The sequence below is a fragment of the Hyperoodon ampullatus genome (genome assembly GCF_949752795.1).
Source record: "Hyperoodon ampullatus genome assembly, chromosome: 14".
Classification (NCBI taxonomy): domain Eukaryota; kingdom Metazoa; phylum Chordata; class Mammalia; order Artiodactyla; family Ziphiidae; genus Hyperoodon; species Hyperoodon ampullatus.
Genome location: NC_136927.1, coordinates 60045143 through 60189321, shown reverse-complemented (window position 1 = coordinate 60189321; position 144179 = coordinate 60045143). Strand labels below are relative to the sequence as shown.

Here is a 144179-nt window from a genome sequence, read left to right as displayed (position 1 = left end):
TTGGAATTTTCTCATTCCATCTAAATTGTTAAATTCGTTAGCTAGTCTAGATTATAATCAAACCAATCAACTGTGTCCACTACACATGAATAAACATTGCTCTCTTCAGAACTGGGAGATGCTGGCATGGCTTTCACATGTTTGTACTGGAACTAATTCAGCTGCTTAGATGTTGACGAGGTACGGAGGGTTAAGGGGACACACCAGAAGCCTCTCTGTGGCCAGGCCAGCTCCTTAGGTGGGGATGAAAGGTCCCATGTCTGTCCATCCACAACTACAGAAGTAAAAATGTCTGATGTGTTGGGGACAGGGGAGGAGAGGGGCTTAGTGTTTCTTGAGTACAGAGGACAGCTTTGGGAATGCCTTACCTAACTTTCTGTGGAAACTGTTCACCCAAACCATAGGACACAGACTGTCATGTTTAAGCAATGTGACCCCAGCCCACCCCAGCCCCCATAGCTGATTGGACCAAGGGTAGACTCTTGATCCTGGCTGAGCCAGTCTCTTTCCTGAAAATATAGATTTGGGACCAAGAGTTTAGTTTGGGCTGATCTGTTGAATGGAGGAGCTCTAAAAACATTATGGTTCTTGGTGGCCATGGCAGAGAAGGACAAGTATAGCAGAGATGCAGTGAGTAACATGGGGAGAAAGTTTCTTGGGGGCCTGGGTCCCAAATCTGTGCCACGCCTTTGTCCTTGGAGCTCCAGGAGAAAGGTTTCTATCCCTGTAATTCTTTTCCCTTAAGCAAACTTGCAGGGGGAGCAGGGTTGCTGTTATTTACAACCAACAATCCTAACTATTGTAACTGGGTTAGAGAAGACTGAGGGTTGGAACTCAGAGACATATTGGCCCCCAAACCACCCTCATCATCTTCCTTAATTCAGCTAATTAGAACAAAGTGGTATGAGGATCATGGCAGAGAGAGGAGAAATATTTGTTGAAGTATATAGTGTGTGTGTATATAATATATATACAAATTAATGTGCTTATTTTTCATGCTCATTGCATATAAGCAAAAAGAAGATGAAAACCCTTTGTAATCTCACCCTGAGGAGGTATATGCATAAAGAACACCACGACAAAGAGGGGCATGGTAAACCTTTATGATTAGCTGAGCTTTGCCGTAAATATCAGCAAAGAGAACCTAGTGAGTGATGTGGACTAGGGTAAGCCGTTCCTTTCTCAAGGTGGTCAGAACAAAATAGTTTCAAACCTGTGTATTCTGGTCTAGTCTCACCCGATCCCCATCAACTGCTGAAATTCAGGAATTAATTGAGCCCTCTACCACCCATAACTAAAGTTGGGCATGTAGCAAGACAAAATTGTATTCATGTTTGGCATCAGAATTTCTTTTGTGGGAAGTAGGAGTGGGGAAAATACCTTGGGAAATAACTAAGGGTAGAAAGTGAGGGCTTAAGTGTTGGCAGGGTCAGGGCACCAATGAGGAAAAGTCAAACTGCCCTGCCCAAGATGTGTGCTTTTTCCCAGGAAGGGGGTTGGAAAGGAGAGAGAAGAAAGTGGAGGAGGGAAGAGGATTTGCTGCAGAGACAGTTGGGCCTGAGCTGTGGAGGGCAAAAGACCTGGAGGAAGCCCCTGTCGCTGGGAGACCAATTGGAGTTCAAGAACATGGTTGGGTACCGAAAGGCAACCTTGCTTACAAAATGGTGTAAAGTGCAACTCCTCTCCGTCACTCCCACAGTTTATTAAAGCCTGCTCTTTTAACAGGTGCTTTGTGTGGATTGGTTTTCTTTTCTTTGGCAGGGGATGGTGGTGATGGTATAGAGGATGGAGCAGTATGGGAACATTTGAAGGCACCCATGTTGAAGCAGAGATAACACTTGGGGAAGCAGGTTTTCGAAGCCGGAACTGACATTGAGGGCGTCAGTCATACTCCTACCCCACCCTGGAAATTCACAGATACCTTAAGGAAATCTTTAACAAGGCTAGGAGCCAAGGGTTCTAGCAAATCTTATTAAGAACTCAAGAGGTAGGGAGGCCCAGCTAATACAGCTTTTAGATAAAACATTAAAAATTGCAACTACAAGCACCATCCCCCAAACACAATAGCAGTAGCACCTGAAGGTTGAGGTAGCCATACCCAGGAAGACTGTGTACCCAGACCCATGGCTTGGATCACAACTGGTCTTAGCCAATCTCAACAGTCCTGTTCCCCACTTTCCCAGCTAAAGGTGGCTTCATGCCACAGTTCTGATGAATGAGACCTATGCAAAATTCTGCTGACTTGGGTGTAGGGTGGATTTGGGGGTTCTTAAAGATTTTGCTTTCTTCTTCTGCCTTGAACACAGACATGATGGTTGGTGTAGTGGCCGCCATTTTGTTACCATGAGGGAAAGGTCAAGAAAATCACAAAGACGTGAGTCCTGACACAGCTGAGCTGCTGAACCAAAACCAACAGCCACCTATCTCTGGTCTCATTATATTAGAAAAATAAACCTCTATTGGATTATAGCCTCCAGAGTCAAAATTTCTGTTTCTTGCACTCAACACATTTCTAAATGGGTACAGAGGTGGCTGAAGGAAACTGCTCCCCAAATGACTTGATTTTACTCATGTTTGAGAATTAAAGACAAATTCAGAGGACAATTTAATCAGATGCCTGGAACCAACAGGCTCAGCTCCAGCCCTGGTGAGAACAGAGAAGAACTGCCAAATCTCATTATCGAAGGCACAGAACAGCCCTCCAGTGAAGCATCAAAGTTAATAGTGTATCTCAAACTCACCCACAAGCAAAGCCAAGGCAGCAAAATGAAGCCAGTGATGGATGCTGCCGTATCAGCTGTTCGCTTGCTATGGTTTTAGTCTCTTCATCATCAACAAATTCAGGATCCCACTAGAGAAATGGATGATCAAACAGGAGAGCTGGGAAAGGGTATGCCACTTCTAGCTTGCAGGAATAAGAGCAGGCCTTCCTTGGCAAGAAAAATCAATCAAGAGTAGGCAGCTATAGTCACTATTTTATTTATGAGAAAGCAGACAGGATGAGAGTTTCAAGGGCTTTGGATATAAACTAATTGATTTATTCATCAAGTACTTATTAAGTACCTACGGTGTACCAGTTCTCATGCTGATTGTCAGCAAGATACCCTTGAGTGTAGCGGAGTCAATAAACCAAGGATACAGATAACTACAACATAAAACAAAGGGATCTTGGGAATCTTGTTAGAGGAGCAAAATGTGTTGGAGTCCTGGGACGTGAGGTAATTTTGTATCCAGTGGACAGGAGGAAGAGATTCAGTTCAGCTGCACAATTGCTATTGGGGGTACATATGACATGAGCATATAAAAATAAAAGGAAAAGGAGGAAAAGGAACAGACTTATCCATGATGCAGGGGCTCTGTTCCTGATTGGTCCCCAGCAAATAGAACATGTTAAATGAGCATATTTCTTATTCACCTACAGAGTTTGAGAGGCACTATGCTGGGCACTTTTGGTATCTGGATAAAGAGGTTACTGCCGTTTTTCAAAAGGGGACTGACATCCAGGAAAGAGAAGTATTGTCCATGGGTGCTATGTCAGGGTTTGAATCCAGATATACCTGAATCCAAATCCAGGCTCATTACACAACATTACACTGACTCCTTTTACTCATCAGGACACCTTCAGAGAATCCAACTGAATCTGTCTTAAACAGAAAAGGGGATTTACAGGACCATGTAACCAAAGAGTTTACTGTGGGTTCAGGTAAGAGTTGCTCCAGCAGTTCAAATGAACTCACCAAAGGCCTAATTTCTTTTGATCTCACAGTGCTGTGTTGTTTAGCTTTTTCCTCTGGCTCCACAATTGCCCCATCACAAAAATAGGTCCAGGTTCTCCTCTGTGCACCATGGTCCCATTGTTCTATACTTCATATCATCTACATTACTGACTAAAGGAAGAGAGAAGATATACCCTGGTAGCCCTTGTAGAAAGGAGAGAAAACCAACTTCACCTTTCCAGAAATTCTGGCAAACATTTTCTCACATGTCATTGGCTCTGGTGGGTCATGTGCCTACTCCCAAAAATATCAGTGTGAGTTCCCTGAGGATGACTTTTATAAACAGAAAAGACTGTTTTTGGTTACTTTAAATTTTGCATTTAATATTAAACATATTAAAGTTAGAAATTAAAAACCTGGTTCTTTAAACTGTTAAGTTCAACTTATAAATCTTTATTCTACCTCTAGATCTAGCAGACTTTAATCATCAATTTTAGGGGGGCTTTGCAATTAACTTAAACATATCAAACTGCACTATTAAATTTAATATAGTTGATTTTATTTCTGTGTACTTTCATTATCTAATAAATAAAACTTAAATATATAAGTAATACTTGCAATATGGTGACTTTTAAGGCTTCTTACATGTTTCAAATCAGTTTACAAACTTAATAAAATCACTTACACTGGTGGCGCAGTGGTTAAGAATCCACCTGCCAATGCAGGGGACACAGGTTTGAGCCCTGGTCCCAGAAGGTCCCACATGCCGCGGAGCAACTAAGCCTGGGAGCCACAACTACTGAGCCCACGTGCCACAACTACTGAAGTCGGCGCACCTAGAGCCCATTCTCCGCAACAAGAGAAGTCACCGCAATGAGAAGCCCACGCACCGCAACAAAGAGTAGCCCCTGCTTGCTGCAACTAGAGAAAGCCCATGCACAGTAACAAAGACCCACCACAGCCAAAAATAAATAAATAAATAAATTAATTAATTAAAACATATCACACTTTTTAATGTAAAATCATAAATCTAAATCAATTACTCAATTACATTTTTAATTGGAATCATAAATTGATCTCTTGTACACTCCAATATGCCAAATAATTTTAAACATTACTAGTACTTTAAAAATAACAAATATACATAAATATTCCTGAACCAAACACACAAAAAATATTCAATGTGAGTATGGTTTACTTCATTATTTCTATTAACAATGCTAAAACTTCTTGGGGTTAAAAGACTCTTCCCTGCTTAGGAAACATGGCCTTCTAAGCAAGGCAGATCCCTGTCTCAGAGCAAAGGGTATAGATGGACTTGCAAAGATTGAGCTGAGGTCTAAACACCCATCAGGCCACCCATCAGGCCTGGCTGCTGATGGAATGTGCTGAAACCTACTTAGAGTTACCATAATAGAGATTCCATAGTTTCTAGAGAGGTTGTGGTAGAGTAGTAATGATGGGGGAGAGGAGGAGGGCTTCAGTCATGTAGGATATTTTGGGCCATCATAAGGATTTTGGCTCTCTAAGGGGAAACCCTTAAAAAGTTCTGAGCAGATAAGTGGTAGTCTCCTTATTTTAATGGTGAACCTGAGACCCAGTTGTTGCCAATGAGTTGTGAGGGAAAGTCTGCCCGAGGGCTTCTGGGAAAGGTTTCCTTGACCTTAAAAGAAAGCACGAGAAAGAACACCCCCCCACACACATACACACACATTTTTATTTTCTTCTAGACATTGTCCCATGAAAATGTGATGCCTGGAACCATGGCAGTTATCTTGTGATGATTAAGAATCTACCTGAAAACAATCTGACTCTAAACATGGCAAAGGTGAAACTTCTTCTTTTTTTTTTTTTTTTTTTTTTGCGGTACGCGGGCCTCTCACTGCTGTGGCCTCTCCCATCGCAGAGCACAGGCTCCGGATGCGCAGGCTCAGCGGCCATGGCTCACAGGCCCAGTCGCTCCGCAGCATGTGGGATCTTCCCAGACCGAGGTGCGAACCCGTGTCCCCTGCATCAGCAGGCGGACTCTCAACCACTGCGCCACCAGGGAAAGCCCGAAACTTCTTTTTTTAACAGCTTTATTGAGATATAATTCACACACCACACAATTGGCTCTTTTAAATTCAGTGGTTTTAAATATATTCACAGAGTTGTGCAATCATCCCCTCAAATAATTTGGGACTTTTTACCACCACAAATGTAAACCCTTTACCCATTAGCACTCTTAATTTCTTCATACCACTTTTCATTTCCTCTCAACCTCCTCAATTCTAACCAACCACTAAATTACTTTCTGTCTCTATAGATTTGCCTTTTCTGGACATTTTGTATAAATGGAATCATATAGTATGTGGTCTTTTGTGACTGGCTTCTTTTACTTAGCATGTTTTCAAGGCTCATACATGTTGGAACCTGTGTCAATATTTCACTCCTTTTTATTGCTGAATTATATTCCATCATATAGCTATACCACATTTTAAAAAAATCCATTCATTAGTTGATGGACATTTGGGTTGTTTCCACTTTTTGCCTAACTATGAATAATGCTGCTATGAAAATTTGTGCACAATTTTTTGTGTGGACACATGTTTTAGTTTCTCTTGGGTATGTACCTGTAAGTGGAATTGCTGGGTCATATGGCAACTTTGTGTAAACACAAAATCTTTTGAGGACTTACCTGACTATTTTGCAAAGTGACTGCACATTTTACATCCCTACTGCCAAGGTACGAGAGTAACAATTTCACCACATCCTTGCTAGTTCTTGTTATTGTCTGTCTTTTTTACTACAGCCATCCTAATGGTGGGAAGTGATATCTCATGGTTTTGATTTGTAGTTTCCTAATGGTGGATGGTGTTGCATCTTTTCATGTGATAGTGGTCATTTGTTTATCTTCTTCAGAGAAATGTCTATTCATTCATGTTCTTAGCCCATTTTTAAATTGGGTTATTTGTCTTTTACTTTTGAGTGGAAGAGTTCTTTATATATTCCAGATACTAGTCCTTTTTTATATATGTGATTTGCAAATACTTTCTCTCATTCCTTGTATTGTCTTTTCCACTTTCTTGATGATGCCCTTTGTAAGCACAAAAGTTGTTACTTTTAATGAAGTGCAGTTTATCTTTTTTTTTTTTCATCTACCAAACGTTTCTGGTATTATGTATAAGAAGGCCTTGCCTAACTTTAGGTCATGAAAATTTACTCCTTTTTTTTTTCTGAGTTTTATACGCTTAACTCTTACATTTACATCTATTATCAATTCTGAGTTAATTTTGGTGGATGATGTGAGGTAGAGATCCAACTTCATTCCTTTGTGTGAGGCAAAGGAATCCAGATGTCTCAGCACCATTTGTTGAAAAGACTCCTCTTCCCCCATTGAGTTTTCTTGGGATCAATGTTGAAAATCAATAGATGATCAATGTAGGAGTTTATTTCTTACCTCTCGACTTTATTCCATTGATCTGTCTGTCTATCCTATGTCAGTACTACACTGTCTTGATCACTGTAACTTTGGGGTAAATTTTGAATTCAGGAAGTGCAAGTCCTCAACCTTGTTCTTCTTTTTCAAGATTGTTTTGGCTATTTGGGGTCCCATGAGATTCCATATGTGTTTTAGGATCACCTTGTCAATTTCTGGAAGACAGATAACTTGGATTTGTTAGGGATTGTATTGACTCTATAGATCAATTGAGGATTGTTGCCTTCTTAATATTAGTCTTAATACAAGTCTTCTAATTAATCACCATTGACTGTTGTTCCATTTATTTAGGAATTTAGAGCAAAAGTCTTGTATTTACTTTGTAAAATTTACTTCTAAGTATTTTTCCCTTTTGATACTATTATAAATGGAATTGTTTTATTAATTTTATTTCATATTGTTCATTGCTAGTGTAGAGAAATACAACTGATTTGTATACCTTGTATCCTGCAGACTTGCCAAACTCATTCGTTGTAATAGATTTTAGGTTTTCTTAGAATTTCCTTTATACAAAATTATGTCATGTACAAATATAGGTTTACTTGCTATAGAATTCTTCCCCTCCCCTCACAGCACTTTAAATATGACATCCCACTGCCCTCTGAACTTCATAGTTTCTGATGAGAAATCAGCTGCTAATATTATTGAAGATCGTGTATAAGTGATGACTTGCTGCTTTCTTGCTGCTTTCAACATTCTCTCCTTGTCTTCACCTTTCAACAGTTTGAATATAGTGTGTCTAACGTAGATCTTTTTGAGTTTATCCTGTTTGGATTTCACTGAGCTTCTTGCACATTTAATGTTCTTTAACAAATTTGGAAAGTTTTGGGCCACTGTTTCTTCAGATATTCTCTTTGCTTTTGTGTCCCTTTTTCTCTCTCCTATCTGTCTGGACTCCCATTATGTATACATTGGTAGACTTGGTGGTATCTCACATGCCTCTAAGCAACTCTTCATTTTTATTTCTTTTATTTTCCTGTTTCTTCTTCATTGTACAGTCTATATCAATCTATCTTCAAATTCACTAATTATTTTTTTCTGCCAGCACAAATATACTGCTGACTCCTGCTGGTGAGGTCTTTCAGTTCAGTTATTAGCTTATCAACTCCAGAATTTCCATCTGATTCTTTTTTTGGTAATTCCTATCTCTTTACTGATATGCTCTGTTCAATGAGACATTATCATTATAGCTTCTATTGTTTCTCTTTTTTAAAGTAAAACCAAAACATGTTTATTTAGAGCTGTTATTAAATCACTAATTTAAAAAGAACTTTTTAATAATTTATTTTTAATATCAAATATAGCTATGATCTTGTTTTATTGTTTATAAGGAGACCCTGCTCTTATGACTGTTGCATACAAAAAAAGGCAACAGTGAAAGAAAGTAGTCTTGTTTTCTTCTTTTTTATTTAATTTTATTTATTTTTTAATGTTCTTATTAGTTATCCATTTTATACATATTAGTGTATATATGTAAACCCCAATCTCCCAATTCATCACACCCCCCCAACCACTTTCCCCCCTTGGTGTCCATATGTTTGTTCTCTACATCTGTGTCTCTATTTCTGCCCTGCAAACCAGTTCATCTGTACCAGTTTTCTAGGTTCCACATATATGCATTAATATACGACATTTGTTTTTCTCTTTCTGACTTACTTCACTCTGTATGACAGTCTCTAGATCCATCCACGTCTCTACAAGTGACCCAATTGTGTTCCTTTTTATGACTGAGCAATATTCCATTGTATATATGTACCACATCTTCTTTATCCATTCATCTGTCGATGGGCATTTAGGTTGCTTCCATGACCTGACTATAGTAAATAGTGCTAGTAAATAGTGCTGCAATGAACACTGGAGTGCATGTGTCTTTTGGAATTATGGTTTTCTCTGGGTATATGCCCAGTAGTAGGATAGTTGGGTCATATGGTAATTCTATTTTTAGTTTTTTAAGGAAACTCCAAACTGTTCTCCATAGTGGCTGTATCAATTTACATTCTCACCAACAGTGCAAGACTGTTCCCTTTTCTCCACACCCTTTCCAGCATTTGTTGTTTGTAGATTTTCTCATGATGCCCATTCTAACTGGTGTGAGGTGATACCTCATTGTAGATTTGATTTGCATTTCTCTAATAATTAGTGATGTTGAACAGCTTTTCATGTGCCTCTTGGCCATCTGTATGTCTTCTTTGGAGAAATGTCTATTTAGGTCTTCTGCCCATTTTTTGATTGGGTTGTTTGCTTTTATAATACTGAGCTGAATGAGCTGTTTATGTATTTTGGGGAATAATCCTTTGTCCGTTGCTGTGTTTACAAATATTTTCTCCCATTCTGAGGGTTGTCTTTTCGTCTTGTTTGTAGTTTCCTTTGCTTTGCAAAAGCTTTTAAGTTCCATTAGGTCCCATTAGCTTATTTTTGTTTTTATGTCCATAAATCTAGGAGGTGGATCAAAAAGATCTTGTTACGATTTATGTCAAAGAATGTTCTTCCTATGTTTTCCTCTAAGAGTTTTATAGTGTTCAGTCTTACATTTAGGTCTCTGATCCATTTATTCTTGTGTATGGTGTTAGAGAGTGTTCTAATTTCATTCTTTTACATGTAGCTGTCCACTTTTCCCAGCACCACTTATTGAAGACACTGTCTTTTCTCCATTTTATATCCTTGCCTCCTTTGGCAAGAATATACAACTAATTATAGTTGGATAGCTGAGCATAGGTGTGTGGGTTTATCTCTGGGCTTTCTATCCTGTTCCATTGATCTATATGTCTGTTTTTGTGCCAGTACCATACTGTCTTGATAACTGTAGCTTTGTAGTATTGTCTGAGGTCAGGGAGTCTGATTCCTCCAGCTCCGTTTTTTTCCCTCAAGACTGCTTTGGCTATTTGGGGTCTTTTGTGTCTCCATACAACTTGTAAGAATTTTTGATCTAGGTCTGCAAAAAAATGCCATTAGTAATTAGATAGGGATTACATTGAATCTGTAGATTGCTTTGGGTAGTATAGTCATTTTCACAATATTGATTCTTCCAATCCAAGAACATGGTATATCTCTCCATCTGTTTTTATCATCTTTAATTTTTTCATCAGTGTCTTATAGTTTTCTGCATACAGGTCTTTTGTCTCCCTAGGTAGGTTTATTCCTAGGTATTTTATTCTTTTTGTTGCAATGGTGAATGGGATTGTTTCCTTAGTTTCTCTTTCTGATCTTTCCTTGTTAGTGTATAGGAATGCAAGAGATTTCTGTGCGTCAATTTTGTATCCTGCAACTTTACCAAATTCATTGATTAGCTCTAGTAGTTTTCTGGTAGCATATTTAGGATTATTTATGTATAGTATCATGTCATCTGCAAACAGTGACAGTTTTAATTCTTCTTTTCCAATTTGTATTCCTTTTATTCTTTTTCTTCTCTGATTGCTGTGGCTAGGACTCCTAAAACTAAGTTGGATAATAGTGGTGAGTGTGGACATCCTTGTCTTGTTCCTGATCTTAGAGGAAATGCTTTCAGTTTTTCACCATTGGGAATGATGTTTGCTGTGGGTTTGTTGTATATGGCCTTTATTATGTTAAGGTAGAGTCCCTCTATGATGACTTTCTGGAGAGTTTTTACCAGAAATGGGTGCTAAATTTTGTCAAAAGCTTTCTCTGCATCTATTGAGACGATCATATGGTTTTTATTCTTTAATTTGTTAATATGGTGTATCACATTGATTGATTTGCATATATTGAAGAATCCTTGCATCCCTGGGATAAGTCCCACTTGATCATGGTGTATGATCCTTTTAATGTGTTGCTGGATTCTGTTTGCTAGTATTTGGTTGAGGATTTTTGCGTCTATATTCATCAGTGATACTGGTCTTTAATTTTCTTTTTTTGTAGTATTTTTTGTAGTAGTTTTTGTCTGGTTTTGGTATCAGGGTGATGGTGGCCTCATAGAATGAGTTTGGGAGTGTTCCTTCCTCTGCAATTTTTTGGAAGAGTTTGAGAAGGATGGATGTTAGCTCTTCTCTAAATGTTTGACAGAATTTACCTGTGAAGCCATCTGGTCCTGGACTTTTGTTTGTTGAAAGATTTTTAATCACAGTTTCAATTTCATTACTTGTGATTGGTCTGTTAGTATTTTCTATTTCTTCTTGGTTCAGTCTTGGAAGGTTATACCTTTCTAAGAATTTGTCCATTTCTTCCATGTTATCCATTTTATTGGCATAGAATTGCTTGTACTAGTCTCTTAGGATGCTTTGCATTTCTGTGGTGTCTGTTGTAACTTCTCCTTTTTCATTTCTAATTTTATTGATTTGCTTCCTCTCCCTCTTTTTCTTGATGAGTCTGACTAATGGTTTATCAATTTTGTTTATCTTCTCAAAGAACCAGCTTTCAGTTTTATTGATCTTTGTTATTGCTTTCTTTGCTTCTATTTCATTTATTTCTGCTCTGATCTTTATGATTTCTTTCCTTCTACTAACTTTGGGTTTTGTTTATTCTTCTTTCTCTAGTTTCTTTAGGTGTAAGGTTAGATTGTTTATTTGAGGTTTTTCTTGTTTCTTGAGATAGGTTTGTATTGTTATAAACTTCCCTCTTAGAACTGCTTTTGCTGCATCCCATAGGTTTTGGATCATTGTGTTCACTGTAGTTTGTCTCTAGGTATTTTTTTATTTCCTCTTGATTTCTTCAGTGATCTCTTGGTTATTTAGTAACGTATTGTTTAGCCTCCATGTGTTTGTGTTTTTTACATTTTTTCCCCTGTAATTGATTTCTAATCTCATAGCGTTGTGTTCAGATAAGATGCTTGATATGATTTCAATTTTCTTAAATTAACTGAGGCTTGATTTGTGACCCATGATGTGATCTATCCTGGTGAATGTTCCATGTGCACTTGAAAAGAAAGTGTAACCTGCTGTTTTTGGATGGAATGTCCTGTAAATATCAATTAAACCTAACTGGTCTATTGTGTCATTTAAAGCTTGTGTTTCCTTATTAATTTCCTGTTTGGATGATCTGTCCATTGGTGTAAGTGAGGTGTTAAAGTCCCCCATTATTAGAGTGTTAGTGTCGATTTCCTCTTTTATAGCTGTTAGCAGTTGCCTTATGTACTGAGGTGCTCCTATGTTGGGTGCATATATATTTATAATTGTTATATCTTCTTCTTGATTTGATCCCTTGATCATTATGCAGTGTCCTTCCTTGTCTCTTGTAACATTCTTTATTTTAAAGTCTATTTTATCTGATATGAGTATTGCTACCTCAGCTTTCTTCTGATTTCCATTTTCATGGAATATCTTTTCCCATCCCCTCACTTTCAGTCTATATGTGTCCCAGGTCTGAAGTGGGTCTCTTGCAGACAGCATATATATGGGTCTTGTTTCTGTATCCATTCAGCAAGCCTGTGTCTTTTGGTTGGAGCATTTAATCCACTCACGTTTAAGGTAATTATCAATATGTATGTACTATTACCATTTTCCTAATTGTAATGGGTTTTTTTTTAATAGGTCCTTTTCTTCTCTTGTGTTTCCCACGTAGAGAAATTCCTTTAGCATTTGTTGTAGAGCTGGTTTGGTGGTGCTGAATTCTCTTAGCTTTTGCTTGTCTGTAAAGCTTTTGATTTCTCTGTCGAATCTGAATGAGATCCTTACCAGGTAGAGTAATATTGGTTGTCTGTACTTCCCTTTCATCACTTTAAATATATCATGCCACTCCCTTCTGGTTTGCAGAGTCTCTGCTGAGAAATCAGTTGTTAACCTTATGGGAGTTCCCTTGTATATTATTTGTCATCTTTTCCTTGTTGCTTCCAATAATTTTTCTTTGTCTTTAACTTTTGTCAATTTGATTACTATGTGTCTTAGCATGTTTCTCCTTGGGTTTATCCTGTCTGGAACTCTCTGCACTTCCTGGACTTGGGTGGCTGTTTCCTTTCCCATGTTAGGGAAGTTTTCGACTATAATCTCTTCAAATATTTTCTCGGGTCCTTTCTCTCTCTCTCTCCTCTTTCTGGTATCCCTATAATGCAAATGTTTTTGCATTTAATGTTGCCCAGAGGTCTCTTTGTCTGTCTTCATTTCTTTTCATTCTTTTATATTTATTCTGTTCTGTGCCAGTGAATTCCACCATTCTGCCTTCCAGGTCACTTATCTGTTCTTCTGCTTCAGTTACTCTGCTATTGAGTCCTTCTAGTTTATTTTTCATTTCAGTTATTGTATTGTTATTCTTTGTTTGTTTGTTCTTTAATTCTTCTAGGTAGTGTTCTTTCATTCTTCTAGGTCTTTTTTAAACATGTCTTGCATCTTCTAGATCTTTGCCTCCATTCTTTTTCCAAGGTCCTGGATCATCTTCACTATCATTATTCTGAATTATTTTTCTGAAAGGTTGCCCATCTCCACTTCATTTAGTTGTTTTTCTGGGGTTTTATCATGTTCTGTCATCTGGTATATAACCCTCTGCCTTTTCATCTTGTCTATCTTTCTGTGAATGTGGTTTTTGTTCCACAAGCTGCAAGACTGTAGTTCTTCTTGCTTCTGCTGTCTGCCCTCTGGTGGATGAGGCTATCTAGTATTCTTGTTTTTAAACAACACTTTTTTCCCCTTGGATTATTTTGCTCAAGATCCAACAGCCAAATGAGGAAATTCCCAGAGAGCTTGATTATCAAAATATTTAGCCACATAAAGTGCTTTCCACATTTAAGAATTGGGAGCAAAACTTTCACTTGAAGCAGCAGAATCCTCTTGGTGGATTTATCTATGTATTTTTAATGATGATTTTAATGATGATTTAATGATGATTGTATCCAATGTATTAAATAGTAAGATTAAGAGGAGTAGGCATGCACTTAGGGAAATTCCTTTGTAGTACACACCTTTAACTAGTACTGGCATGGAGAATGCAACCAGCATACCTCATTCAGCTGGAAGTACTCAGAACTGATCTCTATCACCTATGTGAACTTCCCAGATAGCTAAGTCTTACACATTACTTATGAAATCCATCTAAAATATATTATGTTTTCTTGTCTTCTGAGACAACACCAAGCATATTTAGACTTTTTAAAAAATCATAACTGTTGCAAAGAATACCCATTTATGAAAGGTGCTATATAATATGGAGAAGGCATATAGCTGTTGAGAGCTACTGGCCTATCCTCTCAGCAGCCCAACATTTTCATGCTCTTTTGTCCAGTTTTAAGAATTTCTCTTCCTTTGTTAGGCTCCCAGCCTTCACTCTAACTTCTGCCTGTGTGCCTTAACCTAGTCCTTTACTTCTTTAAGTATGGTCTCCTTTAGTTCTTTGAGCATATTTATTATAGCTGCTTTGAAGTCTTTGTCTGGACCCTTTCAAGGGCAATTTCTGTTTCCTGTTTCTCTTCTTGATTGGCCATACTTTTTGCTTCTTTGCATTTGTCATAATTTTTTTTTGAAAACTGGACATTTTAGATAATATATTGCAGCAACTTTAGATATATTTCCCTCCCCTCTCCCAGAGTTGTTTTCTTGTTTAATGACTTTGCTGGAATATTTCAATAAAATCCAGCCAGTCTTATTTATCTTGGCTGCTGGGATGTCTGATAATGTAGGGGTTAGACAGGGTTTGAATTATGTTTCTGTCATTGTGCCTAAGGACCTTGAATGTATGGTTTAACTTCTTTGTGCTGCAGTTTTTCATCTGTTCAATGGGGACAATAATAATAACTAATATTATAAATGCATATTGTGAGGTAGACACTGTTCTAAGCTGTTTATATATTTTAGCTAATTTAATCCTCACAACGACCCTGTGAAGTAAGTACTTAATATTATCCCCATCTTACATATAACAAAACTGAGGCAGAGAGACTGAGTAATTTTCCCAAGCATACACAGGTAATGACTGGTAATTCTGGGATTTGAACCTAAGCGTACAGCTCCACGGTTTTACCCACCACTTATTTTATATATATAACATTTTGAGTTCAATATAAGTATTCAAATGGATTGCCAAAAAGATATATTTTAAAATAAAAATCTGGTTGTGCCACCCATCTACCCACTCTGACCCAGTTTAAAACGCATCGGTGGTTCTACATCACTCTTAGGGTCAAGGCAAAATCCCTAATCATGACCTCTAAGCCCCCACCCACCTCCCAGGCACTCTCAGGTCACCCTCTTCATCATTCTCTCTGCTCCAGTCACCCTGGCCTCCTCCTGTTCCCTCACACTCACCAGGCTCCCTCTCCTGCCACAGGACCTTTGCCCATGCTGCTCCCACTGTCTAGAATGTTCTCCCCCATCATCTTCCTCCTCTCTACCTCCTAACTCCTGCTCATCCTACACTTCCTCAGGGAAGCTCTCCTCATCAACCCAGATTAGATCAGATCCTTCCATTAGAGGGACTTGGGGCACCAGGTACCTCTCCTTGGTGCACATTTATATTTCGTTTGTGTGATTATTTTGTAGTATTTGGACTGTAAGCTCTAGGGTGTCAAGGGCACTGCTTGCGTTTGGTAATCAGTATCACTTGCACCTACTTTAGAGCCTTCTACTTAGTAGGGGCTTACTTAATATACATTTTGGAATATTAACAAACGAATGAATGATCAATAGGTATCTCTGACCTAGACTGTAGCCCCAGGCCTCATCCTTGGCTCAAAGGCAAGAATCCCAAAGTTGTGTCTATGCTGCCTAATGCAGCTGCTCACCTTGGCCAAGGATGTAACAAAGACCTCATACGTTTTTCATTCAACAAAGATTTATTTAGTCCTTATGTACTTGGTATTGTTCTAGCAACTGGGGTTTTTAGTGGTAAACAAAAATGTCTTTTCTTCCATGGAACTAACACCCTGGATGAGGTGGGTATATATAATAAATAAATATGTCAAATACTGTCCAGTGGAAGAAAACCAAATAGGGTAAGTAGAATGGGGTGGGGATGGGTGACCACTTTTGCTTGAGTGGCCAAGGAGTCTCCTCTGATGAGGTGGCATTGGAACAGAGACTTGTAGAAAGTGATAGAGCCCGGAGAAAAACCTTCTAGGCAGAGGGAAGGGCAGGGACCACAATTCTGAGTAAGGAGCAGGTTCCCCTCATCTGCAAACAGGCAGGATGCCCACGTGGCTGGAGCAGTAAGTTGAGGGACGAGGCAAAGTATGGGGCAGAGTGCTGGGGGTTACACTCCAGCTCCTACGGGTGAGGAGGTTGACAGCTACAAACATTTGTCTCTGTACTTAACCTGTTTGAGGTATTGCCGGAAGCCCCCACTTGGAAACAGTGGAGCTGGAAATGAGTCTGCATAAGAGGCCACTTGTGCCCACTCTCCAGCACCCTTGGGTGGGTCAAGCAGGCCCCTGCTGCCATGCTCACTTAGGATGTCTCGCTGCAGAAGTGCTTCTGTCCTCGGAATCATTGTTTTCAAAACGGAAGCACTTTTTGAATCCAGCCTTCCTCCCCCTCCACTCCCCTGTGCCAACCTAGTAATTATGTGTGTGGAGTGAGCTGGAGAAGTCAACCAGGAGACTAAGAAAAATCCCCAGAAACTGCGAAGCCACGAGGAAGACCTGTCTCGAGATGCTCTAGCTCAGAGGACCTCACACTCCAGCAAGCATCGGCATCACCCGGAGCACATGTTGAAGTGCAGGGGGCCCAACCCCCAGACTTTGGGATCAGTAGGCTCCCCTCCAGCCCCACCTGTGACCACTCCCTTCTCCACAATCTCCCACACGTCTTCACATCCCATGGACGACACTCTCTGCCTGCCCAGGCCTCTGCCAGTTTTATTATCTCCGTCTGCAGTGCCCTCTCCTGACTTCTCCATGGGCGGACTTCTGCGCTTGGGAGTCCTAGCTCGTGTGCCTTCCCAGAGCTCTCCCTGACTGCCCTCTCCACAGCCAGCATCCCAGGAAACACTGGTCACTCTCTTCTGGGCTCCTTTAGCACATGTTTCAAGAGGATGTTTAGCATGGAAATTCAGAGGCCTGGTCCCTAACCCTGTCCATCAAAAGTTCTGTGGCACTGACCTCAATTTCCTCATCTATAATATGTCAGAGATGTCCTCCCCAACCTCAATTTCTATTGCTCCCTTTCCTCATTTACAATAAAATAAGTATTATTTATTTATATTTATTTGTTATATTATTATAATATAATGTAATATAAGGTGGAGATAGAGATAGCTCCCTCTTCATGGATTTGCTAGGGGCATTCGGTGAGTTAATCTGCCTTCAGAGCAGTGCCAGGTACCTAGTAAATATTGAGTTAATCTTAGCTCTAGTTATTCTGGGGCCATTCTGGTGAATGTTCCAACTGTTAAACCCTCCTTATTTGTACCCAAGGTGCACTGGACAGCTCTTAACAGAATCACCTGAATACTTGTTAAAGGAGGATTTCTTCTCTACCCCATAACTCTTGGATCATAATCTGAGGGGATGAGTGAGGCTCTGGATTCTGCATTTTTAACCAACATCTCTGGGTGACTTTTCTTGCCCCTGGGTAATTCTGATGCAGAGTATGGCTTGAGAACAAGAGCTTGAGTGGGCTAAGCCTGGGTTTGAATCCACTTGAGGCAACTGTTATGGAGTGGCCTCGAGCAAGGCACTTCCCTGGGACCATGGGAGCCTCGTGTATTAAAGTGGTACAAAAGGTGCAGCCCCCAGGCTGTCGTGACCACCACATGGAGCCCTCAGCCTGGGCCCGGCGTGGCAGGAGTGTTCCACGACTTGCTGGGGGGCCTCCTGGCTGCTCTAACTCCTCCAGAAGCCTGACCTCTGACCCAGCCGGCACCAGGCCAGGCCCCTTGTCAGCACAGTCAGAACTGGCCTCTAACTGGGCTTGCTCATCCCTGGGTTCCCATCTGTCAATGTGGCCCTGTTCTTCCTCTTCCTTCCTTCAGCCCAGGGTCCCCACCTTGGTCCTCACACACAGGATGGGCGGGGATTTCATAGAGGAAACAGGACTACACAGAAATTTTACACCATGTTACCTACTTATTCTTTTTAAGTTGTTTGAGATTGTAAACCATTAATGCCAAGTCCTGGGTGTAAGAGAAATGACATGAATGAATGAACGAATGAATGAAGCCATGGGTGACGACCTGATGGATGGATGGATGGATGGAAGTCCTCCACCCGAGAGAGAAGGCAGTCTCACCGAGAGTGGGTGGCAGCACTGCTCTGCACAGAAGCCGCACTTGGAATTGGGGTGGAGAAGCGCTCTTCCTCCCGCCTTCAGGGACCCTTCATCTACATAACCGTCTACCAGCTCACAGGACTTTAAAAGGTGATACCCAAAATCTGCCTTTGGTAAACTCTCTTTTTTCTATGCTTTTGGAGGGTGTATGTTTCTGTAGTTTCCTAGCTGATGTTCTGTCTGAAAAATTTCAACTTGGTCTCGGGCTGCTCTAAGAAAAGGAACCTTCCCCACATTTCAGTAAAGCAGTAATACTCACTTAATATTGATGTATTCTCCCATGTGCTTTAGAGAGTGCAAAACTGAGGCAGGAGAGAGACGGGCCCCTGGCTGAGCAGCTGGACTCTGTCCCCTGTGGACAGACACTCCAAGATGAAGACAATAGCAGGATGGAGGAGGAGCTGAGCTCTGCCCAGAGAAGAGATAAAGAGACCACATATTTCTCATTCTCAAGGTCAAGGAGACCTCCCCGACTACACATGCGCAGAAAGGCTCCTCAGGGGCCAAAAATAGAGGGGGCACCACCCCACAGTAGGTGATGTCCACCTCCCCATAGACCTCTTCACTAGAACCCATCTTGGCTAAGAGCTGCACGCGCACTGGGGAGGACCCTGAGATAAACCAAATACGGATCAGAGGCAGGCAAAGCAAGATGATTGGCCAGAGGAAACCCAGAAGAAATGCCACATATAAGTGACTCAAACTACCACAAGGGCACAACTCTCTCTCTGAGCCCACCTTTGTGAGTCTATTCATGCATAATCTTTTTCCTCCTAATAAAGACTTTACTTGTTTCGCTACTTTCCGTCTCTTTGTGGAAATTCATTTCTGCAAAGCCGACTGGCCTGGGCCTTGTCACTGGCCACTGGCCCTCATGGTCTAGTGGCTAGGATTCAGCACTCTCACTGCCGGGGCCTGGCTTCAATCTCTGTCAGGGGAACTGAGATCCTACTTCAAGCCACTACAGGCTGATGCCACCTGAGATCAAAACCTGCCTCTGCTAACCCTACCCCCACCCCCACCCCCCATGCCCAGGTGTAAGACTCTGTGCTCCCCCAGGGCCCGGCACCAGTACTGACTCACAACCTGAGCTCCAGCAGTGGAACTGAATGGTCCGATTTGAGCCTGTAATGATGAGTCATCCTAGTTTTATCATTGGAAACTGAGGCTCAGAGGAATGAAGTGGCCTGTCCATCCTGCCCAGCCAGACATTGGCACAGCCTAGACCAGAACTTAGGTGTAGAAGTCACATCTCTGATGATCCACCATGGTGAAGGGCCCGGGGGAGGGACCTGGCACTGGGAACACCAAGAGTGGAATTTGCAGAGAATAAGAGGTTTTCACTTCAAGGGACTTGCCCTGAGTCCAGGCTCTGGCTCCTGGCTAAGACTTGTGACCTCCAAGCCACAGTTTCCATCGGTAAAATGGGAGGAGGGGGGTTATAACTGCTTAGCAAGGTCGCTGGGATTAGATAGGACCCCGTGTATAAAGCACTCAGTCCGCAGCAGGGACTAGGAAATGTTAGTGTCCCCTTGTCCCCTACCCCGAAACCAAGGATGGCCTCCTTCCTCGCCCTCCTTCATCTCTGCCCTCCACAGCCTCACTTGGGCTTTGGCAGCAAGATGAACATTCTCCTGTATTGAAGACTGACATGAATCAAGGGGCCCAGAACAGCTTTTTTGTTCCCAAAATTTTTCAAGAAAGAAACGTCTTAAGTTCTCAATTACCGTCTCCCTGGCACACCCTGACTTGCTTCCTGAAGAATGAATGACAAAGCTGATTGCTACTTCACAGAGAGGAGGCAGAAAAGGAAAACAGGACGCACACTTTAAGGCTTTTCATGTCAGTGACTTAGCAGGGGGAGCTGCGAGCTAGAATTCTGCTTCCCGAGCTTCTGGGCCTTCATTTTGCTCGTTTACATTCTGCATTTCAGCCCACTCTGCCCCTATTGATTGGCTTCAGTCTGACTTTTCTAATCTGAGTAGCTCTAATTGGCCCAGAAGGACAACTGCATGGTAGATACTCTCCAGGGTTGGCACACTTTGGGGACTTTAACCAAGGATGGCACAGAAAGACCACAGCTTTGGAGACAGACAGGCAGGGGTCCTTCTCTGCATGACCTTGGGCGATACAGGGCCACTCTGAACTTTGGCTTCCCTGCCTATAAGATGCAGAGGATGTTTGTGACTTCCTAAGATCATTGCAGGGGTAAACAAGATCAGATGTCGGGCACAAGGATGCAGAGATTTTTGACAATAATCCACTCCATTCTCACAAAAATTTTATTACACGAAAGAAAATATATGAGCGCTGAAATACCAGGGAGCAACAATGGCTCTGTGAGCAACATGGCACAGGTGACATCTATTGTCAAATTTCAGACATTCACTACTCCCTTCAGGTTATTACAAATCCAGCAATTGTTCCTGTGGTCTGTAGTCTAAATTGAGAAAATAAAATATGAACCCGATGTCTGGAAAATGACTTTGAATTTCGGCACTTAGATTAGAAGTCAGGTTCAATTCTCTGGCTTTAAATGTTGGTGTTTCTATCAGTTATAAGAAATAAATATGTGGAGGCAAGACTGATCTACCGTTTCATTGCTTTTAAGAAACGACGAGGGCTTCCCTGGTGGCGCAGTGGTTGAGAGTCCGCCTGCCGATGCAGGGGACACGGGTTCGTGTCCCGGTCCGGGAAGATCTCACATGCCGCGGAGCGGCTGGGCCCGTGAGCCATGGCCGCTGAGCCTGCGCATCCGGAGCCTGTGCTCCACAACGGGAGAGGCCACAACAGTGAGAGGCCCGTGTACCGCAAAAAAAAAAAAAAAAAAAAGAAACGATGATATGAATAACTTCCCTAAATCAGTGTGTCACTGCATTTAATTTGATGATGTTTGTTTAGAAACTCTATGTATTGTTTTCCAGTCCAAAAAATATGAACGATTCATGAGAAGAAAACCAAAAGACAAATGACCAATTCCCAGTAAAGAGGGAAATTATGGTGGTGGTTGATTGTAAGCAAAGTCTCCGTTCCCAGGGGAAAGGCCGGGCCTCTTGCAGGATTAAAAAACAGTACAAAGAAAGGCTGGTCATGCACAGGGGCTGAGCCTGGAGTCGCCCTGCTGCCCAGGTTCCAAGGCCAGAGGCAGTTCACTCTCCTGCCTGCGGGGTCTACAGTCCCTCCTATTCCCCCTACTCTTGGGTGGCCTGTGGCTCCACCGAGGGATGCCTGCCAGAACTGGCACTTTATTCCTCAGATGTCATTTAATCTTCACAAACCCAGTGAGGCTTGTGACCTGCCCCAGTTCTCAGAGCTAAGAAGAGAGGCCGGGATTAGAATGCTAGTCTACTTGCTGTCACTATGAACTGTAAGAAAACACAACAAGCGCTATTGTAAATATCATGGCTGTCAGGAGGTTGCAGCCAATATAGAAAGACACTCATTCATTCATTAACAGATATTTATTGTATAGTATGAGCCAGGCACTGTTCCAGGCATCAATATTATGGTGGCTTGTGAGCACAGCCAGGGAGATGGACAATAAGCAAGTAAATAAATTAATTTTGGATGGTGCTAATTGCTATGAAGACAGTAGAACATGGATTTTCAGTGATGGGAGGTGAAGGGTAGCAAATTTAAGCTGAGGTCGGGGAAGACATCTCTGAGGAAGTGACTTCTGAGTAGAGATTATGGGGAGTGGGCCGTGGAGAGCTACTGGTAAGCCCAGGCATAGAGATCAGCAAGAGCAAAAGCCCAGGGAGGGACTGTCTTGGCCTGTTGGGGTTCAAGGGGAGGCAGAGTGGTTGGAACTCGGTAAGAAAGTGCTGGAAGACGAGAGCAGAGATGGGGCAGGTCCTGTTATGAGGCTTTGCAGAAAGGGGTGAGGAGACTAGATTTTCTTTTCTTTTTTTTTTTTAATTTTATTTTATTAGGATAAAGTTGCTTTACACTGCTGGGTCAGTTTCTGCTGTACAGCAAAGTGAATCAGCCATAAGTATACATATATGCCCTCTTTTTCAGATTTCCTTCCCATTTAGGTCACCCCAGAGCATCGAGTAGAGTTCCCTGTGCTATACAGCAGGTTCTCATTAGTTGTCTATTTTATACACAGTAGTGTGTATATGTCAATCCCAATCTCCCAATTCATCCCACCCTCCCTTCCCCCCTTGTTTTCCATACGTTTTCTCTCTGCGTCAACAGAGACTAGATTTTCTAAGTGAGCTAATTATTTAATTCATGTAAACTTTTTAATTGATCTATGGTTGAACAGGTAATATGGTCATTTGATTCAAAATGCAGAATTACCAAAAGATAATCTCCCCCCCACCTGCCCAGATCATCTCCCTGGAAGCCCTTTAGGAGCTGGTTTCCTGTGTTTGTTTAATATCTCTGTAAGCTATCACAGGCACGTACAACCAAACATGTGGGCGAGCACACACACACTGCCTACCCCCCCAAATGGCAGCTTAATAGTCACACTTTGCTCTTTTCTCTTCACGTCCTGGAGATCATTTGTATCTGATAGTACTGATAGAGTGTTCTCGTTATCATTTTTGGGCAGGTCTGCAAGTATTCCATTCCATAGGTGTACCAGCATTTATTTAACAGTTTTCCTAGTGATAGTCATTAGGATATTTCACTTGAGTGCTTTAAGGGGAAGGAACATTCAGATTTATATTTTAAAGTTACTTTAAAAAAATTTATTTATTTAACTTATTTATTTTTGGCTGCGTTGGGTTTTTGTTGCTGCACGTGGGCTTTCTCTAGTTGCGGTGAGCGGGGCTACTCTTCGTTGCGGTGCGCGGGCTTCTCACTGCGGTGGCTTCTCTTGTTGTGGAGCACGGGCTCTAGGCATGTGGGCCTCAGTAGTTGTGGCACGTGGGCTCAGTAGTTGTGGCACATGGGCTTAGTTGCTCCACAGCATGTGGGATCTTCCCGGACCAGGGTTCAAACCTGTGTCCCCTGCAATGGCAGGCAGATTTTTAACCACTGCACCACCAGGGAAGCTCCCAGATTTATATTTTAGACAGAGCCCTGCTGCATGGAGGATGGCTCATGGGAGAGAGATGGCGGAAGCTGCAGTCTAACTGCCCAGTTAGGGAGGGCTGCCGCTGTTCAGGAAAGAGAATAGGGTGGTGGCAGTTAGGGCATGAGAAATGGGTGGATATGGGATGTTTAGAAAACAGAGCCATCAGTGCTAATTCATGGCTTAAATATGAGGGGTAAATAAAATGGGATCAAAGACAACTTTGAGCTCTAGGAATTGGGGGGGATGGTGACTCCCTTATTCTCTCAACAGCATTTCATGTCTGACTTCTGCAAACGGGGCAGAAGGTAAAGGTGGGAGAACTGGCAGTAAAGGATGGATTCTCTGCCTTTTCTTTATGTGGCCAGAAACAAACAACAAAAAAGCACATATTATATACACTAAATGTTACATAACCCTTATTTGGAACTTTCCACCTTCCATGTCTGAATGGAATCCATCCCAAGGAGTTTCCTCTGGTCTCACCAGCTGCTCTTTCTCAGTCTCCTTTGCAGGTTTCCCTCTACCTGCTGCCTGAACATCCAACGGCGCTCCTCAGGGAGCAGCCCTGAGCCCCTCTCCTTCCCTGTCTACATTTCCCTGTCTCCCTGGAGGATCTCATTCTGACCTGTGGTTTTTCATGCATCTCTATGCTGAGTCACAGATTCCTATCTTCGGCTCTTAGATACCCAACTGCTCACTTGACATTGTCACCTGGATGTTTAACAGACGCCTCAGGCTTAACATGTTCTATACGGAACACTCCACTTACAAGCCTGTCTTCCCAGGTCGGCCACAGATCAGTAAATGGCCACTCCATCTACCAGATGCACTAATTACAATCCTAGGAATCCTATTTGACCTCCTATCTTCTCTTCAGCAAACCTCGTCGGTGCTAACTAGAAGCATCATCACTTCCCTTCATCCCACCATCCCCACCTCTCACCTCCATCATCTCTCACTGGATAATGCTACCCCATAGCCACTTATCTACTCTCTTTTTCTCCATCTTCATCTTCCTGGAGCCATTCTCCACACACCAGGTAAGTCAGCTCATGACAGTCCCCTGTTGAAAATTTCAATGTGTTTCCATCACAGCTGAAATAATGTTAAAATTCTTTCCCATGGCTCCCGACCACCTCCCAACTCCACTGACACCTCTCTCCCTTCTCCTTCCTGAACCTGGGACCAGGGTGTTTACACTCACTGTCCCTCTGCCTGGAAGACTCTTCTCTTGGTTCCCCCCCGGCTGGCTCCTTCACCTTCAGTAGTCCTAGCTTGAAAGTTCCCTTCCCAATTTGATCTAAAGCCCCCTAACCCCCACCTCATGCAACTGCATCAGTGGGACTGGGACCACTTAACAGCTTACCAACTCTGAAAGAATCCTGTGTGAAATTCGTAAGTAACTGACACCATGTTTCCCATCTGTCCCCTTGATGGTTTTTTTTTTTTTTAGATGAAATTTACATATTTATTATTATTTTTTTTAATTTTATTTATGTTTGGCTGCATTGGGTCTTCGTTGCTACAGGCGGGCTTTCTCTAGTTGTTGTGTGCAGGGACTACTCTTCGTTGCGGTGTGTGGGTTTCTCATTGCAGTGGCTTCTCTTGTGGAGCACGGGCTCTAGGCACACGGGCTTCAGTAGTTGTGGCACTCAGGCTCAGTAGTTGTGGCTCACAGGCTCTAGAGTGCAGGCTCGATAGTTGTGGTGCACAGGCTTAGTTGCTCTGTAGCATGTGGGATCTTCCCGGACCAGGGCTCGAACCCATGTCCCCTGCATTGGCAGGCGGATTCTTAACCACTGCGCTACCAGGGAAGTCCTCCCCTTGATGTTTTAGTGCTGCTTATGGATTAGTGCTTTGGGCAGCTGTGCAGATAACTCACCCTTTGATCTGGCTCAGCCTGCCACAGCACAATAAATGTCATGATAAATGTCAGCCAGCGTTACTGTGCTTCCTTCACCGACCCTAGCACAGAAGATTTCAATAAAGATTGTTCTATTGATTCATTAACTTTCCCTAGTTCACTGCCATTTTGATCATTTGTACACTTTTTGCTTAAAAGTTCTGTGAACTTTACTTTGATAAACTAAATAATTTCTCAAAAATCCACACAATTACTTTGGCAATGTGCAACCTTCATTTCTCCACTTGGTAACAGCACTTAGCATTTAGCTTAAGCTTCTTTCTGGAACCTCCACCTCCAGCAGTAGTAAAGTAGTTAAAAGTCAATATTTTGTTGTATTACGAGAGAATATTTACTAAATTCTTTTCTTAAATTCAAGTTTTATAAAACAGATCATCTTCAAGGAGGAAGAACTACACATAATCACACTAAATGACTTAAATACCTTTATTTCAAAGACTGCCACATCACTCAGTTGAATGGTCACCCTGGATACAATTTCCTTCAAGGAATTGTACCTCCTTCTGGTACAGTCACTTCAACTGCTTAATCAATGGCTTAGAGAAGGCCAGGAGTGTCAGAAAGCCTGAGAGATCATCAAAGTCCATCTTCTTTCTCAACAAAGAAAATAAATACCTGGCAGTGTTGCTGCCTGTTTTCTAAGATCATTTATGTTCACTGAATCATACACAGTGGATGTTTTATGCACAAAATTGTGTTCTAGGGCTTCCCTGGTGGCGCAGTGGTTGGGAGTCCGCCTGCCGATGCAGGGGATACGGGTTCGTGCCCTGGTCCGGGAGGATCCTGCGTGCTGCGGAGCGGCTGGGCCCGTGAGCCATGGCCGCTGAGGCTGTGCGTCCGGAGCCTGTGCTCCACAGCGGGAGAGGCCACAGCAGTGAGAGGCCCGCGTACCGCAAAAAAAAAAAAAAAAAAAAAAAAAATTGTGTTCTAACTGCATCGTCACGCTGTTCTAATGAATCACCATCCACTCCATTTGTAGAGTGCCCTATTTGTATAGTTAGAAAAACACTGGTCTTCTCTTAAGCAAGGTACATGGGCTGCACAGGGTGATCCACTGGGGAGGGAAAAGAGAATATTAGGATTTGTATTTGTGTTTATTTTAAAATGAGGTGGACATTAAGCTTCGTTAGTATTTACTATGCGGTTTGACCCCAGAGGCCACCCTCAGTCATGTGTCATGGACAGTAAGCATGGGAATTCCAGCGTGGGAGCCTGGGGCTCTCAGTCAGTTACTGGTTTCAGCATATTACCATGGACCACAGTTTCCCTGCTACAGGAAATCACTACCAGCTTTCATCTGGCAGAACTCAGATCTTTAAATGGTAGAATTTTTACAATACTTTATTTATTTATTTTTTTATTATTATTATTATTTGCGGTACGCAGGCCTCTCACTGTTGTGGCCTCTCCCGTTGCGGAGCACAGGCTCTGGACGCGCAGGCTCAGCGGCTATGGCTCATGGGCCTAGCTGCTCCGCGCATGTGGGATCTTCCCAGACCGAGGCACGAACCCGTGTCCCCTGCATCGGCAGGAGAACTCTCAACCACTGCGCCACCAGGGAAGCCCTACAATACTTTAAAAGTTGGCTGCAGGGAGATCAGCTCGGTGCTTTGTGACCGCCTGGAGGGGTGGGAGGGAGACGCAAGAGGGAGGGGATATGGGAACATATGTATATGTATAACTGATTCACTTTGTTAAAAAGCAGAAACTAGCACACCATTGTTAAGCAATTATACTCCAATAAAGATGTAAAAAAAAAAAAAAGTTGGCTGCATATGCTTCCAGATTTTTTCTCTAAGCATTCGCTAACAAACGGTTCTATTAAAAAACAAAAATAGGTTCATAATCTGCATACATTTTCCACATCTTTTCATGTCAGTATAACTTTAGCTGATCTTTTCCTACCTTATTCTTTTTTTAAAAAATAAATTTATTATTATTTTTTGGCTGCGTTGGGTCTTTGTTGCTGTGCGTGGGCTTTCTCTAGTTGTGGCAAGCAGGGGCTACTCTTCATTGCGGTGTGCGGGCTTCTCATTGCGGTGGCTTCTCTTGTTGCGGAGCACGGGCTCTAGGCACGCGGGCTTCAGTAGTTGTGGCGCACAGGCTTAGTTGCTCCGCGGCAACGTGGGATCTTCCCAGACCAGGGCTTGAACCCGTGTCCCCTGCATTGGCAGGCGGATTCTTAATTACTGCACCGCCAGGGAAGTCCCCCTACCTTATTCTTTTTAATATTTGCATAGAATAGTACTCCCTCTCATTACAAGACTAATTGCTCCAAAAAAATTCATAGGGTGAATTTTCATAAGTGGAAAAGATAATTGCTGTTTAAACCGATGGTATATAACAATTACTGCAAGAGTTCATAAACAACACATATGTTTGATTCTCAAAGCTATGAAACTTAAGAAAAAAATTCCATAATAATAGAGACAAAAGAGAGCAAGGGAAACAATGCTAGTGATGCCTGGGATTGTCACTGCAATAAAGCAGCAAACTTAACTGCAGCCTACACCGACCAGGACACTGTGGAGCTCCAGCCTGGTGGCTGCGGCGGAAGCTCTGTATTGATCCTTGTAAATGTGCTGAAATGCCTCCAAGTCAAAGAAAGGATGTTAAATGAAACTCCTCATGAGTCAGACTATTTTCCATGATAAGATGCACCATAATTTATTTCCCCGCTGCCCTATTATTTGGGCACTTGGGTTTGTATTAGTTCTTGACGGCTGCCATAACAAAATTATCACAGACTGGGTGGCTGACACAACAGAAATTAATTTTCTCACAAGTCTAGATGGCGAAGGTCCAAGACAGGTGCGTGGGTGGCTTTGGTTTCTCCTGAAGCCTCTCACTTTGGCTTGCAGACGGCTGCCTTCTCACCTGGACTTTTCTCTATCCCTGGGGTCTCTTCCTCTTCCAATAAGGACACTGGTCATATTGGATTAGGGTCCCCCACCAAGTAAACTTAATCACTCCCTCAAAGATCCTGTCTCCAAATACAGTGACATTCTAAGGGACTAGAGATTAGGACCTCAACATATGAATTTGAGGGGACACAAGTCAGTTCATAACAGAGTGGTCTGCATATTTTTTGCTAGACATCCCCTCACCTCACACACTCCTCAAGCCACGCCAATCTCATTCCATCCTCCAGGCTCCACAGAACCCTTCCCTACTCTGAGTACCACCCGGTCCAGTTACCATCATCACTCCCTCGGACAACTGCAAGTCTCCTTCTAATTGGTTTCATGGCATTTCTTATCCTCCCTCTCCAACCCCTTCTCCACACAGACATTGTAAAAATGTATTTCTAATCTAATCATATCACTCCTCTTGGTACTCTTCCCTGGCTTGTTGCTTATTTAAGTTGAAGTGCAAACTCCTTAGCATAGTGGACAAAGCCTTGTGGGACCAGACACCTGCCCAGCAACTTCATCCCCCAACCCTCCCCCAGTCCACTTTATTCTGGCCACACTCTCTGACTTCCATACCCTCAAAAGAACCAAGCTTTTTCTCACTTCAGGGCATGAGTTGTTTCCTTGGACAGGAGCACCCTTCCAATTCATCCTTTGCGTCTCAGATGAACAATCACTCTCTCAAAGAAGCCTTCCTCGAACCCCACTGGTTAGGATGCCATTGCCCCCACCTCCCACAGAACCCTGGGTTTTCTTTGCAGCAGTTATCAGTCAATAGTGTGATTTTTAAAATGCATCTCTGTCACTGGACTGAGAGCTCTAGGAGGGCAGGGACCCCATGGAACTGTTCATCTCTGCATCCCCAGTGCCCAGCCCAGGTTCTGGCATAGAGTAGGCACTCAATAAATATTTACTGAATAAATAAACACCTTGTATTTGGCTGTTCCCTCCACCTGGAAGGCCTTTTTTATTCTCATCCAACTGGCAAATTGAGGCCAGCCAGATCCTCTATCTCTCTGATTAGACTGTGAATTCCTTCACAGCAAGGTCCGTGTTCCCAGTGCCCAGTAAGGGCATGGGGGCACATAGTAAACCTGTCAACTGAAGCAAAACATATTTACTTCGCTGTGTGTCCAAGTCCCACATCATAGCCCTACTGATAGTTCTTGAGTCAAGAAGTAGATACCAGTTATCAATCTTCTGTCCAATTCACAATGACAATTACTGGTAGAAACAAATAATACAGAATAAAACTGACAATTATTAAGATGCACCTGCTGCAATCATTATTTTTAAAATACTCAAAGATGGATGGATAAAGAAGATGTGGTACATATATACAATGGAATATTACTCAGACATAAAAAGGAATGAAATTGGATCATTTGTAGAGGTGTGGATGGACCTAGAGTCTGTCATACAGAGTGAAGTAAGTCAGAAACAAATATTGTATGTTAATGCATATATGTGAAATCTAGAAAAATGGTACAGATGAACCTATGTGCAGGGCAGGAATAGAGATGCAGACATAGAGAACGGACATGTGGACATGGTGGGGGGTGAAGGGGAGGGTGGGATGAATTGGGAGATTAGGTTTGACATAAATACACTACCATGTGTAAAATAGATAGCTAGTAGGAACCAGCTGTATAGCACAGGGAGCTCAGCTCGGTGCTCTGTAATGACCTAGATGGGTGAGATGGGGGTGGGGAGGGAGGTCCAAGACAGAGGGGATATATGTATACATATAGCTGTTTCACTTCATTGTACAGCAGAAACTAACACAACATTGTAAAGCAATTATACTCCAAGTAAAAAAAAAAAACCTCAGAAGACTCATATCCTGAGGGTAACATTGAAAATTGCAAAAGCTCAGAAAAATCAGATCTGGCTGAAATAATCTATCTAACTAAAATAGTCGGTCCATGTGAAATTTGTTCCTTATTAAACATTTATGGAGGACTGCCACTGACAAATTTTAGACCTGAAAAATTCTACCATAGAAAATTGAACTTGCTAGTGGCAATGCCTTCTAGCCAAAGACGCCCAGGAATGCAGCTGTAATTGACCAAGTTGGGTTTATTACTTGTTGCAGCCAGTGAGAACACACACCACAGGGGAACTATGGAGTATCTCAGATAAAGGGTTAGAAAGAGACTATTATAGGATTTGAGCTCTGGTTGGTTGATTTGGGGAGGGTCTATGAAAGTGGGGTTTGCTTTAGATTGGATGCTTTAAGAAAGCAGGTGCAATTCTGTGACTGGGTAACAATAAATCTAATCTCTAGGGAAGGTGAACTACAAGGAGGATAAAACTCGAATTGTTTTTGTTTTTAATTTTTATTGGGGTATAGTTGATTTACAATGTTGTGTTAGTTTCAGGTGTACAGCAAAGTCAATCTGTTATACATATATCCACGCTTTTTAGATTCTTTCCCCATATAGGTCATTACAGAGTATTGAGTAGAGTTCCCTGTGCTATACAGTAGGTCCTTATTAGTTATCTATTTTATATATAGTTGTGTGTATATATCAATCCCAATCTTCCAATTTATCCCTCCCCCCCCTTAACCCCGGTAACCATAAGTTTATTTTCTACATCTGTAACTCTATTTCTGTTTTGTAGATAAGTTCATTTGTACCCTTGTTTTAGCTTCCACCCATAAGCGATATCATGATATTTGTCTTTCTCTGTCTGACTTACTTCACTCAGTAAAAACTATAACTGATAAAGAAGTCACAGTCACTCATTTTAGCCAAGAGAGGGGGATGTCTGGTATTTTGTGGGTGAGATAGTGACAATGTTTACGTCTGTGCTTAGATAAAATTGTGTGGTAGCCTAGCTCTGTCTCATTTAAGGATGCTACCAGAGTAAGCTTGTCTGAGATTGGTATTCTGTGATATTGTTTACGTTCAGTAGGAGAATAACATGGCCAAGCTATGTCAAGCCAGCTTCTGAATGTCAAAGGCTGGTTTTTCATTTTTGTTTTTGTTTTCAGTAAAATGATGCTGACATAAGAAACTTCACGAGAGAAACTAAAGTAAAACTCTATATACAAATTACTAAATAAGTAAAATGTTTATTGTGAAGTCTACATGTAGAAGAATCACTCAGAGAAGATAATTTCCATAAAATAAAATGGGAGTGGATACTGTTTAACTACATTGCGTTAAAAAAAAAAAACTGATCAAAGAATTAAGTTGGCTTAATGGCATTGGCTCTGGAAAAATTCTTTCGCAGCAGTTTATCACTATTGATATAATCCCAATTAAAAATGATTGGATTCCAGTTTTGTTGGGGGTGTTAATTTGCGTCTTTGGAGAGCAATTTGGCCGTATCCATGAAAATTGCATTTGGCTTTTGACACAGCAATTTTACTTTTGGAAATTTATTCTACAGAGAAAACTGCACATGTACACAGAGGTATATTCAAAGGTATTACTACAGCATTGTTTGCAGTAATAAAAGATTGGAATAAAAATGTCTTCCAGTAGGGGACCGGTTAATACTTTCATGGCACATTCATGCCACTGAAAACTAAGCGGTCTCTAAAAGGTCAGGCGGTCCCGCAGCGACAGGCATCATCAGTTCACCCTCTTGCACCCTCACCCCGCGATGAGAAGCCAAGAGGCCCCGAGAAGCGTGTCCCTTCCCCAAAGCAGCTCTCCACCTCACAGCCCTGAGAGTCTTGCTGCGGCTGTGGTCGCCGTCTACTACCCGTAGCAGGGAAGTGGGGGAAGCGGGGAGCGGACCTCGAGTCACTTGTGACCCGAAGCGCCTCCGCTGCCCGCATCACCATGGCAACCGGGGGCTACCCCGCACTGATGGAGGGAAAAGGAGGACCGGAGCTGAGAGGCTTCGTCCCAACCACCCCTGCAATCCGGAGAGCCAGGGAGTCTCTGCGTCCCTCAGCTCCCGCTCTTCTTGCAGAGCAGTGACTGCAGCCCGGCGGCGGGAGCCGCAAGGAGCTCCCCCAACTACCGGGAGACGAGAGTGCCTATACCGGGGTGGAGGAATCCGGACCTCCGCCTCCAGATCCGGGGTGCTCCCAGGCCCCCACCGGACCCAGCCCCTAGCGACTCGTCTCCCAGGCTCCGCATCACCATGGCAACCAGGGGGCGCTCGGCCAACTTTCGGGTCCTGGGCGCGCGCCTATGGCCCCGGGACCCCGCCTCTTCCGGTTCTTCTTGGCTGCGCCGCATCTCCGTTGCAACTCGGGGTAGAATGCTGCGGGCTTGCGCCGAGTCCAGGGTAGGCACCTGGGCAGTGGCCTGGCGTCCCAGGGAAAGGGACGGAGAGTGGCAGACAGGAGGTGTGGGAAGGGAAGTGAGGGCGAAGAGAAGAGTGCAGAAACTTCAGGGAAGTCGAGGTCCTTTTTCTCTGGGTATGGGGAGCGGCGGGGGGCGGGGATGGCAGTCCGGGTGTGGTGGTCCCGGCTGCGAGGGGGACGGGACCGGGGCCGGGCAGCGGTGCGCTCTCTGCTTCAGGCCGGGTTCTCCCGGGAGGACCTAGATGGGCGGGGCCTGGGCTCCGGGTCGGGCCGGCGGCAGGGGGAGATAGCGGCTCTCTGTGCGCCGAACATCCCGGCGCAGAAACCTCCGGGTTGAGGCGGGGAGATCTGGAGAGGCCGAGGGTCCTCCTCACACTCAGATCTGACCCCGGCGCGGACCAGGTTGAAGATTCCATCGTGACACTCCGTGTCCTGGAGCGAACAGGTCTCCGCCCAGCGCTCGGTCCGCCTCGCGCCCAGGCTGTTATCAGCTCTCCCGCTCTGCACGCTGCGGCTTACCTACGTGGTTAAAAGCACGCGCTCTGAGCTGAGACTGCTAGGACTGGTTACCCTCCCCAGCCCCACGATCTTCATCTGCAAGTGGTGATAATGATAGTAATTATCTTAGGGTTGCTTTGAGTGTTAAACGAGATAATGGGACTTGAACAGTTTCTGGCACACGGCAAGTGCTCGGTAAATGCTACTTATTCGGTGACCTTGGGTAAGTTACTCTCTGTGCTTAACCTTACCTCGTTGAAAAACTGCAGATAGTAATAGTACCCACCTAACACAGTTGTGAGGATTATAAGAGTGAATATTTGTCAAGTCCCTAGAATAGTGCCAGGTGCACAGTACTATATAAATACTATATAAATACTATAAATAAATATATATAAATATATATATATATATAAATGCTATATATATAAATACTCTCCATTATTACCATGATTATAGTATTGTTATCACTATAATCATCTGTTCACCCATGGTTGCTTATAAATAGGAATCTGTCCTGCTGCCACAATGATTTTTAGCTTCTGGCTAGATTACAGATATATTTGCCCACATTTCTCCTTTTTCCCTCTCAAAGTTTTTCAGCCTTTCACATGGTGAGAAGAGGCAGTGTGATGTCCTTAAAAGATCACTGGGCTGTGAACCAGTTGGATTTTGGTGTTTGTTATGCTACTGTTTCTTTGTGCGACCTTGGGCAGATCATTGACCGTTTCCTCATCTATCTTTGGGGCTCTTTCAACACGGGCACCTGGTATTATTTATACATGTTTAGCCTTTCCTAGTAATATATTCAGTAAAAATTAATTAGCACTGTATGTCAGCGAGTCTCTAGAACAGTAGAATAGAAAGTAGCAAGTGCTGTGAGGAAGTTACAGATGAGATACTGTGGGCATTGTGAGGAAGGGGAGTAAATTTCTCAATTTATACTTTGTATTTCTAATAGAAATGTCAAGAAGTTTGGGGTAAAATGAGGATGGTTCCATCCCTCCACCCAATAAAAAGTCTAGGACATGAGACCCCCATTCCCCCATCTCTGTTGGGAGCTGTGCAGCTAAATGCATTCCTGCCCACCACTCTAATCTGGCCACTGCTACGGATTCCCAGCCTTGGACTCCTGGGCTGACCTCCTCTGCCAGCTGCAGCAGGAGCATCTGGTAATAGTATTTTTCTTCCTTTGTTTTCAGATATCCTCCCTTTACTCACCTTAAATGTTAACCCACTAGGTCAAATGGTAGATAAGCCATGTTTCAGGGAGGTCACAGAGAATTGGCAAATCAGAGGGGATTTGAGCCCGTGTGACCTTGGATAAGTCTCTGAGCCTCAATTTCCTCATCTTTGAAACAAGGATAGTGATACCCATATGAGATACTGCACTTAAAGGGTCCAGCAGTACCTGGTACAGAGCAAATCCTCAAAAAATGTTAGCTGCTCTTTTCATCACCATCATCATTGTTAGTATGTTGTTAGCTTACAAAAGGCGGGACAATCTTTTATAGCCTTTGTCCTCTCCTTATTGCCTAACACGTAGAAGGGGCCTAGCAAATGTTTGTGGAATGAATGAGCGAATCCACGCAGGAAACTTTAGTAACAGTCGGTTTCACATTGCTCTGACTACTAGCAATTAACATTTGTTGAACATGTGTACCAGGAACTGTATTACGTCCCATTACCTCGTTTAATAGTCAAGTTCAATGACCTTGTCTAGCCTTCTAGTTTGATTCCTGAAGCGTTGGTGTCATTGATTCACAGTCCAGAAGCTGACAGTGACATCTGCTGCAGATTTCTGTATTATTTTCATAATGAGGTTGACAAGAACATTATTTCTGTGACGTAGGCTCTGCTAAGAGTCTGGTATCATGCTGACGTCAGGCCCTGTGTACTCATCTCCCCAAGGGTGAGTTGGCTTCCTTGATGCAATTTCCTCATCCCTTAGTGGATTGCTTGACATTACACTCCTGAGACAGCGGGACTCAGAGAGAGTTTATCGCTGCAGCCCTTCCGCTGCATGGGCCCCCGTTTACCAGGACAACATCACACGGCATCAGGTTCCCCCTTCTACCTCTATGGCCGCTTTCAGAGCAGCCCCAGGGAAGGTCTTTCTGCTCCTGATCCTCTCACAGTATTTGACTTTGGGGTTAGAGAATCCTTTAGGAATCACCTAATCTAGTGCTTTTAATACTGTTCTGTGGGGGGTTTGGGGTTCAAAGGGCCCCCTCCCCCCACCAGGAGCTGCTATTTTGGGGAGAAGAACTACCCAAACAGGCAGAGTTTGGGGCATCCTACCTCTGATTCAACCCGAGTGAACTCTGTGACATCTTTGCAATATTGAGGAACAAGTCTCTTTTCATTACGCAGGAGAACCTTTAGTAGCACGTCAGCCCAGTCATCAGACAGAGGCTTTGAGCAAGATATTTATGCATTTAGCTCTTCATTCACCTCATTCCCAGACTCTCTATGAGGGTGTTGGGGACCCAGCCGTGAACAGAAGAAGCTCCTGCCATCAAGTAGCTTATATTCTAGTGGGAGGAGACAGACAATAAAATATGTGCCATGGAGAGCCTCTCCGAGGAGAGGAATTGTGAGCAGAGACCTGAAGGAAGTGAAGACTGATAAATGGTGAAAGAATGTTCTGAGCCGAGGGGTGGCTGTGTGAAGTCGCTGAGGTGGGAGACCAGAGTGGCTGGTGAGGAGGGAATGATGGAGCCAGTGGAGGGAGCAGGGAGGGGTGGGGTCTGCTCCAGGACCTTAGAGAGTGTGGAAAGGACTTTAGATTTTCATTCTAAGGGAGACAGGAAGACATTGAAGGAGTGAGAGCAGTGGGGTGACATCGCCTGACGGATGGGACCATTCCGGTGACTGGGGAGTGAATAGATTTTCGGGAGGAGACCAGTTAGGAGGCTTTTCCAAGAGCCCAGGTGTGAGGTGACAATAGCTTGGACTGGGCCGGTGGAGAGAAAAGGTGAGAGGCACTGGATTTGGGATACATTTGGGAAGGTAGAGCTTAAAAGTTCTGCTAATAGTTCCGTGTCTGGTGGGAGAGAACGAGGAATCACGAATGACTCCAAGGCTTGGGCCCGAGCACCTGGGTGAAAGGTGCCATTTACTGAAGAGGAGGGGCGACAACAGACACTGGTCACAGTTTGCCTATTCAGCTCTCATGGTGGAAGAGGAGTGATGTTAGAAGGTCTGAGACCTGAAGTGGGTGTTAACTGAGGTTTTCTTCCCATAGTCGTGATTTTCCTGAGAGCACACAAGCTGGACCTAGAAGCTGGGTCAACTGATCCCCAGTGCTGAGGCCTCCTGGCGGCTGTTCGTATCGACACACTGTCACTTCTGTTGGCTCCACTTCAGGTCCAGCGGCTAGGACCAGAGGCAGCAGGCCACCTGCGGTGCCTTCTGATGCTCGGATGGCTGGTGCTGTGAAGAGCTCAGGTGTGCAGATTAGCAAGTGGGCTTTTCTTTTCTCCCAGTGGCATACTTGAAGGAGAATCAGGCAAACCACAGTACATTCAGGAGAGGATGTTCAGAACGGCCAGGCCACTGAACACCGCACCCTGACCGGGGACAGCCCAGAGAACTGGGATGTTTGCCTGGAGACGAGTCAGTGGGGCTTGAGGGCACACTCTGAGAGTGTGCTACTGTGTTTGCTGGTTCCAATTATATGTAGTTTATGGTTTTCATTGTTTAAAGTATTATTCATGAATTACAGTATAATCCTTCTGCTCTTGTTGGTTTGACCGCTTCCCCCTGGATGGGAGGCATGTGAGCCTGAAGTGAGGCCCGCATACCTGTCACCACAGCTGTGCCAACATCTAACTGATGTGTGTCCCCAGTCCGAGAGTTGGCACCGCCTTGGGGCTCTAAAATTTTAAACTGGGTTTTTTTGAGCTCTCGACCTAGAAGGAGATGAGCTCGTTCCCATATGGGCCTGAGATAAGGTGGGGGCCTCGCCGGAGCTGGAGGGAAGTCGAGAGAGAAGAGAGTGGGATGCAGCCGGAGGCTGACATGGCCACAGAGGCCACACTCGGGCCGGCCGCAGGCAGAGGGCCGTCCTGTGGAAGCTTTGCTATCAGCTGGGAACATGGACAAGTAACACCACCTCAGGTGTCTTTAACAATAAAAAGCAGGGTTTGAGGATGAAAGACGTGGGTCCTGATCTCAGGACTCGGGCCCACGGGGCCTCTCTCCCCCTTCCTCAGTGGGTTGGCATTTATTCTCGTGGCCACGAATCATCCGCTCTCGTTCCTGCCGTCCAACCTTCATTCGAAGCAGCAAGAAATGGAATAGGAGATAAAAGGACAGAGCCATCTGGGTCTGTCTCTTTTTACCAGGAAAGCAAAAACTTTCTCAGAACCCCGTCCTCCCCCAACCCCAGCAGCCCCCCCTTGGCCAAAACCATGTCCCACGACTCCCCCCACACAAAAGAGAGGCTGGAAGGTGAGTGTTTCGCTTTGCAGCCTTTCCTGTAAAGGCAGATGAGGGACACAGGGGTAGGGCAGCGCTGGCCAGTGGAACTCGAACTCGAGCCAGGTATGTAATTTTAAATGATCCAATAGCACACTTTTTAAAAGGTGTTAAAAAAACAACCCAGCTGAAATGAATGTTTAAAATATGTTTTATTTAATTCACTATATCCCCAAATCATTTTAGCATGTAATCAATATACAAATTATTAATGAGAGAATTTGGACTTTTTTTTTTTTTTTTGTATGAAGTCTTCCAAACCTGGTGTATTTAGCACATCTCATTTTGGACCAGCCACCCTTCAGGCTCAGTAGCGCACGTGACCAGGTACCACAGGTGTGCATAGCATGCTGAGTGAGCAGACCAACAGTGCTTGCCATAACTGTTTTGTTCCTACTAGTCTTTTCTGTAATTGTTTTCCTTTTAATTCTCTCAGTTGAATTTGGAAAATGCCACCTTGTCTTGGCCTGCTGAAGAGAAAAAAGAGGATTTTGGTTTGTGTTAGAACGAAAGAAATACACAAGGAGGGAGGTGCAAGTCAGACTTTGAGAACCATAGGGACGGGGTCGTTGATGGTGGGAGGAAAGGGACAACAAGAGGTGGGCTGACAGCCGTGATGATAAAGGTAAAGTTCTTGTCAAAATCAAAACTTAACTTGAGTATTTTGTGATTATAGAAGTAAACATTTTGTAAACTGTTAAAGAATTTCAATCTAAAATGGAGCCAGAGGATATAAATTGTAAAATCTCACACATGTGCCCTCAGGAAAACAAAACCTAAGGACCGAGAGACTGATTTCCTGTAAATGCCTGATTACAGAAAATTGATAATATTGGCATTTTCTTAAATGATAGGCACTTGGTCAGGGGTTGCCTCATATCAACCATGGGAAGTTTGGCTTATGGTTTCCAGAGGCATGAATCATGACTCGGGTCGGGGTTGGTCTCAAAAAACAAGCTGAGGGCTTCCCTGGTGGCGCAGTGGTTGAGAGTCCGCCTGCTGATGCAGGGGACACGGGTTCATGCCCCGGTCCGGGAGGATCCCACATGCCGCGGAGCAGCTGGGCCCGTGAGCCATGGCCGCTGAGCCTGCACGTCCGGAGCCTGTGCTCCGCAACGGGAGAGGCCACAACAGTGAGAGGCCCGCATACCGTGAAAAAAACAAGCTGAACTGAGCTTTGTATGGTTGTACTGGTTTTGTCTGCTCAGGGAATCTTCAAGCTGGTCTCTGTTTTGTAACTGACTCTAAGTGAGCTCTCCTTTCTTTGCTTTCCTGCCCTCAACACCTGTAGCTTGTTGTAGTCTGTGTCCTGAATTGCATTTCCTCTGCTATTCCTGAAAGAGCTCATCTTTTTGACAGCTTTGAGCTTGGCTCAGTTTAACTCTTTATTTAGGCCGACAAGACTATGAGGAAAACAAAAGTGCCAAAAATAAAAGGTACTATAATGCTAGAGATAATCCCTGTTAATGGTATATTTTATTTTATTAATTTTTTATGCTTATATATGCATGTATACTTACATTTATATTATCTTCTCAAGACTTGGTACTAATTGGGACTGCTGATGATTGAAAGAGAGTATTCATTTCATGAGTAAGAACTTTTGTGGTCTCAACTCTTTTTTCCTAATACTGAGCATGAATTATAACAGCTTCTAAAAAGAGTGAGTCCCTTTCTCTTGCCCCATAGTTGGACATCACTGAGCTAGATTATTTGGTGGAGGAAATACTGTGGAAAGAAGTACTGCCTGTGTCCAGAGCTGGTATAAATGACCTTTACGACTTCTTCCAACCTTAATGATCTATGTATGATGCTTATCTCCTTCTGACCAGTTGTCCATATGAAGTTTCTGTGCTGATTCTGAAATGTGGTCCATACTGCTTGTCTGTGCTCTCAGGAGGCAGGGATATGGTGACTTCCTCAAGGGCTTTTCTCAAAGTGTGAATCCTTTTGAGGTAGAAGCAGTTCTCCCAGAGGATAGAAATTGTATCCTAAAATCAGCATTGTGTTGGTCAGCTCTTAAATATATTTGCTGATTTTCTGTCTAGTAGTTCTGTTAGTTGCTGAGAAGGGGTGTTAAAGTCCTCAACTGTAACTGGATTTTTCTGTTTCTTCTTTCAGCTCTCTCAGTTTTTGCTTCTTGTATCTTGATGCCCTGTTGTTTGGTGCATAGACATTTAGGGTTGTTATGTCTTGGCGGATTGATTCTTTTATCAGTATGTAATGTCTCTCTTTTTCTCTAGTGATGTTCTTTGCTCAAAAGTCTATCTTATCAGATATTAATATAGCTACTCCTTTTTTTTTTTTTTTTTTTTTTTTTGCAGTACACTGGCCTCTCACTGTTGTGGCCTCTCCCGTTGCAGAGCACAGGCTCCGAACGTGCAGGCTCAGCGGCCATGGCTCACGGGCCTAGCTGCTCCACGGCATGTGGGATCTTCCCGGACTGGGGCACGAACCCGTGTCCCCTGCATCGGCAGGCGGACTCTCAACCACTGCGCCACCAGGGAAGCCTTGCTTTTTTTATTTTTAATGTTTGCATGGTGTATCTTTTTACATTCTACCTATGGTTAAACTACCTGTGTTTTGAATTTGAAGTGAGATTCTTATAAGCAGCATATATTTTTATCATTTAAAAAAAAATCTGTTCTGCTGATTTCTGTCTTTTGATTGATGTGTTTAGACCATTTATGTGTAAGATAATTACTGATATGTTAGAGCTTTGGTCTACCATTTTATTATTCATTTTCTCTTTGATTCCTCTGATTATCATTTCTCTGTTTCTCTTTTCTTGACTTCCTGTGAGTTTCTTGAACATTTTTTAGAATTTCATCTTGATTTATTTATAGTGTTTTTGAGTGTACCTCTTGGTATAGTTTTCTTAGTGCTTGCTGTCGGTGTTACATTATGCATATGTGACTTTACCACTTCAAGTAAAGTGTGGAAACCTTACTTTCATTTAGGTCCCTTTACTTTCCCTGTTTTTAAATACCATGTACATGGGTATCAGATAGTGTCTTATATTTGTTTCAATCATCAAATATCCTTATAAACGTCATGAAGAGAATATTCTATTGTATGTAACCATATATCTGTTTTATCCATTCTTCCTTCTTCTTTCCTGATGCTCCAAGATTCCTTCTTTTATCATTTCATTTCTACTTGAAGAGCATCCTATAGCAGTCTTTAAGGGTAGGTCTGCCAGTGTCAAATTCTTTTAGCTTTTCTTTGACTGAGGATGACTTTATTTCCCCTTTATTCATGAAGGATAATTTTGCTGGACATAGAATTCACTGTTGACAGCTTCTCTTTTAGCACTTGAAAAAATGTGGTGCAATTTTCAGCTGACGTCCGTGGATTCCGATGAGAAATTTGTCATTCAAATTGGTGTTCCCCTAGAGGTACTGTGTTGTTCCTCCCTGGCTGCATTCAAAATTTTATGTTTGTCTTTAGTTCTTAAAAGTTTAATTATCATGTGTCTTAGCATAGATTTCTTTAGATTTATCCTCTGGATTCACTCAGCTTCTTGAATCTGTAGGTTGTGTCTATAAAATTTGGAAAATTTTTGTTTTCAGCTATTATTTTTTTTGGATACTCTTTTAACTCCTCTCTTTCTGGGACTCCAGTGATTAATGTTGGCTTTTTTGTTATTATCCAACCAGAGCCTGAGGCTCTGTTCTTTTTTTTTTTTTTTTTTTTTTTTCTGTCTGTTTTTTCTCTGTCCAACTGCTTAAATTCTTTTGGTCTGTCCTCAAGTTCACTGATTCTATCCTGTCATTTCCTCTCTAATATTGAGACCAGCCAGCAAGATTTTTATTTTTGTTATTGCATTTTTCAGTTGGTTTTTGCATTTTGCATTTTCATTGGTTCTTTTTTATGATTTCTTTTTTTGCTGAGAATTTCTATTTTTTCATTTGTTTCAAGAGGATTTATAATTAGTTGTTGAAGCATTTTTATGACAACTGTTTTAAAATCCTTGTCAGGTAATTCCAACATTAATTTATCTTGATTGGTATCAGTTGATTTCTCATGCAAGTTGTGATTTTCTTGGTCCTTGGTGTAATGGATTTTTAAAAAAATTATTTCCTGGACATATTGTCTATTATGTTAGGATACTTGAGTAGCATACTTGATGTCCTATTTAAATTTTTTTATTTTAGCAGGCATTCACTGTGCTTAGGTTTAGCACACAGGTCCTGGTCTACTTTGGTGGCCTGTGGTTTCAATGGCAGTTTAATTTTCAGAGCCTTTGCAGTGTTATTTGGGTATGCTTTGTTTATCTGATGCTGTTCCCATAGGCCTCTGCTGGAGCTGCCTATGGGGGAGGAAGGGGTTTCCCCAGACTGGGGCCACTGGATGTCTCTCAGATGGGGAGAGGACAAGGCCCATGGGGACAAAGAGGCTTATTAGGCCAGGCACTTGCTATGGCAGAATCCCTCATGTCAATATCACCTGGCTACCCCCATTTTGGGTGGGGGAATGGAGTTTCAAGCCCATAGGGACAAAGATGCTTCCTGGGCCAGGCTGCCTGTGGTGTTAGAGTCCCTCCTGCCAGTACCACCCACCACCACAGTATCCCCTTGATGGGCTTGGAAGGAGTCTGAAGCCCAGTGGAGAAGTGGAGCACTTCCCCCAGCTTCACTTTTTGTTCAGCAGGGCTCCCAATCTGTTCCACTTGCTAGTACTGCTGGGCTCCCCTAGTGCTGATGGAGGGATTCTTGCTAGATCTGAGGAAGGAGTGAGCTTACCTGGGCTGCCTTCTGTGGCTCAGTTGGGGGCTAGAAATGCTGGGCCTAGGGCGCCTTCCATTTGGTGGGGGGTTGTAAAACAAGAACTCTTCAGTTACTTCTTGTACGAGCACCCTGGCCTCCTCCCCGCTTTCCTTCTTCCCTTGCTGTGTGTGCAGTAATTGCTTGTTGAGTGACCCTCACAGGTGACCTGGTATTGTGCCTGGCACTTTACCTGGCTCTGAAGTGCTCTGAAATTGTACCCTTGTATGATGACTTTGAGAGTAAAGCCCCACTAGCCTTTTCAGAACACATGGCTAATGGTTGTATCATGTTCAATTACAAGCCTGTGTTTGATGGCTGGACAGGTCCCTTTTAGCAGATGCCAAGAAGGGGGTGGGGGGGGAAGGAATGGAAAGTTCTTCCTCATTGTTCCATAGGTTCACAAAGGTTCTGGGCTGCCCTCTAAGTAGAATTTCTTTTTCCTCCCTAATGTGACTATTTCATAAGAGCCAGGAGGTTTAACATACTGAGTTCTTATGGACACAATTATATCAGACATCTTGCAAATTTCCTGCCATCATTTTTGGCATATTTTTTATCTCCAATAAAAGGTCTAGTTGTCCATTATTAACACAGAGCTTCCTTCCTTTAAAATATTTATTCGCAATATTTATTTAATTCGTATTTGGGGTTTGATTTTGTTAAAGGGCTGTGACAAAATAGGTGTCCTCCACCCAGTGTGGCCTTATCTGTTGGTGTGAATCCTACCTTCCTTCTCGCCCAGCTTGCTGATTACTCCACCTGTGAAGCCTTCCTCACCCTCCTGCCCAGTGTCCTTGCCTTCCTCACTGTGACATCTGAACCGGGAAGTTATATACTGTTTTGCTCTCTCTCCTGCAAGGGCATTTTACTCTCGCTTAGTGTTTTGTTTAAACCCATTTAGAATAAAATCCAAAATCTTTTCATGTTCTAAAGGGCCTACAGGATGCCGCTACCCTGTAATCCCCTCCCCCCAGCCCCCCACCCCCGCTCCTCCCTCCTCCCTCTTTCCCTCTGCCTCAGCCATACTTCCCTTCCTGATCCTTGCGATGTCAAACACACACACTGTTGAATCCCAGCTTCTAGAACCATGCCTGGTGCAAGAGGCACTCAGTGAGGATCTATTGAGTGCATTCATTTATGGATTTAAATAAAGTTTACTATCTTGCCATCAGAAATGTAGTGTGTTTATTTTAGAACTTTAGGAAATACAGAATAGTGGGAAAACCCTTACATAATTTCACATTTGAGAGGGAAAACATAATTTACACTCTTTTTAAAGAATATTTCTTCCCAGTCCTTTTACTGTTTATAGTATTTTGGTTGGTTTGTTTTATATGGTTATATTCATAATATATTTAGTGTAGAATTTGATCCTTTTATGTGTGTATGCCTTGCTTTTTCTGTTATATTTATTTATACTGCGTCTTATTTCAAAAATGATTTGAGGCCCTATGAGGTATGTAAGTACAGTATTTCGTTCTATTGCCCTCAGCATGCAAGCCTGTGCTTTACCCCTGCTATGTGCTTGTGGAAACTTGCTTTCCAGTGGAGAGCAGATGCACACTGTATCTGACTCCAGGAAGCAGCCAGGACCTCCCAGCTATGCCCTCCGCATAGTGCCGTTGAAAATGAGTTTGTCTCTGGTCCTTTGTATCCATCTGAATTCGTCTCTCCTTTCTGGAGAAGGAGTGGCCTCCCTCTAGACCAGATTAGACTCATTCCCTCCTGCAGATGTGTATCACCAAAGGTGCTGTTTGCATGTGAAGCATGCTAAGCCCCAGCCCAGCAACTGGAAGTATCTGGGCCTCCTTCCTTCCCAAGCCCTAGAGGCATACACTCCAGACCTGAACAAAACTGCCATCACCCTCCACCCTACCAAGCGCCAGCATTCTGTGGCTGGGAGGTTGCAAACAGGATGACGTGTAGGTTTCTCAGAAGCCAGGGCCCTAAAATAGCGCTTATAGTTACTGGTATGAGTGTTTACACCACACTCCCTCTGCCACAGGATCATTACACAGGTTGTTCTCTGCACATACACACACACACACACACACACACACACACACACACACATATCCCTACCTGCCCCAACCTACCCCCCATCAGATCTCAGCTCTGATGTGATTTCCCCAGGGAAGCCTTCCCTGCACCCTGGGTTCATCATGTGACCTATTAAATGGCCTCCTAGCAAAACACTGTATATCCGCCTTTCTTGCACTCATTATAGTTTATAGTTAGGCATGCTTTTGTATGTCTTTGCCCCCCCCCCACTAGACTGAAAGCTCAGTGAGGGTAGGGAACATGTTTACTCTTGTTCACTGTCTCCAGTGCTTAGACGGTAGTGCTCAATAAAGATTTTCCAATGAACGAATGAGTGAATGAGTCATGAACGTTTGCGTTGAGGCAGTGAAGAGTACTGCTTAAGAGAGTGAGCTTTGGAGCCAGATATCTAAGTCAAACCAGCTATATGACCACATTTCAGTGCCACCATTTCCCTGTCTGTAAAATGGAACTGATAATACCACTTCTCTGGTGGGGTGCAGTGCGGGTCAGATGAGGGCCTCTGTGTAAAGACTTCAAGCAAAGCCGAACTCACAGTGAGTCCTTAATATCTATTACCTATTATCATGACTACTATTTTCTACTCTTTTTGCCAATCAAGCATTGCTGTAATGAATATTCTTTTACATATGTCTTGATATACTTTTTTTTTTTTGCGTTACGCGGGCCTCTCACTGTTGCGGCCTCTCCCGTTGCGGAGCACAGGCTCCGGACGTGCAGGCTCAGTGGCCATGGCTCACAGGCCCAGCCACTCCGCGGCATGTGGGATCTTTCCGGACCGAGGCACGAACCCGTGTCCCCTGCATCGGCAGGCGGACTCTCAACCACTGCACCACCAGGGAAGCCCATCTTGATATACTTTTTATGAGCAATACAATAGTTGAGATTCCTAGAAGTTGAATTGTTGCATCAGAAGTTTAATTTATTTGGAATTAATGTTGGTGAACAGATTAAGGGAGAGATCAATTTTGCACTTTTCCAAATGGAGACTTGTGAGAGGCCAAGGCCCCCATTAGTTTCTGGGTCAGCGGAAATTAGACATTCAGACGTGGAGTCAGTGAGGGCAAGCGATTACTTAACTCGGGTGAAGGGTACCTTGATGGAAAGTTTTCACAGTTCCTCACGACCCACCTTCTCTCTCTGAGGCTCACATAGGGTGGCAGAGGTTAGGATTAGGGGAATCTTTTGTATCTCCTCTGCTCGAGTTTTTATTCCCAATATAGTGGGAAGTCATGTTATTAATACAATAGCTCCCAACCCTACCCTACACAGCAGTGTAACTACTCTGTACCTGCCAATCTAGACTCCAAGTCTAGATGTCCTGATGTCTGGGTTCTTGCTCTCACATTAGCTGTGTCACAGACCTAGGACTTTTCAGTTTGACACGAGGGCTTTCCCTGCAGTGGAGAAGCTTTCCGGCCTAGAGCCGCCCAAGCAGCAGGCCAGCCGTGGCCTCTCACACTGGCCAGCTGTCCCAACATCATTTACAAATTTCTTATAAATATAAGGGTCTATTTCTGAACTCTCTTCTGCTCCTCTAATTCTATAGATGTTGCTTTATTCCACCCTCATTGTTCCTATTTTTAAAAAACTCTTGGCTATAATCTCATCCAAGAAAACCTGAGAATCAAATTGTCCAAAATTGCCCCTACCCCCTGCAAAAAGTACTTGTTTACACACACTACACACATGCCCACTAACACATACACGTACACATTCTCACATACACTTGCTTCCACTAGAAATTTCACTGGAATTCTATTGAACCTATGGAATAATTTGAAGGGGATTGATTTCTTTTCAATACCAAGTCTTCCCATCCTGGTACATGGAATATTGTTCCTTTTATTCATATCTTTTTTTTCTTCAGTAGAATTTTATAGTTCCTCTCTATTGATATCACACATTTTGTGTTCCTCGTTGCCATTGTCAATAGGGCCTTATTTATTATATTTATATTATATTATAAAATGAATATATTTATTTTTATATCTTATATAATTACTATACTTTAGGTTATTATTGGATATAGGAACAACATCTTTTACTTTTGCTACTCATGGTAAGAGGTGAGCTGAGACTCAGGCAGATGGCAAAGCTGATTTGGTTGCCATGTAACAGGCAGAGAGCTAAATCAGACATGGCAAACAACTCCCAGGCAGGGCCTAGAATAACCTGGGAGTTGTTCGATGGCGTGGAGTACACAGTGGCCAATAACATCTTTACTTGGTTTAGTTGCCATGTAGAATTGCATATAGGTTTAGCTTTTACCTCATAATTACTATCCTGAGCAATCTGGATATAATTTTTTTTTTTTTTTTTTTTTTTGCGGTATGTGGGCCTCTCACTGTTGTGGCCTCTCCCGTTGCAGAGCACAGGCTCCGGACATGCAGGCTCAACGGCCATGGCTCATGGGCCAAGCCACTCTGCTAGATGTGGGATCTTCCCAGACCGGGGCACGAACCCATGTCCCCTGCATCGGCAGGCGGACTCTCAACCACTGCACCACCAGGGAAGCCCTGGATATAATTTAAATTAGCCAAGGGAAGGTGACATTAAAGTATCTTTTTAGGTGATCCACTTTTATCTGGTTTTGAAGGTTTGGTTTTCTCAGAATGCCTTCCTTACAGCACGTAGCACCCATTTTGCACTGATGATTAGGTCCGCCTAGGGGATTTTAGTTACTCAGACTATGTTTTGACCTTCAGTCTTTAGTCTTTGTTATCAAGATTCTGCCCTGCTTATTTATTTATCTATCTATTTATAGTATAACCATTTTATTGGGATGTAATTGACATACCATACAGTATACCCAGTTAAAGTGTACAGTTCAGTGTTTTTTCAACATTTCACCAAGTTGAGCAACCATCACCACAATTAGAACACTTTCATCACGCTACAGGGAAATCCTGTACTATGAGCAGTCACTCCCATTTCCCTCCAAACTTCCTCAGCCCTAGGCAACTACTAATCTACTTTCTGGCGCTATAGATTTGCCTATTCTGCACATTTCATATAAAAGGAATCATACAACATGTGATCTTTGATGACTGGCTTCTTTCACGTAGCGTATCGTTTTCAAGGTTCATCCATGTGTTAGCATCCACAGTATTTCATTCCTTTTTATTGCCAAATAACATCCCACTAATGGACATACCACATCTTATTTATCCATTCATGAGCTCATGGACATCTGGGTTATTTCTGATTTTTGGCTATTCTGAATAATGGTGCTATGACTATTCATACAATTTTTGTGTGGACATATGTTTTCATTTCTCTTGGGAATATAACTAGGAGTGAAATTGCTGGATCATATATATGATAAAGCTATGTTTAACCTTTTAAGAAACTGCCAAACTGTTTTCCACAGCAACTCCACCATGTTCCCACCAGCAGTGTTTGAGGGTTCCAAATTCTCCACCTTTGCCAACACTTGTTATTATCTGTCTTTTATTTTTTTGTCAGGATTTTTTATTTATTTATTTATTTATTTTTATCATCTTTATTGGAGTATAATTGCTTTACAATGATGTGTTACTTTCTGCTTTATAACAAAGTGAATCAGTTATACATATACATATGTTTCCATATCTCTTCCCTCTTGTGTCTCCCTCCCTCCCACACTCCCTATCCCACCCCTCTAGGTGGTCACAAAGGACCGAGCTGATCTCCCTGTGCTACGTGGCTGCTTCCCACTAGCTATCTATTTTACGTTTGGTAGTGTATATATGTCCATGCCACTCTCTCACTTTGTCACAGCTTACCTTTCCCACTCCCCATATCCTCAAGTCCGTTCTCTAGTAGGTCTGTGTCTTTATTCCTGTCTTACCCCTAGGTTCTTCATGAGCTTTTTTTCCCCCCCTTAAATTCCATATATATGTTAGCATACGGTATTTGTCTTTCTCTTTCTGACTTACTTCACTCTGTATGACAGACTCTAGGTCCATCCACCTCACTACAAATAACTCAATTTCGTTTATTTTTATGGCTGAGTAATATTCCACTGTATATATGTGCCACATCTTCTTTATCCATTCATCCAATGATGGACACTTAGGTTGCTTCCATCCCCTGACTATTGTAAACAGAGCTGCAAAGAACATTTTGGTACATGACTCTTTTTGAATTATGGTTTTCTCAGGGTATATGCCCAGTAGTGGGATTGCTGGGTCGTATGGTAGTTCTATTTGTAGTTTTTTAAGGAACCTCCATACTGTTCTCCATAGTGGCTGTATCAATTTACATTCCCACCATCAGTGCAAGAATGTTCCCTTTTCTCCACACCCTCTCCAGCATTTATTGTTTCTAGATTTTTTGATGATGGCCATTCTGTCTGGTGTGAGATGATATCTCATTGTAGTTTTGATTTGCATTTCTCTAATGATTAATGATGTTGAGCATTCTTTCATGTGTTTGTTGGCAGTCTGTATATCTTCTTTGGAGAAATGCCTATTTAAGTCTTCTGCCCATTTTTGGATTGGGTTGTTTGTTTTTTTGCTATTGAGCTGCATGAGCTGTTTATAGATTTTGGAGATTAATCCTTTGTCAGTTGCTTCATTTGCAAATATTTTCTCCCATTCTGAGGGTTGTCTTTTGGTCTTGTTTATGGTTTCCTTTGCTGTGCAAAAGCTTTGAAGTTTCATTAGGTCCCATTTGTTTATTTTTGTTTTTATTTCCATTTCTCTAGGAGGTGCGTCCAAAAGGATCTTGCTGTGATTTATGTCATAGAGTGTTCTGCCTATGTTTTCCTCTAAGAGTTTGAAAGTTTCTGGCCTTACATTTAGGTCTTTAATCCATTTTGAGCTTATTTTTGTGTACGGCGTTAAGGAGTGTTCTAATCTCATACTTTTACATGTAGCTGCCCAGTTTTCCCATCACCACTTATTGAAGAGGCTGTCTTTTGCTCCACTGTATATTCCTGCCTCCTTTATCAAAGATAAGGTGACCATACGTGAGTGGGTTTATCTCTGGGCTTTCTATCCTGTTCCATTGATCTATATTTCTGTTTTGTGCCAGTACCATACTGTCTTTTTTTTTTTTTTTTTTTTTTTTTGCGGTACGCGGGCCTCTCACTGTTGTGGCTTCTCCTGTTGCAGAGCACAGGCTCCGGATGCGCAGGCTCAGCGGCCATGGCTCATGGGCCTAGCCGCTCCGTGGCATGTGGGATCCTCCCGGACCAGGGCACGAACCCATATCCCCTGCATCAGCAGGCAGACTCTAAACTACTGCGCCACCGGGGAAGCCCTACCATATTGTCTTGATTACTGTAGCTTTGTAGTATAGTCTGAAGTCAGGGAGCCTGATTCCTCCAGCTCCGTTTTTCATTCTCAGATTGCTTCAGCTATTCGGGGTCTTTTGTGTTTCCATACAAATTGTGAAATTTTTTGTTCTAGTTCTGTGAAAAATGCCAGTGGTAGTTTGATAGGGATTGCATTGAATCTGTAGATTGCTTTGGGTAGTATAGTCTTTTTCACAATGTTGATTCTTCCAATCCAAGAACATGGTATATCTCTCCATCTATCTGTATCATCTTTAATTTCTTTCATCAGTGTCTTATAATTTTCTGCTTACAGGTCTTTTGTCTCCTTAGGTAGGTTTATTCCTAGATATTTTATCCTTTTTGTTGCAATGGTAAATGGGAGTGTTTTCTTAATTTCTTTTCTTTTTTTTTTTTTTTTAGACTCACTCCCTCCTCATTTTATACAGGGTAAACTGAGGCTCAAAGAGAGGGAAAGAGCCTGGTCCAAAGTCTCCGAAGGGTCTGAGTCACGCACGCTGGGCCCTCAGCCTCAGTTATTCCTGAGGGCACCTGGAGGCTTGTGGTTAGGATTCTCGGCCAAGGACGGGGTTCAGGAGGATCAATGTGGCTACAGGGATTGGCAGACATGAAAACAGGAAGGGCTGAGCCTGTTTAGTGCCTATCTGGGGCAACAAGGCCACATGGGCATCAGGGATTCAGGTACAGCTGTATCCAGCAGCTCAGGGCCAGGCTGGCTATGTCAGTGTGGGTAGAGGCCAGTCCTGTGAAGCAGAAACCTCAGGCTGAGACAAGTGGGTCAGGTTCCTTATTCCATCCACTCCAGAGTGCCTCAACCCAGAGGGTAAGACTCATTCAGTGCAAGGATGGTCCCCTGCCAAAGGGTTTCCGTGCCTGGGTTCTGGGCTTAGGACATATGGGATTAGGATATCTCCAGGAGCCTGCAAGCCACAGCATCCATGAGGTACCGGACAGCCACGAGGATACTCCTGGGCCAGGGGACGCTGGCCAGGGGACGCTGGCCAGGGGATGGCTCTTTCCGCCTCCTTTCAGGCTGGCTCTGGCATGTCCTCAGGGCCTCAGGGGACCTGGGGCCACCTTCCGCTACTCCTGAGGCTGAAACTCCTCATGGGCTTGATCCAGGTCTGCGAGCACCTCCAGCAGACGGGCAGCTGCCTCTCTCTGGTGAGCCAGGGCATCAGGACAGGCCCCTTCCATGGCACTGGAGCCCTTCTCTCTGTCTGCCTTGGGAGTCGTATCCAGGGTGGAATCCTCCAGGAATTTCATCCTGAGCCGGTCCCGCCCTAGAAGCAACTGCCGATACACCATTTGGGTCTCAGCATTGAGATCCAGTGGGTCACTCCAGTCCCCCAGGGTGACGGCTGAGTGTGTGTGGCTGCAACCGGCAGCTGAGTGCTCGGCCTGGAGGCAGCAGGTCCAGTGCGCGCTGCGGAATGCACTGGGGTGCCAGGCGGCCAGCTTGTCCGGATTGGGGGCGCTGGCCTTGCGCAGGGCCGATAGCCACTGGTTGAGCTCATTCACGTTCTTCCACTGGAGGAACGTGGTGTGCAGTGCTCCCACGCCATCCTGCATCACCACCTGCATCACGTGCGGCAGCTGGAAGGCGCCCTCGTCCACACGCTCCATGGCGCAGATGTGCAACACCGGCACAGAGGATCGTGTCTGACACTCAGGACTCCTGGAGTAGGAGAGCATCTCCCCACTGAGCCGGAAGTAGCACTTCTTGAATGCAAAGCATGTGGCCAGGCCGGCGGACTCTTCCTTGTGCTTGAGCAGGTAGCCTTCTCGAACGGTCACCGAGGGCGGGCCCAGGGCCCTGGCTGGGCCCCCAGGCTCCTCCTTCCCATCCACATCCACCAGCTGGTCCAGGAAGTCTCTCACACGCGAAATTCTCTGCAGCAGGAAGGGGTGTAGGGGGGGCATCCACAGCTCCTTGCCCTGGCCCAGCTGCTGGCCCAGGTTTCCAATGCTCTGCACAGCCTTGGCAAGCAGCAGCAGTGAGCAGCTGGTCTAGGGATCTGCGTGCTGGTCCCGAAGGTCAAACAGCTTCGGGGTGAGGATGGCAGGAGCAAAGAATCGCAGGAAGAGAAAGCCACTTATGGCCAGGTTCTTCACATCCTTGTGCTCTGCCTGGGGAAAGTGCTCCTCCACACACTGGCGCAGCTGCTTGAAGGCGAGACGGATGGTGGGCGGGCAGCACCCCACGGAGCCCACAATAGTATCCATGATGGGCCCCAGGTAGCCCTTCAGCAGTCCCAGGCTGGCCTCCTGCACGTGCTCCTCGGAGGGCGCACCCTTGAAGGAGATTCTCCTGGTGCGGCCCAGGTCCATCTTGCACGGGTCCAGCTCCATGTACTTCTCCTTGAAGACACAGTTAATCACCGGCCTCAGGACCTTGTGCAGGTAGGGCATGCCCACGAGCTTCAGAAACTGTTCCATTGACTTGGATGCCAGGGAGTTAGAATGGAAGAGCGTGTTGGGGTCAGTGGTCCGTGCCACCTCACGCCGGGTGAGATAGTCCAGAAAGGGCCCAGCCAGGCCCTGGCCAAGAAGGAGCTTCACGAGCTTGGTGGCAAGCTCCTGGTGGCAGTCCCCCGAGGTCAGCTCCTCCAGGACAGCCAGGGGGCTGGCAGCGTCTTCCTCTGCCAGCCCCAGCACAGACTCCATGAGCAACTCCCTGAGTGGCTGGTAGTACTGGGAGGGCAAGACGCAGTCCTCCATCAGGCGCACCTTCAGCCGCAGAGCACCCAGGCTCCCCCCAGAATCCTCCTACACTCTGGGAAAGGGCAGGAGGTGGAACCAGCCACTGGGCGGGTTCTGCTGTAGGACCTGCGGGGGGAACTCCACCATGCCCAAGAAGTCATTCTTGCCAACCATGTTCCAGTCCCAGAGCTCCACCACAGCAGGGATGGGGAACCTGGCATTTCCCGCAGCTCCAGCACCTCATCCCAGTGTGGGAAGCGAGTCTTCTTGATGGTCGAAGTCTCCAAGCTCTGGCTGCCCCAAAACACACGTGCAAATGGGTCAGATGTGCCGGAGATGTCTCGGGGGGCCAGGTCCCTGGCCTGGAGCATGTGACAGTGAAGACAACGGCCCCTCACATCCTCCAGCATCTGCACAGCCAGGCAGATCTCACCCTGCACCTCTGCATCAGGGTGCACATGGCTCAGGTTGATCCAGCTATCAGTTCCTCGGGGGTCAGCTGCAATGGCCTCCCTGCTCAGTGAGATCTTGCCTATGATGTCGTTGTGCCCCACGGTATCCTCGTCCAGCACATAGAAGGCCAGATGGTGGAAATCCAGGGGCAGGTGCACTGTGTACTCCTCCCCAGAAAAGGGGCTGAGGCTTCGCCAGATGGTTGCTGTCCTGGCCACCACTTCGTCGTCCACTTTCACTATGCAGTAGGGGTCACTGCTCCCAGACACGTCCTTGGCGGGCAGCGTCCGGCCCTCCACGATGCGGACATTCAGGGAGCTGCTCTTGGCTTTGGTGCCCAGCCCCAAACTTTCCGGCCAGGAGGGCGTCCAGGTTCTGAGGCTGTACCGTGGTGGCAAGGGCGTCTACGTGTCACAAACAGCGAGCCTGGCACCCTGTCCCAGGATCCCAGCGCCGCCTTCTCGGTGCGACCTCCTTGCCCCATCCCGGAGCCTGTTTTCTTAATTTCACTTTCAGATTTTTCATCATTAGTATATAGGAATGCCAGAGATTTCTGTGCATTAATTTCATATCCTGCTACTTTACCAAATTCATTGATTAGCTCTAGTAGTTTTCTGGTAGCATCTTTAGGATTCTCTCTGTATAGTATCATGTCATCTGCAAACAGTGACAGCTTTACTTCTTTTCTGATTTGGATTCCTTTTATTTCCTTTTCTTCTCTGGTTCCTGTGGCTAAAACTTCCAAAACTATGTTGAATAAGAGTGGTGAGGGCTTCCCTGGTGGCGCAGTGGTTGAGAGTTCGCCTGCCAATGCAGGGGACACGGGTCTGTGCCCCAGTCCGGGAAGATCCCACATGCCGCGGAGTGGCTGGGCCCGTGAGCCATGGCCGCTGAGCCTGTGCATCCAGAGCCTGTGCCCCACAATGGGAGAGGCCACAACAGTGAGAGACCTGCGTACCGAAAAAAAAAAAAAAAAAAAAAAAAAACAGTGGTGAGAGTGGGCAACCTTGCCTTGTTCCTGATCGTAGAGGAAATGGTTTCAGTTTTTCACCATTGAGGACGATGTTGGCTGTGGGTTTGTCATATATGGCCTTTATTATGTTGAGGAAAGTTCCCTCTATGCCTACTTTCTGCAGGGTTTTTATCATAAATGGGTGCTGAATTTTGTCGAAACCTTTCTCTGCATCTATTGAGATGATCATATGGTTTTTCTCCTTCAATTTGTTAATGTGGTGTATCACGTTGATTGATTTGCGTATATTGAAGAATCCTTGCATTTCTGGAATAAACCCCACTTGATCATGGTGTATGATCCTTTTAATGTGCTGTTGGATTCTGTTTGCTAGTATTTTGTTGAGGATTTTTGCATCTATGTTCATCAGTGATATTGGCCTGTAGTTTTCTTTCTTTGTGACATCCTTGTCTAGTTTTGGTATCAGGGTGATGGTGGCCTCGTAGAATGAGTTTGGGAGTGTTCCTCCCTCTGCTATATTTTGGAAGAGTTTGAGAAGGATAGGTGTTAGCTCTTCTCTAAATGTTTGATAGAATTCACCTGTGAAGCCACCTGGTCCTGGGCTTTTGTTTGTTGGAAGATTTTTAATCACAGTTTCAATTTCAGTGCTTGTGATTGGTCTGTTCATATTTTCTATTTCTTCCTGATTCAGTCATGGCAGGTTGTGCATTTCTAAGAATTTGTCCATTTCTTCCAGGTTGTCCATTTTATTGGCATAGAGTTGCTTGTAGTAATCTCTCATGATCTTCTGTATTTCTGCAGTGTCAGTTGTTACTTCTCCTTTTTCATTTCTAATTCTATTGATTTGAGTCCTCTCCCTTTTTTTTCTTGATGAGTCTGGCTAATGGTTTGTCAATTTTGTTTATCTTCTCAAAGAACCAGCTTTTAGTTTTATTGATCTTTGCTATCGTTTCCTTCTTTTTCATTTATTTCTGATCTGATTTTTATGATTTCTTTCCTTCTGCTAACTTTGGGGGGTTTTTGTTCTTCTTTCTCTAATTGCTTTAGATGCAAGGTTAGGTTGTTTATTCGAGATGTTTCCTGTTTCTTAAGGTAGGATTTTATTGCTATAAACTTCTCTCTTAGAGCTGCTTTTGCTGCATCCCATAGGTTTTTGGTCGTCATGTCTCCATTGTCATTTGTCTCTAGATATTTTTTTATTTCCTCTTTAATTTCTTCAGTGATCACTTCGTTATTAAGTAATGTATTGTTTACCCTCCATGTGTTTGTATTTTTTACAGATCTTTTCCTGTAATTGATAGCTAGTCTCATAGCGTTGTGGTCGGAAAAGATACTTGATACAATTTCAATTTTCTTAAATTTACCAAGGCTTGATTTGTGACCCAAGATATGATCTATCCTGGAGAATGTTCCATGAGCACTTGAGAAAAATGTGTATTTGTTGTTTTTGGATGGAATGTCCTATAAATATCAATTAAGTCCATCTTGTTTAATGTATCATTTAAAGCTTGTGTTTCCTTATTGATTTTCATTTTGGATGATCTGTCCATTGGTGAAAGTGGGGTGTTAAAGTCCCCTACTATGAATGTGTTACTGTCGATTTCCCCTTTTATGGCTGTTAGTATTTGCCTTATGTATTGAGGTGCTCCTATGTTGAGTGCATAAATATTTACAATTGTTATATCTTCTTGGATCGATCCCTTGGTCATTATTTAGTGTCCATCTTTGTCTCTTGTAATAGTCTTTATTTTAAAGTCTATTTTGTCTGATCTGAGAATTGCTTCTCCAGCTTTCTTTTGATTTCCATTTGCATGGAATATCTTTTTCCATCCCCTCACTTTCAGTCTGTATATGTCCCTAGGTCTGAAGTGGGTCTCTTGTAGACAGCATATATATGGGTCTTGTTTTTGTACCCATTCAGCCAGCCTGTGTCTTTGGTGGGAGCATTTAATCCATTTACATTTAAGGTAATTATTGATATGTATGTTCCTATTCCCATTTTCTTAATTGTTTTGGGTTTTTTATTGTAGGTCTTTTCCTTCTGTTGTGTTTCTTGCCTAGAGAAGTTCCTTTAGCATTTGTTGTAAAGCTGGTTTGGTGGTGCTGAACTCTCTCAGCTTTTGCTTGTCTGTAAAGGTTTTAATTTCTCTATCAAATCTGAATGAGATCCTTGCTTGGTAGAGTAATCTTGGTTGTAGGTTCTTCTCCTTCATCACTTTAAATATGTCCTGCCACTCCCTTCTGGCTTGCAGAGTTTCTGCTGAAAGATCAGCTGTTAACCTTATGGGGGTTCCCTTGTGTGTTATTTGTTGTTTTTCCCTTGCTGCTTTTAATATGTTTTCTTTGTATTTAATTTTTGATAGTATGATTAATATGTGTCTTGGCATGTTTCTCCTTGGATTTATCCTGTATGGGACTCTCTGTGCCTCCTGGACTTGATTAACTATTTCCTTTCCCATATTAGGGAAGTTTTTAACTATAATCTCTTCAAATATTTTCTCAGTCCCTTTCTTTTTCTCTTCTTCTTCTGGGACCCCTATAATTCGAATGTTGGTGTGTTTAATGTTGTTCCAGAGGTCTCTGAGACTGTCCTCATTTCTTTTCATTCTTTTTTCTTTATTCTGCTCTGCAGCAGTTACCTCCACTATTTATCTTCCAGGTCACTTATCTGTTCTTCTGCCTGTTATTCTGCTATTGATCCCTTCTAGAGTATTTTTAATTTCATTTACTGTGTTGTTCATCATTGCTTGTTTCCTCTTTAGTTCTTCTAGGTCCTTGTTAAATGTTTCTTGCATTTTCTCTATTCTATTTCCAAGATTTTGGATCATCTTAACTATCATTATTCTGAATTCTTTTTCAGGTAGACTGCCTCTTTCCTCTTCATTTGTTAGGTCTGGTGGGTTTTTACCTTGCTCATTCATCTGCTGTGTGTTTTTCTGTCTTCTTATTTAGCTTATCTTACTGTGTTTGGGGTCTCCTTTTTGCAGGCTGCAGGTTTGTAGTTCCCGTTGTTTTTGGTGTCTGTTCCCAGTGGCTAAGTTTGGTTCAATGGGTTGTGTAGGCTTCCTGGTGGAGGGGACTAGTGCCTGTGTTCTGGTGGATGAGGCTGGATCTTGTCTTTCTGGTGGGCAAGTCCACATCTGGTGGTGTGTTTTGGAGTGTCTGTGGCCTTATTTTGATTTTAGGCAGCCTCTCTGCTAATGGATAGGCCTGTGTTCCTGTCTTGCTAGTTGTTTGGCATAGGGTGTCCAGCACTGTAGCTTGCTGGTCGTTGACTGAAGCTGGGTCTTGGCGTTGAGATGGAGATCTCTGGGAGATTTTCGCCGTTTGATATTATGTGGAGCTGGGATGTCTCTTGTGGACCCGTGTCCTGAAGTTGGCTCTCCCACCTCAGAGGCACAGCACTGACTCCTGGCTGGAGCACCAAGAGCCTTTCATCCACACAGCTCAGAATAAAAGGGAGAAAAAGTAGAAGGAAAGAAAGAAATAGGATAGGATGGCGGAAGAGTAAGACGCGGAGATCACCTTCCTCCCCACAAGATACATCAGAAATTCATCTACACGTGGAACAACTCCTACAGAACACCTACTGAACGCTGACAGAAGACCTCAGACTCCCCAAAAGGCAAGAAACTCCCCACATACCTGGGTAGGACAAAAGAAAAAAGAATAAACAGAGACAAAAGGATAGGGACGGGACCTGCACCAGTGGGAGGGAGCCGTGAAGGAGGAAAGGTTTCCACACACTAGAAGCCCCTTCGCGGGCGGAGACTGCAGGTGGCGGAGGGGGAAAGCTTTGGAGTAGCAGAGGAGAGCACAGCAACAGGGGTGTGGAGGGCAAAGCGGAGAGATTCCCGCACAGAGGATCGGTGCCCTCAGGCACACACCAGCCCGAGAGGCTTGTCTGCTCAGCCACCGGGGCGGGCGGGGCTGGAAGCTGAGGCTCCGTTATCGGGTTTCAGTCGGAGCGCAGGGAGAGGACTGGGGCTGGCGGCAGGAAGAGAGCCTGAAGGGGTTAGTGCACCACGGCTAGCCCGGAGGGAGTCCGGGGAAAAAGTCTGGAGCTGCCGAAGAGGCAAGAGACTTTTTCTTCCCTTTTGTTTCCTGGTGCGCGAGGAGAGGGTATTAAGAGGGCTGCTTGGGGAAGCGCCGGAGACGGGCGCGAGCCGCGGGTAAGGCGCGGACCTCGGAGACGGGCGTGGGACGCTGGGGCTGCTGCTGCCGCCGCCGCTGGGCCTGGGTGCGAGCGCGGGTCACTGTCCGCCCCGCCTTCCGGGGGGCCTGTGCACCCCGCCACTGCTGGGGTCCCGGGACCTGGGGACGGCTTTCCCGGGAAAGCGCACGGAGCGCCTCGGGCTGCTGCAACGTCACGCCGGCCTCTGCCGCCGCAGGCCCGCCCCACACTGCGCGCCCCTCCCTCCCCTCTGCCTGAGTGAGCCAGAGCCCCCGAATCAGCGGCTCCTTTAAACCCGTCCTGTCCGAGCGAAGAACGGACGCCCTCCGGCGACCTACGCGCAGAGGCGGGGCCAGGTCCAAGGCTGAGACCCGGGAGCTGTGAGAGCAGAGAAGAGACAGGGAAATCTCTCTGTGCAGCCTCGGAGGCAGCGGATTAAAGCTCCACGGTCCACTTGATGTGCCCTGAGTCTGTGGAGTGCATGAATGGACAGCGAATCATCCCAAATTGAGGAAGTGGACTTTGAGGACAAGATTTAAGACTTTCCCCCCTTTTCCTCTTTTTACAACAAACTATCCCAAATTAAGGAGGTGGACTTAGAGAGCAAGATTTCAGACTTCTCGCCCTTTTCCTCTTTTTACAACGAATTATCCCAAATTGAGGAGGTGGACTTGGAGAGCAAGATTTTTGATTTTCCCCCCTGCTCTCTTTTTGTGAATGTGTATGTGTATGCTTCTGTGTAAGATTCTCTCTGTATAGCTTTGCTTCCACCATATGTCCCAGGGTTCTATCTGTCCGGTTTTTTTTCAATAATTACTTTTTAATTTTAATAACGCTACTATATTTCATACTTTATTCTATTTTACTTTACCTGCTCTTTCTTTTTTGCCTACCTTCCCTTGCTCCCTCCCTCCCTCCGCCCCTCCTTTTCTTCTTTCTCTCTTTCTTTCCTTCCTTCCTCCCTCCCTTCTTCCTTTCACTTTCTTTTTCTTTCCCTCCTCCCTCCCTCCCTCCCTCCCTCCTGTCTTTCTTTCCTTCCTCCCTCCCTCCCACCCTTCTTCCTTTCACTTTCTTTTTCTTTCCTTCCTCCCTCCCTCCCTCCTTTCTTTCTTTCTTTCCGTCCTTCCTCCCTCCCTCCCTCCTTTCTTTCTTTCTTTCTTCCTTCCTTCCTTTCTTTCCGTCTTCCTTTCTTTCTCTCTCTCTTTCTTTCTTCTACTAATTCTTTCTTTCTACTTTTTCTCCCTGTTATTCTGAGCCGGGTGGATGAAAGGCTCTTGGTGCTGCAGCCAGGAGTCAGTGCTGTGCCTCTGAAGTGGGAGAGCCAACTTCAGGACACAGGTCCACAAGAGACCTCCTAGCTCCACATAATATCAAGCAGCGAAAATCTCCCAGAGATCTCCATCTCAACACCAGCACCCAACTTCAGTCAACGACCAGCAAGCTACAGTGCTGGTCACCCTATGCCAAGCAACTAGCAAGGCAGGAACACAACCCCACCCATTAGCAGAGAGGCTGCCTAAAAACATAATAAGGCCACAGGCACCCCAAAACACACCACCAGACGTGGACCTGTCCACCGGAAAGACAAGATCGAGCCTCAACCACCAGAACACAGGCACTAGTCCCCCCCACCAGGAAGCCTACACAACCTACTGAAACAACCTTAGCCACTGGGGACAGACACCAAAAACAACGGGAACTACGAATCTGCAGCCTGCAAAAAGGAGACCCCAAACACAGTAACATAAGCAAAATGAGAAGGCAGAAAAACACACAGCAGGTGAAGGAGCAAGATAAAAATCGACCAGACCTAACAAATGAAGAGGTAATAGGCAGTCTACCTGAAAAAGAATTCAGAATAATGATAGTAAAGATGATCCAAGATTCTATTTCCAAGATCCAAAATCTTGGAAATAGAATACACAAAATGCAAGAAACAGTTAACAAGGACCTAGAAGAACTAAAGACGAATCAAGCATCGATTAAAAACACAATAAATGAAATGAAAAATACTCTAGATGGGATCAATAGCAGAATAACTGAGGCAGAAGAATGGATAAGTGAGGTGGAAGATAAAATAGTGGAAATAACTGATGCAGAGCAAAATAAAGAAAAAAGAATGAAAAGAACAGAGGACAGTCTCAGAGACCTCTGGGACAACATTAAACGCACCAACATTCGAATTATAGGCATTCCAGAAGAAGAAGACAAAAAGAAAGGGACTGAGAAAATATTTGAAGAGATTATAGTTGAAAATTTCCCTAATATGGGAAAGGAAATAGTTAATCAAGTCCAGGAGGCACAGAGAGTCCCATACAGAATAAATCCAAGGAGAAATACGCCAAGACACATATTAATCAAACTGTCAAAAATTAAACACAAAGAAATCATATTAAAAGCAGCAAGGGAAAAACAACCAATAACACACAAGGGAATCCCCATCAGGTTAACAGCTGATCTCTCAGCAGAAACTCTACAAGCCAGAAGGGAGTGGCAGGACATACTTAAAGTGATGAAGGAGAGAAACCTGCAACCAAGATTACTCTACCCAGCAAGGATCTCATTCAGATTTGATGGAGAAATTAAAACCTTTACAGACAAGCAAAAGCTGAGAGAGTTCAGCACCACCAAACCAGCTTTACAACAAATGCTAAAGGAACTTCTCTAGGCAAGAAACACAACAGAAGGACTATACCTACAATAACGAACCCAAAGCCATTAAGGAAATGGGAATAGGAACATACATATCAATAATTACCTTAAATGTAAATGGATTAAATGCTCCCACCAAAAGACATAGACTGGATGAATGGATACAAAAACAAGACCCATATATATGCTGCCTACAAGAGACCCACTTCAGACCTAGAGACACATACAGATTGAAAGTAAGGGGATGGAAAAAGATATTCCATGCAAATGGAAATCAAAAGAAAGCTGGAGTAGCAATTCTTATATCAGACAAAATAGACTTTAAAATAAAGACTATTAGAAGAGACAAAGAAGGACACTACATAATGATAAAAGGATCGATCCAAGAAGAAGATATAACAATTGTAAATATTTATGCTCCCAACATAGGAGCACCTCAATACATAAGGCAAATACTAACAGCCATAAAAGGGGAAATCGACAGTAACACCTTCATAGTAGGGGACTTTAACACCCCACTTTCACCAGCGGACAGATCATCCAAAATGAAAATCAATAAGGAAACACAAGCTTTAAATGATACATTAAACAAGATGGACTTAATTGATATTTATAGGACTTTCCATCCAAAAACAACAGAATACACATTTTTCTCAAGTGCTCATGGAACATTCTCCAGGATAGATCATATCTTGGGTCACAAATCAAGCCTTGGTAAATTTAAGAAAATTGAAATTGTATCAAGTATCTTTTCCGACCACAACGCTATGAGACTAGACATCAATTACAGGAAAAGATCTGTAAAAAATACAAACACATGGAGGCTAAACAATACACTACTCAATAACGAAGTGATCACTGAAGAAATCAAAGAGGAAATTAAAAAATACCTAAAAACAAATGACAATGGAGACACGACGACCCAAAACCTATGGGACGCAGCAAAAGCAGTTCTAAGGGGGAAGTTTATAGCAATACAATCCCACCTTAAGAAACAGGAAACATCTCGAGTAAACAACCTGACCCTGCACCTAAAGCAATTAGAGAAAGAAGAACAAAAAAACCCCAAAGTTAGCAGAAGGAAAGAAATCATAAAGATCAGATCAAAATAAATGAAAAAGAAATGAAGGAAATGATAGCAAAGATCAATAAAACTAAAAGCTGGTTCTTTTTTTTTTTTTTTTTTTTTTATGGGACTTCTTTTTTTTTTTTTTTTTTTTTTTATTAGTTTCTGCTTTATAACAAAGTGAATCAGTCATACATATACATCTCTTCCCACATCCCCTCCCTCATGCATCTCCCTCCCTCCCACCCTCCCCATCCCACCCCTCCAGGCGGTCACAAAGCACCGAGCTGATCTCCCTGTGCTCTACGGCTGCTTCCCACTATCTATCTACCTTACGTTTGGTAGTGTATATATGTCCATGCCTCTCTTTCCCTTTGTCACAGCTTACCCTTCCCCTTCCCCATATCCTCAAGTCCATTCTCAAGTAGGTCTGTGTCTTTATTCCCGTTTTACCCCTAGGTTCTTCATGACATTTTTTTTTTTTTAAATTCCATATATATGTGTTAGCATACGGTATTTGTCTTTCTCTTTCTGACTTACTTCACTCTGTATGACAGACTCTAGGTCTATCCACCTCATTACAAATAGCTCAGTTTCGTTTCTTTTTATGGCTGAGTAATATTCCATTGTATATATGTGCCACATCTTCTTTATCCATTCATCCGATGATGGACACTTAGGTTGTTTCCAGCTCCGGGCTATTGTGAATAGAGCTGCAATGAACATTTTGGTACATGTCTCTTTTTGAATTATGGTTTTCTCAGGGTATATGCCTAGTAGTGGGATTGCTGGGTCATATGGTAGTTCTATTTGTAGTTTTTTAAGGAACCTCCATACTGTTCTCCATAGTGGCTGTACCAATTCACATTCCCACCAGCAGTGCAAGAGTGTTCCCTTTTCTCCACACCCTCTCCAGCATTTATTGTTTCTAGATTTCTTGATGATGGCCATTCTGACTGGTGTGAGATGATATCTCATTGTAGTTTTGATTTGCATTTCTCTAATGATTAATGATGTTGAGCATTCTTTCATGTGTTTGTTGGCAGTCTGTATATCTTCTTTGGAGAAATGCCTATTTAAGTCTTCTGCCCATTTTTGGATTGGGTTGTTTGTTTTTTTGCTATTGAGCTGCATGAGCTGTTTATAGATTTTGGAGATTAATCCTTTGTCAGTTGCTTCATTTGCAAATATTTTCTCCCATTCTGAGGGTTGTCTTTTGGTCTTGTTTATGGTTTCCTTTGCTGTGCAAAAGCTTTGAAGTTTCATTAGGTCCCATTTGTTTATCTTTGTTTTTATTTCCATTTCTCTAGGAGGTGGGTCCAAAAGGATCTTGCTGTGATTTATGTCATAGAGTGTTCTACCTATGTTTTCCTCTAAGAGTTTGATAGTTTCTGGCCTTACATTTAGGTCTTTAATCCATTTTGAGCTTGTTTTTGTGTATGGTGTTAGGGAATGATCTAATCTCATACTTTTACATGTCCCTGTCCAGTTTTCCCAGCACCACTTATTGAAGAGGCTGTCCTTTCTCCACTGTACATTCCTGCCTCCTTTATCAAAGATAAGTTGGCCATATGTGCGTGGGTTTATCTCTGGGCTTTCTATCCTGATCCACTGATCTATCTTTCTGTTTTTATGCCAGTACCACACTGTCTTAATTACTGTAGCTTTGTAGTATAGTCTGAAGTCAGGCAGCCTGATTCCTCCAGCTCCGTTTTTCGTTCTCAAGATTGCTTTGGCTATTCGGGGTCTTTTGTTTTTCCAAACAAATTTTGAAATTTTTTGTTCTACTTCTGTGAAAAATGCCAGTGGTAGTTTGATAGGGATTGCATTGAATCTGTAGATTGCTTTGGGTAGTAGAGTCATTTTCACAATATTGATTCTTCCAATCCAGGAGCATGGTATATCTCTCCATCTATTTATATCATCTTTAATTTCTTTCATCAGTGTCTTATAATTTTCTGCATACAGGTCTTTTGTCTCCTTAGGTAGGTTTATTCCTAGATAGTTTATTCTTTTTGTTGCAATGGTAAATGGGAGTGTTTTCTTGATTTCATTTTCAGATTTTTCATCGTTAGTGTACAGGAATGCCAGAGATTTCTGTGCATTAATTTTGTATCCTGCTACTTTACCAAATTCATTGATTAGCTCTAGTAGTTTTTCGGTAGCATCTTTAGGATTCTCTATGTATAGTATCATGTCATCTGCAAACAGTGACACCTTTACTTCTTCTTTTCCAATTTGGATTCCTTTTATTTCCTTTTCTTCTCTGATTGCTGTGGCTAAAACTTCCAAAACTATGTTGAATAAGAGTGGTGAGAGTGGGCAGCCTTGTCTTGTTCCTGATCTTAGTGGAAATGGTTTCAGTTTTTCACCATTGAGGACAATGTTGGCTGTGGGTTTGTCATATATGGCCTTTATTATGTTGAGGAAAGTTCCCTCTATGCCTACTTTCTGCAGGGTTTTTATCATAAATGGGTGTTGAATTTTGTCGAAAGCTTTCTCTGCATCTATTGAGATGATCATATGGTTTTTCTCCTTCAACTTGTTAATGTGGTGTATCACGTTGATTGATTTGCGTATATTGAAGAATCCTTGCGTTCCTGGAATAAACCCCACTTGATCATGGTGTATGATCCTTTTAATGTGCTGTTGGATTCTGTTTGCTAGTATTTTGTTGAGGATTTTTGCATCTATGTTCATCAGTGATATTGGCCTGTAGTTTTCTTTCTTTGTGACATCCTTGCCTGGTTTTGGTATCAAGGTGATGGTGGCCTCGTAGAATGAGTTTGGGAGTGTTCCTTCCTCTGATATTGTTTGGAAGAGTTTGAGAAGGATGGGTGTTAGCTCTTCTCTAAATGTTTGATAGAATTCGCCTGTGAAGCCATCTGGTCCTGGGCTTTTGTTTGATGGAAGATTTTTAATCACAGTTTCAATTTCAGTGCTTGTGATTGGTCTATTCATATTTTCTATTTCTTCCTGAGTCAGTCTTGGTAGGTTGTGCATTTCTAAGAATTTGTCCATTTCTTCCAGGTTGTCCATTTTATTGGCATAGAGTTGCTTATAGTAATCTCTCATGATCTTTTGTATTTCTGCAGTGTCAGTTGTTACTTCTCCTTTTTCATTTCTAATTCTACTGATTTGAGTCTTCTCCCTTCTTTTCTTGATGAGTCTGGCTAATGGTTTGTCAATTTTGTTTATCTTCTCAAAGAACCAGCTTTTAGTTTGGTTGATCTTTGCTATCGTTTCCTTCATTTCTTTTTCATTTATTTCTGATCTGATCTTTATGATTTCTTTCCTTCTGCTAACTTTGGGGTTTTTTTGTTCTTCTTTCTCTAGTTGCTTTAGGTGCAGGGTCAGGTTGTTTACTCGAAATGTTTCCTGTTTCTTAAGGTGGGATTGTATTGCTATAAACTTCCCCCTTAGAACTGCTTTTGCTGCGTCCCATAGGTTTTGGGTCGTCGTGTCTCCATTGTCATTTGTTTCTAAGTATTTCTTAATTTCCTCTTTGATTTCTTCAGTGATCACTTCATTATTGAGTAGTGTATTGTTTAGCCTCCATGTGTTTGTATTTTTTACAGATCTTTTCCTGTAATTGATGTCTAGTCTCATAGCATTGTGGTCGGAAAAGATACTTGATACAATTTCAATTTTCTTAAATTTACCAAGGCTTGATTTGTGACCCAAGATATGATCTATCCTGGAGAATGTTCCATGAGCACTTGAGAAAAATGTGTATTCTGTTGTTTTTGGGTGGAATGTCCTATAAATATCAATTAAGTCCATCTTGTTTAATGTATCATTTAAAGCTTGTGTTTCCTTATTTATTTTCATTTTGGATGATCTGTCCGCTGGTGAAAGTGGGGTGTTAAAGTCCCCTACTATGATTGTGTTACTGTCGATTTCCCCTTTTATGGCTGTTAGTATTTGCCTTATGTATTGAGGTGCTCCTATGTTGGGTGCATAAATATTTACAATTGTTATATCTTCTTCTTGGATCGATCCCTTTATCGTTATGTAGTGTCCTTCTTTGTCTCTTCTAATAGTCTTTATTTTAAAGTCTATTTTGTCTGATATAAGAATTGCTACTCCAGCTTTCTTTTGATTTCCATTTGCATGGAATATCTTTTTCCATCCCCTTACTTTCAATCTGTATGTGTCTCTAGGTCTGAAGTGGGTCTCTTGTAGACAGCATATATATGGGTCTTGTTTTTGTATCCATTCAGCCACTCTGCGTCTTTTGGTGGGAGCATTTAGTCCATTTACATTTAAGGTAATTATTGATATGTATGTTCCTATCCCCATTTCCTTAATGGCTTTGGGTTCGTTATTGTAGGTATAGTCCTTCTGTTGTGTTTCTTGCCTAGAGAAGTTCCTTTAGCATTTGTTGTAAAGCTGGTTTGGTGGTGCTGAACTCTCTCAGCTTTTGCTTGTCTGTAAAGGTTTTAATTTCTCCATCAAATCTGAATGAGATCCTTGCTGGGTAGAGTAACCTTGGTTGCAGGTTTCTCTCCTTCATCACTTTAATTATGTCCTGCCACTCCCTTCTGGCTTGTAGAGTTTCTGCTGAGAGATCAGCTGTTATCCTGATGGGGATTCCCTTGTGTGTTATTTGTTGTTTTTCCCTTGCTGCTTTTAATATGATTTCTTTGTGTTTAATTTTTGACAGTTTGATTAATATGTGTCTTGGCGTATTTCTCCTTGGATTTATTCTGTATGGGACTCTCTGTGCCTCCTGGACTTGATTAACTATTTCCTTTCCCATATTAGGGAAGTTTTCAACTATAATCTCTTCAAATATTTTCTCAGTCCCTTTCTTTTTCTCTTCTTCTTCTGGAACCCCTATAATTCGAATGTTGGTGCGTTTAATGTTGTCCCAGAGGTCTCTGAGACTGTCCTCTGTTCTTTTCATTCTTTTTTCTTTATCTTTCTCTGCATCAGTTATTTCCACTATTTTATCTTCCACCTCACTTATCCGTTCTTCTGCCTCAGTTATTCTGCTATTGATCCCATCTAGAGTATTTTTCATTTCATTTATTGTGTTTTTAATCGATGCTTGATTCATCTTTAGTTCTTCTAGGTCCTTGTTAACTGTTTCTTGCATATTGTCTATTCTATTTCCAAGATTTTGGATCTGGGAAATAGAATCTTGGATCAGCTTTACTATCATTATTCTGAATTCTTTTTCAGGTAGACTGCCTATTACCTCTTCATTTGTTAGGTCTGGTAGGTTTTTATCTTGCTCCTTCACCTGCTGTGTGTTTTTCTGCTTTCTCATTTTGCTTATGTTACTGTGTTTGGGGTCTCCTTTTTGCAGGCTGCAGATTCGTAGTTCCCGTTGTTTTTGGTGTCTGTCCCCCGTGGCTAAGGTTGTTTCAGTAGGTTGTGTAGGCTTCCTGGTGGGGGGGACTAATGCCTGTGTTCTGGTGGTTGAAGCTCGATCTTGTCTTTCCGGTGGACAGGTCCACGTCTGGTGGTGTGTTTTGGGGTGCCTGTGGCCTTATTATGTTTTTAGGTATCCTCTCTGCTAATGGGTGGGGTTGTGTTCCTGCCTTGCTAGTTGCTTGGCATAGGGTGACCAGCACTGTAGCTTGCTGGTCGTTGACTGAAGCTGGGTGCTGGTGTTGAGTTGGAGATCCCTGGGAGATTTTCGCTGCTTGATATTATGTGGAGCTGGGAGGTCTCTTGTGCACCCGTGTCCTGAAGTTGGCTCTCCCACTTCAGAGGCACAGCACTAACTCCTGGCTGCAGCACCAAGAGCCTTTCATCCACCCGGCTCAGAATAACAGTGAGAAAAAGTAGAAAGAAATAATTAGTAGAAGAAAGAAAGAGAGATTGAAAGAAAGGAAGAAGGGAAGTAAGGAAGGAAGGAAGGAAGAAAGAAAGAAAGGAGGGAGGGAGGAAGGATGGAAAGAAAGGAAAGAAAGGAGGGAGGGAGGGAGGAAGGAAAGCAAAAAAAGTGGAAAGAAGAAGGGTGGGAGGGAGGGAGGGATGGAGGAAAGAAAAAGAAAGAAGGAAAGGAGGAGCGGAGGGAGGGAGGGAGGGAGGGAAGGGAGGAAAAAAGAAAGAGCAGGTAAAGTAAAATAGAATAAAGTATGAAATATAGTAGCGTTATTAAAATTAAAAAGTAATTATTGAAAAAAAAACACGGACCGAAAGAACCCTGGGACATATGGTGGAAGCAAAGCTATACAGAGAGAATCTTACACAGAAGATTACACATACACATTCACAAAAAGAGAGCAGGGGGAAAAATCAAAAATCTTGCTCTCCAAGTCCACCTCCTCGATTTGGGATAATTCGTTGTAAAAAGAGGAAAAGGGCGAAAAGTCTGAAATCTTGCTAAGTCCACCTCCTTAATTTGAGATAATTCGTTGTAAAAAGAGGAAAAAAAAAGGGGGGAAAGTCTTAAATCTTGTCCTCAAGGTCCACTTCCTCAATTTGGGATGATTCGCTGTCCATTCATGCACTCCACAGACGCAGGGCACATCTAATGGACCGTGGAGCTTTAATCCGCTGCCTCGGAGGCTGCACAGAGAGATTTCCCTGTCTCTGCTCTCACAGCTCCCGGGTCTCAGCCTTGGACCTGGCCCCGCCTCTGCGCGTAGGTCGCCGGAGGGCGTCCGTTCTTCGCTCAGACAGGACGGGTTTAAAGGAGCCGCTGATTCGGGGGCTCTGGCTCACTCAGGCAGAGGGGAGGGAGGGGAATGCCCTCTCCTCGCGCACCAGGCAACAAAAGGGAAAAAAGTCTCTTGCCTCTCCGGTAGCTCCAGACCCTTTCCCCGGACTCCCTCCGGGCTAGCACTAACCCCTTCAGGGTCTCTTCCTGCCGCCAGCCCCAGACCTCTCCCTGCGCTCCAACTGAAAGCCGATACCCGAGCCTCAGCTCCCAGCCCCGCCCGCCCCGGCGGCCGAGCAGACAAGTCTCTCGGGCTGGTGTGTGCCTGAGGGCACCGATCCTCTGTGCCAAAATCTCTCTGCTTTGCCCTCCACACCCCTGTTGCTGTGCTCTCCTCCGCTACTCCGAAGCTTTCCCCCTCCGCCACCTGCAGTCTCCGCCCTCGAAGGGGCTTGTAGTGTGTAGAAACCTTCCCTCCTTCACGGCTCCCTCCCACTGGTGCAGGTCCCGTCCATATCCTATTGTCTCTGTTTATTCTTTTTTTCTTTTGACCTACCCAGGTATGTGGGGAGTTTCTTGCCTTTTGGGGGGTCTGAGGTCTTCTGTCAGCGTTCAGTAGGTGTTCTGTTGGAGTTGTTCCACGTGTAGATGAATTTCTGATGTATCTGTGGGGAGGAAGGTGATCTCCACGTCTTACTCTTCCGCCATCTTCCTCCGGCTCCTCCAAGGGAAATTTTAAAATATTTTGAGCTAAATGAAAATATAGCTTAAAATGTATAGGATGCACCAAACCAGTGCTTAGGTGGAAGTTTATAGCACTGAATGAATATATTAGAAAAGAAGATCTAAAATCAATAATCAGTTTCCACTTTTGGAAACTAGCAAAAGAAAAGCAAATTAAATCCAAAGTAAGCAAAATAAGGAAAATAAAACTTAAAAATAAAGCAGAATCAATGAAAAACAAGAAATCAAAAGAGAAAATCAACAAAACCAAAAACTGATTCTTTGAAAAGATCAATAAAATCAATAAGCCTCTAGGCAGGCTAAATAAGAAAATATAGAGAGACACAAATTATTAATATCAAAAATGAAAGAGGGGACATCTCTGCAGATCCATGAGCATTAAAAGGATAATAGAGAAATGGTATGAATAATTCTATGCCCACAAATTTTATAACCTAGATGAAATGGACAAATTCCTTGAAGACACAATCTGCCAAAACTCACAGAAGAATCTGAAAAGGCCTATATGTATTTAATTTCTATCAAAGAAATTGAATCAGTACAAAATAAGAAGAACAAGCCCAGATGGGTTCAATGGTGAATTTTCCCAAAAGTTTAAGGAAGAAATTACACCAATTCTCCACAATCTCTTTTGGAGAGTGGAAGCAGAGAGAATACTTCCTAACCCATTCAATAAGGCCAAATACCAAAACCAGACAAAGACATTATAGGAAAAGATATGACAGACCACTATCTCTCATGAACATAGATGCAAAAATCCTCAACAAAATACTGTGTAAAACATTGTGTAAAAAGACTTATGTACCAGAACCAAGTGGGATTTATCCCAGATTTGCAAAGCTGGTTCTGCGTTCAAAAATCAATTACCGGGGCCTCCCTGGTGGCGCAGTGGTTGAGAGTCCGCCTGCTGATGCAGGGGATACGGGTTCGTGCCCCGGTCTGGGAGGATCCCATATGCCGCGGAGCGGCTGGGCCCGTGAGCCATGGCCGCTGAGCCTGCGCATCCAGAGCCTGTGCTCCGCAACGGGAGAGGCCACAACAGTGAGAGGCCCGCGTACCGCAAAAAAAAAAAAAAAAAAAAAAAAAATCAATTACCGGAGGAGACCTTCAAGATGATTGAGGAGTAAGACGGGAGATCACCTTCCTCCCCACAAATACATCAGAAATAAATCTACATGTGGAGCAACTCCTACAGAACACCAACTGAACACTGGCAGAAGACCTCAGACTCCCCCAAAAGGCAAGAAACTCCCCATGTACCTGGGTAGGGCAAAAGAAAACAGAATAAACAGAGACAAAAGAATAGGGATGGGACCTGCACCAGTGGGAGGGAGCTGTGAAGGAAGAAAGGTTTCCACACACTAGGAAGCCCCTTCACCGGTGGAGATAGGGGCTGGTCGGGAGGGAAGCTTCAGAGCCATGGAGAAGAGTGCAGCAAAAGGGGTGCAGAGGGCAAAGCAGAGAGATTCCCACGCAGAGGATCGGTGCCAACCAGCACTCACCAGCCTGAGAGGCTTGTCTGCTCACCTGCCGGGGCGGGTGCGGGCTGGGAGTTGAGGCTCAGGCTTCAGAGGTCGGATCCCAGGGAATGGACTGGGGTTGGCTGCATGAACACAGCCCGAAGGGGGCTAGTATGCCACAGCTAGCCGGGAGGGAGTCTGGGAAAAAGTCTGGAACTGCCTAAGAGGCAAGAAACCATTGTTTCGGGGTGCACGAGGAGAGGGGATTCAGAGCACCGCCTAAACGAGCTCCAGAGACCCGTGCGAGCCACAGCTATCAGTGCAGACTCCAGAGACAGGCATGAAACACTAAGGCTGCTGCTGCAGCCACCAAGAAGCCTGTGTGCAAGCACAGGTCACTACCACACCTCCCCTCCCGGGAGCCTGTGCAGCCCGCCACTGCCAGGGTCCCATGATCCAGGGACAACTTCCCCGGGACAACGCACAGCGCACCTCAGGCTGTTGCAATGTCACGTTGGCCTCTGCCACCGCAGGCTCACCCTGCATCCGTATCCCTCCCTCCCCCCGGACTGAGTGAGCCAGAGCCCCCAAATCAGCTGCTCCTTTAACCCCATCCTGTCTGAGCTAAGAACAGACGCCCTCCGGTGACCTACACGCAGAGGCGGAGCCAAATCCAAAACTGAACCCCAGGAGCTGTGTGAACAAAGAAGAGAAAGAGAAATTTCTCCCAGCAGCCTCAGGAGCAGTGGATTAAATCTCCACAATCAACTTGATGTACCCTGCATCTGTGGAATACCTGAATAGACAACGAATCATCCTAAAATTGAGGCGGTGGACTTTGGAAGCAACTACAGACTTGGGGTTTGCTTTCTGCATCTAATTTGTTCCTGGCTTTATGTTTAGCTTAGTTTAGTATTTAGTTTATTATCATTGGTAGATTTGTTTATTGATTTGGTTGCTCTCTTCCTTTTTAAAAAAAAAATATATATTTTTCCTTTTTCTCCTTTTGTGAGTGTGTATGTGTATGCTTCTTTGTGTGATTTTGTCTATATAGCTTTGCTTTTACCATTTGTTCTAGGGTTTTGTCTGTCCATTTTTTTGGTATAGTTTTTAGCACTTGTTATCATTGGTGGATTTGTTTTTTGGTTTGGTTGCTCTCTTCTTTTTGGTTTTTACTTTTCTTTAAAATTACTTTTTAATTTTTTTTATTTTTAATAATTATTTTTTACTTTAATAACTTTCTCTTTCTTTCTTTCTTTCTTTTTTTTTTTTTTTTTTTGCAGTACATGGGCCTCTCACTGCTGTGGCCTCACCCGCTGAGGAGCACAGGCTCCGGACACGCAGGCTCAGCGGCCATGGCTCACGGGCCTGGCTGCTCCACAGCATGTGGGATCTTCCTGGACCGGGGCACGAACCTATGTGCCCTGCATCGGCAGGCGGACTCTCAAGCACTGTGTCACCAGGGAAGCCCCCTTTCTTTCTTTCTTTCTTCCTTTCTTTCTTTCTTCCTTCCTTTCTTTCTTTCTTTCTTTCTTTCTCTTTCTTTCTTTCTTTCTCTTTCTTTCTTTCTTTCTTCCTTCCTTCCTTCCTTCCTTCCTTCCTTTCTTTCTTCTTCCTTCCTTCCTTCCTTTCTTTCTTTTTTCTTTCTTTCTTTCTTTCTTTCTTTCTTTCTTTCTTTCTTTCTTTCTTTCTTTTCTCCCTTTTCTTCTGAGCTGTGTGGCTGACAGGGTCTTGGTGCTCCAGCCAACTGCCAGGCCTGTGCCTCTGAGGTGGGAGAGCTGAGCTCAGGACATTGGTCCACCAGAGACCTCCAAGCTACATGTAATATCAAATGGTGAAAGCTCTCCCAGATATCTCCATATCAATGCTAAGACGCAGCTCCACTCAACGACCAGCAAGCTACACTGCTGTACTCCCTATGCCAAACAACTAGCAAGACAGGAACACAACCCCACCCATTAGCAGAGAGGCTGCCTAAAATCATAATAAGGTCACAGACACCTCAAAACACCCCACCGGACATGGTCTTGCCCAACAGAAAGACAAGATCCAGCCTCATTCACCGGAACACAGGTACTAGTCCCCTCCACCAGGAAGCCTACATAACCACCGAACCAACCTTAGCCACTGGGGGCAGACACCAAAAACAACGGGAACAATGAACCTGCATCCTGTGAAAAGGAGACCCCAAACACTGTAAGTGAAGCAAAATGAGAAGACAAAGAAACACACAGCAGATGAAGGAGCAAGGTAAAAACCCACCAGACCAAAAAAATGAAGAGGAAATAGGCAGTCTACTGGAAAAAGAATTCAGAATAATGATAGGAAAAATGATCCAGAATCTTGGAAACATAATGGAGAAAATACAAGAAACGTTTAATAAGGACCTAGAAGAACTAAACAACAAACAAACAATGATGAGCAACACAATAAATGAAATTAAAAATTCTCTAGAAGGAGTCAATAGCAGAATAACTGAGGCAGAAGAACGAATAAGTGACCTGGAAGATGAAATAGTGGAAATAACTACCACAGAGTAGAATAAAGACAAAAGAATGAAAGAAGGGAATACAGTCTCAGAGACCTCTGGGACAACATTAAATGCACCAACATTCAAATTACAGGGGTCCTGGAAGAAGAAGACAAAAAGAAAGTGACTGAGAAAATATTTGAAGAGATTATAGTTGAAAACTTCCCTAATATGGGAAAGGAAATAGTCAGTCAAATCCAGGAAGCGCAGAGAGTCCCATACAGGATAAATCCAAGGAGAATCATGCCAAGACACATATCAATCAAACTATCAAAAATTAAACACAAAAAATATTAAAAGCAGCAGGGAAAAAAACCAAATAACATACAAGGGAATCCCCATAAGGTTAACAGCTGATCTTTCAGCAGAAACTCTGCAAGCCAGAAGAGAGTGACAGGACATATTTAAAGTGATGAAAGGGAAAAACCTACAACCAAGATTACTCTACCCAGCAAGGATCTCATTCAGAGATCCTTGACGGAGAAATTAAAACCTTTACAATCAAAAGCTAAGAGGATTCAGCACCACCAAACCAGCTTTACAACAAATGCTAAAGGAACTTCGCTAGGCAGGAAAAACAAGAGAAGGAAAAGACCTAAAATAACAAACCCAAAACTATTAAGAAAATGGCAATAGGAACATACGTATTGATAATTACCTTAAATGTAACTAGATTAAATGCTCCAACCAAAAGACATAGACTGGCTGAATGGATACAAAAACAAAATGCGTATATATGCTGTCTACAAGCGACCCACTTCAGACCTAGGGACACATACAGATGGAAAGTAAGGGGATGGGAAAAGATATTCCATGCAAAGGAAAATCAAAAGAAAGCTGTAGTAGCAATTCTCATATCAGACAAAATAGACTTTAAAATAAAGAGTATTACAAGAGACAAAGAAGGACACTACATAATGATCAAGGGATCATTCCAAGGAGAAGAAAAAACAATTATAAATATATATGCACCCAACATAGGAGCACCTCAATACACAAGGCAAATGCTACAGCCATAAAAGGGGAAATCGACACTAACACAATCATAGTAGGGGACTTTAACACCCCACATTCACCAATGGACAGATCATCCAAAATGAAAATCAATAAGGAAACACAAGCTTTAAATGATACATTAAACAAGATGGACTTAATTGACATTTATAAACTTTCCATCCAAAAACAACAAAATACACTTTCTTCTCAAGTGCTCATGGAACATTCTCCAGGATAGATCATATCTTGGGTCACAAAGCAAGCCTTGGTAAATTTAAGAAAATTGAAATTGTGTCAAGTATCTTTTCCAACCACAAGCTATGAGACTAGGTATCAATTACAGGAAAAGATCTGTAAAAACCACAAACACATGGAGGGTAAACAATTCACTACTTAATAACCAAGAGATCACTGAAAAAAATCAAAGAGGAAATCAAAAAATACCTAGAAACAAATGACAATGAAAACAAGATGACCCAAAACCTATGGGATGCAGCAAAAACAGTTCTAAGAGGGAAGTTTATAGCAATACAATCCTGCCTCAAGAAAGAAGAAACATCTCAAGTAAACAACCTAATCTTACACCTAAAGCAATTACAGAAAGAAGAACAACAACAAAAAAAGAAACCCCAAAGTAAGCAGAAGGAAAGAAATCATAAAGATCAGATCAGAAATAAATGAAAAAGAAATAAGGAAACAGTAGCAAAGATAAATAAAACTAAAAGCTGGTTCTTTGAGAAGATAAACAAAATTGATAAACCATTAGCCAGACTCATCAAGAAAAAAAGGGAGAAGACTCAAATCAATAGAACTAGAAATGAAAAAGGAGAAGTAACAACTGACACTGCAGAAATACAAAGGAACATGAGAGATTGCTGCAAGCAATTATATGCCAATAAAATGGACAACCTGAAAGAAATGGACAAATTCTTAGAAAAGCACAACATTCTGGGATTGAACCAGGAAGAAATAGAAAATATAAACAGACCAATCACAAGTAATGAAATTGAAACTGTGATTAAAAATCTTCCAACAAACAAAAGTCCAGGACCAGATGGCTTCACAGGTGAATTCTATCAAACATTTAGAGAAGAGCTAACACCTATCCTTCTCAAACTCTTCCAAAATATAGCAAAGGGCGGAACACTCTGAAACTCATTCTATGAGGCCACCATCACCCTGATACCAAAACCAGGCAAGGATGTCACAAAGAAAGAAAACTACAGGCCAATATCACTGATGAACATAGATGCAAAAATCCTCAACAAAATACTAGCAAACAGAATCCAACAGCACACTGAAAGGATCATACACCATGATCAAGTGGGGTTTATCCCAAGAATGCAAGGATTCTTCAACATATGAAAATCAATCAATGTGATAAACCATATTAACAGATTGAAGAAGAAAAAACATATGATCATCTCAATAGAGGCAGAAAAAGCTTTTGACAAAATTCAACACCCATTTATGATAAAAACCCTCCGGAAAGTAGGCATAGAGGGAACTTACCTCAACATGATAAAGGCCATATATGACAAACCCACAGCCAACATCATACTCAAAGGTGAAAAACTGAAACCATTTCCGCTAAGATCAGGAGCAAGACAAGGTTGTCCACTCTCACGACAGTTATTCAACGTTGTTTTGGAAGTTTTAGTTGCAGCAATCAGAGATGAAAAAGAAAGGAATGCAAATCGGAAAAGAAGAAGTAAAACTGTCACTGTTTGCAGATGACATGATACTATACATAGAGAATCCTAAAGATGCCACCAGAAAACTACTAGAGCTAATCAATGAATTTGGTAAAGTAGCAGGATACAAAATTAATGCACAGAAATCCCTTGCATTCCTATACACTAATGATGAAAAATCTGAAAGAGAAATTAAGGAAACACTCCCATTTACCAATGCAACAAAAAGAATAAAATACCTAGGAATAAACCTACCTAGGGAGACAAAAAACCTGTATGCAGTAAACTATAAGACACTGATGAAAGAAATTAAAGATGATACCAACAGGTGGAGAGATATACAATGTTCTTGGATTGGAAGAATCAACATTGTGAAAATGACTCTAGTACCCAAAGCAATCTACAGATTCAATGCAATCCTTATCAAACTACCAATGGCATTTATCACAGAATAGAAGAAAAAATTTCACAATTTGTATGGAAGCACAAAAGACCCCGAATAGCCAAAGCAATCTTGAGAAAGAAAAAAGGAGCTGGAGGAATCAGGCTCCCAGACCTCAGACTATACTACAAAGCTATAATAATCAAGACAGTATGGTACTGGCACAAAAACTGAATTATAGATAGATGGAACAGGATAGAAAGGCCAGAGTTAAACCCACGCACATATGGTCACCTTATTTTTGATAAAGGAGGCAAGAATATACAGTGGAGAAAAGACAGCCTCTTCAATAAGTGGTGCTGGGAAAACTAGACAACTACATGTAAAAGAATGAAATTAGAACACTCCCTAACACCATACACAGAAATAAACTCAAAATGGATTAAAAACCTAAAGGTAAGGCCAGACACTATAAAACTCTTAGAGGAGAACAGGCAGGACACTCTATGACATAAATCACAGCAAGATCCTTTTTGACCCACCTCCTAGAGAAATGGAAATAAAATAAATAAACAAAAGGGACCTAATGAAACTTAAAAGCTTTTGCACAGCAAAGGAAACCATAATCAAGACAAAAGACAACCCTCACAGTGGGAGAAAATATTTACAAATGAAGTAACTGACAAAGGATTAACCTCCAAAATTTACAAGAAGTTCATGCAATTCAGTATCAAAAAAACAAACAACCCAATCCAGAAATGGGCAGAAGACCTAAATAGACATTTCTCCAAAGAAGATATACAGATTGCCAACAAACACATGAAAGAATGCTCAACATCACTAATCATTAGAGAAATGCAAATCAAAACTACAATGAGATATCACCTCACACCAGTAAGAATGGCCATCATCAAAAAATCTACAAAACAATAAATGCTGGAGAGGGTGTGGAGAAAAGGGAAGCCTCTTGCACTGTTGGTGGAAATGTAAATTGACAGAGCCACTATGGAGAACAGTATGGAGGTTCCTTAAAAAACTAAAAATAGAACTACTATACGACCCAGCAATCCCACTACTGGGCATATACCCTGAGAAAACCATAATTCAAAAATAGTCATGTACCACAATGTTCATTGCAGCTCTATTTACAATAGCTGGGACATGGAAGCAAGTTAAGTGTCCACTGACAGATGAATTGATAAAGAAGATGTGACACATATATACAATGGAATATTACTCAGCCATAAAAAGAAATGAAATTTAGTTATTTGTAGTGAGGTGGGTGGACCTAGAGTCTGTCCTACAGAGTGAAGTAAGTCAGAAAGAGAAAAACAAATACCGTATGCTAACACATATATATGGAATCTAAAAAAAAAAAAAAAAAAGTTCTGAAGAACCTAGGGGCAGGACAGGAATAAAGACGCAGATGTAGAGAATGTCCTCAAGGACACAGGGAGGGGGAAGGGTAAGCTGGGACGAAGTGAGAGAGTGGCATGGGCTTATAAATACTACTATATGTAAAATAGATAGCTAGTGGGAAGCAGCCGCATAGCACAGGGAGATCAGCTCGTTGCTTTGTGAACACCTAGAGGGATGGGATGCGGGGCGGGAGGAAAGCAGAGTGGGGAGATGTGGGTATTTATGTGTGTGTATGGTTGAATCACTTTTTTGTAGAGCAGAAACTGTCACACCATTGTGGAGCAATTGTACTCCAAAAAAGATGTTAAAAAAAAAATCTGTGCAACTCAAAAAAAAAGAAATCAATTACTGTAGCCCATTACATCAATAAGCTAAAGAAGAAAAATCACATGTCACATCAATAGATGCAGAAAAGACATTTGCCAAAATGCAACACTCATTTCAAACCTTTAGTAAACCAGGAATGGGGGGAACTTTTCAATTTGATAAAGAACATCTACAAAATAGCTAGCATCATACTAGAAGTTTTCTTACTAAGAGCAGGAACAAGGCAAGGATGTCTCCTCTCACCACTTTTTTTTCAATATTGGATGTTCTGGCTAATGCAATAAGAAAAGGAAATGAAAGGTGTACAGATTGTGAAGGAAGAAATAAAGCTATCTTTGTTCATAAATGACATTACTATTTATGCAGAAAATCTGAAAGAATCAGCCACAACAACAGCAAACTCCTGGGACTAAGAAGTTATTATAGCAAGGTTGTAGGATTTAAAGCTAATATTTAAAAAATCAATCATTTTCCTATATACCAACAATGAAAAGTGGAATTTGAAATTTAAAAAACCATAATATTATTTAATTTAACACCCTCCAAAATAAAATAGATAAAATGCTAAGAAAATACATATAAGATCTATACAAGGAAAACTACAAAACTCTAATGAAGAAATCAAAGTACTAAATATAGGACAGATAATCCATGTTTATGGATAAGAAGACTTAATATTGACAAGATGTCAGTTCTTCCTAACTTGATCTGTAGATTCAAAGCAATCCCCATTAAAATCTCATTGAGTTATTTTGTGGATATCAACAAAATGATTCTAAAGTTTATATGGAGAGGCAAAAGACCCAGAATAGCCAGCACAGCATTGAAGGAGAACAACGTCAAAGGAATGACACTACTCAACTTCAAGACTTGCTATAAAGCTACAGTTATCAACACAATGCGGTATTGGTGAAAGAATAGACAAGTAGATCAGTGGAATGGAATAGAGAGCCCAGAAATAGAACCACATAAATATAGTCAACTGATCTTTGACAAAGGAGCAAAGACAATTCAATGGAGAAAAGATAATCCTTTCAACAAAGGATTCTGAAACAACTGGACGTCTACATGCAAAAAAAAATGAATCTAGACACAGACTTTATACCATTCACAAAAATTAACTCAAAATGAATCACAGACCTAAATGTAAGATGCAAAACTCTAAAACTCCTAGAAGATAACATAAGGGAAAATCTAGATGACCCTGGGTTTGGCAAAGACTTTATTTATTTTTACTTAAAAAAATTGTTTTTGGCTACACTGAGCAAGATGCAGGATCTTAGTTTCCCCACCAGGGATTGAACCCAGGACCCCTGCAGTGCTGCAGGGGAAGCACGGAGTCCTAACCACTGGACCGCCAGGGAAGTCCCTGGCAATGACTTTTTAAATACAACACCAAAGGCATGATCTATGAAAGAATTAATAAGCTGGACTTGATCAAAATGAATAATTTCTCACCTACAAAAGACACTGTCAAGAGAATGAGAAGACAGCCACAGACTAGTAGAAAATATTTGCAAATGACATATCTAATAAAGAACGGTTATCCAAAATATACAAAGAACTCTTGAAGCTCAACAATAAGAAAACAAATAACCTGATTAAAATAAAGGCTAAATACATTTAGCAGACACCTCACTAGAGAAGATATATAGATGACAAATATGCATATGAAAAGATACTCGACTTCATATGTCATCAGGGAAATGCAAATTAAAACAATGAGATACCATTACATATCTATCAGAATGGCCAAAATCCAGAACACTACTAATACCAAATGCTGATGTGGGTGTGGAGCAATAGGAACTCTCATTCATTGCTGGTGGAAATGCATAATGCTACTTTGGAAGAGAATTTGGCCGTCTCTTATAAAACTAAGTATACTGTCATTACATGATCCAGCAATTTGGCTCCTTGATATTTGCTCAAAGGAGTTGAAAACTTATGTCCACACAAAACTCTGCCCATGTATGTTTATAGAAACTCTACTGATATTTGCCATAATTTGGAAGCATCCAAGATGTCCTTCAGTGGGTGAATGGATAAACAAACTGTGGCACATCTAGACAAAAGAATATTATTCAGAAATAATCTATCAAGTCATGAAAAGACTTAGAGGAAACGTAAATGCATATTACTAAGTGAAAGAAGCCTGGCTGACAAAACTACTTACTGTATGATTTCAACTATGTGGTATTCTGGAAAAGGCAAAACTATGGAGACAGGAAGAGGATCAGTGGTTGCCAGGTGTTAGAGGAGAAGGAGGGTACTATAATGGTGGATACATGTTATTATAAAGTTATCCAAACCCATAGAATGTACAACACCAAGAGTGAACCCTAATGTAAAACTATGAAATTGGGTGATAATGATGTGTCAATATAGGCTCATCAATTGTAACAAGTATACTATTCTAGTAGGGATATTGATAATGGGGGAGGCTATGCGTATGTGGGGGCAGGGGGTATATGAGAAATATCTGTGCCTTCTGTTCAATTTTGCTGTGAATCTAAAACTACTCTAAAAAATAAGGTCCATTTAAAAAGAAAGTTGAAAAGACAAAAATAAGAATAACAATGATTGCCACTCAAGAATGCTATATAGGATTCAGTAAGATAATGGACATGAAACATTAAGCACAATATCTGGCACATAGTAGGCAATCAATAAATTTTTAAAAATCCTAGAACAGTGACTTACAGATTTTACACTCTCAATGAATGTTAGATATTATAATTTTTTAGTACTTCCAATTAGTCACTTTATTCATTCATTTGTTTGTTCAACTACAATCTCATTCACCTCTTTGGTCTTTAATGAATATCTATGGGTACTTAATCTACACCAGACACTGCTAAGTGTGGAGGGCTAAAGGAAACCTGGTTCTTGCCCATGACAAGTACATAGTCTAAGATGGGGAGAGGGATGTACAAAGGCCCAGATGACTTTAAGCCAAAGTGGTCTAAAAAGACATGTGCACAGTGAAGGGAATTGTAGATGAAGGAGGGGCCAGCTGTGTATGGGTGCAGCAAGGTGGGGAGGGATACGGAGAAGGTTTCTCAGAAGAGGGGACATTTCACTGGAAAGGGCAAGGATGTATGCATGGAAATGGAGGAAAATGGTCCCTTTGCTGTATAACAAACCACAGGAAAACATAGTGACAAAACAACCACCTGCTCTGTGGCTTGTTAGGCTCCTGGACAGTTTCTGTTGGTCTTCACTCCAAATTCAATTTCTTTAACAGATATGGGGAATATCTACTTTTCTTGAATGAATTTTGGTAGTCTGTGTCTTTCAAGGAATTCATTTTATCTAAGTTGTCTGATTTATTGGCATAACATTGTTCATAATATTCCTTTACTTCCTTTAAATAGCTGCAGGTGCTTTCATTCCTGATATTTGTAATTTGTGTATTTTTTATTTTTTCCCAATCAGTTTGGCTAGAGATACATCAATGTTATTCACTTCAAACAACCCACTTTTAGATTCATTGGCCAGTGGGATGTTTGCAGAAGTGAAATGCATAATTTCAACTTTTGACTTTCAGATTGGGAAGGAGGGAGCCCATCTATTCCCCTTTTCTTCCTTCCTGCTGGATGGCCTGCGGGCTTTTGCCTTGAGCTGGAAGAACCACCTAGAATCGATAGGTGGAAGCTATGTGTGGAGGATGACAGCATTGTAAGACAAGGAAGCCTGTGTCCCTGAGCTGCTTCCCTTGGCTCTTATATGACAGAAATTAATGCCCATTCTGTTTAGGACCCTGGCAGTTTGGGTTTCCCTGCTATGGCTGCTGAGCATATATCCTAACAAATAAAGCAAGGTCACCTAATTCTGGGGTTCAGCTAGCAGGCCGACTGCACCTCACACGTTGCTACAACCTCTAACTTCTGTTCTACCAGAAATAAACATGGCACTGTGGCCTCTGCCTGCTATTCCTTTGTTTTATTGCTAAAATCCTTCAGAACCCAAATTGGGGGGGAGGGGTGTTTAGACATAGCTCTAAGACACATGTGTTTGGTGTTGGTTACAAACTCCCCATGGATTTTTAATGACATACCTTAGGAGGCTCCCTTGAGGATGGAAACCCAAAGGCAGGGATTCTGCTCTTGTTGGTTTTTTTTTTTTTTTTTTTTGCGGTACGCGGGCCTCTCACTGCCGTGGCCTCTCCCGTTGTGGAGCACAGGCTCCGGACGCGCAGGCTCAGCGGCCATGGCTCACAGGCCCAGCCGCTCCACGGCATGTGGGATCTTCCCAGACCGGGGCACGAACCCGCATCCGTGGCATCGGCAGGCGGACTGTCAACCACTGCGCCACCAGGGAAGCCCTCTTGTTGGTTTTTAATCTCTCTGGACAGAGCCTGGCAGAAAGCAGGAACTCAGGAGACGCTTGCTGACAGGGCTGATGTTTGAGGGATTTAAAGTTTGGGGCAGGCCTCATGTGGATGGGAGGAAATGGAAACCTCTGGATTTCCTTTTTTCTAATAGAAACCAGAGCAGAAGTCTGCCTATTTCACCTTGCCCCTCCTCACTGGGGACTGGTGCCTATCTCCAGGCCAAATCAAGGGGTATTTGAGAGAGTGGCAAGGCTCCAAGTGGAGAGACGAGCTTCCCCCTCCACAGCTGGGGGCCTGGTGTCCTGCAGAGACTGGGAGGCCCAGCCGCATTCAGACACCAGAACTGGGCCCTGGTGAGAGCTCCTTGACACCAGGAGCAAGTATGGACACAGGTTCTGGTGCTGACTGCCCACCTGGGGCACTTGGAGGTCAGAAGCTGAGGCTGGACCAGCTTGAGATGCAGAAGGGGGAGAGGAGGCGGCTGCGGCAGGGCAGTGGAGCCCATGAAATGGAACTGGGCTCAAACCATCACAATAGGACCACTACTTCCAGAGCAGTTAGCGGTAGGGGAGAACCTCCAGAGGCCGAGTCTGAGGGGCATGTTGACCACATTGGAGACACGCAACACAGAAAGCCTGCACTTACACGCCAGCCACGCGGTGGGCTTCTGTGGCCAGGCTGCATCAACACCAGTGAAATCGAACTTTGTCATTTTTCTCGTAATTTCCTCTCTCCCTTCTCCAACTCTGATGGATCAGGCAACAAGAGGGGAAGGAGGAAGGAAGAGGGGGCATGAACAGTGCCTCCTTCTGCAAGCCCAGGTCAGACCTGAGCTGAGCAAGGGGTAGAAGCTTTGAGCTGGATGTGAGACTGAAGCTTCTGTGTAGATTGGACTGGTCCCTTATATCCAAACAGGGAGGCATGATTGCCAAAATGGGGTTAGTCAGCACCAGTGACGGAAAGCTCTGGGATCTGCTTGGGGTTATTTCAAGGGGCAAAGACTGAGGAACCCTAAGAGCATGTGTGAAGGCAGAGAAGGTTCTGGTGGAGTTAGCAGGGTTCTGGCTGCAAGAGGAGGAGTGTGCCACAAGTTGGGGCGAGTCCAGTGTGAGCAGAGGTTGGGCCACCACCCACACCTGCTCTGTGAAAGGGTTCCAGTGAAGATTTTGAAGTCCGTTCTCACTCTGACGCCTGTAGAGACCCTGGAAGAGTTTGCCTGGCTACACAGAGAGTGCCCGAAGTCTGCCTGGACAAGACGCTCCCTCCAAGGCTCTCCCTGCCTGCTCCAAGGCAGCCAATCTGTTTTTGGACATCATCTTAGAGAGGTTTCCTAAACTGATTTGAAACGTCTCCCTGGTTTTGCACTTGGAGCCACACAGAACAAGCTCACTCCTCTTGGACACTGGAACGTAGAGAGCACGGCCTCCCCAAGGCCATCTATCCTCCAAAAGGACATGGCCCCAGCCCCCCTCTCTCCGTCTCCACCACCTTAGTTGAAGCAGCAGTCCTGTAAAGTCAGTGCTGTGTGATCACGCTCTTTTTAACATTTATTTTGAGGGTGCGGTTGTGAGTGTTACAACAGATGGCTAACCATCATCCCCCCACCTCCATAGTGGCCTAAGAGAGGAGTAGGAATGTGCCAACTGCAGGCTGGGGATCAGCAAACAGTCCAGACCATCTTCTCCCCCCGTATCCATTTGGAGAGCCGCTGGGTCAGGTGCCACTCCATGCCCACAGCATTGAGGGTATAAGGGCTGAGCAGGGTCATGGAGCTCACAGAGTGGGCAGTGTTGAGGAGAAGCTTGGGGAATGTGCAAAAGTGATCAAGCCGCGGGCCAGGGTGAAACCAGCCCAGCCTGGGAGCAAGGGAGGGGTGTGTGCTAGAGCCTGGAGGTCGGCGTCCAGGCTGCCTTGGGGGACGGAGTGAGTTTCCCAGGCTGGACAGTGTGTGTGGGCAGGGGGCTCACTCCACAGTTGAGCCCTGCCTGCTCCGTGTTCCCAAGTTTGTATGGGGCCACCTGGGCCCTTCACTCGTTCACTTTGATGGACACCATGCTCTTGATTGCGGAGAACTTGTTGCAGGAGAAGTCGGCGAAGAGATACTTGGTGCCACTCCGGGTGGGCAGGATCTCAAAAGTCACTTGGGACTGCTTCCTGGGGTGCAGGGTTGGCATGCTGATGGGGAAAGGCAGGAGTCAGCGTGAGGCCTCAAGTCCTGCTCTGGTCAAGGTCACTGCTCCTTCAACTCCCTCTAGCTGCCACCCTGGGTCATCAAACCCCTTCAGCTCTGGGACCCCTCAGCAGGGGAAGGGGCAGTGGGTGGATCCCATGATCTCCCAAAAATATGAGGACCAGCTCCAAGCTCTGGTGACCTGGACTTCCCTTGAGTTCAAGTTTGGTGAACCTCCAAACCAAATGCAAACGTGTATCCCTATGTGCAGATTCCCAAGTTCAGAGGCTAGAGGAGCTCTGTCTGCCCTGCCCCGGGCTCTGGGGAGGGCCCCTCTGCCCCCCCTCCCACCATCCCACACTGGACCCTCAGCCTGGGACTCACTCGATCTCGAGGGGGTCCGGCAGCAGGCCGCTCCCCTCCACTATCAGCTTGCAGTCCTTCACCACCTCATCCAGCGGGTTGGCGAAGAGCACCTGCACGGTCACAGGCTTTTGCACCTGCGCCTGGTCCAGCACCTGTGGGTAGAGGGGTTGACAGAGTCAGGGCTGGGCTGTTCATTTCATCTGCCCTTGATGAGAGCCAATGGGGCTGCGCCAGAGGCTTGGGGATTGGGAGGATGTTGCTGAGGACAAAGGAAGGGAGGCTAACCATCCTTAGGGGGTTTATTCCTCCTAAGTTCCAGTGACATCATGCAGGGGGTTCCTAGGAAATTGCTGTCATTCCCAGGATACAGACAGGACACCCAGGCGTGGAGGAGAAGCAGCACATCGCAGCGGCTGAGAGGGCTTAAATTCCCAGCCGGGTTCACGGGCCCTTTCTCAGTTCACCTCGGGAAGGGTAGCCCCCACTGCCGAGGATGTGGCACATGTGGTCTGCACAGGGTCCTTGATCAGGGGCTGGAGAAACCTAGGTTTCTGGTCAGAGAAGCACCCTGGACTATTTGTTTGCTCCCAAAGATGAAAGCTTGTGCTCCTGCTGAAAAGCTGCCAAGCTTGGGCAGGTACGTCATCTCCCTGGGCCTTGACTCTCTCCCTGATAAAGAGGGCCGATCCCTCCCCTCTTCCCTCCCTGGGCTACAAGGGACCAAAAGAGATCATGGATGCAGAAGAAAGCGCTTTGGAAACAGAAACCGAAACTGGGTGACTGGTGGATTTCTTTTCTCTGTTGAGGATCCTTAGAGGCCGCTGCTTTTTGTTCATTTGGTTTTTGTTTTTTTTTTTCTTGCCACCAATTCTCACTACAACCATTTTACAGTAATAAATCTGCAGTTCAGGTTGATTCAATAGCCAAGGCCTTTCTGGTTCCAGAGCCATTTGCTCTTCTTGCTAGACCCTGCAATGCCTGCCAATAATTTGTGCATAACTGAAACATTTTAGAGACCACGATCTATACCATAATTTCTCCCATGGAATGCATTTAAGTGTATGACAAGATTTGAAGAATGAAGCATAATTTTATGCCATTGGGACACAAGGGTACATAAAAGGTGCCATATTTTTCACACTGATATTCAATTTGAGATTTTCGTGTATTTGTTTTCCTTTCTTTATTGCTGATTACCACCCTGTCCTATTGACCTAAATCTGTGCATGCACCCAAAGAAGAGGATAAGAGTCACCAGAAGACTGTGTCTGACTGTCAGTAGGTCATGGGCCAACGTGAAGGACATCACCCTTTGGAACAAAGTTCAGATTGTATGGTCTGGTTCTAAAGTCCTCAATGTCTACTCCCAATCAGCATCAAGTAAGATAATAGGATTTTACCCAAATTATTATCTTTTCATACAGATCACCCACGTGCCCTGCTCTGAGTGAGCTATGCATTGATTCATTCAATCAAGATGAGATTGTCTTGATTCTCTGAAGGCTGAAGTAAGGAGAGGTTGCATTAAGAGCAAATTCACACAAAGATGCCCAAAAGAAGAAAGAGCAGATGCCCTTTAAAAAGATTAAATAAGAAAGTTTTTGATGGAATATTTCCAGGCTGTGTGTATTCTGATTTTCTTTTAAAAGATGTTACACTCTCTTGAAAGACAAAGCTGATTTGATATGGAAGTCTAAAAGATGTAGAGTAAAAGTATTGAATAAAAGAGAAAGCTATAAGCAGGTTTGAGGATATTGGATAAGGGAATATAATGGGAGAAAAACTAACTTCATTTAAACACTGATAATTTTTATGCAGAATGTTTCATTTCGCAGCCCGATGAGTGGGAAATGACACTTGCTGCCTGTCATTCTACAGGGATGGGGTGCATTTCTTGGAAACGTCCTGGAAACGTCCTGGAGAAGCTTGTACACTCAAGGGACAATCATGGATTGAGGATGAAAACTCGGTGGGCAGGAAAGAAGGCGAGCCTGGAGCTCAGAAGCTCTGTTCTAGTCCTGCCCAATGGTGGGGGGTGGGTTGTTTCTGTTTCACAACCACTGTGATGGGCCCACAACAGGGGTGGCACTCCCTCCCTAGCCCTGGAGGTGACGGACCACCCCCCTCCCCTTATTCTGAAGCACAGTCTAGACTAACCAGGACAATGATAGAGCTCTATTGCAGGCTAGCTGCATGGAGTGGGTGCCCTGCCTCCCCCTGCCCTCTGTCTGACATTAGGAACCTCTGAAGCTGGGATGTAGCTTAGGGAGGGTGGGACTAGGGCAGCCACAAGTACTCTAGAAATCTGGGGCTAGGGAGGCTAGTGGCACTGCGATGGGGAAAAAAAGGCAATCTCTGTCTAGACTGCTGGCGCAGATGGTACAGCAGACTCGGGAGGAGCCTCGGGAGGACCCATGAAGCTCTCTATGGGATCCCATGGGAAGACCCCATCTTCCTGACCCATTTGTCTTCCTGTCCTTCCTTGCCAGGCTCTCACTCCTCAGATTTGTGTTGTCTGGCTCTGGCAGCCTCCACACTGGGCTGGGATTGGCGTGGGTAGGGACAGCCTTGGAGTCAGCCAAATACTTCCAGCCCCAGTGCTGAGGAAGGAACAGAATGGCACCAAGTGCCTCACGCCGACCTGCAAGCCCCCACATGCCTGGGCTCCTGAGAGGCAGCCTGGGAGCAGAGCCTGCAGCCAAAAAATGAGGCATCCTCATTCTCAACCACTGGGAAGATGCTGTTGCTGGCTGTGGACGTGCTGGATGCCCTGGAAAGGGCCTGAGGTCTAGCCCTGGCTCTGGCAGTAACTGGAAATTCCCTTCTCCTCTCTGGGCCTCAGTTTACTGATATGTGAAATGGCAGGACATGGGAGCTCGAGACTAGGTCTCCAAGAGTCCACAATTCTGTAACTCTGGGGTCTAGAGTCGGGAGATGCATGTTAGTTATGCCCATTTCTGATTTGCTCTACAAATGTGTCCGGGGTCTGGGCTGTGGGTTTCCTTCAGTGAGGACCCACCCCTTGTGGCCCCCTGTGATTCCCAAGCCTGGCACAGCCCAGGACACAGCAGATGTCCAGAGCAAGTGAGGTGAAGAGCCCCTCTGGCCATCCTCAGCTGGCATCCCCAGCGGGTCTAGAGCTGCAACCAAAGAAGCCACAGGGCAACGTGCCTGTGGATATTGCCAGACAGGGAGCAAGGATGCTACTTTTTTTTTTTTTTTTTTTGCCTCGTCACACAGCTTGCAGGATCTTAGTTCCCTGACCAGGGATTGAACCCACGCCCCCTGCAGTAAAAGCTCTGAGTCCTAGCCACTGGACCACTAAGGAAGTCCCAAGGACGCTACTCTGAGTGGAACTCTTGGCTGATCCATTTGTCAGAGGCTGGAGCCGAGCTGGGCCCGGTCCTCGGCCCGTCAGCAGGGGAGGGCCTTCTCTGTAGTCTGGAAGGGCTGGGCTGGCTGGAGAGGCACCCCTTCAGCACCCATTTAGCACCCCTTTACCTCCAGGGTCAGGGTGGGGTTGTCCAGGATGATGTCCCTCTCCACCACCGCCTCGGTCTCGTCGCTGACCTCACACACGGCTGTGACCCGGATCATGTTGTCTGCCTTCAGGTACCTCTCATACAGAGCATATGCGATCTTTACAGGATGCTGTATTTCTGGAAGGAGAAGCCAGGGAGCAGAGTGAGAGGGAGTGGGGTCGAAACCTTAAAAGCTGATGCCAAGCCAAGTCGATGTGAGCTGGCTGGGAACATCTGCAGCCCAGGCTTGCTTGAGCCCTCCCTGCCAGGCCCTGCAGAGCAGGGGCCAGGGGTAGCCCAGGACTCTGGCTGGATGGGTTCATAGGGGCTGAAGCCTCCTCCCTGTCCTGGAAAATATCGGAGGACAAGTTTCCTTCTAAGGAGCAGGGGAAGAATACGAGTACTACCTCATTGCCCAGTGATGAAAACAGTAATGATGACAACACAGTAATAACTAGCAAGGGAAGCCAGGGCTAAATAAGCGCCTGGGTCCTCCCCGGTCATCCAGTAGCCTGGGATTCTATGGCAACAGCATCTGGACCACCTCCCCACTTCCGGTCTCCCCTGCTTCCAAGACACTCACACACAACAGAAGATAGGCTTTAGAAGCACTTTCCCCCCCAAATCATGTCACTCTTCTTCCATGTCACTTCAAAAATCTTCCATGGCCCCTCGCTGCCTCAGGAATAAAGTGCAGAGCCCTCAGTACGGCCCTTCGTGACTGTCCCTCAAAAGAACGTTCCCTCCCATGCTTCTCATTGTCTTTTTGACAAAATAGGTACCTTATCACCCCCAAGCTTTGACTCACAAGGTCCCCTCAGATGGAAAGGCCTTCCCCAGCTTTCCTCCCTTTAACTGGCTCCTCCCCAAGCTTCAAGGCCCCTCTCTGACTCGCAGGGCAGGCAGCGAGGGTCCTCCCCTTCCAGTGGGTGCAGGGCACTCCCCCCTCCCTTGTGCAGTCATGTTGGGTGGTCTGGGGGGGCCCCCGCATCCACAGGGTCATACACCCCTTGAGGAAAGTCTGTGAGGAAGGAGCTGTCTCTGCTTTTAGCACTGGAGGGGTTTACTTAGCCTGCCCCAAATGTGGAGACGCAGGCCCTTGCATCAGCTGGTCCAGCCCTCTTGGACAGTGAACGCTGAGGCTCAGAAAAAGAGGGGGACTTAACAGTGTTGCCCAGAAAGTAGGTGATGATGTCAGGCCTCCAGGACCACTTCACTTGCCTCCTTCCTCTCCTCCCCATTTCACTCTGCTGCCTCTGGCAGAAGTATGGCTTTTTAAAAACCATTTATCTCACGTAAATTATTTTTGCTCTACAGAAACATCTCTTCCCTTGAGCTTTGAAGGTAAATAACAGCCAGGCAGTTGCTCTTGGTAAGGGGAAGATTTCTGCTAAATTCTGCCAGAAGAGAGGTTGCTAGGGATGCTGCCTTCTGACAGGTGTAATACAGAGGTATTGCAGTTTCTCTGCAGACAGAATTCTTTCAAGATGGGCTGTGTAATTAATCAGTTTTTATTAGTTCCTTATGTGAAGCAAATAGCCACCCCCACCCTTGTTAATCTGCTTTGTATAAATCCAGACTTTTCATAACAGCTTGAAGGGTTTTGCCAATGTGGGCACACATGCATTCTAATCCTTCCACAGCCCCAGACTCTCTCTCCTGTACTTTGGTCCCCTCCCGTCTATGCTACCCAGGAGTACAGAGTCACGGTTCCTCCCAGAGGCTCAGATCTCCAAGAAAACCTATCACTGTCGCTGGGAATCAAGAAATTCCACCCACCCATTGGCAGCTGTGGGGGAACGTTGGGGAGGGTTCAAGACCTTGTGGTATATTGCAACCCTTCTAGGGTCAAACCCAGAAAGTGATTCATTGTGGGGTGGGGAGGGGTGGGGTAGGGTGGCAGCTGGTATGGGGGAGGGGTGGCAGTAATAAAACCTAGAAAATGGGTGGTGGCACTGGATTTAGCATTAGGAAATCTAGGACCAAGACTTGGCATTACCACCTGCTAGCTATGACACAATCTCTTAAGCGAGTCACAATCTCTCCAAGCCTCAGTTTCCACCTCTGTAAAACGGAATACTGAAATCTGTCCTTTTAGAAGGTCAAATGTGATAGTACATTGAATATATAAGGAAGTACTCTGCCCTCTGGGCAATGTGGTATGTACCTGTAAGGGGCATTTGCAGTGTGTCTATTAACTGCCAAAGCCTCCCTCCTTCTTCCCCCAGGGCATAAAAGGATTCTGGTTGGGAACACACTGGCTTGCACTGTTCACCATAATAGCAGCCTCCAAAACTTCAAAACCCCAGGCTTGACCACAGAGGCCATGTGCTGTTCCTTCTTTAATCAGTTGACTCAGTTCCAACAGGAACTCTCCAATCCCAAGAGAATACCAGCTACCTTGGGTGCATGGTACCCCAGCAACCTACAGGATGAGTTACCTTCACTGGGACCCAGGGATAGGGTGACGGACTCCTTCCACACCTCGTGTACAAGTGTGCCATTGTAGACGATGGTCCAGGCTGTCATGTTCACCGTCACTGTCTTTGAATCACTCGTTAGGTTTTTGAGCATCAGGGCCAGGTTGACTTCTTTGCCCACTGTCAGTATGCCAGTGATCTTGAACTTCCCGGAGATGCTGGGCTTCCGTTCCTCTTCTCTCAAGCTTCTTTCAGATGTTGGGACAAATGTCATGTAGGGTTTAAGTTTCCCCAAAGCCTTTTTAAACACTTGCCTTTCCTGGCTGGAACCTGTGTGGTGGGAAAAGAGAGAAGCACCTCAGGGACACGGTGGCAACCTGGACAAAGGACAGCATCCTGCCTGGAAGGGTGACCTGGAACTGACACTGGTTCTGCAGCTTGCACAACGATTCTGATTCAAGCAAGTGTCTGACCTCTGCAGGTCTCCATTTCATTCTCCTTAATACAAGGCTCACATACCAGCTGTTCCAATCAGCTCTAAATTTCCATGGAGATGTATGGAAAGGTGCATAAAACTACTATATGGCTTGATATTTTGCTTAGGCTAATTAGGCTAGATCTCTCCCTTCCTTCCTTCCTCTCTTCCTCTCTTCCTTCCTTCTTTCTTTCTTTGGTAAGTGGTCCTTTGTGAGACAAAGAAAAAACAGATAATTTAAAAATAACAAAAACTGAGCTAAAAAAGATTACAATAAGTTCTTAAGTGAAAAAACGGTTAAGATTTAGAATTAACTTCATTGAAAAAAAATTCAAACCAGTTTACCATGTTATTCTGCTTTGTTTCTAAAGATGCTTTGAGAACTGAAGAGTGGAACTTTTGTCCATGTCAGTTGATGAGAACTTCCCACAGTTGTTGTGGTTCCAGGTTATGACTAGTTTAAATTGTCAAGAGAGTTCAGGTTTCATAAACACAAAGGCTGAACCACAGGTTGGGTTTCTGATTCTGACTTGGGTCATGGGTGCTGCTGAATGTGTTGCTATAAACAGTCCCTGGAGAATGGCCAAGATCATGGCCTAAAAGTCACGGCTCTTGGGGTGCTAAGAGCTGATAACCAACTCCAAGCCTCTGAGCCAGGGTAGACCACACAGTGCACATAAGGCTCCCTGCCTGACCTGAAGATAGACCCACTATCAAGGAGAAGGTATTGACCTTCCAGGAACACAGACAGAGATAAACAAAGAATGACCATACTTTTGCCCCCGCCCCCTAACTTCCCCAACCAACCTGTGAAATTTTAAGGCATCAGATGACTTATTAGAAGCGCTTTACAACCAACCTGTGAAATTTTAAGGCATCAGATGACTTATTAGAAGCACTTTACAATTTAGTGAGGTCTTTCCCATAAGTTACGTGTAACAACTGGCAGAGACCCCAGAGGCCAACCGTTAGAGTTAAGGCCCTAAGAGGAGGAGCGACTGGCCCAAGGGACTGGTAATCTGGGAATTAGGGGCAGAAGGAGGGCCAGTCCCCAGAAGTCTAGACCTGAGTCTAGTAGTTCCTCCCACACACCTTACTGAAAAGAAGACAGGCAGCCAAATTACCCAGGCTGATGGCTCCTGGTGGGCTGGGTTCCCTTTGGTGCATTCCCATTCTCTAGCCGAGCTGTAAGTCCACACCCAGGTCTGATGGCTGTGCAGGGAGCTGAGCCTCTGTGCCCAGAACCTCGAAGCAGGTGTGTTATGCACAATGAGGCTCAGAGCCTACATAGCTACACAGGTCACCTGCCAGGCTTACTCAAGACCAAGATTCCTGCTACTGTTTTCTCCCTTGGTGTTGCTGTTGCGCCAATGCTTAGCAGCCCATTTTATGAGTTTTTCCTCCCTGGGGCCATCAGACACAAGCTGGAATCATTAGGTAAGGAGGACTTGTCAACAACAGGCGTGTGATCAGCTCAGCTGTCACACAGGGGCTAGGTCATCGCCGGGGGTTCTGCAGGGATCCCCCAACCTGACTGTGGCCCCTTCCCATTGCTCAGGAGGTGTGGCTGGGACAACCAGAGCCCCCAAGAAGCAGAATCAGGGTGTGACAGTCAGGTAAGGAACCCCACAGAATCACACAACCGTGTAAGCAGTGAACTTCAGACGTCCCTCTGGGAGGTCATTCCAATGAGGTTACAGATGTTCAAGTTGATAAAAAACCATCACTATTTATTAAGTCCTCACTATGTGCCAGGCACTGCCCTTGGCACTTTCTGTACACTAGCTCATTTAAATCCCACTGAAGACAGGCCTTGCTCTTCTTATTTTACAGGTGAGAAAACGAGGGATCAGAGAGGCTAAGAATCCTGCTTGAGGTTGCACGGTTATAAGGAGTAGGATGAAGTTCACCTCCTGCCCGGGGTTATCTTTTCCTTGGCCCCTACTCTTGTTCCTATATCATGACACTGTTGAGCATTCTTGTCACACACCGGCCTGTCCCCCTGGCCTGTGAGCTCTGCAGGGGCAGGGGCTCATCTGCAGGATGCTTCCTGGCCTCCCAGAGCCAAGCGTGGGTGTGCACTTGGGGAGGTCTCAGTACATGTTTACTGACTGAGAGAAAGGCCATCTGACCTCAGCTGGGGGGAATGGCCTGCATAGGTGGACTGGGGTCCAACTGAGGGCACCAATCTCATCACCCTAGAGTCGTGCCTCAAAATGGCCACAAATACCACACCCAGAGGTTCATCCACCTGGACTTGGAGCCCACCTCCCCTGCTCAGCTTTCCTCTTTTGTAAATGGCAGCCAACAGCAGCAGTCAGCAGGGTACGGAGCTGTGGGGTTCACTTTGGGGGCACGTGGGCACCTTCATGAGAGCACTTTTCTTGACACCTCAGAACCAACAGTGAGGATCAGCTGAAGGAACTATTTCAAAGTATTTTAGAAAGAGTGACATGTTGACTCCATTAAGGAGTGATTGGCCTGCTAGAGCAAGCGTTAATTCACTTTTGCCTGTTTCTAAAAATGAACATCACCTTCAAATGTAGAACTTTGGTCACTATTGAGACTCCTCAAAGAGATAAGTCTCTGACTCTGAAAGCAACTTCCTAAATAGAGCAACAAATGTAATTTGTGTTAAAGGTGGCCTCGTAGCAACTAGGCTTCTAGGTGACTTTAGGGAGACCAGCACTCATGTGGATGCTTAAGATTTCAGGGACTCGAGCATTGTCCTCATGGTGTAAGCCCACCTCATCTGGCTTTTGGGGAGGCCTCTGAAGCAGACAAAGCAGTCCCCACATCTTGGGGGACTGTCCATTTCTTTTTTCAGAGAATGTTTCCTGCCTGTGTTTCTTAGAGGCTAGGGGAGTGGGCTGACTTAGAGGCCCTCGGGTGGTCTCTCGTGGGGGCCATGTTTCTCCCTGTGATGTTCAATCATGGTGCTGTCATCCCAGTTGTGTAATTGGCAAAGGGACACAGCTGGAGATGAGCTGGACTGGCAGCTGCGTGAGTCCTATGGCAAATTCGCACTGGTACAGAGTCTTTTCATGACGGTTCTGTTCCCTTGGGAAACAGTCTGGGGAGCTGGGCATTAGATGCCAGGGAGCAGTCCTACCATTCATGCAGAATTGGCTGACAATGCGGAAGGAGTATGAGCAATTTTTCCTTCTCCACCTCAGAGCTGTCTTCCCACCGTTAAGCCCTGGGTGGCACAGCCTATCCACACCCCCTCCTACCTTCTGGGTACTTGTAATTGTTGGTGACATCCATGCGAGAGTTGCTGCCCACCGCCTTGGTACTGATATATTTGCCAACGGTGTAAGGGTCTGAGGAATTCTTCTTCGGCCTGCCGGTCCAGGAATCGTAGATCCATGTGATGCGGTCGGCATTAACCTCAGCAAAGACGAAGGGCATGTCGAAGTCCCAGTCCACATTACCCTCTCGGAGAGCGGCGACCGAAGCAGGGCCGCACTGGAACACCCCTGGGGGCCAGGGTGCAGAGGTTGGATACATGCCAAACCCAGGCCCATCTGCAACAGTACATCCCATGGCCTGCTCCTCTGGGGGCCACCCATGACCACCCAACTCCCCTGCCTCTACCCTGCCAAACTCCTTCAACCCCAACAGTCTGCCCCCTTCTTTGGGCACTCAGCAAGACATTCTGGGGCTATTGTTATCTTCTGCAATAGTGCTCTGGTGAGACTCCACCTCCACAGAAGACAGCCCAATCCTGTGTTCTGTGGGTGCATAATTTGTGCTGACCCACTGCCCTCAGTCTGTTTACTAAAGGGGAAAATCTTGCTGTCTTGTGCTCAGGGCTGCCTCTTTTCTACTCTGCAAATCATTCTTCCCAAATCACCCCCCTATTCCTGGAAGACTTTTCTGCATACCCAGCCCACAGGGAAGTCATGCTTCTTTGGGGTCCCAAGCCCTGACCATCATCCCTTCTCGAGCACTCAGCATAGGTAGCTCAGACAGATAGGTAGGTAGGTAGATGGATACATAGAGAGATGGACAGATAGATATATTCATAGATGAATGGATGGATGGATGGATGGATGGATATAGATGTAGATGTAGGTATAGATATACAGATATAGTTTCATTCATGAAGTGCCTAGCTGAAAAAAAGCAAGGTGCAGCAGAATAGAAACAAGAGTATTATTCCATTTGTGTTTACAATGTGTGTTTACACACACACACACACACACACATGCTTTTATGAGCCTGAAACAGTGACTTTCAACCTTTTTTTTTTTTTAACCATGACCTTTAGAAATAAGTAGATTTTATATCATGGCACATATATGACCCTGAATCAAAAATTCCACAGGACAATTCTTTTTCTTAATGACCAATGCACCCTGATACTTTCTTTTCCTTTCCTTTTCCCCACCCCTTTTCATGATATTCTATTTCATTTTTTAAAATGATGGTCACAACCCATTAACTTGATTTTATAGCTGCTAATGGGTTGCAGTGAAAAGGTTGAATAGTGGCCTAGAATATATCTGGAAGGTTACCCTCCTCACACCCAAGTTCCCCAAATCTAACGTTCATTGCTTCTGGTAGAGACGCTGCAGTTGGGGAAGAGAGTAAGACTTCATTTTCATTGTAAGTCCTTTTAGAATGATTTGAATTTTTTTTGAACCATGTGCCTATATGACCTTTATGATTTTTTTTTTAAGTTTGAAAGAAACAACTGAAAATGAGGGTAACGGACAAGAATGCTCTGGAGGTCAGGGCAGGGAAGGAGAAAGGTTCCTGGAGAGCCTGAGACCCAAGCTCTGATGGGAGTGTGGCCAGAGGTGGGAGCACAGGAATGGGGCCGGGCCAGCCTGCGTGAAGGAGAGCTCGGCCTGGCAGGGGACACATGTGAAGGTGAGAGAGGTGATGGGGGCCGTGATCACGGAGGTCTGGAACTGAGCCAGGGAATTTGGGTTAAGTCCCAAAGCGATGGGGAACTGGAAGGTTTCTGTGCTGGGAGGGATGGGCTACCAGAGGTGGTGCAGGAGAATCATGGTTGGCAGGGGACGGCTCCTTTCCCTTGCCGCAGGGCATGTGCCAGGGCCTCTGCAGCAGCCATGTGAGTGCAGGTATGGCAGTCATTTTAATAGCAGCCTGAACCAAGAAAATTAAGAGGGAAATCTACTTTCAAAATATTTTTGTTTTAATCCCTCCTTTCCCTCTGGAGGTAGAGAGGATTTGGGTGACCTTGCTGTGCCGCTGTCCACCACTATAAAGAATCAAGAGGTCATGACTTAGAGCCAAACCCAGAGAAGGGGGCTGTCAGAGGGTTGCTTACCTTGGCTCTTTTCCTGGGGGGTGGCGTCCAGAACCTGCCATCCACTGTATGATGGGCTTAGGTCAGTCCGTGTAAACCAGGCTTCATTCCAGACATGGAAATTCCTGCAGACAGAATCACAGACTACAGAGTTTGGCCAAGGCCACACGGCAGAGGAGTGGCAAAACACCACATCTCTGATCTGACAGTGCAGCACCCTGATACTCATCAAGTGAGTTTACTCTGTTCCAGATATTGTGCTAGACCTTGGCAAGCATTGTCGCACTTAAATTCTCACAGCACTGTTAAATGGGTACTATTTTTATGCACATCTCTTAAAAGGGGAAACTGAGGCTCAGAGAAGTCAAGCAGCTAACAATGGCAGAGTCAAAGTTTGGACCCAGGTATGCCTAACTCCAAAATCTAGGTCCTTGACCACTATGTTCTACTGCCTTTCTGAGGAGCAGAACAGATCTAGGTTAGAGCCAGAATCCAGCAAGCAAACCCACACAGCTTTCTCCTATGCATCCTGTTGGGGTACACTACTGTATTTCATGTGGGATGAAAATGAATGGGTCTGCAGCAAGAGTGCCAGGTCTGGCTAAGAGCCACAAAGCCCTCGGGCTGAGGTCCGGATTGACGAATGACATATACCAGTCTTAAAATGTTCTTCATCAGTGGCAGCCCCTTGTCTCCCAATCTATATGTCTCAGTCATTTGTCCCCTCCCTCAGCAGGTATAACCAGTTAGCCGAAGCTATATACATTCTTGATTCTGCCCTCTAGTCTCCCCCTCTCCAATCCCACAGCAACTACATAAACATTGGCTTGGCAGTTTTGGGTCCAACTTAGAAGAAAATGTAAGTAAGTCTGACATAAATTCAAGTTCTATCCAACTTGAAAAAAATTTTGTTATACTCATGAGTTGGAGAAGATAGTTTTAAGCAGAGAACCAACTTCTGAATGATAAATGTGACTAGGTAAAAATATTAAACTCGCATATATCAAATAAACAAAGAAACAAACTATAGTTCTGTTTCCAGCATGGTAATAAGCTCATAAGAGACAGTCCTTTCTGCAGAAAACAATAAACTGGGGAAAAAAATACAAAAGACAGCTGAGAGTAAACAAAGCAGGAGGATTTGGGGAGGGTGTCAAAACTTTTAGGAAGGGGCCAGCATGCGGCAAGTTGTACTTTGGTGCCCTTGCCCCTAAGGACAACTTGCCCCTAAGGACAACTGCTACCTGCAGTTGAGGTAAAGTTCAGGGCAGTAAAAACTCCAACAGACAGCCTACATCTTTCTGACCTGGGGAGATAAGAAACTGAGCCTGGGTTAACCAGGGTTGCTAGAGATTGAAGGGGAAGTCTTAGAAAGGAAAGAATCAGAAAGGGGGACCCAGATTTGTATATAAACTCTGCCTAAGCTTCTGGGTGACCTCTGAGCTAGGCATATATGAAGCAAACTACAAGTAGTCCAGCTAAAAATTTTAAAAATGAACTGAAACTTGGGCTGCTGCCCACCATAGGTGAGATAGAATTTGCAGTTTGAGTCTACCTCAGGTAGACTGCTAAGACAAAATGTAGAATCAAGAAGAAGTCAATGTCCAGGATGCAATCCAAAATTACTCAACATACAAAGAACCAGAAAAATGTAGCTTGTCCTCAAGGTAAAAGACAATCAACAGGGACTAACCCTTAGATAATCCAGGTGTTGGAATTATTGCATAAAGACTTTAAAGCTGTTATGATAACTATTCTCAGTGTAATAAAGGAAAATATGATCATAACAAATGAAAAGAGGGGGCCTCTTAGCAGCAAAATAGAAAGTATTAAAAAAAAGAACCAAATGGAAAATTTTAACTGGGAAAAAGACCAATATCTGAAATTAAATAATTCAATGGATGGCTTACTAGCAGAATAGAGAAAACAGAGGGAAGAGTCAGCAAACTTGAAGACAGATCAGTAGAAATTATCCAATTTGAAGAAGAGAGAAAAAAGGGTTAAAAAAATCAATTAAGCAGGGAAAATATATGCAACATGTATACTAGATGGAGATTTACTATAATGAATATTATAAAGTACTTACAAATCAATAAGACACAAAAGACCACCTAGAGGGGTGGGATAGGGAGGGTGGGAGGGAGACGCAAGAGGGAGGAGATATGAGGATATATGTACATGTATAGTTGATTCACTTTGTTATAAAGCAGAAACTAAGACACCATTGTAAAGCAGTTATACTCCAATAAAGATGTTTAAAAAAAGACAAAAAAAGGAAGTCAAACATGCCAATAATCGACAATGAGCAGGCAATTTTCATAAGCAACACAAATGATCACTGAACATATGAAAATAGTTTTAACTTCACCACCATTAAAAGAAAATTAAAATGACAAAGAAATACCATTACAATTATTAGACTGACAAAGATGAAAGCATAGGATGATACACATTGTTGTGTGATACTCATCATTGTGTGGGAAAACAAGCATTGTTATACACTGCTGGTGGGAGTTTAAATTGGTATGACATTTGTGAAGGGCAATTTGGCAATGAGTTTAAAATACCTTTAAAAATCTATATACTCACTGAGTCAGTAGTTCGACTTCTAGGAATTTCTCCTATAAAAACCCTCACATTAGTGCACATAGATGTACATGGAAAGATGTTCACTGAAGCATTGTTTGTAATAGCAAAAATAATGGAGGAAAAATTTATCAGTAAGGAATTGGTCAGACAAATTGTGGCACAGCCATGCAGGAGAATATTGTGCAGTTGTCCAAAAGAATGAGGAAAATCAATCTAACACTGACATAGAAGATGTCTAACTTATATGACCAAGTAAGAAAAACAAATTACAAAATAGTGTGTACATGTATAAGCTTATAAAAATGTATACTAATATGATAAAACTATTTCGATTTAGAAAATTATACATTAAAAAAAGCAGTGAAAGTTAGTCCCCCATAATTCTATTATCTAAGATAACCACAGTTTAAATAATAGTTTAGTGTATATGTTGTGCACATGGACAGATTTTGGTGCATATGAACTAAGTTGCACGTTATTTATTTCTGTAATGTTTTCATATTCTATAATGAAAATTACTTATTACTTCTGTAATTCTATAATTACAAAATAAATAGATATTTAAAAATATGTATATTATATAAATACTAATAGCTAATACAGTTGTGTCAACACAGAATATTATTAAGTTTTCTAACTGTCTTATATATTAACTCATTTAATCTTCACAATGCTCATATAAGATAGGAATAATTATTATCTCCTTTGACAGTTCTAGAAACTGAGGCACAGAGAAGAAGTTAAGTGACTTGTTCAAAGTCTCAAAGTGAGTAAATAGGCAGAGTGGGATTTTTAACCCAGGCAGAGGGCTGCAGGGTCCATGCTTTTAACTACTAAACTATACTGTCCCTCTAAATTTTAATTTATTGACAAGAAAGATATTAAAAATTATAAAATAGACTATTTAACTTGGTTCCAGTTGGGTAATTAACACTCAATGCACATAAACAGAATGAAATGTCTGGAAGGATCTATCTCAAAATGTTGTTAGTGTTTTTCTTTGGGTAGCTATATTACTATTACTCTCACTAATTTATTTTTTTATTGTTTTATAATCAGGAAAAGATTGTTTATGTTTTGCATGTTGTAAAATGAAATCTGCAAGGCTTCCTATGGGGACCAGATTGGGAGTTCTACACTATACAGTTGTCAGAAGGAGTTAGAAGTGCACCCTAAGTACTGATGAGGTGCACTGTGACCCTGCTACATCCTTCAGAGAACAAGGGGAGAGCTACAAAGTCAGCTCCAAAACAAGACAGAAGGAATAAGGCCATAAGAGGTAAACAAACAGACAATGATAAATAATACCAACCAATGATATGAGTAGGAAGAACACATACTCTCACTACTGTAAAGAAACATAGGTCAGACTCCCTCTTGCCAGAACACCAGAATCACAACTAGCTGCTGGACAATCATTGACAGGAAGACACTGGAACTCACCAAAAAATACACCCCACATCCAAAGACAAAGGAGAAGCCACAATGAGATGGTAGGAGGGGCGCAATCACAGTAATATCAAATCCCATAAATGGTGGGTGGGTGACTCACAGACTGGTGAACACTTATACCACAGAAGTCCACCCACTGGAGTGAAGGTTCTGAGCCCCATGTCAGGCTTCCCAACCTGGGGGTCCAGCAACATGAGGAGGAATTCCTAGAGAATCAGACTTTGAAGCCAAGTAGGAATTGATTGCAGGACTTCAACAGGACTGGGGGAAACAGAGACTCCACTCTTGGAGGGCACACACAAAGTAGTGTGCATATTGGGACCCAGGGGAAGGAGCAGTGACCCCAGGGGAGACGAAACCAGACCTACCTGCTAGTGTTGGAGGGTCCCCAGCAGAGGTGGGGGGTGGCTCTGTTTCACCATGGGGACAAGGACACTGGCAAGAGAAGTTCTGGGAAGAACTCCTTGGCGTGAGCCCTCCCAGAGTCTGTCATTAGCCCCAACAAAGAGCCCAGGTAGGCTCCAGTGTTGGGTGGCCTCAGGCCAAACAACCAACAGGGAGGGAACCCAGCCCCACCCATCAACACTCAGGTGGATTAAAGTTTTACTGAGCTCTGCCCACCAGAGCAACAGTCAGCTCTACCCACCACCAGTCCCTCCCATCAAGCCTCTTAGATAGCCTCATCCACCAGAGGGCAGACAGCAGAAGCAAGAACTACAGTCCTGCAGCCTGTGGAACAAAAACCACATTCACAGAAAGATAAACAAGATGAAAAGGCAGAGGGCTATATACCAGATGAAGGAACAAGATAAAACCCCAGAAAAACAACTAAATGAAGTGGAGATAGGCAACCTTCAAGAAAAAGAAATCAGAATAATGATAGTGAAAATGATCCAGGACCTTGGAAAAAGAATGGAGGCAAAGATCGAGAAGATGCAAGAAATGCTTAACAAAGACCTAGAAGAATTAAAGAACAAAGAAACAGAGATGAACAATGAAATAACTGAAACGAAAACTACACTAGAAGGAATCAATAGCAGAATAACTGAGGCAGAAGAACGGATAAGTGACCTGCAACACAGAATGGTGGAATTCACTGCTGTGGAAGAGACTAAAGAAAAAAGAATGAAAAGAAACGAAGACAGTCTAAGAGACCTCTGGGACAACATTAAGCACAACAACATTCGCATTGTAGGGGTCCCAGAAGGAGAAGAGAGAGAGAAAGGACCAGAGAAAATATTTGAAGAGATTATATTCGAAAACGTCCCTAACATGGGAAAGGAAATAGCCACTCAAGTCCAGGAAGCTCAGCGAGTCCCATACAGGATAAACCCAAGGAGAAACACACCGAGAAACATAGTAATCAAATTGGCAAAAATTAAAGACAAAGAAAAATTATTGAAAGCAAAAAGGGAAAAATGACAGAAAACATACAAGGGAACTCCCATAAGGTTAGCAACTGATTTCTCAGCAGAAACTCTACAAGCCAGAAGGGAGTGGCATGATATACTTAAAGTGATGAAAGGGAAGAACCTACAACCAAGATTACTCTACCCAGCAAGGATCTCATTCAGATTCGATGGAGAAATCAAAAGCTTTACAGACAAGCAAAAGCTAAGAGAATTCAGCACCACCAAACCAGCTCTACAACAAATGCTAAAGGAACTTCTCTAAGTGGGAAATACAAGAGAAGAAAACGACCTACAAAAACAAACCCAAAACAATGAAAAACATGGTCATAGGAACATACATATCGATAATTGCCTTAAATGTGAATGGATTAAATGCTCCAACCAAAAGACACAGGCTTGCTGAACGGATACAAACACAAGACCCATATATATGCTGTCTACAAGAGCCCCACTTCAGACCTAAGGACACATACAGACTGAAAGTGAGGGGATGGAAAAAGATATCCCATGCAAAAGGAAATCAAAGAAAGCTGGAGTAGCTATACTCATATCAGATAAAATAGACTTTAAAATAACGAATGTTACAAGAGACAAGGAAGGACACTACATAATGATCAAGGGATGAATCCAAGAAGAAGATATAACAATTATAAATATATATGCACCCAACATAGGAGCACCTCAATACATAAGGCAACTGCTAACAGCTATAAAAGAGGAAATCAACAGTAACACAATAATAGTGGGGGACTTTAACACCTCACTTACACCAATGGACAGATCAATGAACATGAAAATAAATAAGGAAACAGAAGCTTTAAATGACACAAGAGACCAGATAGATTTAATTGATATTTATGGGACATTCCATGCCAAAACAGCAGATTACACTTTCTTCTCAAGTGCGCACAAAACATTCTCCAGGATAGATCACATCTTGGGTCACAAATCAAGTCTCAGTAAATTTAAGAAAATTGAAATCATATCAAGCACCTATTTGACCACAACACTATGAGATCAGAAATGAATTACAGGGAAGAAAATGTAAAAAACACAAACACACATGGAGGCTAAACAATACGTTACTAAATAACCAAGAGATCACTGAAGAAATCAAAGAGGAAATAAAAAAATACCTAGAGACAAATGACAATGAAAACACAACGATCCAAAACCTGGGGAATGCAGCAAAAGCAGTTCTAAGAGGGAAGTTTATAGCTATACAAGCCTACCTCAAGAAACAAGAAAAATCTCAAATAAAGAATCTAACCTTACACCTAAAGGAACCAGAGAAAGAAGAACAAAAACAAAACCCAGAGTTAGCAGAAGGAAAGAAATCATAAAGATCAGAGCAGAAATAAATGAAATAGACACAAAGAAAACAGTAGCAAAGATCAATAAAACTAAAAGCTGGTTCTTTGAGAAGATAAACAAAATTGATAATCCATTAGCCAGACTCTTCAAGAAAAAGAGGGAGAGGACTCAAATCAATAAAATTAGAAATGAAAAAGAAGTTACAACACACCTCAGAAATACAACACATCCTAAGAGACTACTACAAGAAACTCTATGCCAATAAAATGGACAACCTGGAAGAAATGGACAAATTCTTAGAAAGGTATAACCTTTCAAGACTGAACCAGGAAGAAACAGAAAATATGAACAGACCAATCACAAGTAATGAAATTGAAACTGTGATTAAAAATCTTCCAACAAACAAAAGTCCAGGACCAGATGGCTTCACAGGTGAATTCTATCAAACATTTCGAGAAGAGCTAACACGCATCCTTCTCAAACTCTTCCAAAAAATTGTGGAGGAAGGAACACTCCCAAACCCATTCTATGAGGCCAGCATCACCCTGATACTAAAACCAGACAAAAATACTACAAAAAAAGAAAATTATAGACCAATATCACTGATGAATATAGATGCAAAAATCCTCAACAAAATACTAGCAAACAGAATCCAACAACACATTAAAAGGATCATACACCACGATCAAATGGGATTTATCTCAGGGATGCAAGGATTCTTCAATATACACATATGAATCAATGTGATACACCATATTAATAAATTGAAGTATAAAACCCATATGATCATCTCATTAGATGCAGAAAAAGCTTTTGACAAAATTCAACACCCATTTATGATAAAAACTCTCCAGAAAGTGGGCATAGAGGGAAACTACCTCAACATAATAAAGGCCATATATGACAAACCCACAGCAAACATCATTCTCAATGGTGAAAAACTGAAAGCATTTCCTCTAAGATCAGGAACAAGACAAGGATGTTCACTCTCATCAGTATTTTTCAACACAGTTTTGGAAGTCCTAGCCACGGCATTCAGGGAAGAAAAAGAAATAAAAAGAATACAAATTGGAAAAGAAGAAGTAAAACTGTCACTGTTTGCAGATGACATGATATTATACATAGAGAATCTTAAAAATGCCACCAGAAAACTACTAGAGCTAATCAATGAATTTGGTAAAGTTGCAGGATACAAAATTAATGCACAGATATCTCTTACATTCCTATACATGAAAGATGAAATATCTGAAAGAGAAATTAAAGAAACACTCCCATTTACCATTGCAAAAAAAAGAATAAACTACCTAGGAATAAACCTACCTAGGGAGACAAAAGACCTGTATGCAGAAAACTATAAGACCCTGATGAAAGAAATTAAAGATGATACCAACAGATGGAGAGATATACCATGTTCTTGGATTGGAAGAATCAATATGGTGAGAATGACTATACTACCCAAAGCAATCTACAGATTCAATGCAATCCCTATCAAATTACCAATGGCATTTTTTATGGAACTAGAACAAATCATCTTAAAATTTATATGGAGACACAAAAGACCCCGAGTAGCCAAAGCAGTCTTGAGGGAAAAAAATGGAGCTGGAGGAATCAGACTCCCTCACTTCAGACTATACTACAAAGCTACAGTAATCAAGACAATATAGTACTGGCACAAAAACAGAAACATAGATCAATGGAAGAAGATAGAAAGCCCAGAGATAAACCCACACACCTATGGTCAACTAATCTATGACAAAGGAGACAAAGATATACAATGGAGAAAAGAGAGTCTCTTCAATAAGTGGTGCTGGGAAAACTGGACAGCTACATGTAAAAGAATGAAATTAGAACACTCCCTAACACCATACACAAAAATAAACTCAAAATGGATTCGAGACCTAAATATAAGACTGGATACTATAAAACTCTTAGAGGAAAACATAGGAAGGACACTCTTTGACATAAATCACAGCAAGATCTTTTTTGATCCACCTCCTAGAGTAATGGAAATAAAAACAATACTAGAGAAATGGGACCTAATGACACTTCAAAGCTTTTCACCGCAAAGGAAACCATAAACAAGATGAAAAGACAACCCTCAGAATGGGAGAAAATATTTGCAAATGAATCAATGGACAAAAGATTAATCTCCAAAATATATAAACAGCTCATGCAGCTCAATATTAAAAAAACAAACAACCCAATCAAAAAATGAGCAGAAGACCTAAATAGACATTTCTCCAAAGAAGACATACAGATGGCCAAGAAGCACATGAAAAGATGCTCAACATCACTAACTATTAGAGAAATGCAAATCAAAACTACAATGAGGTATCACCTCACACCAGTTAGAATGGGCTTCATTAGAAAATCTACAAACAACAAATGCTGGAGAGGGTGTGGAGAAAAGGGAACCCTCTTGCACTGTTGGTGGGAATGTAAATTGATACAGCCACTATGGAGAACAGTATGGAGGTTCCTTAAAAAACTAAAAATAGAATTACCGTATGATCCAGCAATCCCACTACTGAGCATATACCCAGAGAAAACCATAATTCCAAAAGACACATGCACCCTAATATTCATTGCAGCACTATTTACAATAGCCAGGTCATGGAAGCAACCTAAATGCCCCTCGACAGAAGAATGGATAAAGAAGATGTGGTACATATATACAATGGAATATTTCTCAGCCATAAAAAGGAACGAAATTGAGTCATTTGTTGAGACGTGGATGGACCTAGAGACTGTCATACAGAGTGAAGTAAGTCAGAAAGAGAAAAACAAATATCGTATATTAATGCATGTATGTTGAACCTAGAAAAATGGTACAGATGAACCGGTTTGCAGGGCAGAAGTTGAGACATAGATGTAGAGAACAAACGTATGGACACCAAGGGGGGAAAATCGCAGTGGGGTGGGGATGGTGGTGTGCTGAATTGGGCGATTGGGATTGACATGTATACACTGATGTGTATAAAATTGATGACTAATAAGAACCTGCAGTATAAAAAAACAAACAAAGAAAGAAAAAAAACACAACTAATACTAAACTTTCTTTGGGTCATTTGTATGGAAATATGTTAACATAAATGTTTCAGGCATTGCATGAAATTTCTATAAATCTTATATGTTCTGGTATAATGTTATAAGTCATAATTCTAGTTATTACTTTAAAATGTATATCTCAGAAATAACTAAATTTCCTTGTCAATTGCATTATTATTAACTTTCATCAAATCTTTAACCGTGGTCATTTTTAAGTCTTTTGTCATTTACAGACAGTTCTGGGTGTATTCTGATGCTTTTGCAAAAACGTTCCTATAAAAGGGTTTCATTTTCAAGGAATTCATGGAAAAGACTCAGACAAGTACAGGTTTCTGGTAACTGACTATACTGCTGAACTGAATGAATAAGCATTTTCAGAACTATAATGGAAAACTGATGAATTCATAAAAGTGCTAACAAAAGATCAAGATGAAAAAAAATTACATGGGACTGAGTGAACTGATGAGGATGATTATAATTTTGGTGACTTTCAGTTTGAATAAAAAAAAAATCCCACAAGGACTCAGAGACAAAAAATATACAAATCAATTTTCACTGCAAAGTAAAGGAGCTGTTACAGTGGAGGATTACTGGACTGAATGTCAATATTATGACATAGTATGAGTGTGTTTCATGTTTGGCAATTGCAATCATTGTTGCTTTTGTTATGGTCATCCATTTACAATGCTTGGTATCAGTTTATTTATCTCTTATAAAAATAAAATACAGTGTATGTGTGTGAAAAAAAAAGAATGTTTAGTGCATCTTTAGCAGGGGGTGGGGTGGGGGGGATGAATTGGGAGACTGAGATTGACATATATACACTAACATGTATAAAATAGATAACTAATAAGAACCTGCTGTATAAAAAAAAAAAAAAAAAAAAAAAAGAAACATAGGTCATTACAAAATTTCTGGAAGGCTACAGCACTAGATGATTTTAAAATGTACATTCCCTTTAACCCAGAATATACCATTACTAGGAATCTTTCTTATGGGACTAATCACAGACGTGCTCAAGATTTACATATAACAATGCTCGTTACTGTGTTATTTACAGTAGGAAAAAAAGGGGATAGGTAACACAGGGAATAGAAGATAGTTTATAGCAGGAAAAGAGATAATGGTTTAACCATTCAATGGAATATGATACTTTAAAATCTTTTTTTTGAAGATTATTTAATGACATTGTGAAAATGTTCATAATATCATGTTTAGTCAAAAACACATGATTTAAAACTATGAAGTGGTTGGTTTCCAGGTGTGGTGAAAAGTAGGATGTGTCTATCATATGCTCCATCTTTTACCCATGTCTTTGTAAAATGTATGATCCCAATTCTATAAAAACAACAACTAATAAAGAAAAGATTTGATAGAAAACTAGCTTCTTTACATATTTCTGAGATTTCCTATAATTGTGAAAAAAAAAGTCATCATAAAAATTATCTCCAGGCAGCCCCACAAAATGCCTTTTTGAATGGGTCCTTAAGATCAGTTAAAATTCACCCAGGAGAAAGCAGGAGGAGTGTGGGAAGATGACACTGGAAGGGTGAAAGGAGAAAGAGAGGATGAGGAAACAGGGAGAACACCACGTTTCACATTCATCTCATTCCTGGCAGAGAGCCCTAGATAAGGGCGGGTTGGTTAAGATAGATTGGTAAGTAGCTATGTTTGAATAGTTATTTGCAAGGCAGGAATTTAAGACAAAGCAGATAACAAGTTCATCCTGGTCCCTCCATCATTGAAAGCCAGCACTTTGCTCACAGCTACTTGGGAGGTATGTGTCTTTCAAATGCACCATCAGGTTTGTTCCTGGTTGTGTGCCACAGTCTTTCCCACCTCCCAGCCTTGGGCTCTGCTCCTGTCTTGAGTGTTTCAGGAGTAGGAGTTTAGGAAAAGGAGAGACTGAGGCATTTATTTAAAAAGATGCAGATTCCCGCCCCTCCCAGCTCCCTCCACTCAAATCAGTTCTAATGCTACCTTCGAAGTTTATAAACCACCGCCCCTAGAGACAGCAACTGAGTTATGCTTACCTTTGAATTCACAGGGTCAGGAGACCCTCTCTAGAAAGTGACCCAAATCCCTACCCATTTTGCCTATTTGTCCTTCCAAATGCAGTTCAGATACCACCTCCTTCAGAAAATCTTTTCCTAACATACTCAGAGGGTGCCAACCTTACCTCTGTGCTATCTCTGCACCTTGCATGATTCAGTTATTTGACTTCTGCTCAGTAATCACCCAGCTTCTCATGCAGCTAGGAACTCCTCTAGCGAGATTCCTGTATCTCACTTCTCTTGCTGCTCTGTGCCCAGTGCAGGGTCTGGCATGCAGTACTTACATCATGCTCACTGAATTGAATTGTTCTGGATCCTGGACACTCTTGCAGCCTTGGTTTCCTTGCTGTGGGTCTGAGCAAGCTGCTCCAGGTACATTGGGGACTAGCTAAGTATTAATGGAGGCTGGTGGCCATGGAGAGATGCATTAGGAGCCAGGGCTCGAGTGGGGGGTATGGGTTCTGACAGCTCTTCTCCAGAACTGACCGACTCCACCTCCCTGACCACAGGGCCGGGAAATCTCCATCTGCCTTCCACCTCGGAGCTCTATAAAAGGCTACAAATAGAGTCAAGTCTGTGACTCGAGAAACCGGGGAATCAAGTTGAATGAAATAAGAAAAGGAGCCAGAAATGTCAAGATAAAGATAACCTTGGCTTGGGCTTCCCAGGTGGCGCAGTGGTTGAGAGTCCGCCTGTCAAGGCAGGGGACACGGGTTCGTGCCCCGGTCCAGGAAGATCCCACATGCCGTGGAGCGGCTGGGCCCGTGAGCCATGGCCGCTGAGCCTGCGCATCCGGAGCCTGTGCTCCGCAACGGGAGAGGCCACAACAGTGAGAGGCCCACATACCGCAAAAAAAAAAAAAAAAAAAGATAACCTTGGCCGAACTGTTCCAAATCATTTGGTTGCAGGTCTCAGAAACTTCCTTTATAGTGGCGTAGAAGGGAACCATATTAAAGAAGCTTCCCCCAGAGTGTCCTGACTCCGACGAAGTGAAAACTCCAGAGCCTTGTGCCTTTTAAGTCCAACCACTGTCATGAGCAGAATGACTTAGAAGAAAATGGACCCCACTGGATGCTGTAATGTGATTCAAAGAAAGATCTAGAAGAAAATTTTGAGGTCCCCGACCTAGCCCTTCATTTTACAGATGGGAAACTATGGTACAGAAAAGTTAAGGAATTTACGTAAAGTTAGACATTTACTTAGAGCGTCCGAATGTCTCCAGCCGTTTACCGGCGCTTCTCCCTGGGCCTCTGTTTTCTCATTTATGAAATGAGTAGGTCTCTCTCTAAGATCCCTTCCAGCTCTAATGTTCTTCGACTGGGGAGAGTCATGTTGACAGACACCTAGGTCCACCTCCAACTTGGATGCTATTTCAGTTTGACTTTGGGCAAATTGTTTCTCCCCACTGAGCTCCTGAGACAGCATCTAGTATCGTAGAAAAGTTGCATTTGCTGCCTAAGTGTGAAACTTAGAACCCAGCTTTTCCACCTGGTTGGTGTCCAGCCACTCCTTTTCTGGAAAATCTCCAAGTAAGCGGTCTGAATTCTCAAACATTCTCAGTCAGGAATAGTGATAACATTCTTTGGCATCTCTCTGGTGCTTCATAGTTTACAAAGCCCCCTGGGTTCAAATCCCAGCTCCACCATTTTCTAGTTACCTGCCCTTGGGTGAATGACTCTGTGTCTCAGGTTCCTTAACTGTAAAATGGGTTGTTCATAATAATGCCTACTTCACTGTTTCTGAAGAGTACATGCAAGCACTCAGAACATTACCTGGAACACAACAATTGCTCAGCAAATTATTAGTTGCTGCTGTTATTATTAAGCACTTTCAGATGCCTAACCTCACTTGATCCTTACATTCTATTACTTTAAGCAAATCTGGACAAGGTTCTAAAAGCTTTTAACATTTGCAACATACAAAGATTCAGTTGGAAGGATTTCTGTTCAAACCCAAACTGTCCTTTTAATAATATGTTAGTAATTCCACTCCATGCAGAAAATGACTCATGGGATAGCTCCCCCACTACCCACAGTGGGAACCATGTTGAAGGGATGTGATAGCTCCCTTGGGTGAGGTAGCTCTTACATAAAAAGTGGGGCAAGCTGAAGCTGCAGAGAATAAAAAAATGAAAGAGACTTAAGTGAACATCTAGTTTCAGGCCAACTTTTATATTTCACTGCTGGGGAAACTGGGGACCAGAAACACGAAGCGGCTTTCACAAGTTCTAGAGCCAGATGGTAGTGGGGCTGGAACTAGGGCTCAGGACTCCCTGTCCGCACACCACCCACTGCTGGTTCCCCACCCACAGCTGGTAGGGAGGAGGATGGGGAGGGACTCACAGGTCTCACTGCTTTCTGAGGACAGTTCTGATGAGGGGGGATGAGACTCCCAGGAAAAATCACAGCTTTAGGGCCCAATACCCTGCAATGAGGCCAACAGAAATGACAGTGGAGACACCCTGGAATGTCTCCACAGGCCCGGACTTGCCCCAAGGTGATTATATTTGGAATGAATTATGAAGCTAATGTGGAGTGGTAACATGAACCAGGAACCAAGAGATCTCAGGACTAATTACAAATTCAGCTTAAAGGCCCCACCTTCCTGTTCCCAGGAAGTCTTCCTTGATGGCTCCCTCCCTGAGTTCCCACAGTGCTTACTGTCTGAATCACGCACCTGGCATACCCCACACCATCCCACATTGCTAAATAGCTTCTACTAATGGCCTCCCCACTCCTTATCTCCTAGCAGCACCAGATATGCTCTCAGTGGAGGGACTGAGTCTTAAGCATTCTGGTCTCTCTGCAGTTGCTAGTGTGCAGGATGATCACAGAAGGGCTACGCCAAAGGGGACCTCCTCTTCCCCAAATCAGTCATTTGTTGAACCAAGCGTCTCCTTTTGTGAAGGAAACCAAAGTCAGGAATGGCATTGCCCCAAGGATCAGAACAGGTTACAATGGGATTTTGGACACAGTAACAAAAGAAAAAAACAGGGAGAAGAAAAGACCTTCATTTATGAGAAGCTGGAAAAAAAACCTCTCTATAAGTAGCCGTGCCACTAGAGAGAAACGTTGTGTATGGGCAGATTAAGAAAGAACATCTGAAATAAGCTTTCTCTTTCCCATTAAACCCTAGAATCCATGTGACCTTGAGTGAATTCATGCTCCTCCCTCCCTTCAGAGGGGAGGGGATGCTCAGTGCCATTATTGGTGTGGGGTGTTGTCTATTTGTTTTAAAAGATTTTTCTGTTAATTTTAATATTCCTTTGACTTTATTCGTTACCCTGAGTACATTTCAGTAAAGTTGGATCTACTTATTCTGGGAATAATAAGTAATAAAGAATTTTTTTATAGACCATTTCCAAGTTGAACATCTGGAAATAAGATGGCATCTGTTATCAGGTTATCTAGACAGGTATATGCATGTGAGGGATTATGTGTGTGTATAGCCTTTGAAATGGATTCAAACAATGGATTATTGACATATGCATGTAGTACTTTATATACATAGACACATAGATATCTATGTGTATATACAGATATAGACAAAATTATTTTCAGTTGCCATCTGGTAATAACTTGGCATATGTTATAATCTTAAATAGCTGTAACAATATCTATTTTATGTATATATGCAGCTATACAAAGTTATGAATATATGTCTATAAGTTTTAGATAACTTACTTCCAGTTGGCATTTATTATATATTGCATACATATGTGCGTGGATAGATACATGTGCACATAGCATATTTATGGTTAGAAATATATATGCTCAGTAACATATAAAGTCTCTTTTTTTTCAGTTGGAATCCAGAATAAGCTAACATTTTATTCTATCAACCAAGATACACAGAAAGTATATATGCATAAGAGAAAATGTGTCACTTTTCTCTAAGAAAACCCAAAAGTCATATGGGTTGCCTGAAGTGACATAAATCTATATTTATTACTAGCAAATCAATAGTTTCAGTGTTTATCTTCTAAAGTAGCATAGAGTCTAGTGGGCACTACAGATTCAGGGAAGAGCCCAGGAATCATATCTTTCAGTGGTATAACAGCCTTAATCTGGCGGCAAGATAAAGTAGACCATCAGAATTTGCAGAACTCTGAGAAGAGCTGTTTCGGGTCTTGCTAGATTCTTGCTTAATTCAGCATTTTCATTTTACACTTGATCTTAGCCAAAAGGTCAAGAAGTGATAGCATTTCCACTCTAAACTATATGTTGACATGGTACTTGTTTCCCAGCTCCTGTTTGGAGCTGGGTCCCAGGAGATGGGGAGAGCTGGGGAGAAGCTGCTCAGATGTGGTGCTCAGAAAGGGTCAGACACTCACCATATGCTGTCACTGCCTTTGTCCATGGGCTCTCCTCTGGGGTCATAGTACACATCCACGCTGAGGTTTTTGTCTGTGTCATGAGCTGAGTTGAAGTTGGTGATAACTCGGGAGGGAATCCCAAAACACCGCAGCACTGCAAATCAAGGGTAGTCTGAGGACTCGGGGTGCAGTGGAGATGGTACCTTGGAGTACCTCACTGCTGCCCACCCAGGAAAGGCACATCACACCCAGAGTACCTGTGTTGAGGGTCCCAGCGAAGACCCAGCACTGGCCATATCGGACTGCCCTGAAGCCAGAAATTTGCCACTTCTTGAGGATCTCCACGCTGCCATTCCAGTGCCTTGGGTCCTGGCCACTTCCATAGTCACCGCTCCAGTTCCCAGCAACCACACCATAGTCATCACTGTTATTGATCTGGGCAGGAAAAAAACCCCAAAGAAATCAGCACAGAGAGTGACATGCAGAGTTCAGGGGACAAGATAAGGAGACAAGGAAGGAAGCCAGGGAGCCTCCTTCAAGTGGATTTTGTCTTTCTGGGTGATTTGGATGATAATTGTGATAATGATCCCCCTAGGAGTATCAAGCAGTATATGAATTTAAAAGTGCTTTCCTTAACAGGCCATGTTTGCCCCTAATTCACATATCATTCCCAGCTCACAGGGAAAACTGAGGCTCCGTGGCTTGTCAGTGGTGAGGGACGGGCAGAATATCAGCCTGCAGGCAACTTCTGGCCAAAACTCATGGGTTACTGCTGCTGCCTGACTTGGGAGTCCATGGTTTGAAGCTCTCTTTTGGTGTCCTGGTCTTCTAAAAAGATCACTTTAGAACTTTAGCAACTAACTTCTTCTTGGAAAGAATAAAGATGGACTGTTGCTTTTCATTCATTCATTCATTTATTCATTCCCTCAACTTAAGGCATGATTCTTGTATAAGTAACACAACCATGATGCAGTATGAAAAGAGCACTGGACTAGCAATCAAAAGATCTGAGTTTCTTAGTCTGAGTCTTTTATAGACTCATATTGAAATATTTAGGGATGAAATGATATAATGTCTGGGATTTATTAAACAGTCTTTGGAGGAAGGGACAGAGATGAAACAAGACTGGCCTTGAGTGGGTAATGACTGAAGCCAGTGATGGGTACATAAGAGTTCATTTTACTTTTTCCTCTACTTTAGTGAAAGTCTGAACTTTTCCATGATAAAAAGTTAAAAGAGAATGAAAAAAGGAGAAACCTCAGAGAAAAACAAATATCGTATATTATCGCTTATATGTGCAATCTAGAAAAATGGTACAGATGAACTTATTTGCAAAACAGAAATAGAGACACAGATGTACAGAACAAATGTGTGGTTACCAAGGGGGGAAAGGGAGTGGTGGGATGAATTGGGAGATTGGGATTGACATATATACACTACTATGTATAAAACAGGTAACTAATAAGAACCTGCTGTATAGCACAGGGAACTCCACTTTGTTATACAGTAGAAAATAACACAACACTGTAAAACAACTATACCCCAATTAAAAAAAAATTTTTAATAAAGTAAAATCAAATAGATAACTAATGAGAACCTACTGTATAGCACAGGGAGCTCTACTCAATGCTCTGTGGTGACCTAAATGGGAAGGAAATCTAAAAAAGAGAGGATATATGTATACGTATAACTGATTCACTTTGCTGTACAGCAGAAACTAACATAACATTGTAAAGCAACCCTACTCCAATAAAAAATTTAAAAAAAGAAGAAGAAGAAGAAACCCGAGTTGCAAGCCCAGCCTGGCTGCTTGTCAGCTGGGTGACTGCTTGCGGGGGAGTCGATTCACCTCTCTGGGCCTTCATTCTTTACCTTCCAACACAGGGAACTTTAGAAACAAGTACTCCCTCAGCTGTGTTCCAGCAGCCAAGTTTTCAGAGTTTATGAAACTTTGACTAGCATTTATCCCAACCTTACAGTGAGAACGGCTCCCTCTCTCTGTGGGGGCCACAAGGGCAAGGCCTATGAGGATGAACAGTCTGGAAATGGAAGGATCCTTGCCCAGGACAGGCTGACCCAGCCCTCCACGGTCCCTCTGTGTGGTGGGTGAGCACCACAGCCTCTCCAGGATGGTCTGGGCTGGAATAGCAGGATGGGGCCAGATGGGACTCCTTCAAGAGGGAAGATTGCACAGACCATCCCCATCTCCTGAGTCACAGGTGCACCAGCCTCCAAAGTGGTAATCAGCAGAGTCATCTCTGACTGAAAGCCAAGGTTTCAAAGCCCCACACAGGCCATAATTAGCTCGTGGCCCAGCCCAACCAGGAGGGCTGGAGAGAGAATGGGGAGGTACCGCTGAGGCACCCAGCTCTCAGATCAAGTGGCTTGTCTGGAGGGCAGGGGTGAGTCAGCAGCTACTGGAGCCAGCTGCCTCCCCTCCCCTCTCCTGAGCTGAGGAGGCTCAGCTTCCTAAAGTGCCTGAATCCAGCTTCCCTCGACCTTGGCGTTGGGTTTAATCCACCCCCTCCTGGGCCGCTTGGTTTTTGAGGTTGGGTCCAGGCCCCACTCCCTCTCTGCACTCTTCCCAGCTGCCTTGGTCCCCACCATTTCCTCAGCACCTCCACATTGCCTGGGCCTCCCCACAGCTGTCCTGTGAAGTTTGGGTTAAAAAGTAACCCAAAGCTGTCTGATGACCCCCGATATCTATCATGCAGTCAGAAGGACATTCAAATTTCTAACCATGTAACTAGCTTGTTAGCTTGGATATTCTCCCAACTCAAAAGAGACTTGAAATGCCTAGTCCATTAATCAAAAAAAAAAAAAAAAAAGTTAAAGACACTTCTGAGTAATCATTTAGTTTCAGAGGGTTAAAGTTCAAGAACTCTCTGACTTTTAGCTTTTTACTTTGTAACTTTTGAGCAGGCTATCCCTTGTTTGGATACTTTCTGATGGAGGTGCTCTCTGCACACTGACTACAGAGCAGTGCATTCCTCCAGCATCCAGCTTATGTGTGCCTCTGAGTGCATGTGCGCATGTGTCTGGGGAAGTGGGGACAGGTTTCTCACATGGAGGGACTGGGCAAGTGAAGGAGGCCCTGGGCGGGAAGTTGGAGGCCTTGCTCTGGCCAGACTCACAGGCTGAGGCTGTGAGTGAGTCACTCCAGCCCCCTGGCATCAGTTTCCCCATCTAGACAATGACTGTGTTGGCCTCTGCCCTCCCCGCTGGCACTCGAGCCCTCTGTGCTGAGGATGGGATGAGTCAGAGCAAAGGAGGTTAACGCTTCAGGCTGGCTCAGGAGCTTACCCCCTTTCCCAGGAGCCCCAGGGATGGAGCAAATTCTCAGCTTTGCCTCCTTCTGGTCCTGGCAGACACCCAAAGATCAAATCCTTCATCATTGGAGGAAGGCCTCACAGTACAGTGGAAAGGGCTTTGGAGCCAGGCAGCCTGGGTCCAGCTCTGCCTTTGCCACTCACTCACTGCGTGTCTCAGGAATGTTCTTTAACGTAGAGGCTCCACGTGTGCGAAATGGGGATGGTAACAGCCACAGCTATATTTTGTGAGATGTCAACCAACGCTATAAGTGGTTGTGCCTAACCCAGAGCTGGGTTTGATATACAGGAATAACTAGTTATTATGGTTTTCTCATCACTCACCATTGCACTCAGCACCCGGCCAACATACTGGGGGTCGTCTCTGCGGGCCACATCAGTAGCAGGGTCACGGCGAAAATTCAGACTATTATCCAGCAGAGAGAGGCAAATGTCCAGAATGCCTTCTTCAAACTGTTCAAAATGGGACCATATGTTACAATGAAAGAAATGACAAGTAGTATCAGCTTATAGAAGGCACGGGGGCTACACTGGTAAGAACCATGGGCTCTGCCCAGATCCTTCCACTCCGCTGCCTCCAGAGCTGAGAGAATCTGAGGAGCAACCACCCAACTTGTGCTTTAACCCTGCAAACTCATCCAGAGCTCTTGCTATACACAAGGCCTTGCACTGAGGTCCCTAAAGTTAATGGCACTCCCTCACTGTTATGAACGTGAGAGCAATCACTTGGCCTGTCTGGGCCTCAATTTGTCCACCTTTATAACAGGGGATCAGACTGAGCTCATCTCAAAGTTTCCATCTAGATCTGACATTGATCTTGAGCATATTACTCAGACTTTGGGGGAACTGATTAAGAAGATAAAATGTCTCATTAAATTGGAATTTGAAGGCATTTTCACAAAATAAGTCTTATTTTTGTCATTGCTTCTCAAATGGAGAAGGCCAAGCTCTTTCTTGCCTTAGGGTCTTTGCATGTGCAGTTCCTTCTACCTCCACTGCTCTTCCCCAAGAGATCTATCTGGCTCCTTTGCCTCCTTTAGGTTTCTGATCAAAAGCTCTTCCCTAAGAGAGGCTCACCCAGATCTCGCCCTTCAAAAATATCTTCCCTTCCATCCCCGGGTGCACCTTATGCCCTTACCCACCCCACCCCACTTTCTTTTTGAATGAAATTTAACACAGAACCCAACATATAAAACTCAATATATAAAATATATGGCAGATGTGCTCTGGTTGACTACAGAATGGGGTCTGGACGTGGCAGAGAATGCACCTGTCCACCCCCTGCTGGACATGCAAGGTACCTCACCCAAGGCACTTCGTTGTAATGTCTTCATTTATCTACTGGAAAAAAGAAAAGGTGGAGGGAATCTCTGGATGTTTTTTAGGCTGAGCAAACCTGGGAACTCTGTGGACTCAGATGTCATACTAATGAAGGACCTTTGAAAGGTCGAATGCACACACCAAGGAAGCTTCCTCACATTCTTACCTAGAATGAATAACAGAAACTACTTTATTGTCCCAAGTGTCTCTAATGGGCCTTATCCTCATTTGTGCATCATGGTACCAATAACACTTCATTGCATCAATTTAGTTATGTGTCTGTTTTGCCCACTAGATTGTGACCTCCTCCAAGACAGGAAATCTGTCTTATCCATCTCCTGTATCCATAGTGTGCAGCTTGGGGCCTGGCGCATAGTAGGTCATCAGTAAATGCCTTCTGAATGGATGAATGAACAGAAGGCAGGCGAATGGACAGATTTGGGAACTTCCGCCTATCTGTGGGACCAGCGGCTGAGCTTCTTGGGTATAATAGGGACATTACCACCAGGCTTTATGATCTTTTTACCTGTCCATAGTTCCAGCCAATCATGCCAATGTAACTTGGTCTTCCCATGAAGATGACGCCAGCATCTTCCTGAACATACTCCTCCCTCTCATCACAGTTACTCATAAAGACACTATCGGCTGTTTGACACAAAAAGCAGATATTAGGGGTTATAGAGAGGACTATAGAGACCAGTCATCCTCTCAGTCCTGAGTAACCTCCTGGGGGCTGGAGCAAGCCCTACCTGCAACCCTTCACCCAACCTCCACTGAGGAGTGAAGCCTTGGGCTATAATGTTTCCACTTCATATTATGGGAACTATGAGCTTGAAAAAAGAAGCTGGGATGACCTGAGAATCTGAAAATGAGACCCCTGGGAATGAAACACTTGCTTCTTCAGGCACAAGCTATCTCCACGCTGCAGAATTGTGCTGTGGTCATTACACCATACTATACAGTTTTCAAAAGCTCATGAGATCCCTGCAATAGCTCCAAAAATATCACGATGTCCATTTAATGGTTAGGAATTTGATGCTTAGAAGGGTAGAGTGACTGCCAGACACACAAAGCTGGTTAAGTGGCAGAGCTGGACTCAAACCCCTGGCTTCTGACTTCTAGCTTCTGTGCTGTTTCCATATTCCACAAACTTTCCCTAATCAAACCTGAGCCCATGAAAAGCATTCCCCCCATCTCCTTTCCATGGGCATCACTTAGCTGATGGCTGGGAGTGTGGGTGGCTAGGTGCCTACCTTGCAACCAGGGGTTAAAGAGCAGTATGAATGTTCCAAGTTTCAGAGTGGTTTCACTGTCCTCGAAGCAGATCCGAACACTCAGCGTGTACCTTCCTATGGGTGCATTGGCAGGACTGAGGATGGAGATGCTCAAAACATTGTTCCTGTCGTACAGAAGTTGTGCACCCCAGCCAATGCCACTTATCCTGTTGCGGAGTGAAAACACAGCCTTTGTCTTGGCCGACTCTGAGGGGTAAGGCCCTGTAAAAGAAGGCATAGGACAATGGAAACCAAGTAGTGTTGGCCAGACTGTGGGGAGAAACCAGATTCCAATATAACTGCCGGGGCCCTTTGGGAGACATCATATAATGAAGCATTGTGTTATGGCGCTGGAAGCAGCTGGAGAGACCACGTGGGCCAAATCCCTCTTGATGTGAAGACTGTGACCCTCAGACTCAGAGACAGGCAGAAACTTGCTCAAGGTCACACCAAGTCAATGGTAGAGCTGGGCTAAAGCCCGGGGCCACCACCACCACCATCCCTTGGATGCACAGCCCCAAGGTCTACTCAGATGTGTGTTGGCTGGGGGAGCAGGGAGCAGGTACCTGTGGAAGCTGTGAATGTCACATGTCCGTTATAGCCGAGACTTCGGCATAAGGTCAATGATATGCAGAAGAGTTGGCCTCTCCGCACGATAAGCTCCTGGCTGAAGAACTTGTCTGTGTGATGTTCCTGCTCATTTCTGGTTATCTGCCAGTTGACACTCTGGAGTTCTAAAGCCATGAGACAGAAAAGAAGACTTGAGATCCTCAGAGGCAAGGGATGGTGGTGTGGGGGAAAAAGTGTAAGTTACCAAAGAGACTGCTTTTGGACAGGGCTCACTGGGGAAGAATCTTCTAGGAAGAATCACATTAAAATGCAAGCATAGCAAGCACTTTACAACCTATTCCCATCTGCCTTTTCAGGCTGCAGAAGCTCTGCACACACTAGTCCCACTTCCCCCTCCACCTGGCCGACTGTCACTCAGCTCTCAAAGAAGTAGATTCACCCAACCAGCCAGAATTGAGTAACCAATTCTGTCCACTTTATCTTCCTTCCTTTGTGGATGGGGGCTCATGTAGAACTGGGAGGACGCTACTTCTCTCGAATCCACCACCCTGGTTTGGCTTCCTTGCTTTTCCCTTTGTGTCTTCCCAGATACCAGGTGTCTTCTATCACTCCAACACCCAGCAAACGTTTAGCTGTGTGATCTGTACTTTATATATGCAACACCTCGGTGTTGGCCTGGGCATCTGATGCTGAGGAGGATTGTGTAACCCTGACAAGCATTTCGAGGCTGGAGATTGGGCAATCACTGGCCTGGAAGGTCTTTCAAATGCTCACTGGCAAGAGTGGTCTAAGGCCATGAGATCCCTGGATAAGACCCTGAGGACTAACACTTCAAAATCCACCTCCAAACTTCTCAGGTGATTGTGGAGGTGAGGGAGCTAAGCTGAGAAGGGTTTCAGAGAAGAAAGATTCCAGGAGATATGAGGAGTTTAGCCGATTTAAACCTTTTGAGGTATTTAATTCCTTTGAGTTACATTTGAGATGTTCACCACCCATTCTTCTGCAAATGAAAGTGGTCTCTGTCTTTATGATGTGGCCATGGCTATGATGGGAGTGGAGTAGCCCATCCTAGCACCAGGCACAACTCTTCTTTATAGGTGTCTGTCTGTGTTCATCAGAATGTGCCTTCTTAAACTTTATATTCTGATGCCTAACACATTGCTTGACTGTATTAGGACAGTTAGACAAACAACTGAGGGAATAAATGAACAAACAAACATAAAACTAATGTCATGCAATGACTATCATGACTAGAGCTCTAAATTTAGTCTATAAGGAAAGGTCTATATGGGGTATTCATTCAATAAACATATAGAGAATACGTATTATTTACAGGACACTATGTAAAGCACAATGTTGGGGGTGTGAAAATGTATGAAAAGTAGTTTGAATCCTCAAAGAGCTTCAGGAGTGCATAAGACAACATGTCAGAATGAATGGTGGAATGAGGTAAATCCAATCTCCCCCCAAAAAGGTGTCTAGATGTAGGTAAGAATCGCTTTCAGTTATAGGCATCAGAAAAAATTCATTGAAAATGCTGGGCCTTGAAGGAAGAGAGAATTTTGTCAGGTGCATTCCAGACAACAGGCAGAGAGGCCCAAGGCCCAGGAGAGCAGGTGTCTCATTTGGCTAGAGCAGAGGCTTTCCACAGAGGAGAAAGGGGAGGCAGGGAGGGTGTGGCTCCAGGGCAGGCCTGGGGCTGGGGGCTCCCATCCAAGCAACTCCGGAGACGGGCAGAGGCTCGTAAGAGACACTCTCTTGAGTGGGACGCAGACTCTGGGTGATGAGCCAAAGGCTGCTGCTGAAGCGGGGCTCAGGAGGTGATCTCACCTCCACTTGGAGTACTAAAGATTCATTCATTCAAATGCCCACTTGTTCATTCATTCATTGAACAAATGGTTATTGAAAGAATAAATTAAGTTTTTTTTTTACTCAGGGAAACTAAAACATTCATGCAATCAAAAATATCTATTGAATGAAGGGCAAGGCAAAGGGAGGGAAGGTGGGACAGAAGAAGATGAATGCTCCTGTGTGTAGACATTGAATGGTGACAGCTCAGAGCTCAGGCACCCTCTGGCAAACATCAAGCTCTACATGACTTGCAGAGAGCTGGTTTGCTAAAAGCTAGGACTCTTTAGGGCAACGTCCCCACCTTTTAAACCCCTGCCTCTTATGAACTGTGCTCACTGCCTTCTGTGCATGGGATTTGGTAGAGCTTTACTCACTGTCCCGTTTTAGAAAAAAGAAGAGCTCTTAGAGATGTGTGGTCTGAGGTCACACAAGCCTCCCCGGAGATTCTTCCCCACTCCCAAACCCTAAAGGATATTCCCCAGGAGAAGCTTATTATTCTTGACCATGGACTCTTCGAGAGCAGCAATTATGTCCCCAGACAGCCCTCAGTCAAGAACAGGGGTGAGGAAAGAGGGGTGGCAGGGATTCCCATCTATAGCCAGCTTCTGCCTTCCCTCCGACAGGCCCACCTCCTTCTTTGCTGTGCCAAGGGTTATGCACTGTTTGCTATACTTGTGCCAATAACGGAGGCGTCTCCACAAACAACAAGGGTTGGCGAGGACGTGGAGGAAAGGGAGCCTTCCTACACTGTTGGTTTGGAATGTAAATTGGTGCAGCCACTATGGAGAACAGTACGGAGGTTCCTCAAAAACCCAAAATAGAGTTACCATATGATCCAGCAACTCCACTCTTGGGTGTATATTTAAAGAATACAAAAATACTAACTCAAAAAGATACATGAACCCCAATATTCACAGCAGCATTATTTACAATAAAAAGATACAGAAGCAACCTAAATGTTCATCAACAGATGAATAAATAAGGAAGATGTGGTATATATATACAGTGGAATACTACTCAGCCATAAAAAGGAATGAAATATGCAACAACATGGATGGACCTGAAGGGTATTATGTTTAGTGAAATAAGTCAGATAGAAGAAGACAAATACTGTATATTATCACTTATATGTGGAATCTAAAATAAAAGATGAAACAAATGAATATAACAAAACAGAAACAGATTTACAGATAGAGGGAACAAACTATAGTTACCAGTCAGAGGTGGGGGGGACAAGAAAGAGTTAGGGGATTAAGAGGTACAAAGTAATATGTGTAAAATGAATACATTACAAGGATAGACTGTATAACACAGGAAATACAGCCAATATTTTATAGTAACTTTAAATGGAATATAATTTATAAAAATATTGAATCACTATGTTATATAAATGAAACTAATACAATATTGTAAATCAACTACACTTCAACTTAAAAAAGAATTTGTATGAAAAAAAGATGAATCAACATGCAAAAATACACGCAGCCAGTTTACATAGGTTTGCTTAAGTCTTGAAAAATAAAACAATTCTAACTATCAAAAAAATAGTAGCGATGTCTCCCTTTCATGCCAGAATGCAGGGGCTTGTCTGCCGGGAAAATGATGAAGAAGACTGAGCTCCAGGGTGCCTTGGCTGCAGGGACACCGAAAGGAGATGAAGGGCACTTTGCGTGCACTAGGTGAAGTCCTGGGGTGACTGAGATGGTCATCTCTGCCTCTCCCAGCGTGAGCCCTGGCATGAAGGAGTCTTGCTCCTTCACGGGGTGCTCGTGGGACATACAAGGCTTCTCTGAGCTGGAGGGTGAGGAAGAGCATGACACATTTGTCATCAGTCTCCTATGTGTCGACTGCTCTTAAGAGTACACAGAGCACCCCTTCAGGGGCGGGGAGGAGGGGCACCTGAGCCCTTACTGCCGGAAGGGCATCGTGTGTAACCTCTGTGGCAAACGAGGACACGCCTTTGCCCAGTGTCCCAAAGCGGTTCACAATTCTGTGGCAGCTCAGCTAACCGATGTGGCCGGGCACTGAATACCCGCCTGCCTGCTAGGGTGAACACAGAGCCAGCTTACCCCTCTTAAGTGCCAAACCCTTTTTTTAAAACCATTTTTTATCGTTTTTGAAGGAGATCAATGTTTGTTGAATTGAGAACACTGTTGACCCTGGCTTCTGTCAGGGTGTCTATCTTTTGCAGCTCATCCCGTCCCCTTTTAATTTGCTGCTTCTAATCTCTGTGGTCTGAGAATTTGTGAAACCAGTGTTGTTAGAAGTGTATGTAACCTGAGTCAATAGGCTCTGAATGGTGGCCAAGGACCTCTCTTACGGCATTAAAATGCATGGACTTTGTGACAGCGCTTTCAGTGGCTCAGAAGCCATTCTTCACAGAATCATGGAATCTAGAATTTTCCCGCTGGAAAAGACCTAAAAATTGGTCTAGACCAATCCCCTTGTATTCCAACAGATGAAACAGGACCAGAGAGGTTAAATGACTGGGTCAAAATCACATAGCTGTCTGGTGCCAGAGCTAGCCTAGAGTAGAGTTCCCTGAACCCAAGCCCGGTGCTCATTCCACTACCTCTCACACCTCACAACATTTTCCTCAGCACTTGAGGGCCCAGAAAGTCTGCTCTTTCCAGAATAACGAGCCCAGGGGATGCTAAGAAATCATCTGGGGAAGGAAGCAGAAGCTTTGGCAGGAGCTTCAGAATACTTGGGAGATACGGAAGGGACAAAGGAACATAATCCAGGGTGTACTCACTGCCCCCTGGGGTACCATATCTGGATTAAAGTGGCCCTGCTGCTTTGTGGCCTTCCCCTTCCCCGTTCATTGCTATCAGTGAGAAATAGAGGTGCTCCTGAGTAAGGAAAGGTTTGCATTTGCATCTTAGCCTCAATAGCTAGTGTCCCCAGAGAAGCAGCCGACTGGAGCTCATCTGCAACCTCCGGACTCTCAGGAGAAAAACGGAATTCCAATTGAGCTGTTAACTCTGAAAGGTACTTGGGAAATAGGCCAAGCTAGAGGGCATTGGGTCTACTAAGTGTTATCAAGTTAAAGTTGAAAAGGCAGTACACTGCTTTTCTTTTAATTTTTGTCTTTCCTTTATGTTTTGTTATTTCCTTGTGGCTTAGAATGTAAAATCGATTGTTTAAAGTTTTGTTCTGAATAAATATTTACCTTTTGTATTGCTAAAAAAAACCCCAAAAAACAGTACACAGAGCACTTTACACCTGTCATCGATGAAATCTTACAGAAACTGGAAACTGAGGGGGTGATTAGCAGATACACACTACTATATATAAAATAGATAAACAGCAAGGTCCTACTGTATAGCACAGGGAACTATATTCAATATCTTGTAATAACCTATAATGGAAAATTATATATATATATATATATATATATATATGTATGTATGTATAACCGAATCACTTTGCTGTATACCTGAAACTAACACAACATCGTAGATCAAGTATACTTCAACTAAAAAAAAAAAAGAAAGAAACTGATACCTTATTCGAGGTCATATACCTAATGCTTGGCAGAGCCAGGATTCTGAACCCAGGTCTTACTGACCCTCCCTGTTGCCATGGTCCCCTGTTTTCCACCTGGGAGGGGGACTCTGGCAGGACCTTCAGTTGAGAAGGCACACAGGTGGTGAGGAGCCCTCACTGTGCATTGTCCTCCCTTCTGGCATTTGCATCCTGACACGGAGGAGAGAGTGAGCACCTGGAGGGGGAAATGTGTTCCAAAGGGCATTCTACGTGGGAGGTGAGTAGAAGAGGAGCATCCCTGAATCCTGAGGGGGACGGCGTGTTGAGTGCACGCTCACAAAGCCCCCAGGTGGTTCCTGCCTCCCTCAGTCACCGCCCCACTTGTGAGCCCTAGGATCGTTTCTGCCAGCCCCAAATCAAGGATCTGATGATCCTGTCTGTGGATTATCCAGGGCCTTTGGTCTCCCACCCACCACCCCTTGGCATAGCACTAATCACAGCCAGAGTGTTCTAGAAAGGATAGGGGAGGTGCACAACCATCCAAGTTTCTTCTTGAGTTTACAACTTCATGGATGTTTATGAGCCTCAGAGCTGTTTTTTACACCTGCCTGGATGAAGGGCAGGGATGAAAGGAGCGTGGCTTCGCCCTTACAATTGACTCATCAACACAGACTCAAAAACATCAGAGGGAGAAGCCTTGGAGACCGAGCATCTCCCCACACCCTTATTCTGGCTGTGAGGATGTGGAGGCCCAGGAGGTGGTTTGCCCACTGTGGGATGTTTCTGTACTCTCATCCAGGGCCCATCTCACAATGCCACACAGCCTCCTTGAGTCACTGCTTAACTCTACCATCAGGCCGGGGCCAATTTCCCCAATTTCTTTATCCTGAGACTATCAGTGCCACCAGCACCACTAATGTGGTAGCCACTGACAAATGTCTATCCCAGTATTCACTTGCTTCTTCTTTCTTGGTAATAAAATCCCCCATGTAAGTGGCCAGACTCCCCTGCAGCTGGGAGTCATGTGAATGAGTCCTGGGCAATGACTTGTAGGTATAGTAATGTGTACTAACTTCTAGGAAACCTCTTTTCTTTAAAAAATTGAGGTGAAATTCACCGTTTTAACCATTTAAAGCATACAATTCGGTGGAATTTAGTACATTCACAATGTTGTGCAACCATCACCACTATCTAGTTTCAGAACTTTTTCATCAACCCCAAATATATCCCCCACTCATCTGCAGTCACTCCCCATCCCCCCCTAATTGCAGCCCCTGGCAACCATTAATCTACTTTCTGTTCCCCTGGATTTGCCTATTTTGGTCATTTCATATCAATCGACTCACACATGTATGTAGTCTTTGAGTCTGGTTTTTCACTTAGCATAATGTTTTCAAGGTTTGTCCATGTGGTAGCATTTATCAGTAGCTCATCCCTTCTTTATGGCTGAATAATATTCTACTATGTTTATATACTGTATTTTGTTCATCCATTCATCAGTTGAGGGACATTTGGGTTGTTTCTACTTTTGGGCTCTTGTAGATAGTGCTGCTATGAACATTCATTTGCAAGTATTTGTTTGAATACCTGTTTTCAATCCTTCTGAGGAAACTTCTTTTTCAAAACAGTTGGCAAATGCCCTTAGCCTGCTTACTTCCATCTTCTTCCACCTGCTGCCCGGGGTGTGGGTGTGATGTAGACTCAACTCTAGACCACGCATGCTCTCAGGACATCAGAGTGGGGAACTGCACAGAGCCCAGGTCCCTGGGGATTGTGCAGCTGTCCTCTCCACCAGAAAGGCCTACATCCAGACCTATTGTGTAAGGAAGAAGCAAACTTCTGTCTTGTTTATTTCTCTAAGCCATTGTTATTTGGGGTTCACTGTCATTCACAGCTAAACCTAATTATGTATACCTGATAATGTAACCTCCCCTTGTTCTGTGGTCCACCTTTGGCAGGGGTAACATGAGAAGCACAGAAGAGATTCCAGATTGTGAAAGTGGGCTCACTAGGCAACTGTCTCCATCCTTATCAGCTGGGCTCTGTAATCGAGTCACCTGCAGCAGGTGGGAAGGATGACTTGGTTGCAGGTGTGGGCCTGGGGTTTTCACCTGCTGTTTCTGGGAGGACCACAGAGCGCTGCTGGCAGGTGCCCATCACATAATGATATTCTAGGGGCTGCATCTTCCCCACCTGCCCAGACCCTATTCCCTAGGTCTCTTCTCTAGACTAAGATTTTTTTTTAATCTTACAGATTTCTAGAGTTAATTAGGGCTGAGAGATATATTAAAAATTATCTAGCCAAGTGTCTTCAAGCTTTCTGTTAGAGACTTCATTAATATAGAAATACATTTTGTACATTGTTTACACACATGGGTCTATAATTGACGTAAAGTTTCACAAAACAATACTAACCCTTACTGTGTACAATGCACTGATATTTTCTGCTTTTTTTTTTTAATTTGCTGATCACAATCCACTAAACTGATTTCACAACTTGCTAATGGGTGACAACTGGCAGCTTGAAAAACAGTGATGTGATCCAATATTCCCATATGACAGGTAAGAAAGCTGAGGCACTGGAAGGGGAAGCCATCTGCTGAGGTCACAAGGTAGTTTAGAGGCAGAGCTTGGCTCAGAAACCAGTTCTTAGATCTCGGTCACTGGTGGGCTGTGAGTCATTCCCAACGCCCCCCTCAGCTCCAGGCACCGGGATGTTTCCAGCTCCTGGCAGGACCCCCGCTCGCTGCAGCCCTCGCCACTCTCTTCTTTCTCTCTCTCTAGCCTGTGCTGCGTCCCTTCATCTTTCCCCCACATTCAGACATTTTCAATCCCTGTGCAGCATGGGTGGTACAATTTCTTGGCACCCAGGTCGTGGGGTAATGAGGGTTCCCTGGGTGGCTGAGTGAGGGGCTGGTGAGGATCCCGGGATGAATGAGCCCTGAACCGATGGTCTGAGCAGCCTTGAGCAAGGTCTCAGCATCTCTGTAGAAGGGGACAGTGAAACCAAACATCCTTCCTTGTAGGGTTTTTGTTGGGATCCCACGTGTGCCCACCACGAGGGCCTGGCCCTCTGGCAGGGGGGGATACAAATGCCTTAGGATCCTACACATAATGGCACCAGCAACACAGGATAGAAGAGGGTTTGAGCTTTCTCATGGGCTGCCATTGAGGGCCTCAGAGGCACAGACACTGCTGAGCGTGTGTGAGCATGTGTCCGCATGTGTCCTTTCATAGTTACAAACCCTTCTATGTTGTCATTCTCATTTCACAGATGAGGGACTTGAAAGTGCAGCCAGGTGATGTCACCAGCCAAATATCACTTGCTCAGGCAGAGCCTGGCCCGAGCCCAGACTGGGAGCCGGTGCTGCCTGACCACACGCAATTTCCACACTGCCACCCTGCAGCCAGCTGACGTCGTGGTGGTGGCATGACCTGGGCACGGTTCCAGGAAGTTGCCAGAGAGAAAGGGCCACGCACAGCCTCCTCCCTGCCTTGACATTACGTGGTCAGCATGAGAGGAGAGGAAGGAAGAAGGATTCTGAGCCCCCTTCACTTCCAGAGAGTTTAGGATCTCTTAGACCCTCACTGAGTACAAGGATCATTTGGAGAATTCATATTAACCTAAGCCCCACCACTGACCCATGAAATCAGGATCTCTGCATTACGGACAGCATTGATTTTTTTTCCTTAAACTCTCCTGGTGATTCTAATTCCGAGCCAGAGCCATGACTGAGAATCACTGCCTTAGGCCTACATAGCGTTTACACTAATCAAAGCTCCTTTCCGTGAATTCTCTCCCCTGAGCCACACAGCTGCTCTGGGAGGGAGGCGGGGCGGGGGTGGTGGTGGCAGTCACCATCTCCTGTTTACAAAGGAGGAAAACAGGCTGAGAGAGAGGAGTGCAGACTCCTTCGGAATCCCCCTCAGCCCCTACCAGAGACCTGAGGCCCCTACCAGAGACCTGAGGCCCCTTTCCTTACTTCAGCAATAGGGGAAAGCATTTCCTCACTTCAGCTCACACCCCAGGCCAACATGTGGGCCCTGGGGAAGGAACCATTGCTCCATCTGTGGAGCACAGCCCAGCAGGGTGGAGGCTGAGCCGAGAAGTTATCTGAGGTGAACAGAGCAGCACGGACACGAGCGCGGAGGCTTGGAAATGGGGAAAGAGCCGCTGGCATCCCAGCTCCCAGGAAAGGGTTTCTGTGCAGACCCACAGCCCAGAACGGCATAGGTCCTCTGCAGACTGGGGCTTGAGGCCAGAGAGGGTAAGTCCTGAAGCCAGCACTCTGCCCAGCAAAGCGGCTGGCGGGAAAGCTCACCATCCCAGCGGGACAGGACGTCAGTCCCCAACACAGAGGTTCTGGCCTCCTGCAGGCAGAGATCTGCATCCAGGTTTGAACCTTGGGGACCCTGCCTCTGACCCAGGGCCTCCAAGTGGCTTCAAGGATGGGGAACAATGCTTCCCCTCCACACTGGGCCCAGCGTCTGTGTCCACAGCCTGCATTCCTGTCCGGCGTGGGGCTCTGGCCTCAGTGCATGGCAGGCAGATGGTGCCCGGCCACTCTGTGCAGAAGGCTGCCAGGCCTTCCTCCACCACATCACCCCCCACCCCAGGAGGCAGAATAACCGCACACCCCAGATTCCAACACAAACCTTAACTTGGGAGCGAGACGCAGCCCTCTCAGACCGGCACACTGCGACCCTGATAGTCCCCTGGGTCACACGTGCCCAACCACCCACGTTTCTTTTCCTGTTCCCTCCGCCCAGAGCACTCCTCACCCACAAAACTACTTTTTTTTTTAATAATTAATTAATTTTTTGGGAGGGCTGCTTTGGGTCCTCGTTGCTGCACGTGGGCTTTCTCTAGTTGTGGCGAACGGGGGCTACTCTTCGTTGTGGTCTGTGGGCTTCTCACTGCGGTGCCTTCTCTTGTTGCAGAGCACGGGCTCTAAGTGCACGGGCTTCAGTAGTTGTGGCACGTGGGCCCAGTAGTTGTGGCTTGTGGGCTCTAGAGCACAGGCTCAGTAGTTGCGGCACACGGGTTTAGTTGCTCCACGGCATGTGGGATCTTCCCGGACCAGGGCTTGAATCTGTGTCCCCTGCATTGGCAGGTGGATTCTTAAGCACTGCGCCACCAGGGAAGCCCCCACAAAACTTCTGACTGAGTCCAACTCATCGTCCATACCAAGTGCCACCTGGGTCCCAGGGTCTTTCCTACCCCAAACCATGGCCAAGATTAATCCCCTCCTCCTCTTGCCCCCCTGGCTCTTGCTTGGATTTGTAACATAGCCTAATGACAATCCACCTCGAGCCCCACGAGGGCAGAGACCGCACCTCATGATCTCTGTGCTCCACCACACCTCGTGGCTCTTTCCCTGGGTGTCCAGTAAGTGAACCCGTTCATTCAGGAGCCATTTTCTGAAACCTGCTTGGCTGAGTGACCAAGACAGGCCAGGAACTCAGGTGTGAGAACTTCAAAGGAGTGAAGGTGTTTCCCTGTCTCTCTTTTTAAAAATTTGATTTTCTCTGAACTGACCATCGTCCACATTCCACTGTGACCTTAGAACATCTGGTGGATCCAGAAGTTGAGCCTTAAGAGCTCAACTCCATGAGTCACAGGCACTGACACACTGGGCCCCTCAGGATGTCATGCAGGTCTCCCGGTGGGCAGGTTGCTGTGGGTGCACATGCCCCTGGAGGGTGAGCCTCTGCTGGGGCCCATTGCTCTCTGTCCCTGGGTGCCCTTTCACGGCGAGTGAGCTGTCAGTACTGGAAGGAGCCTGGAAGTCTATCCATTTCAAGCCCTTTGTCTTGAATCGGGAGCCTGAGGCTCAGCGGCAGAAGAGCCTCAGGCTCAAATGAGGAACCAGGTTCAGTACTGCTTCCCTGTGTTGCAGATGTCACCCGCACTCATGGATATGCTCGGCTCTGTTAGTAGGACACAGTGGAAAGGGTGCTGCTAGAACCGAGTCTGGGCCCTGCTATCAACTTTCTGTGGGACCCCGGTAAGTGTCTGTACCTTCCTGGGCCACCATCTCCTCCAGAGGGAGGGAGATGGCCTGGCTGACAGCTGGCATCCCCTCTTGCTAAAGTCTACAGGATCCAAAGCTCCCCTTCTTAGCAACCCAGCACCGCTGCGTGTTCACGGGAGGAAGCTGGGGATATGGGAATGGTCCTTTTTGCTGCCACCCTGTCCTGGTCTTTGTGACTTCTGAAGTAACCAGCATTGCCCTTTTGCATCGTGCTCAGCGATTTCTTGGGCAAACCTTCCTGCAGCCCTAACCACCATTCACAGTATTTTACCGGTTTGACTCTTGCCTTGTTTGGATTTGGTGTAGCTGCCAAACCACTAGGCAGAGCACCCATGACAGGCAATAATTAACCTGCTGCTTAGCAGGGGCGCCATCAAAGCAGAGCCCAGTCCTCAAAGTGACCGCAGAGCCAGAGAACCTGAGCTCCCCAGCAGTGATTTTTCATCCCCTTCCCAGGTGCCGTTGGTAGGAACTGTCCTCGGCACACCTGCCCCCTTCTGCTCCTGGCGGTTCCAGCTCACCAAGTCACTTTCAAAGAGCTTGCTGGTGCTTCTGGATGTGTAATTTACTTAGGAGCATTCCGGCGCTGCCGATGGTTTCTTTTAAATCAACGTACATGCTGTCACTCCCTCCCTCCCTTGTAGCCCTGAGATGCACTTTTCTTTGCCAGAGTGACTGACAGCTGGTAAAACTGCACTGAGAAACACAGAAAGCAGGTACCAGCTGGCTTGAAAAGGCAACGTTAGTCCGTCTGTCTAAGGGGACGTGACCTCCAGCTGCGTTGAAGACCCTGCCCATTATTCAGGACTCCATCCCAAACATGCTCTCTCCCCGGGACCATGCTAGAGGGAATAGGCAGCCAGCCACTGAGAAAGATAACCCTAAGATACCAAGGTCTAGCCTTCAGAGTTCGCAAGGCAGCTGTCCCGAGCTGGACACCCTTGCCTCTCAGTTGGCCCAGAAGCATGGGCGTCCAGCGGGGACTGGCAGAGAAGATTCCATGTACTCACCACTCATGTTTCACCTTCCTCTGTCTCCTCTCTGGGCTCGTCTGGGAATGGCACAGATGGTGTGGGGAGACTGGACACTGGGATCACCTTGCCATTTATAGAAGCCTCTCCTACACACCCCAGTGAGAGTTCTAATGAGGTGGGTGAGGCACCCACCTCATTACAGGTCCTTCCTGTAGTACCTGTAAGCGTTTCACTAACCACATACTTGTCACCCAATGGAAGGTCATGTTGCTTGTGCAAGACCAGCTTGGGGAGAAGAGGGGAGATAAAAAAAATGCAGAGTTTGATTTTATGATTTTTTTTTCAAGATGAACAACTTCCTGGATCGTAGGGTTTAGGAAATGATGTCATGCTTTTCTTGAAGTAGCTTGTCCAGAGCCGACGCTGAGAAGTCCGTTGGGGAGTTCAAAGAAATGTCTCCCCAGAACCCAGAGCAGAAAATTGCCTAGTCCTTTCTCACCATCTGCACACGCTGATGGTCTCCACTTGCATGAGGGGCGTGAGATGCTCATCACGGTTCACTGTTCAGGTTGCAGTGTGCCAGAAAGTGCATTTGATTTGGGGTTAGAGGCACTCAGTTCCTATGCTGGCTGGGTTCTGGGCTATCACTAAACCTTGAAACCTTGGAAGCCTCGTCTGACTAGGGTGGAGGCATGCCCACCCTTCTCAACTTGATAAGTGGGGGAATAATCAAATAGGTGATGTGAGTAGAAAGTGCATGGATGTGCACCATAATGGATTAAATCCAGTTGTCACCTGGAATCAAATGTCAGTTTGATTCAGATGTGGGGAGGGGCACGGGGGGACTGTTCTTTTTAATGAGGCAGTGGGGACAGCCCCTGAGCCTGTAGCTGTGACATGCTTTCATTCTGGCTCTGCCATGTGCTCTCTGTAACACTGGAGGGTAAGTCACGGACCATCTCTGAGCGTAGCTTCTATACTGGTTAAATAAAGGAGGGGGAGACTCTCATTCTACATATTTTATTTGCTTGTTTGTTGTTTTAAGGGGATATATTTTTCAAAAGATCCTATTGTGGCAGTTTACAAGTTCCAAGGTTTCCTGTGATAGACAAAGGACTTTTAAAAAATGATAATGCTCTAAGGGTTCATGACAGAGTGGAGACTTCTTAAGGCTTCCCCCAGACTTGGAGAGGGGGGGAAGCACCATGACATGGTTAGGTCATTAGGGAGAAGGTGGGGATGCTGGATCTTGAGAAAAGTGAGACTGAATAGACAGGCGGATGGGAAAAGAGGCATCCGCATTGTCTCTTTGTCCTCTGGGCTCCCACAGCACTTGGTACATTTTAGGGCCTCTCTTACCAAATGCATCTCCCTGCACTGGGGCAATCTGGTTAGGTCTGCCCCCATCACTCACTCTCTGAAGGTCCAGGCTGTGTGTCATGCACATCTTCTCAGAACAGAGCATAGGTTTGTCACACAGCAGGAGCACACATATTTTTGAATGAGTGAGTGGATCAATCAATGTAAAGATGGAAATAATTACCATCAATGTAGAGCCCACCCTGGGCAGGCACTGTCTAAACACTTCACATGTATTACCTTTTCTTGTCTTCAGATCAGTCTTATGGCATAGGTACCGTTACTTTTGCTATCTTCCGAGAGGGAGAAATGGGTTAACACAAGTCTGTGTGACCGGGAGATTCACACCCATATGTGAGCGACTCCAGAGCCCATCTGCTTAACCTGGAGGTTGGCTGCCTAAGTGACGTGGGACCTCAGCCTTTCCCAGGCCTCTGGCGGCTCTGCACCCATGGCCCCGTGGACTGTGGCCACTGTTGGCTCTGGCAGATGACTCGGAAGACAGCAGAGTGTAGAGAGGTAATGGCAGGGAGAGCTAGCCCCATCAGCAGCTGGATGTGTGGCACGCGTCCTGGCCCCTGCCGTGGCACTGGCTGTGACTCTGGGCAAGGCCCTCACTATGCTGAGTCAGTCCTGCCAGAAACCCCCAGAGCTGTGTGATTCCAAGGGGATGAGCGGATGTGAAGGGCTGCGCATGCCCTCAAGCGAGGGATAAAGAAATGGGGGGAGGGGCTGCTTATTATTACTACTGTTGTTGTTGGCCTGGCAGCCAAGAATTGGACCCTGGGCATCCCTTTCAGTGACCTGGCAGGGAAAACTGACAAGGGGACAGGGAGGCAGTGCTGCCCTTGAAGAATTCTGAAGTCACACAGACCTGGGTCCAAACTCTGGCTGTGCCATCACCTCAACTCTTGGAGCCTCCATTCCCTCATCAGTAAAGCTGAGATACAAGCCCCATGAGGATCGAAGGAGAGCATGAATATAAGTGCTCGGTATCACGTCTGGCACCACTCAGCATAACACGTTAGCATTGATGCTACTGGGATTCTCATCGCCCGTAAAGCACCCCGCAGTAACGAGTGTCATAGATTTTGCGATGGGACCCACAGTATGGACAACGGTGTCTGCCCACCGACCCCTTGGTTTCCCCTTGGAAAGATCTGTAGCTGATCAGTCTTGACCCCAGGGTGGTGTGGTAGAAAGATGCCCAAGTTGGATTCAGAGGAACCCAACTAAACACCGGGCTCTGGGGCTTTCCCACTGTGTGACTTTGGCAGAATCCTTTTCCTTCTCTGAGCCTCAGTTTCCTCATCAGCCTACACACACACCTCCCAGCGCTGTTGTGAGGCTCAGAACTCTGAAATCGTAGATATGACACTGCCCTATAGAAGGGTGGTGCCAGCGTCCCTCCGCCCTGTCTGCCACTCTGGCCCGGCTCCCTGCAGCCTGCTAACTGCCCAGCAGTGGGGCCTTGCCTCCTTGCCCTGAGCTGACTCCACGTTAGCTGCTGGAGGATCATACCATGGCCACAGATGCAGCCACAGCCCCGGCCTGCAGGCGGGGGTAATGCTGTAATTTGCATGCTGTGACGCAATTTCAGCTAATGATTTTCAATTCACAGGTGGAGTCACCCAGCTACACGCATGATGAAATTCCTGCTTGGCCACCCTTTCTGCACCTCAGACTCCAGTTAGGATGGAACATGCAAATATGGGCTTAAAAAAAAAAGGAGACGCTAATTGATCCTTTGCCTTTATTTCTCCCTCTAATTAAGGGACTTAAGAGTTGCTGAAGATTTCACTACACGTGTAAAGCTACAAAACCTTATGAGAAGTCATCTACTCAGCCTTTTTCCCAGTGAAAGAATCCCCTTTCCTGACACATTTCTCTTGAAAACTCCGGTGACTGGGAACTCACAGTCTCAAAGCAGCCCATACATGAACCAGACAGCTCTGGCTGTAACATCCATTTCTGGGATGATTCTGTTTAAGGCATATCTTCCCCCATTTCATAGGAGTTCTGTGAAGGCAGGAGCTTTTTTCCAGATCCATCACTGTGCCATCCCCAGTGCATCACTGTGCCCAGGGCATACGGTGGGCTCTCAGTAACTGGGGTGTAAAGTGCATTGAAAGGACCAGAAAGTTCTTCCTCCTTTGAACTGAGACTCTGTCTCCTTAGAGCTTCTGCCCATTGATCCTCGCTGCTTCTCCCCCACCCCTCACTGATCCCACATGAGTCCCCCCATCCCCCTCTTCACCCAACAACCATCGTGTTCTCCCCCAAGCCTGGCAAACACCCGCTTCCTTCCCAATAAGTCTATTCTTCTCTAGGTTAAACATCCATTTCTCCAACCATTCCTGGTGAGTCATGATTTGGAGGCCTCTCATCTTGATGAGATCATGTACTCCTCTCTACTGAAAGCTTCGATGGCTCCCGATGGCTCCCCATGGCCTGTCACAGCTCAAGTTCCTTAGTCTGGCATTTACTCCAGCAAATGTCCAACTTAATTCTGTTTTTTTCTACCACTCTTACACGAACTCTCCTATTCAGCAAAGCATATCTAATCATTATTTCCTGGAATCCCACATGATTGTCCCTGCCTCTATACCTGTTTATAAAATGCCCCTGCCTGGAACACCTTCCCTATTCCTTCTGTATCAAGGTCTCATCACTTCCAAGGCCCAAAGCAAGTGTTTCCTCTCCTCCTGGTCATTCCAGTATGTTGTGGAAAGAGGGTTTGTGATGAAACAAGCAAACCTAGGTTTAAGCCTCAGACACATTTCATGAGCACATATCTTTATAATCACATGGACCTTGGGCAGATCACTTAACGTCTCTGAGCCTAAGGTTTCTCCTCTGAAAAATGGGTATGATGATGCCAGCACCGTTCACCCTCCAGAGTGTTCTAAGGAATCGTGTGATGATACACGTAAAAGCTCTTTGTAAATGACAAGGTGCATTGACTTCTCTCCATGTGAGCTCTGGAACTTGTCCAGTGTCATGCATCAGGCACCTAACGATACACAATCTGACTCTGTTAGTGACGTTTCTTCAGGAGGGGAGTGTGTGAGTCTGCATGGCTGGCCACCGTTTCCTGACACCAGGCCTTGTGCCAAGAGTTTCATATCAGTTGACTTTTAAACCTCTCAACAATCCTCCCAGGGAGATATTACAATTCCATTTTATAAATAAGAAACCAGAGGCTTAGAGAAGCTAAGGAACTTGACGAGGGAACACAGCTAACAAGTAGCAAAGCAGGATCTGAACCCAGGTCTGCTGGACAGCAGAGGCCTATCTATGTTGCCCTGTCTCTGATGAATCCTCCAGTTCAGTGACACCAGTGTGTCTCTGGGTCTTGCCTTCAGGAGATTGTTGTTACTGATACTGGTGACAATGATATTAACTCAGGGCTGGACAGAAGGAAGGGCCCCTTTGGAACTAATATCAAAGCCTTGACTTTAATGTGTTTATGTCCAAATTTTCCACTCCCACCCAAACAAATAAATAAAGCAAAACCTTGGAGGGAGAGTAGACTTGTAAAAGTCCCTCACAGTTCATGTCAGTGCTCATTTCATGCATTGTCTGTCTGAGGGGTGGGAACCGGTCAGGACTGGAGACTCCCAGCCCTCAGGAAGACAGGGAGCAGCTTAGGGAGAAGCTGAACTTTTTTTAAAAGCAGAAACTCGTAAGAGCTGGAAAGAGCTGCAGAACAAGTGATGGCCACCAATTACAGAGATAAAAAAGAGTTATTTATTGAGGAGGAGGCAGGAAAAGACCAGAGAGAGCCCTTCCAGGCAGAGGAGAGCAGGCAGCCTTCTCAGGAAAAGACTGCACGTGAGTTTATGGGAAGCACCAGCGCGAGGACAGTGGGAGAGGGTGGGAGAGGCCAGTTCTGCCCTGAAACAGGATGAGGACCCGATCCTGGGGCATGAGGAAGGGACATCAGAAGGCATCCCCGCTCAGCACATCCGTGACGTCTCTTGACGGAAGGGTTGGTTCACTCTGTCAAGCTGTCACTCAGCCATCTGTGAGTGTGTGGCTGGAAAACCAAACAAGGAAAAGAGGAAGCCACCGCCAGAAGGCTGGCGGTGTGCACAAGAGCACAGGCACCAAGAGCATGCCAGAGAACAAGAGCACAGAGGGCAGGTCCCCGGGCTTGCCTGCCAGGAAACAAGAAGAACAGAGGGCAGGTCCCCGGGGAGTTGTGTAAATCCTCAGAAAGGAAGTGGCTCAGAGAGGTCATTCAGCCCAAACCTGCCTTTTACATATGGGAGAACTGAGGCCTTTGGAGAAATGATTTGCCTAAGGTCACAGAATAAACTGGCCTGGGCTCAGAACTGGAAGAGCATTGAAGGTCATTTGTCCAACTTCTTCCTTCCACCAAAGAGCAATGAGGCCCCAACACCTGGAACTAGAATGCGGGCTTCCCTGTTTGTCACACTCTGTGCTTTCTGCTGCCATTTTGGTCCCTTCCTATTTTTCAGTTAAGAAACCCATCTTAGAAAGGCCTCAAGAGTCGGGTATGCAAGATTAAGGAAATATATTTCAATCTTATCAATAGAAGCAAATATTATTAACATTGTTAAATATTTGTACAATTATCACAACATTTGCTTTTATATTCACCATCTCCCCTGATCCTTACCAGGCTCCTAGGAGCAGATTTTAGTACAACTGCCATGTTATAGGGAAGAGAATGGAGGCCCAGATAGATTCTGTGTCTTAGCAGAAGCCAGACTCAAATCTAAACCTTTGACTCCTAATTTCATCCTCCTTCTCCACCTCATGTCAAGTGCTAATATGGACAAATTCTTAGAAAGGCACAACCTTCTGAGACTGAACCAGGAAGAAATAGAAAATATAAACAAAACAATCACAAGCACCGAAATTGAAACTGTGATTTAAAATCTTCTAACAAACAAAAGCCCAGGACCAGATGGATTCACAGACGAATTCTATCAAACATTTAGAGAAGAGCTAACACCTATCCTTCTCAAACTCTTCCAAAATAGAGAAGAGGGAGGAACACTCCCAAACTCATTCTACGAGGCCACCATCACCCTGACACCAAAACCAGACAGAGATGTCATAAAAAAAGAAAACAACAGGCCAATATCACTGATGAACATAGATGCAAAAATCCTCAACCCAGCAGCACATTAAAAGGATCACACACCATGATCAAGTGGAGTTTATCACAGGATTGCAAGGATTCTTCAGTATATGCAAATCAATCAATGTGATACACCACATTAACAAATTGAAGGATAAAAACCATACGATATTCTCAATAGATGAAGAAAAGCCTTTTGACAAAATCCAACACCCATTTATGATAAAAACTCTCCAGAAAGTAGGCAAAGAGGGAACTTACCTCAACATAATAAAGGCCATATATGACAAACCCACAGCCAACATTGTTCTCAATGGTGAAAAACTGAAACCATTTCCACTAAGATCATGAACAAGACAAGGTTGCCCACTTTCACCACTATTATTCAACATAGTTTTGGAAGTTTTAGCCACACCAATCAGAGACGAAAAAGAAATAAAAGGAATCCAAATCGAAAAAGAAAAAGTAAAGCTGTCACTGTTTGCAGATGACATGATACTATACATAAAGAATCCTAAAGATGCTACCAGAAAACTACTAGAGCTAATCAGTGAATTTGGTAAAGTAGCAGGATACAAAGTTAATGCACAGAAATCTCTTGCATTCCTATACACTAATGATGAAAAATCTGAAAGAGAAATTGAGGAAACACTCCCATTTACCACTGCAACAAAAAGAATAAAATACCTAGGAATAAGCCTACCTAAGGAGACAAAAGACCTGTATGCAGAAAACTATAACTAACTATAAACTAACACTGATGAAAGAAATTAAAGATGATACCAACAGATGGAGAGATATACCATGTTCCTGGATTGGAAGAGTCAACATTGTGAAAATGACTATACTACCCAAAGCAATCTACAGATTCAATGCAATCCCTATCAAACTACCAATGGCATTTTTCCAGAACTAGAACAAAAATTTCACAATTTGTATGGAAACACAAAAGACCCCGAATAGCCAAAGCAATCTTGGGAAAGAAAAACAGAGCTGCAGGAACTAGACTCCCTGACTTCAGACTATACTACAAAGCTACAGTAATCAAGACAGTATGGTACTGACACAAAAAAGGACATATAGATCAATGGAACAGCATGTGAAGCCCAGAGGTAAGCCCACTCACATATGGTCACCTTATTTTTGATAAAGGAGGCAAGAATATACAATGGAGAAAAGACATCCTCTTCAATAAGTGGTGCTGGGAAAACTGGACAGCTACATGTAAAAGTATGAAATTAGAACACTCCCTAACACCATACACAAAAATAAACTCAAAATGGATTAAAGACCTAAATGTAAGGCCAGACACTATAAAACTCTTAGAGGAAAACATAGACAGAACACTCTATGACATAAATCACAGCAAGATCCTTTTGGACGCACCTCCTAGAGAAATGGAAATAAAAACAAAAATAAACAAATGGGACCTAGTGAAACTTAAAAGCTTTTGCACGACAAAGGAAACCATAAACAAGACGAAAAGACAACCCTCAGAATGGGAGAAAATATTTGCAAATGAAGCAACTGACAAAGGACTAATCTCCAAAATTTACAAGCAGGTCATGCAACTTAATATCAAAAAACCAAACAACCCAATCCAAAAATGGGCAGAAGACCTAAATAGACATTTCTCCAAAGAAGATATACAGACTGCCAACAAACACATGAAAGGATGCTTAACATCACTAATCATTATAGAAATGCAAATTGAAACTACAATGAGGTATCACCTCACACCAGTCAAAATGGCCATCATCAAAAAATCTAGAAACAATAAATACTGGAGGGGGTGTGGAGAAAAGGGAACACTCTTGCACTGTTGGTGGGAATGTAAATTGATAACAGCCACTATGGAGAACAGTATGGAGGTTCCTTAAAAAACTAAAAATAGAACTACCATATGACCCAGCAATCCCACTACTGGGCATATACCCTGAAAAAACCATAATTCAAAAAGAGTCATGTACCGCAGTGTTCACTGCAGCACTATTTACAATAGCCAGGACATGGAAGCAACCTAAGTGTCCATCGACACATGAATGGACAAAGAAGATGTGGCACATATATACAACGGAATATTACTCTGCCATAAAAGGAAACGAAATTGAGTTATTTGTAGTGAGGTGGATGGACCTAGAGTCTGTCATACAGAGTGAAGTAAGTCAGAAAGAGAAAAACAAATACCGTATGCTAACACATATATATATGGAATCTAAAAAAAAAGGTTCTGAAGAACCTAGGGGCAGGACAGGAATAAAGACTCAGACATAGAGAATGGACTTGAGGACACGGGGAGGGGTAAGGGTAAGCTGGGACAAAGTGAGAGAGTGGCATTGACATATATACAGTATCAAAATGTAAAATAGATAGCTAGTGGGAAGCAGCTAGCATAGCACAGGGAGATCAGCTCGGTGCTTTGTGACCACCTAGAGGGGTGGGATAGGGAGGGTGGGAGGGAGACGCAAGAGATGGGGATATGGGGACATATATATACGTATAGCTGATTCACCTTGTTATACAGCAGCAACTAACACAACAATGTAAAGCAATTAGACTCCAGTAAAGATGTAAAAAAAAAAAAAGATAATCTTGATACTGTATGCAATTCTGTATTTTTCAATTTTTATAAATCGTATCACATATTTTTATAATCAGAAAAACAACATATTTCCATTTTTAAAAAATCAGAAAAACAACATATTTCTGTTAAAAAAATAATGTCATATTCACTGATGTTAATGATATAGAGTAACATAAAAAATATTTTAAAACTTTATTGATAGGGTAATCCAATTTTGATACACCTATAAAGGTAAGAATTTTAAATGTAGGAATTTTTTTAATTCAAGTGTAGCTGATTTACAATATTATATAAGTCACAGGTGTACAATATAATGATTCACAATTTTTACAGGTTATACTCCATTTATAGTTATTATAAAATATTGGCTATATTCCCTGTGTTGTACAGTATATTCTTTTTTTAAATTTATTATTATTATTTTTTTTGGTACGCGAGCATCTCACTGTTGTGGCCTCTCCCGCTGCGGAGCACAGGCTCTGGACGCACAGGCTCAGCGGCCATGGCTCACGGGCCCAGCTGCTCCGCGGCATGTGGGATCTTCCCAGACCGGGGCACGAACCCACGTCCCCTGCATCGGCAGGCGGACTCTCAACCATTGCGCCACCAGGGAAGCCCTACAGTATATTCTTATAGTTTATTTCATACCTAATAGTTTGTACCTCTTAATCCCCTGTCTCTATGTTGCCCCTCCCCCTTCTCTCTCCCCACTGGTATCCACTAGTTTACTCTCTACATCTCTGAGTCTGCTTTTTTGTTATTAAATATAGGAATTTAAAAAACTTAGGATGTTGTACAACAAAATGCAAATGATTTGTATTCCCTGATTTTGCGTTGCTGTATTGTCTGCTGTCTAGAATGAATATGCATAAATTATTAACAAGAAAGTAAAATTATGTAACAAGAAAATTATTTTTTCTAAAAAAAGTATTAATAAAATAGAATCCCTGCCTCTGAAGAGTTGAGTCTAACAGTCTAACAGAGGAGATGAGAAGAGAAAACCTGACAACACCATGCAGCAGCGTTCTGCAGGCTTACCTGCTATGAGAAGGGAACAATCACAGTGAAAAAGACTCGAGGAGAGATTCATGGAAGAGACATTTGAGCCACTCCTTAAAAGGTAGATATGAACAAACAAAAATTGGAGGAAAGGGCATTCTTAGCAGGGAAAAGGCAGGGGAGAGGCTTGATCACACATGATCAACTCTTCTCTGTAAGCTGCCCGCCTTTCCCAGCCAACCATCATGCTTAGTTACCAAGCTTGTCCACACCTTTTCAAACAGCCCGCTCTGAATGAGTGCAAAGGGTGCACTTTCCATCCTGTTTTGATCTTGTTGTATACTGGATGAGGGAAATAAACATGGATTTGACGCTAGGTGACTTATGAGTGAATTATTTTACAGTTTGAATTATTGGTTCTTGGCTGGGTTTGATTGGCAATTTTCGTCTTCACCGAATGTATCCGATACTAAAGTTTCTTCAATTCTCAAGGACAAGTGGGGATTTCCCAAGCATCAGATTTAGATCTTAGTTTCATGCATCTATAAAGAAAGCTATAAACTAGAGAGGGCTCAAGCTTGCGCTGGCATAACATGGCCCTTCACAGCAAAGAAGTTACTGACTTTAAACCGGAAGAGTGACTGGCAAACAATGCTAGAACCCTGTCTGCTGGAAGAGAGTCAGGACACTAGAAGGTCTGGGAACGGCTCTGTTCACCGCTCTGGAGCATGAAGTCCTGGAAAGTCCAAGTAGGCTGACTCTCAGAGTGGCGGCAATATTCACAGGACTTGTGCACAGGGAACATGAGAGGAAATGGAATTTCAAGTCAATCACGACACAGGACCAATTAAAGAATTTACTAGCCACTATCTGCTTCCAACAAGCCCCAAACACTTGGCCTCTCTTCAGCTTTGCCCCGCAGCAAAACAGCCAGGAGGACTTCCTCCGGCTCAGAGTCTCTGTCCTTAATGATTATATTTAGGTGACATTTGAGCAGTTAATTAGATAACTGGAAACTTAGTGCTAGTCCTGGCTCTTCACTAATTCACTTGGAGACCTTGGAAATGCAGGGTTTGGTGTCAGTCAGTAGGTCAGACCTTCTCTTCAGCCCCTACACCATCACACGTTCTGCACACTCTCATCCAAAACACCTCTTTGGACATAGTGATGGTCAACAAGTGTGGCCCATTCCCTGACCTTCTCTGAGAATCTCAACAAAATGACCTTTGTATGTTTCACACCCCCAAGTCTTAAGGTTTAGGATTCTAGATTTAACTTATTAACAAAAGAGCACTGAAAAAAATAGACACACACACAATGATGCCTGCATATACTTGTGTGTGCTTAGACAATAACTGAAAAGATTTAAAAGAAGGTGCTAATGGTGGTTTTTCTCTAGGGAAGAGACCTAGAGTCTGGTGGTTAAGGAAACAAAGAGACTGACTTTTCACCGTATCCTCATTGAATTCGTTTACCAAATACATATTAAGTTAGGAATGCCAACTGACTGCATGTAAAAGAGACCTGAGAAACGGTGACTTACGCAAACAAAGGATTTTATTATTCTTACTACCTAAGAAGTCTGGGGCAGGCTGTCCAGAGCTGGTACCATGTTATTAAGGACACAGGCTTCTTCCAGCTCTCTGTTCCCCTTCCTGAGATTCTGGCCTGCATCAGGTGGCAGGCTCACAGACAGCTGCTATACCTCTAGGCACAACCCCTGTATTTCAGGCAAGAAGGTGAAAGGGCAAAGGGCATTGCCTGCTGACTATGACCACTTAAAAGAGCTGTCTGTTGACCCTCCTTGGCTTACTTCTGCTTACATTTCATTGCTCAGAACTTGTGTGGCTCTGTCACTTCTGACTGCAAGGGAGGCTGAGACATATTGCCACCACATTGCCACCTCATGTAAAACTGGGGTTCTGTTAGTAAGAATGGAGAGAATGGATACGAGCTTTGTAATTAGTAGTGTCTGTCATATATGTGTTGTCTTTTGAAAATTAAGACTTTGTCTTTTTAGAGCAGTTTTGGGTTCACAGCAAAATTGAGGAAAGGTACAGAGATTCTTCATATACCCTCTGCCGCCACACATGTATAGCCTCCCCCACTATTAATATCCCCCAGCAGAGGGTACAGTTGTTACAACTGATGAACTTACATTGACACATCACAATTAGTGAAAGTCCATAGTTTACATGAGGGTTCACTCCTGGTGTTATATACTCTGTGGGTTTGGACAAATGTATAATGACATGTAGCCATCATTATAGTATCACACGGAATAGCTTCACTGCCCTAAAAATCCTCTGTGTTCTGCCTATTCATCCCACCCTTCCCCGGTCCCTGGTAACCACTCATCTTTTTATTGTCTCCATAGTTTTGTCATTTTCAGAGGGTCATGTAGTTGGAATCATACAGTGTTTAGCCTTTTCAGGTTGCATTAGTAATCAGATTAGTAATTAGATTAAATTAGTGATATGCATTTAAATTTCCTCCATGTCTTTTCATGACTTAATAGCTCGTTTCTTTTTAATGCTAATGATATCCCATTTTCTTCATGTATGGTTTATTTATCCACCTACCTACTGAAGGACATCTTGGTTGGTTCCAAGATGTAATTATGAAGAAAGCTGATATAAACAACTGTGTGCAGGTTTTTGTGTGGACATAAAATTTCAGTTCCTTAGTGTAAGAGCATGTTTAGTTTTGTAAGAAATTGCAGAACTGTCTTCCAAAGTGGCTGTGACGTCTTGCATTCCCATCAGCAAAGAATAAGAGT

The 144179-nt window shown here is 43.9% G+C and overlaps 1 protein-coding gene and 1 pseudogene across 2 annotated transcripts; both read right to left on the bottom strand.

Annotated features, from left to right (window-relative positions):
* Positions 1-50611: 50611 nt before the first annotated feature.
* On the bottom strand, positions 50612-53040 carry LOC307062882 (rasGAP-activating-like protein 1; annotated as a pseudogene). The gene is made up of 2 exons: positions 52819-53040; positions 50612-52626 (listed from the first exon to the last, which is right to left on the bottom strand). The product of its transcript is annotated as a rasGAP-activating-like protein 1 (transcript).
* Positions 53041-83608: 30568 nt separating this feature from the next.
* TGM3 (transglutaminase 3) lies at positions 83609-131418 on the bottom strand. The gene is made up of 13 exons (XM_079718397.1): positions 131382-131418; positions 118993-119160; positions 118406-118648; positions 117679-117797; positions 116157-116285; positions 112761-112938; positions 112522-112657; positions 96341-96444; positions 94272-94517; positions 90585-90893; positions 88124-88281; positions 84641-84774; positions 83609-84261 (listed from the first exon to the last, which is right to left on the bottom strand). Exons 1-13 carry the CDS (start codon positions 131386-131388, stop codon positions 84114-84116), a joined length of 2079 nt encoding a protein of 692 aa, XP_079574523.1. The 5' UTR covers positions 131389-131418; the 3' UTR covers positions 83609-84113.
* Between the last annotated feature and the right edge of the window lie 12761 nt (positions 131419-144179).

Coding starts and splice junctions, on each gene's coding strand:
- TGM3 (XM_079718397.1), bottom strand. Junction 117,798..118,405: donor CTTTAACCCCTGGTTGCAAG/GTAGGCACCTAG, acceptor TGTGTCAAACAG/CCGATAGTGTCTTTATGAGT. Junction 84,262..84,640: donor CCGGACCCCCTCGAGATCGA/GTGAGTCCCAGG, acceptor TTTCCCCATCAG/CATGCCAACCCTGCACCCCA.